Source organism: Equus asinus, chromosome 4, assembly GCF_041296235.1.
Source record: "Equus asinus isolate D_3611 breed Donkey chromosome 4, EquAss-T2T_v2, whole genome shotgun sequence".
Taxonomy (NCBI): domain Eukaryota; kingdom Metazoa; phylum Chordata; class Mammalia; order Perissodactyla; family Equidae; genus Equus; species Equus asinus.
In genome coordinates, this window is record NC_091793.1 from 120,520,075 (window position 1) to 120,650,304 (window position 130,230).

At 35.6% G+C, this 130,230-nt stretch overlaps 1 protein-coding gene across 4 annotated transcripts; it reads right to left on the reverse strand.

Moving 5' to 3' along the window:
* Positions 1-21,855: 21,855 nt before the first annotated feature.
* NCKAP1 (NCK associated protein 1) lies at positions 21,856-117,856 on the reverse strand. Of its 4 annotated transcripts, none has more exons than XM_070508218.1 (32): positions 117,485-117,732; positions 104,981-104,998; positions 103,802-103,912; positions 84,969-85,055; positions 84,711-84,767; positions 83,820-83,962; positions 83,646-83,736; positions 79,614-79,751; positions 78,783-78,831; positions 77,126-77,282; positions 74,319-74,375; positions 72,392-72,488; positions 71,919-72,025; positions 71,055-71,187; positions 68,377-68,458; positions 66,683-66,741; positions 61,809-61,954; positions 59,932-60,064; positions 51,502-51,621; positions 50,755-50,894; positions 49,758-49,889; positions 47,037-47,255; positions 46,709-46,839; positions 46,337-46,434; positions 36,881-36,974; positions 31,690-31,772; positions 31,166-31,246; positions 27,564-27,657; positions 25,670-25,786; positions 24,956-25,065; positions 23,762-23,851; positions 21,856-22,780 (listed from the first exon to the last, which is right to left on the reverse strand). In XM_070508218.1, exons 1-32 carry the CDS (start codon positions 117,590-117,592, stop codon positions 22,664-22,666), a joined length of 3,399 nt encoding a protein of 1,132 aa, XP_070364319.1. In that variant the 5' UTR covers positions 117,593-117,732; the 3' UTR covers positions 21,856-22,663. The 4 variants fall into 4 exon arrangements, with proteins under 4 accessions (XP_070364319.1, XP_070364318.1, XP_044624541.1 ...); XM_070508217.1 differs by having other exon boundaries at positions 84,969-85,061; XM_044768606.2 differs by lacking the exon at positions 104,981-104,998 and having other exon boundaries at positions 84,969-85,061; positions 117,485-117,856.
* Between the last annotated feature and the right edge of the window lie 12,374 nt (positions 117,857-130,230).

The following is a 130,230-nucleotide window of genomic DNA, read 5'->3' on the forward strand; positions in this document are numbered from 1 at the left end:
CTGAATTTCTCTTGAATGAGCTAAAAGAAAGATAAGGTGTGGGCATCACTCGTATCATTGATTATGCCCTTCTCTAATGCCCAGCCTCATAAATTAAAGACTCCTTGAAAAAATATCGAGCTAATAAACCATATTCCTAAAACATTTCCTAGTTTTTAAGTCACCTAACTTTTCTCTATTCGAACTAATAAAATACAATATACCATTATTGGTCTAACTTGCTCATAGGAAATCCCATTACACATAACCTTTCCCATGCTTAATGTCAAATGCGTCTTTTCTCTTCATTTCAGTATCACAGTTGATTATGTGCTACCTACAGTGCAGACACAAGCTACGATTACAAAGAGGTGGCAAATATACAAAACAGGTTATTATTCAGCAGGGACTACTTAGTAATACATAATTTACAATGTAACTTACTTGTTTCTCCTACAAAGTTATATGACTATTGCAAACACCATAAAATATGTTCACTTCCAGTCATAAAAGGAGGATTTATTGTATATTTCTTGTTTCAGCTGAGCTCTTGTTATAGCTCCCAGAGGTAGACAAAACACAGGAGAATTTTAGCTTCCTTTAATAATTGCTCAAATTTGAATGTAGCTAATATAGAAGGAATTAGAACAGGTTATAAGTATATTGCACCCCCTGGGTGTCTGGGAATCTCTGGTTTGTATTTCCAAGTTGATATTTAATCATTTTGTCTTTTAAAAAATTATTAATTGTGAGGTTTCTTTCTCTAAGAAAAAAATCAACTAACAATACATTGGATTGTATCATCAAAGCTGGATTTCCCAGGCCACGTTTCTGGTTCTTTCCTTAGCAATGTACACTTGCTTCTTAAAAATAAGAAATAATAATAAAATCATTTTCCCAAGCACCTCCGTCTAAAGTTACAGCTGTATTTGGTTACTCTTTGGATGGGAAAGCGGCTGGTTGCTTTTCTTCTCGGCATCCAAGCTTTGCTCCTGAATCCTTTCCACACACACAACTCTTATTTCAAAGAGAAACCCCACTGGGATGCTGGAAGACCTGACTGTGAGTGAAGGAAGTTATGCTAATTTCCCACCCCCAAAGACACCAGTGAGTGTTTCAAATGCTTGCAGCTTAGGGGGAAAAAAGGCTGCATTCTAGATTGATTTAAAGTGTGGTTATCACACTTGCAAGTTTTCAGGCTCTGCCATCTCCTCTCTCCTTCCCTCTCCCCAGCGACTGTGGTGATTGAAGACATGGACGGCTGTCGTTCCAGGCAGCAGGGCAGCTGACACTTTATGTTTGGGGGAACACACAGCCCCCGAAGTGTTCAGGCCACAACTCGCCTGTGTAGCTTCCCTGGCGTTCAGGAGTACTTTGCCTCTCAAACTTGAGAGATTCCAGAAAAAGGGAAGAGGGAGCTCTGGGAAAGGAAACAATCAGTTAATGTTTACACACTTGCTGACGGTAAAATAATAGATTCTTGCTTTTGTTCATTGAGGAGAGTTTCTAATGAAGAAATCTTTCAAGAAGAAATGGTACATATTGAAAGGAATCTCTCCAGAAGAAATACCAATGCAAGCATTCATTCCACAAATATTTTATATATGTTATACAGCGCAAGAATTCTTAACCTCCTACCCATGCTCTTTGAAAATCTGATGAACAAAATGAACTATTTCCCCAGGAAAAAGCGCACACACACATATAAAGACAGAACCGGGGTCACAACATCTTGCAGGGGGCCCTCGGCGCCCAGTCAGAGCCACCGCAGGTTGAGAGCCCTCGTTTGAATCCTGGGGTGAGGGTCCCACTCTGCACTCCTGCCAACAGCGCCCACAGCTCCTCACAGTGTGAAAGGAGCACTCCATAGGGCTCGCAGTCCCTGTAGGCACAATGACCGAGCAGCGTTGTGGAGAATGTTTTGCACATCCTTTTGTGTTGACCCAGGAAAGTGTGAGAATGTGTTCTTTTGGAAGAAAAACCCTACACTGGGCTGGGAGTCAGGAGTTCTAACAGGTTTTTAAAGTTGCTTCTCCTGCTCATGTAACGTCTCTAGAGCTCAGTTCTTCTGTGTAAATGTGTGAAATGAAGGAAGTGACAGAGCATGAAAGCAGAGGTCCCTTCTTGTCATAAATTCTGTGAACAAATTAGCTATTTGGATCATTGCTTCCCAGAAGGTGAGGGCAGAAGTCTTGTCACTTTACCAGTTGCCAGCTGTGTCACTGGGCAAGTGGCTGGAACTTGTTGAACCTGCTTCCCCGCCTGTTTGCCATACAGATTAAGTTATGACAAATGGAAGGCAATACCATAACGCTTCACAAAGTGTTTAATGAATAACTACTTTTTCATAAAAGAGCCAAGTTTTTTTTGCCATGATCCATATACCAAAATAATAAATCAATGATTTAAAAATAAAGAATGAAGCCATAAAAGTCCTAGAAGTGACATGGAGAATTTTTTTAATCTTGAAAAAGTGGATGCATTTGTGTCTATGTAACTATTTAGGAGTTCTTCATGGCTTCAAAAATGTATAAAGACAAATGATAAATTTAGAAAGCTTTTGCCAAATATATGATAGACAAAAAAACCCTAATTTTGTTAATATGTATAAAAAGCTCTTGCAAATCAATCAACATATAAAAGTTGCTCAACCTCACAGACACTATTTTTCATCCACTAAATTGACAAAGGTTAAAAAATTTGATAATATCCATTGCTGGAGAGTGGAGAAACAGAGGTTTTTACACTGCAGGTGGGAGTGTAAACTGGTGCAAACACTTTGGAGGGAAATTTGACAATATCTACCAATACTATTAAAACAGATACCCTTTCACCTAAAAGCCATCATATATATTTACCCAAGTGCCCAAAGACGTATGTTTAGATTTCACTGGTGTATTGTTTGTTTAAAAAATAATATATGCATATGTATATATCCCGAATGTCCAGCAACAGGACTCTAATCAAAAATTTAACTATTGGGGCCAGCCCGGTGGTGCAGCGATTAAGTTCACATGTTCCGATTCGGTGGCCCAGGGTTCGCCGGTTCAGATCCCGGGTGCAGACATGGCACCACTTGGCAAGCCACGCTGTGGTAGGCGTCCCACATATAAAGTAGAGGAAGATGGGCACAGATGTTAGCTCAGGGCCAGTTCTTCATCAGAAAAAAGAGGAGGATTGGCAGCAGTTAGCTCAGGGCTAATCTTCCTCCAAAAAAAAAAAAAATTAACTATTTCAGGATAAGAGTATATATATATTTTTTTAAAGACTTATTTTTTTTCCTTTTTCTCCCCAAAGCCCCTCAGTACATAGTTGTATATTCTTCATTGTGGGTCCTTCTAGTTGTGGTATGTGGGACGCTGCCTCAGCGTGGCTTGATGAGTAGTGCCATGTCCGCACCCAGGATTCGAACTGACGAAACACCGGGCCGCTTGCAGCGGAGCGCATGAGTTTAACCACTCGGCCACGGGGCCAGCCCCAGGATAAGAGTATATTTTGATACCATCTAAAGGAATGGAGTGGATCTATATGTTTTGATCTGAAGATAGGTCTAAGATAGAAGAAGCAAATAAAGCTGCTTACAGAATTCCTTACATTAAAATACACACACACACATATATATGCATATATACTTTTAGGTATACATACATACATACATGTACACATATGCATAGGGAGATTCCTGCAGGAACACACAAGAAAAATAACAGTGGTTACTTCTGGGGAGTATTTTTAACTGCTTTTTTTATTGTGGTAAAATATACAAAATAAAAATTTACCATTTTAACCATTTTTAAGTGTCCATTTCTGTGGCATTAAGTACAATCATATTGCTGTGCAACAATCACCATCATCCATTTCTAGAACTTTTTCATCTTCACCAAGTGAAACTTTGTCCCCATTAAACACTTACTCCCTGTTTCCCTCTACCCCAACTCCAGCCCCTAGCAACCACCATTTTACTTTCTGTTTCTATGAATTTGACTACTCTAGAAATCTCATAGAAGAGGAATTCTACAATATTTGTCCTTTCATAACTGGCTTATTTCATTTAGCATAACATCTTCAATGTTCATCCATGTTGTAGCATGGGTTAAAATTTCCTTCCTTTTTAAGGCTGAATAATATTCCCTGTATGTATATACCACATTTGTTTATCCCTTCATCTGTTGATGGACACTTGTGTTTACTGCCTTTTCTTGTGTATTGTTATTTTGTTTATTTGTTTAAGTGAAAAATGACTTTTTCAAGACAAGTTTTCCCCGAGAATATGTTTAGAGCACAAAGCATCAAAATACAAACAATTTGGGGCCAGCCCCATGGCCTAATGGTTAACTTCAGTGTGCTCTGCTTCAGCAGCCCAGGTTCAGTTCCCAGGCATGGACCTACACTACTTGTGGGTGGCCATGCTGTGGCAGTGACCCATATACAAAATAGAGGAAGACTGGCATAGAAGTTAGCTCAGAGCAAATCTTCCTCAAGCAAAAAAGAGGAAGACTGGCAAGGGATGTTAGCTCAGGGCAAATCTTCCTCAGCAAAATAATAATAATGATAATTTGACTAAAGGGAGAGAGCTTTCTATCCTCCATTTTGAATTTGATTGGCAGCGTTCAGAGTGGAGCTTGGAGCACAATCTGATCTGAGGTTCAAAATGACCTTCTTGCAAAGTTTTAAGAAACATACTTCCCTGGGGTCCATTGTCAGTAACAGAGTTATTTAAGGGCCAAATATCCTCCTGGTCAAATACCACAAATTCTGTCACATTTGGTGTTCAGACACATTTAACCATGTCTGCTGGAAGAAGAATGGAGCTGGTGAAGTTCTCATCACACAGGAGACTGGCCAGCTGTCCCAGCACTAGTCAGGGTGGTAGGTACAGGTCTGTAGCTCTGGAGGGGGGCAGTCAACTCAGAGCAGCCCACCCCAGCTGCAGTTTTTGTGTGAGAGAGCCAGAATGATTTGTGTCTGTACCCAGGTGAATATACTAACGTACTTTAGGAAGGTGGAAGGGACTATTTTTCAGAGGGTTGGACGTCTGGTTGAGTATATGGGGGAAAATGGTGACTATAATTTGGGCCTGGATGTTGATGTGTCCTCATATGTACCCTCAACATTTGGCGCCTTGGGAACATTTGGGTTATGTTTCCTTGGCAAAGAAGGTGCTTTTCTCCACTTGACCTGCACAGGAGAATCTCAGATCTAGGAGAGCTTCAGACCACTCAGGATTCAAAAACTAGGTAGGTGGTGTTACGAAGGCTGTGGCTGTGGTCTGAAGTAACCAAGGAACGCCAATGTCTTTAGTTTTGTCCATCATAGGAAAGCACCATAGAATTTCACAAATTTTAAACAGTGAGCAGAAAACATTTTGTGAGGAGTTTTAGCGGAAATGTATAAATCAACCAATGTCTCAAATAAAGACCTCAGATTTCTAAAGTGAAGAAACCCAGTGAGAAGAATCTTTTATCAGGTTCCCTCATGGTGGCCAGAGGACAGGTAGAACGATATATTTGAAGTGCTGAAACAAGCTACCAATGAAGAGTACTTTATCTAGCAAAGTTGTCCCTAAGAAATGATGGCGAGATTAAGACTTTCCCTAATAAACAAAAGCTGGGGGTGTTCACCACCACTAGACCTACCTTACAAGAAATGCCAAAAAGAATTCTTCAAGCTTAAATGAAAGGATGCTAATTATTAACAGGAAAACATACAAAAATATACAAAATAGTGGTTAAAGTCAGTCAGATTCAGAATACTCTAATCCCATACTATAAGGGTGTGTTAACTACTTACCTCTAGTGTAAAGGGTAAAGGACAAAAGTATTAAAAAAGCTACAATAATTTGTTAAGGGATACAAATATAAAGAGATATAAATTGTGACATCAAAAACACAAAAGGGGGAAGTAAAAGGGTAGAGTTTTGTAGTCAATTGAAGTTAAATTGTTATCAGTGTAAAATAGACTGCTAGATCTATAAGATGTTTTACATAAGCCACATGGTAACCACAAAGTAAAAACCTACAGTTGACTCACAAAAGATAAAGAGAAGGGAGTCAAAGTATACCACTACGGAAAATCACCAATTCACAAAGGAAGACAGCAGGAGATAAATAAAGAACAAGGGAACTACAAAACAGCCAAAAAACAGTTAAAAGGATGGTATTAGTAAGGCCTTACCTATCAGTAATTAATCAAAATGTAATTGAATTTCTCCAATCAAAAGACATACAGTGGCTGGATAGATAACAAAAACAAGACCTAACTATATGCTGCCTACTAGTGACTCAGTTTAGCTTTAAGGACACACACAGGCTTAAAGTGAAGAGATGGAAAAGGATATTCCTTGTAAGTAGAAGCCAAAAAAGAACAGAGGTAGCTATACTTATATCAGACAAAATAGACTTTAAGTCAAAAATGGTAGCAAGAGACAAAGAAGGTCATTATATAATGATAAAGGGGTCAAATCATCAAGAAGATATAATAATCATAAATATATATATGAACTCAACATTGGAGCACCTAAATATACTAAGCATATACTAACAGATCTTAAGGGAGAAACAGACAATACAATAATAGTAGGGACTTCAATACCCTACTTTCAACAATGGATAGATCATCCAGACAGAAAATAACAAGGAAATGTTGGACTTGAACCATACTTTAGATCAAATGAACCTAACAGACATAACAGAACATTTGATACAACAGCAACAGAAGATACACTCTTCTCAAGTGTACAGCACATTCTGCAGGATAGATCATATGATAGGTCACAAAACATGTCTTAGGAAATTTAAGAAGACTAAAATCATATTAACATGACAATAAAGTCACCTAATAATGCATTTCTCAGAACATACCCTAATTATTAAACCATGCATGACTGTACAGTTGCAGGATACAAAATAACATACAGAAATCACTTTTGCTTCTATAAACTAACAAAAAAAAATCTGAAAAAAGAAATAAAACAATCCTATTCACAATAGAATCAAAAACAATAAAATACTTAGAAATAAATTTAACCAAGGAGGTGAAAGATCTATATGCTGAAGACTTATAAGTCATTGATGAAAGGAATTGAAGAAAACACAAATAAATGGGAATATATCCTGTGTTCACGTTCTGGAAGAATTAGTATTTTTAAAATGTCCATACTACCTAAAGTAATCTATAGAGTCAATCCAATCTCTATCAAAAATTCCAATGGCATTTTTTCACAGAAATAGAAAAAAATCCTAAAATTTGTAAGGAACTACAAAAGACCTCGAATAGACAAAGTAATTATGATAAAGAAGAACACAACTGGAGACATCACACTTCCTGATTTCAAACTATACTACAAAGCTACAGTAATCAAAGTAGTATGGTACTGGCCTAAAAAAAAGACACATAGACCAATGGAACAGAATCAAGTGCCCAGAAATAAACCCTCATATATACAGTCAACTAATGTTTGACAAGGGAACCAAGAATATTCAATGGGGAAAGGACAGTCTCTTCAATAAGAGGTGCTGGGAAAACTGGATCAGCACATGCAGAACAATGGAATTGGACCCCCATCTTACACCACTCAAAAATTAACTCGAAATGAATTAAAGACAAACATAAGACCTGAGACCACAAACTCATAGAAGAAAACAGGAAAATCCCCTTGACATTGGTCTCGGCAAAGATTTCTTGAGTGTGATACCAAAAGCACAAGCAACAAAAGCAAAAATTAATAAGTGAGTGCATCAAACTAGAAAGTTTCTGTACGGCAAAAGAAATAATCACCAAAATAAAAAAGGCAACCTACGGCATAGGAGAAAATATTTGCAAATCTTATATCTGATAAGGAATTAATATCCAAAATATATAAAGAACTCATACAACTCAATAGTAAAACAAAACAAAACAACCCAAACAATCTGATTAAAAAATGGCAGAATAACTGAATAGACATTTTTCCAAAGAAGACATACAAATGGCCAACAGGTACATGAAGAGGTGCTTGACATTGCTAATCATCAGGGAACTGTAAACCAAAACCACAATGAGATAGCATCTCACATCTGTTAGAATGGCTGTCATCAAAAAGATGAAAGATAACAAGTGTTGGTGAGAAAGTAGAGAAAAGGGAACCCTTGCGCATTGTTAGCAGCAATGTAAATGAGTACAGCCACTATGGAAAACACTATGAGGGGTTCTCAAAAAATTAAAAATAGAACTACCATACTATCCAGCAATCCCACTTCTGGGTATATATAAAGGAAATGAAGGCGGGATCTCAAAGAGCTATCTGTACCCCATGTTCATTGCAGCATTTTTCACAATAGCCAAGATAGAGAAACAACCTAAGTGTCTTTCAACAGAAGAATGGATAGAGATGTGGTGTATACATATATAATGGAATATTATTCAGCTCTGAGAAAGAAGGAAATTCTGCCATTGGTGAGAACATGGATGAAACTTGAGGGCATTGGGCTAGGTGAAATACGTCAGAAAAGGAAAGACAAATACTGAATGATATCACCTATATGTGGAATCTAAAATAGTCAAACTCATCGAAATAGACAGAAGAATGGTGGTCACTAGGGATTGGGGGGTGGGGGCAGTGGGGAGATGTTGGTCAAAGAATACAAACTTTGTATTTTCAGTCATAAGATGAGTAAATTCTGGGAATCTAAAGTACAGCATAGTGATTATAGTTAATAATATTGTATTAGAAACTTAAAAGTTACTAAGAGAGTAGATCTTAGAAGTTCTCACCACAGAAAAGAAATGGTAATTATGTGTTGCAATAGAGGTGTCAGTTAGCTATGGTTGTTGAGTTATAATAAGTGTGTCAATATATAAGTGTACCAAACCAACACGTTGTACACCTTAAACTTATATAATGTTATGTGTCAACTATATCTCAATAAAGCTGAAAGGGAAAAAAGACTTTACTGGAAAAACAAAACAAAACCATATTTCAGGGGAAAGCTTCCCTCATGTACTCTTTTGTAAATGCCTCAACAATGTGAGATGGTTATATATTTTTCAACTTTAGTTTTTCATGATTGTATTAGAAAGCCATAACTGCATTGACACTCTTTCTGATAGTCCACTTAAGGATGAGTTTTGCATTATTCATGCATTTTTCACAATAGACTCTTCATGTCTTTGAATTCTTTGAGCTGGAGTAGGAAATGCAAACAAACCAGCAAATGGACCTAGCCCTGGAAAGCCTATGTCCAGCTGAGTAGTTACAACATCAATTACATCAGGAAAAATGCCTTTTACCTAGAAAACTGCTAAAGCTCAGAGGGTTGCAGTATTATTTCTCAGCATAGGACAGACTGGAAAAGAAAATGTAGACCCCTTTTAAATATCTTTAGATGTTGGCAAAAATTAGAGTTTTCTGATAGGAGAAAAATAGGCATTTGCCTTTAAGGCAACATGTTGCCCATTATGTATTAATAAACTGGCTTCAACAAAGACTTTCTTATCCATTGCTAAAAATTGACCAACTATAAACAGCTACCACAGTTCTGTTTTTGCCAGTGCCAAAAAGATTTCCAAATCCTTTCAGCTGAAAAGCCAGCAAAGATCAAAGAGGTTTCACAAGCTCTCCATGTGCCAATGAGATACAAGTGCCATCTTTTAGCACATTATAATAATCCTGTTGTGCAGTACTCTTTTTCCAATGACCTGTAAAACATATATTTGAGAAAGGCATTTTTTTTCAGTTAAAGAGAGGAAGTATGAATTAGGAAAGGTACAGTTAACAAGCTCAATGATCTATTGTTATAAGTGAATATACTTCTTCCCCATTCTGTAGAGTTCAGAATTGCAAATGCTTAGCTAATTAGCCATAATAGAGACAACTTGAATGTTACAGTGCAACTTTACAAAATGATTTATTGCACCTTGGTCATTGGAATAAACAATATATGTGATCTAACATTTATAGCTTTTCACTTATTTTGTTATGCATGCCCTGCACCAAATTAAAATATGTACAATACCACAATATGGTAGCTAGATTTCAAAAAGAAAAAAAGAGAAGAAGGAAGGTAGGAAAGGAGGGAGGAAAGGAAAAAAATCCAGCCAAAGTTGAATTTTAGTTAACTGCAATTTATTTATTCTTTTGCTAATGACATCATGCTAATTTTCTAATGCATTAACATATTCATTGGCCATGATCAATAAATTGAAACTTTCACCTGACCTCCTAGTTAATTCTGATACTACAACACTGAATAGTTATTTGTCTTACTGTCTGTCTCCTGTATCAGATGATAAGTGTTGACACTCGGGTTATGGTCAAAATCAAATGTGTAAAATCTGTCTCCTCCACTATATTGTTAACCCTGTGATGTCAGGGGGCATATCTGCTTCGTGTACACACTCAGCATTTAGGACACAATGCCCCACGCATTCATTCATTCAACAAGTATTTACTGAGGACCTTCTCTGCACAGGTCCTTTGGGTTGCAAGAGATATAAATTCAGTCAAATTAATTCAAGTAAAAGAAGAGAATCTGGTTATTTTCTCACCATCCTCTTCTCATGCTTCTTTGCTTTCCCCTGTGTATCCACTCTATTCTTTTCACCTGATGAGCTTTCTCTGATACTGTCGACCTTCACAACCTAAGAGCACAGGAAACCCCCAAAGGGCTGCCCCAGTCTCGATTCCATGAGATTTTCTATTTAAGTAGCCACTACAATCTTCAGCCTTGGGTCTAAGTCATGTGAGAAAGCCTGATAAAAACAGCCCACCATTTTCAAGTCACTGAACTAACCCTCCTTGGATTAAGTTTCCTCCCTCGTTTAATCTGCTGTAGCCAGAGAGAAGAAGTCACATATTAGGATCAGAATGTGTAATCGCGAGGAGAGAGCCCCTGTTAGGAACAGCTCCCCAAGAGAAAGCTGTGGATAGGACAGGAAACCATATACAAGTCTAGCTAAACTGTGTTTTTAGTTATTTTTGTTTTGTTTTGTATCATTCTGCCCCAGTATCTGGCAAATAGTAGCTATTAAAACATATTTGAACTGATGCCAGGATATGACAAAATATATTATTTCTTTTAAGTTTTATAATTGTATGGGATGGGGAAGGAAAGTGGAGGGAGAAGATGAAACAGTTGCTGAGGTTCTGGATTCCGGAAAGATACATAATGCTCCCGGGATAAGCAGAATTAAAGCTAGAAATTTGTATGTCTTTAACTTTCCTACTCAAGTTATTGTTTTTAAAATGAAAACTCTTATCAAATCAATCTTTTAAAAATCATAAAATGGACTCTAGTATATAATTTCTCAGAAACCCATTGCCCACTATAACTATCCTTGGGGATACTCCACATTTCAAAAACGCCACGATACTGTATTCTCGCCTTTTCTGATTCCCTTTAGAACTTAAGTTATTTAGAATGACATGAAGGGTTCTATTATTAATTTCAAGATTTAAAAGTAAGGAGACAAATCTTCCTCTAAAAAAATTCCTCCTTAGAAAATATGCTATCAGGTGGAAATGGCTGATGGCTAGACAGATATTAGACATCCGTCGGTAGAGATGCCCTTTACTGCATGTTGAAAGTAATTATTTTTCTCTTTGTTCTTGTGGAGGGGCCCTTCTAGTGCCCAGAGGAGCATTTATTAGCCTTTTCCTCCCTTCCTTTCAAATAAATCAAATTTTGTAAGGGGCAATAAAACCAAGACCAGATGGGATCATTTAAGCTGGGAATCCAGCCATGCCAGTCATCAGAGCGTGTTGTGAGCTCCTCTACCTGGGTGCTCCCCAAGAATACAGATCCTCTCAAGGTCTCCTCCCTCTCACACAGAGACAGTCCAACTCATTCTGAGGACTCACCCACTGTACACATTTGTAGGAACCTCAACTTCAAAAGGTACAATGAGGTTTGCTTATGAAGCAAAGGAGAAATCCTACAATAGGTTGTTCATAGAGTGGTTTGGGGGATTCAGAAACTGTTATCGAAGCACCACAGTTGTCTTCCAACTGTAACAATTTGTATAGTATTAATGTTCAGATTGCTTTTCTAGAAGGCCGTATGGCTTACGGCTGAAGAGAGCACAGTTGAGTTGTGCATCTATCCTTCAGAGCAGAATCATGGTATTATTTCACTTGCCAGCAACCCTTGGACTTGGGCTCAGATGAGACAGGAATAGCAGGACTCGCTGGAGAGGTCATCAGCTGCTTCCTCTAATCATTTTCTGGGGGCTGTGACCTCCAGCAGCAGAGGCATGCCTTCTCCAAGGGTGTTCTGCTGTCTGGAAAGCCTATGAGCCTCCTCGGCCCTCAGTGTGTGATCAGCTGCCAGTGCAATCTTGAGAATAGATGAGAAGTTACACTGATAGGATAACATTTCAAGGCCTACTAATCCTTGTGCCGGTGACATGAGAAGATCATCAGACTGGCTGGAGTATAGGAGGTATTTCTGCTAACGGCTAAGATTACAGTTAAGTGTCTCAAAGCTCCTGCCTTTCTTATGAAGTACTGACTCTAGTGAAAGGTGGGACACCAGATTAAAGGCTCATTTCTCTACCTCAGGCCAATGACCTGAGCAGTCACTTTGTAATTTCTCTGATGGCCCCTCTTCTTCGTTCTTAGCATTTCACTTACATTTCCAGATAAAGAAGTCATTTTCCTGTAATATGGAACACAGAACACCTTTTTGATCTCCTGGCAATGCTCCCACCCTTATGCTCACTTATATAAGAAACTCAGATTCTGCATTTTCTACCCCAAATACTCCAGACATGAAAAGCACTTAAATGGGAGAAATCACATAAACCACTTCTTTGTGTCACCATTGACACAATGGTGCTGGAAACTCCACTGACCTGTACCTCATAATGCCCTGCCCCTCCACAAGAACCAAGAGAAGAATAACCACTTGCTCCCAACATGAAGCGAAGGGCATGTTTACCAGTGCAATTCTGTAGCATCTGTCTAACCATCAGCCTTTTCCACCTCACAGTATACTTTCTGAGAGCTGTGCAGGGTTGGGGGTTGACTAAACAGAAAGATGAAACAAACATGGACCCTAACCTCAAGGCACTCCCAGAATTGAGGGAGACACAGATACATAACAATTAGACTATGATTCAATAAGTACTGTAATAAAGGCATCCACAAGCTTCAGAAGAAAGAGAATGATGTATGAGGAAAACGGAAGTGATGTTTGAGCTCACTGTTTACAGTATGAGCATGAACTTGCCAGCCAGAACATAGGAGAACACTTCATTTCAGGGGTAGGAAACAAGATGAGGAAAAGCAGAGGCTTCCAATAAGCAGCTGTTGAAAGTGTTCTGGATATTGCAATGACATTTGAAAATATAAGCTTTACGTCTGTTGTGTATAGTATACAACAATACAGTATAAAGCATATATAGTATAGAGCAGTCTTAAAAAAAACCTCTTTCCCATTTACAGTAACAAAAAGACTTTCAGACCAGAGCTGGAATATAGACTGACACAAAAATGTCTCATTTTCATGAATTTAAGTTGTGATGTTACACTATTCATAAAAACTATGATGAACTCTTTGAAAGTGATTATTTATAAGAAAAACCAAATAGCCTAATAATATCAGAAAAACAACCACCATTTACTGAATGCCTGCTATGTGGCAGGTCCCAGTCTCACTATTTATATACATGATCTCATTTACTCTAATCCTCACAACAGCCCTTTGAGGTAGACATTATCCCCATTCTATATGTACAGAAACAAACTCAGAACACCCAAGCAACTCATCCCTAAGTGACCGATCTGGGATCCAAATCCCAAATTTGTTTGATGCCATGGCATAGTATCTCACTTCCACCCCCAAAATCCTACCAGGAACCAGTAAATGTTCATTATGATGACGACTTTATGATCGTTTAACTATAAGCAAATATGTAGCAGCATGGCACAGTATAAAGAGCACTTAGTATCAAGAATCAAGAATCAAGAGTCAAGAAGGGAGTATTCTAGGCCCCACACATCTTTTCTATGTGACTTTAGTTAAATTACTTAACCCTTGAGTAGGTTGAACTAGATAATTTCTAAGGCTCTATCCTGCTATAAAAGACTAATATGCTCCATTATCACAGTCATTGCTGCATAATGAGTTTTTCACTCAAGTATTAGCTATTATCTTGAAAACAAGTTCCTATTTCATAAAGCCAGAATCATTCGATCAATCAGTTATATTTACAGAGCTCCTTATACTAAGTCTAATGCTAGGGCAGGTGTCATATATTCCAAAGTACGATCTCACTTCAACAGCTGGGTTAGCTTGACAAATTAACCAAACCATCTTTCTTAACATAGAAAGTAAATACTGTGTGAGTTTAAGCCTCAAAAGTAAAATGAGTATTTTCAAAACTGGTAAAGATGTGACGTACTATGTACTACACGTAGCGGAGGAGTGTGAAGATAGACTAGGAACGAAATTTGATCCCGTAGAGATTAACCTGTGGAGGAGAAGAGAGAAAAAGCGAAGTAAATTAGGACCAGGGAGGACAGAAAGTGGGCATGGCACCCCTGCGCCCACTGTCAATCACCCAGGAAATGGTTTTCAGCGTTTGGGGAAAGAGCATGATACAGTACAAGCAAGGGCCAGAAATTTAACAGCCATAGATTTTAATCTCAGCACTGTTACTCAATAATTTTGTGAAACTGGGGCAAAGGATTCAAAGCTCTGTGAGACAATTACCTCTTTCATTTATGAAAATCAAGAAGATAATCCCTACTGAGCAATTTGGTTGTGGAGATTAAATGAGGTAATGGGCATGAAAATGTCTAGCATCGAGTACTATAATGTAAGCACTCAGTTTTTTTTCTGTTCCTTGAGCTGCAGTTAAATTCGTGCAAAGCAGCTTGAAATGCTATTGGATTTTAAAAGCCCGCATTCATATCTGAGAGATTGGAGAGACAACGTTATCATAATATACAGCTCTGGGCCAGATTTAAATCTTGGCTCTGCTATTTCCATGCAGTGTAAGGAAGTTACACTGTACTTACAAGTTTGTAGGAGTTACTCACCTTCTCTGAGCTTCAGTTTCCACACCAGTAAACAAGGATAATTATCACGTAGGGTTATTCTGAGAACTAATGAGCAGTACTTAGAGGATTAAATTAGATAAAACTTAGCACAATGTCTGGTGCATAGTGAACTCTCAACAAACGTTTGTTGTATTATTACTATAGCCAGCATTTTTGGCTTGGACAAAACTTCTATTAACAGCCAAGTTGAAAATTTCCCCTCCCTCTCATCTCAAGTTCTGTCAGTTTGGGCTCTGCCTCAGGCTGCACACAAAGACCCTTGTTCATTTTGGCTGAAGTTAAGAATTAGGAATGAACTGAAGTTCAGCTTCAGCCTGGGAAGTTGTGCATTATCTGCTCCTCAGCCTCAGCTTTTTCAAGGTCTGACAGCTGGCTACTTTAACGTGCTTACTGGCACCCACAACTTGTGTGCAATCAATGACCATGTGATTACACAGGTTACAGTCATGCCTAATTAGCATGGCACCCTGATTATTAATAATTGAATATTCACTTTCAAATAAAGATAAGCATTTTAGATGTAACTTGGAGTGAAAATCTCCCTATTTGCTTTGTATGTTAAATACTATCCATTGGTTTAAGTGTGAACGTGCCCTTAGAATGCAAGTATTTCTTACATGTTACTGGTGGTAAAGATTCTCTTTCTACTCCAGAGAAGATGCTGAAATTGGTGTGCATGCAATTAAAAGTCATATGCAAATAGGAATTCAAAAGCGATATTTTCATCTTGAGAGTCAGTTACAACATTGCCACATTTCTAGAACCAAGTTTATGGACAATTTTTTTTTCTCTAGTAACTGTGTGATCCAGTAAGTGTACTGAAAAAACATTAGAAAACAATAAGGGCAACATATCTTAGGTTCATTTCTGAAAACATCATTCCAGAGCACATGAAGTTTCAGTTTGTGAGAATATTTTAATGAAATTTTATATCACTAACCACCAAATCTTCAATTCTGGGAGTTAAAGAAGAAATGCCTTTAACTTAGTTATTAATGGAGAAAAAGCAAATCTTAATAATAATTTCATAGCAACCTTACCATAAGTTGTTACCTGCTCTATACTTGAAAGTAACTACCTTAAATGAGTAGTTCAACATGAGTGCAGGAGCTTATTAGCAGGCAACAAAGCTAAGAAATTAATGATTCTGAACTACATTAAATTTCAAAAATATGACTTTTGTTATATAAAAATTTTAAAATAAAATTTCATATTTGTTCACGTATTCTAGAAGCTTGTATCCTACAATGGCAATCTTCAACTTAGGTGTTGGCCAAATATTAATTTCAAGACTCAGCCACTGAGCATTTGGTAAATATATATGAATGTGACTCAGCCATTCATCACAGTTAAGATATGGCAATCACCAAGGTTGCATACCCAATACAGTTCCATCTCCAGGTCACATATCTCCCAGGTTTGTGGACCTCATTTAAGAGGTTGACTAGAATTCTCCTGCAACAAGAACTTGTCCATCCATCTTACTCCTGAAGTTAAGAGAAGAAAGTAGTATAGTAAGTAAGGGTCAAGATGGGTGCTCTTAAATAAAAAAATGAGACATGGCCCTCTGTGGCTAGGTTCCTGACTTTAGATTGCTAATCTGTCCTATTTTGTTATTTTTAGCTTGAAAACTTTTCTTGGAAATGAAACATTTCAGAGTTAGGCATTGCTGTTAATGACAGCACTGTGTCTGAAAGTTCTTTTCACACAGGAAAGAATGAAATTTTAACATACTTAAAGCAATTTTCCACACTGAAAATAACAGCCAAGTAGAGTCAATAAATATTACTTAATTTTTCTTTCAATTCAACAAAACCAAATAACTCAAAAATCATTGTGCACTAAAGATTAAAACACAAAATTTCAAACAAATTCTTTTCCTCAAAGACAGAGGTCATGGCAAATCTTTAGAAAAAGAGGGCATGTGGTCTATTTGGAAATTCAGGCCAAGGCCATCAAATGAAATGATGGTTCATGTTCAAGTGGCTATAAAGAAGAAATAAAGGACAGATGGAAGGAGTTACTACTTTAAGGATTATTCATTCACAAAAGTCTTTACAAATAACACAGCTGAAGTCTCCCAAAGACAAGTCATTATAATAGAAGGGTGGGCATGATTACAAGTAAATTAACAAATAGATTATGGTTCACTGCCTGATAGAACTCGAGCTTGGTTCAGAAGGCCTGATAGTGTATAACAGACTTTACCAGTCTCAGATCAATAACACAACATACCTGTGAATTCAATTCATTTCCTTCTTTATAATCTACCTACCTTAGATTGGATTTGTGAACTCTGAATACATAAGCAAAGAACAAAGAAAGAAAGGCAGACCAGTAAAGGAAAAGAGCTGGCTAGCCCAATGAGGCTCCTAAAGGAGCCTCAAGCGCTCCTTGTGACAGAAATGCTAATTAGTATTACACTTCTTCCTACTTCTCATCCATGCGAAGTTTGTTCCTGCCTTCTGGGCCTTTACCTTCAGTGTTCTCTCTACCCATTTCTGGTTCCTTCTCATCTTTCTTGTACCAGCCCAAATGTTTCTCTTACAGAGGCTTTCCCTGATGACACTTTTTAAAGTAGTGCCCCAAGTGACTCTCTCCCCTACTCCCTGGCCTGTCACTCTAATATGTCCCTATCACTTTGAGAAGTTTGCTCCTTTACTGTCTTCCATCATTCAAATGCAAACCCAACTGTAAAAAGGGACCTCTATTTTGCTCATCATTATATCAAGGCATCTAGAAATATTTGCTCAAAGAATGAATAGAAAAGTATAAGAAAATGATTACAAGAGTGCCAATGACTAACAGGAGGATCCAGAATGGGAAGCTATGGGAAGCACATGTGCCAAGTTCCATGATTACCTCTGGCAAAGAGAAGGAAGGGAGAATTAAGAGAGAAGTTGGAGAAAAGAAGAAAACAAAAAAGGAATGAATAAGGGTCTAACAGAAAAGGAGGAAAGCCCTCATCTCAATTCTGAGGCACTGTTTACTAGGTGGGGAAATAGAAAGACCAGGTGGGGGTACTGCTAGCTTCAATTCACCTCATCTAGCCAAAACTTGTTCCACTGCATCAGGTCCTCACAGCTATCTCCACAGCACTATGCCAAGTACAGTCCATAAAGCCAGACTCTGACTTTTTTCTGGACTCAACCTTCTCTTGCCTGTAAGTTCCCAGCAGTCTCTTTTCCTGAATAAATACCAGAGCCCTAGTCTTATGGCACTGAACTCCAGAATTTTTTCCACCCTTCTTGGATTAAAAAATTGGCAGCGCTAGCACAACTAGAATAATCAGCTGACTAAAATATGATTTAAGGGGTACAAAGTTCACTTAAACAGTGCAAAGCTCCTGAAAGGCAGGGGCAAGATCTTACACATCTTTTACGTGCCCAACAGTACAGACATACGCTCTCAAATTGACAGAGCAGAGGACACTCTGTGACCAGAGATCCTGTATTAGCTCAATCTATGAAGGTAAGGATTACAGTAAATAAAGATAAGGTGAATTAATGACAGGTAGGCAGTAATTCCCTCTCAAGGAACTATTTACATTACATTTAAAATAAAGTATGATAGAGATTTCTATTTCCTTTGTATATTTAGTAACAAAAAGGCCACTTTATCTAGGTTCCAAAGCATTTTGTAAGATGGGAAAACTTTCCATAAAAAGAAGGCTGGGGTGGAATGAATGAGAGAAACTTAATTCTATCAAACACATTAAAATATAAAGAGCTTTAAAAATCAACTTGAGAGGATGTAATTTAATTGGAAGACAAAGGTTAGTATAACACTTTAGGAAGAGAGTGATTTTTTTGGTCTTTTCTCCTTTCTTTTTTGAAAATTATGTATACCAGGCTATTAGTAAGAAAGGCAAGGAAAGTCTTACACAGTTTTTTGCCTTCTAACTGGTGGATTTTTTTACTTGAGAACATAAAGTCTTCAAAATGACATCTCTGAGAAATGAGGTTAAAATTGGTATATATACCCTCTCCTACATATAGCATCTAAGCACACAAACAGCATCTTCCTGAAACAGCTTAACATATAATTTACAATACACCTATTTAACAGTATAAATTTAGAGTAAAGGAATCAGAATCTTGGTGTAATTCCAATCCACTCTGACGTTCATATATTTAAATTGGACATCTTTTCATTTTTTAACAGGTATATATCTCTCCTATATTAATGCTATTCTTAACTTGGACTTGGAAATAAATGTCCTATACCTCTAAAAGCTAATTAAAATTCAGTTACCAAAGTAGCTGTATCCTAACATTAATTACTACGCATTATCAGTATATTTTAGTAGTTATATCAACTACACTCAAGATGGTATAGGCATTGTTTTCAGTCCTAATTACATGTACTAAAAAATTTTATAAATCCAAGTAAGAGTTCCATTAGTATTTTAAAAGAAAATCATTTGAATACTCCACTTGAAAAAAAGAGAATAAAAATGAGCAATTCATTAAATAAAAGCAACCAATATACATAAAAAAGATATTTCACCTCGCTAATAAACAAAGATGTACAAATTAAAACAAGATTTATGTTGCACCTTTTGAAGAGGCAAAGATGTGTCGGCAATAGTGGAGGAAATTACACTCACACACACAATTGCAGGAGTAAAATGGATATATTCATATTGGAGGGAAATCTAATAATATGTATCAGCATTTATAATGTATACATCTTTCCATCAAGCAATCTTACTAGTAAGAAATTATCCTAAAGGAAATAATATGCCAAGTTCACCAAGATACAGATGCAAGATATTCATAATAATGCAAAACAAGAAATGGCCTAAATTTTCACCCAAATGAAATTGTTAAATTAGCTATGGTATATATGGAGTCATTAAAAAGAACATCAAAGAGCTTTTTCTACTATCAAGTGAAATAAGTAGATTATAGGCTAGCATACATGGTATGATCACATTATTGTAGCGAAAACAACAAAAACAGTATGTTGCAGTTTAAATTTAGAAGAAAAGTTAAAACAAACAAGATGCTAAAAACAGAAGCTGACAATTTACTTTAAATTTTAATTTTTTCCTCCAAGTTACCTTTGCCTTCCCCCCTCCCCCTCTTTTCATAGAAAAACTCTCTGTAAAGAATAATTAATTAGTACACCAGTCAGTCAGTCTGTTTGGGTATATGAGGAAAAAAATGTGGGCAAGAAAAGCTTCAGGTGACTATTTAAGTGGTCTTTTCTTGGCCTGAACAAGGGTAAAGAATTGCTTATGTACATTCTTACGCCCTTCCACATATTACCCTAATCAAAGTGCACATACTCAAACGCCTACGTTACCTCGTAGGATCTCATTACCAATAAGTTATTACCACTTTAGGGTCCTAATATTTCAAAACAAGCAGCATTTAATCTTAGTTTCAACTGTTCACTGTGTAATGAGGCTATTTCAAGTTTGAAACTATTCCATTTAAAAATTCTTTCCCTTTTAGAAGCCTCATACACTGCTGGTGGGAGTGCAAACTGGTGTAGCCACTATGGAAAACAGTACGGAGATTCCTCAAAAACTAAAAATAGAACTACCATACGACCCAGCTATCCCTACTGGCTATCTACCCAAACAACTTGAGACCAACAATCGAAAGTGACCTACGTACCCCTATGTTCATCGCAGCACTATTCACAACAGCCAAGACATGGAAGCAACCCAAGTGCCCATCAACTGATGATTGGATAAGAAAGATGTGGGGTGTATATATATATATATATATATACATACACACACACACACACACACTGGAACTCTACTCAGCCATAAAAAAAGACAAAATCATCCCATTTGCAACAACATGGATGGACCTGGAAAGTATTATGTTAAGCGAAATAAGCCAGACTGAGAAAGACAAACACCATATGATTTCACTCATATGTGGAAGATAAACAAAAGGACAAAGAGAACAGCTCAGTGGTTACCACGGGAAGGGGGCTGTAGGGTGAAGGGGAGCACTTACATGGTGACAGACAAGAAATATGGTGACATTACAAGAAATAATGTACATCTGAAATTTACAATGATGTAAACTATTATGAACTCAACAAAAAAAAATTCTTTCTCTTTGAAAAACTTCTCATAGAATCACTAAAAATTTTCAACAGTGACAATTATTCCCTGCTTTAAATACAGACTGGAGAAACCACACACAAAATAGCAAAACAATCATCTTGTGGCACCTCGATTTCATTCCACTCTCTGAACAAAGAAAAACATTATAACTGAGTTCATAGCAGCTTTCTTTTATCTTAACACAAGTTACCAGTGTACACATAAGAAGCCCTGAACAGCAAATGCTCTATGTGATATCCAGACACAAAGCTGTTGAGAAAGTCCTTACAATGCCAATAAGAACAAAACATCTGGTTAGTTTTCAAACTAAATGAGCTGCTCCACCCTCCGTGCCAACCACCAAGCAACAGGCCCTTTATATCTTTTCCATTAATTATTGACTGATGTAATAATTCTTAAGAACATTTTCACTAGTTCCACAATCAATTTTTTCCCATTCTTTCAAGTATTTATTTGATCACAGATACAATTAGCAAGCTGATGGCACAAAAGTTTCCTTTTAGTTCATAATTTTTATAAAAAAAGTTATATAATTTTATTTTCTAATTTTAATATTTTTTCCACTGCAGTGTTTTTCAAAACTTTTAAGCAACTCTTGTAATAGATGACCTGGTATCGAATGCTATACTGGGACATTCCTAAACTAAGCTAAAGTTTATTTTAAACTAAGTTTAAATGAAAGTTTTCATAGATTGAATAAATTTCTGAAGATCCCAAATTAAAGAAATCATTCAAAAAGTGATACAGTCTAGTGTTTATTTTATGTTATGGCAGGTACACTTGAATTTCAAAAATTTAAAACATATAAAAAGTGGTTAGGGACTAACATTTGTATCAACAGCTGATAAATGTCTAAGATTGTTTATTATACAGCAGGGTACAATGGTAGTGCTAATGCCAACAGGGCACCATGGAAGTTAGTCTAAAAATTACCACTAGGCTTTATACAAGCAACAACATATGCTGCTGTTTTAGAATTTCAGGACACAGTCTGCTTCTAACGCTAAGCAGTCCTTCAACATTTTTAATGTTATACAGTGTTTTAGTATTTAGTTTGGCAAATGTTTCAAAATAAAGTAGAAATGTATTCATAACATCACAGAAATGCACATCCAGTTTTGTTTTCAATAAGAACCATAGGTACAGATCAGAACTCTTCCCTATATGAAATAATTTACACACAGATGAATGCTATAATATCACTATCTAAAATAATCACTAAATACAATTCTTTTTCAGAAATAAACAAGCAAAGTTTTTTTTTCATTATCAAATATCAAAAACATAGAGATAATGTATGTTTTTCAAACAAATGATATCCCAAAATTATAGGAATAATTTCAGTGAACTCAGTGAATGTGCAACGTAAATCAACCAAGTATACTGTAGTACAACTGTATTAAGAAACCAATGATCAGAAAATACAACCATAGGAAAGAAATTTATAATCCACAAAACTGTTTTTCAGGCCTTAAGGTAAAATAGTTCCACAGTTTACAGGAAAAACTGAGGCAACAAAAATGCGTGCTTGTCTTCAATAAGCAGATATTTTAAGCAGAAGATGTAACACTTTGCTTGTAGACAGCATGGTATGCATTTCTCAGCAAGACATAAGGAAAACAAGATTCCAAAAGATCCATTGTCAGGAATGGGGATTCCTGCACAATCTGAAAAATTCCAAAAATGCATCAGAATTCAAATTACTTATTATAGGAAGATATACTGACAACTGGTAAACCATAATTTTATGTTACTCTTATTGGAAACAGACACAAATTATTTTCCTTTTACTTTAAAACCTGAAATGTAAATGTGCCAGAGTGTATGCTATCAAAATGTTTACAGTACTACTTTTCAATTAAATCAATTAATCAACAGGAACATACTGAGCACTTTCATTGCCCTCAACAACATACTAGACATAGAATACAAACATATTTAAAATGTGGTCCGTATCATCAAGTCTAACCGGGCACTCAAGACTAAGCTAGAAAGTCAAATCAAACATAAGACCAACTATAATTAAGTAGAAAGCTATAAATACTAGAGGAGTTCAAAAGGGAAGAAATGTTAATGTAGGCCAGAGTAATCAGGAAGGTCTATCTGGAAAAAAGACTTGAGGTATGGAGCATGCTGAATCATTAGGATAGACATGGATTTCCACAGGTAAAGGAAACTATTCTAAGTGAGGGAGAGTCACACGGTAGAAACAAGTATGGCTGGTCTATGGACAGTGAAGAGAAGGAACTGACTAGGTATAAAGACTTGTAGGAAATTATATTACATGGGCAGAACGGAGTCAGAAAACAGAAAACTCGTAAAACTGGAAGAGTTAAAATTGATACACTAGAAAAGTATAAGGCCCAAGTGTTTCCCAACAGGGTAAAAAACCATCCATAAAAGAATACCCTATAGGTAATTCTAATCTTTTATTTTGCTATTTTCTGATATGATTGTCATATGGTAAAATACAAGTAATGTCAGTCTTCTCAGTAATTTTTAGAAAGTGGGTGGCTTGGGTAGAGTGAACACAAGGGATCAAAAAAATACTTCAGCTCTTGTTATTTAATCACTAAAATGCCAAGAAAAGACTACTAGGAATGACTGGAACTTTTTTTCTTGTTAATAAAAATTAAGATGAAACTTACCATATCTAGCAGTAAATAAACAGATTCTCTATTTCTTGTTGTTGTTTTGTCTGTCTCCTGGCCAATTTTCAGTAGACTGGAGGATGCAAGCTTAAAAGTATACATACATTTTAAATAAGTTTTTTTAATGCAATGTTCACCAGTAGTTTATTTTCATTACGCTTCAACTTGCAACACATTGCAATCATTCAGCAGCTATATATAAGATAATGAGCAATTAAATAACAAATAAGACGAGCTTAGATTCTTTATATTCAGGCAATAATTTAGAGTTATTAAAGTATGAGTAGACACAAAGATAATAAATGTAATCAAATGTTCCTGTTGGTCTTCAAAACTCTTTTTTTTTTTCACAATAAGTCTTTTTTTAAAAAACAATTTAAATGATTTTTTCTCTTTCCAATATCTGTATTAACTATATTTCTTAGTACTCAAATAAGAAGAAAATTTCACATTGAGTTTGAATTAATGGAAACACTGTGAGATTAGGACATTAAGTCTTGAATGAAGGAAATAAAGGAAATGGAAAGAAAAATTTTAAATCTTAATACTGTTTTCTTTGAAATAGAGGTTATTTTCTCTTCAAGTCCGTACTATATTTGCTTTAAAAATTAAAACAAAAATTTTTTAAAAAGCTAACAGGATTTCTAACTTGAAAAGAAGCAAATATTCTAGTGTTCATCTTTCCTTTAAGTAAACTATGGAAAAGGCACCCTGATAAAGGAAAAGAAGAACACTGCTTACACAGAAACTAAGAGCCGTGCTTCGTGAAGCTAGTCAGCACGACCACCCTCTTCTGGTAGTGATTAGTATTCTTATTTTGAGCTTGTCATCATTAACAGTCTTTCTCCAAATAAATGGAAATAAGTAAAATACATCCTTTTGGAGGGAACATTCTCTCTCTGCTTCAATTTCCCTTTGTTATGTTTTTTCATTTTTCAAATCCTAGGCAAAACTCTAAGGCAGTCCAAACATTAGCTTAGCAAAAAGCCACATTGCAGAGCTCTAGAAACAAGAGATTTCTAAGTTGGAAAAAATGCTACGCTAACTGCTCCTTGATTTTAATGTCCTGCCTTCACCTGTTTCTCCTTCCAGAAAAAATAAATTAAGAGAATTTACTCTGTACATCTCACAGTTATGATTTTTAATTTTCTTTATAAAATGTCATGAGTTTTGCTCTTCGATTATACGTACCGCCAGAAATTCTTTAAGACGGTCTTCAATGCTTCCTTTGTGGATTGTAAACAAAGCGGCAGCAATCTGGTTGATGGCTTTGGCCAAGCAATGTATGTTGTTGCAGTGCCCTGAGAAAGTGCAAACAGAGTTTGCGGTTTCTGTGTGACCCCAAAATGTCAAATAATACACAGAAGGCAAGTCTTTAACCACTTTACAATCTGCATAGACAGTAGCATGATTAAAACAGAGTGAGGGCATGACCTGCTTGCCTTGCTTTCCTTTCACTTTCAGGAGGACTAGTGCTTTTAAAAAAAAAGGGTAGCCAAAAGAGCACCAAATGATTATGCCTGTGTTAGATAGGTAAATTTTCAAAAACCCTTAAAAGAAACCATACATCAGTTTTACATTGCCTTGGGAACGTAAAAAAAAGTACTTAGCTGCTTTCCAAACATTTTCTCATTCAGTCCTTAAAATAATCCTAAGAGTTGAATATTCCCTTACCATCCCCTGCCACACACAAGTTCAGGCACCCACAGGCTCACACATACACATTTCACATATCAGGAAACTAGCGCCCAGAAAAAGAAAAATCAACCTTTCAAGTTTATACAGCTAGTAAGTGGCAGAACTTAACCCATTTTATTATAAAAGAACATCAATTACTTGAAAAGTGTCTACTATCTCAAAACTCATGACTTTTCCATTGCCAAAACAATTTTAAACCACGATTACCTTCTATAGCAGGGCTATATTGAGACATCACATTACTGGCCAGTGTTGGCAAAGAAACTGCCACAAAGACCATGAGGAGGCAGGCAATTTTATACTCTTCTTCTGGACTTATGTTTTCTAAGGGAGAAAAATTAAAAATAAAACCAAGGTATTTCTTCAAGATTGGTTAAGAGTTCATAATCTAAACCAGAAAAAGCAAATTTTAATTTCTATATCAAGTATTTTACTGAGCCTCTACAGAACTGATGACAATTCTGTTATAAGAAATACAGAATAAACAGAAATAATATACATTATTATTGGCTATTATCAACTACTTAGGCATAGTTCAAGGACCTCTATGAAATAATAAGGAAAATTTTAAGATTATAGGACAAAAAATATGATTAGGATAACTAGAATCCTAAAATTTCCTAATTGAAAACTCATGATAAATTATTTTACAAGAAAATTCTATTTACTACTTTAGAAGATTTATCTCAAAATTACTCTGCAAAATCATAAAAAAATGCTTAAATTTTTTTTCTACAATAGATATGAATGTGATTAGAAATTTACTATTTAAAAGATATAAATGGGGGAAGTGGACTGGATTTCCACCCTCTTCATTTTAGAAGACAGAAAGAACCAGTCATAAGTGAAAATAATTAGCATTGCCCTAAGGCTTTTAAGAGAGAACCTCTTCTAAAAGATTCACTGTAATATGTACTAAAATTGTCGGTTTTCTAGGCACTTGACTGATTTGGTATCTGGGAACCTCCAGTTACCCTACTATTTACCACCACATGTAACTACGAATTAAACATAAGAGCCAGAGTATCTTTAAAAAATTTGGTTGATTATGAAAAATACAGCTGTAGCAAATTAAGTATTAGTACTAATTATCCATATGACTATAATTAACACACTGTATGAATGACCAAAACAAAGCACTGTTAAATAAAAAAAGAACTGATGAACCCAGTCAAACACCAGGCTACATGCAAGAGGGTAGGAGAGGATAATTTAGTACCAGAAACAGATGAAATGTTGTTTACTTTGTAAACAAATCTAGAAATGTCTAGAGCATTCTGGGTACATTTCAAAGGGCTGGCCTTAAAACCTTTTAAATGTTTACTGTTATATAATAACGCACAGACCCTCCATGACAAGCAGCTCTAGTCCAATTAAAACAGGACACTGCTCTAGATATCAATTTTGCCATCTCCTGGACCATCTCCATCAGCATACAAATGCTGTTACTTCCCCATCTGAAAAAAATCCTTCCCTAGATTTCACTCCTGCCTCCAGCTGCTATAACTTTATTTCTCTGCTCTCCTTTACAGTAAAACTCTTTGAGAGAGTTGTTTTATACTTATTGTCTCAAATTCCTCTTCTTGTATTCTCTCTTAGGCCCTCTCTAATCAGCCTTTTGCCCCTAAAACTCCACTGACACTGCTCTTGTTAGCACCACCCTTTAATTCTACATAGCTGATCATTCCCTTCCTACTCTCCTGGAAGGTACTCTTTCCTTGTTTTTCTTCTCCTTCACGGGTCCTTTCTTCTCACTTTCTTTTTTTGGCAGTTCCTCCTCTTCTCCCTGAGTCTTAACGTTGACAGTGTCCCAGGGCCCAGACCCCGAACATCCTCACTTCTGCATCTACACTAAATAGCCTTAATAATCTCATCCAGTCTCACGGCTTAAATATCTAATTTGTGTGATGACTATGCTACAACATTAGCTCCAGAAAACAGGGATCTTTGTCTTTTCTGCATTGATACATACCAGCTACCAAAAAAAAAAAGGTTTGCTATAAAGCAGGCATTTAAGTAAACAGATAAGTATCACACCTATAAACACTGCCCTGGTAATTTTAACTACTAACACTACTCCGTATTTACTAGCACGTGTCACCTGATTTTTGTGAAGAGAGAGCTACCACCAAGGCAGGATCAATCTCACAAGGTAACCCAGCAGCTGAGGACAACTCATACACGTTCATTGCAACCTGATAAAAAATAAGAATTACAGATTAAGAATTATTCTAACAAATTTCTGAGAAATCTCACTTTAGTAAGAAAAGATATACCATTTAAATTAGAATCTGCCTACAAGAACACTACAGAATTTCGGAAGCCGCTGAAGCAGGAACTACAGCACCACTGACCTACACTGAAGAGCTGATCTAGTACTCTGCGACGTGCTGCTGCTTGTAACTTCCTACCATTAGGCCAAATAAAACTTGTCTACTATTCTGTGGTAAATTCGAACAGAATCATTCTAGAGTGATTATTTTTTCTTGGAAGCATGGATATAAAATATCAAGCCAAAAGAGATGAATAAAACTCAATCAAAATTACTGAACTAATGTTTATGTCCATACTTGTTTAAAGAAAAATTATAGTGGTTCAATGCCTATCATGTATCTATAAATATGGTAAATAACTTACTATAATAGACTTTTTAAGGGGTACTGATTTAAAATCTGATAAAGGAATTCTTAAAGTAATTTTTTTTGGATACACATATGGATTTCAAGTATTTAAGATATTCTGACTGCTCAAACCTCATTTAAAAATCACCTACATAATTGGTTACTTCTCATATTACACAAACAAAAACTCAGGATAAAATATGAAGTAAAACTGTGTATCTTAAATGGAATGCCATGGATTAAGTTTTAGATAATTTGTGATGCATTACTCACTCCACACACAAAAATTTACTCAAAATGGATCAGAGACCTAAACATAAGAGCTAAAACTATAAAATTCTTAGAAGAAAATACAGGCATAAGTCTTTATGACTTTGGGTTAGGCAATGATTTTTTAGAAATGGCACCAAAAGCAGAGGCAGAAGAAAAAACAGATAAATTGGATTTTATCAAAATTAAAACTTTTGTGCTTCAGAGGACACTATGAAGAAAATGAAAATACAACCCACAGAATGAGAGAAAAGATTTGCAAATCATGTATCTGTTAATGCACTTGTATCTAGAATATATAAAGAACTCTTACATCTCAAAATTAAAAAGACAAACAAGTCAACTGAAAAATGAGCAAAGGATGTGAACATTTCTCCAAAGAAGATACACAAATAGCCAATTAAGAACACGTGAACAGATGTTCAACATAATTTGTCATCAAGAAAATGCAAAACAAAACAATGAGATGCCATTACACACACACTAGAGTGGCTATAATTAAGAAGAGAGATAACAACAACTATTGATGAGGATGTAGAGAAATGGAAACACACTGCTGGTGGGAATGCAAAATGACATAGCCACTTTGAAAACAATTTGGCAGTTTCTCAAAAGGCTAAACATCAAGTTTCCATGTGACACAGCAATTCCACTCCCGCGATATACCCAAGAGAAACGAAAGCATATGTCCACACAAAAACTTGTACATGGATACTCACAGTAGTAGTACTTGTAAGAGCCAAAAAGTGAAAACAACCTAAATGTCCATCAACTGATGAACGGATAAATAAAATGTGGTATATAGCATACAAGGGAACATTATTCAGCAATAAAAAAATGAAGTACTGATACTTGCTACAACACGAATAAACCTACAAACACTGGGCTCAGTGAAAGAAGCCAGTGTCAGAAGACTACACATTGTATAATTCATATGAAGTGTCAAGAATAGGCAAACCTATAAAGATAGAAAGTAGCTAGTGGTTTCCTAGGGCTGGGGACTGGGAAGAAATAATAATTGCTAATGGGTACAAGGTTGCTTTCTGGGTGATGAAAATGTTCTAAAATTGCGGTGACGGTTATATAACTGTGTGACTATACTAAGATCCACTGAATTGTATACTTAAAATAAGTAAATTTTATGGTAGGTGAATTATATTTCAATAAAACTATTAAAAATTATGTTTGGCTTTTAAAAAAATAATAAGTTCTGTTGAAAGTTTGCCGGAAACTAAATACAATTATCAGGTGCTAAGAGAATTGAATTTTTGCTAGAATATTAATTAGCATTCTCAGAATCTGCACACTAGTATCTTTTCAGGGACTGATTTGTCTTTAAAATTTTCTTAACTTCTTTTTCCTACAGTGTTTCCCTTAAGAAATAATTTTGTGCTATTCACACAGTTTTCAATCATAGGACAATCTTTGATCTCAAATGTTTATTCTATGCAAAGCACTGTGGGAGAAACAAAAATAAAGCAAAAAAGGTCTTGGTCTTCAACATATTTACAAACTAGTAGAAATTTAAGTGGAAAAATTAAACTATAATACAAGGCAGAATGTGCTTAACTCTACAATGGTTAAACAAAGAGTTCTCTGACAAGACAAAGAAAAAAGAAATTCTTTATCACTTGGGGATCAAGACATCTTTCTTAGAAGATAGCAACTGAATCAGGCCTTAAAAGACAAGTATGATTTCAAAAGAGAGAAACAGAGAAGGGTGGGATTTTCAGGCAGAATAAATTAGAGGACAAAACAGATAGATGTAGGAATGCACACAGAAAGATCTAGTTATCTCACAGGGTACATATGAAGACAGGAGTAGAGTAAGAAAAGGAAGAGAGCAGAAGGATGGAACAAGCGATGGAAGATAAGCCTCAAAAAGTTAGAGTGGCATCAATCTGAGGAGAGACTTGAGTGTCATACAAAAGAGTTTAGACATAACTTTTTCCAGTCAGTGCTTTCCAAAATATGCAAAACAGAAAATAATCTTTCCAAGAAACATGAAAGGTTAGAAAACATAGATATGAGCCCTGATATGTCACTTACTAGAGGTGTAGCCACTGGTAAATCATTGCTGGGATTAGATCAGTGGTGGGATTTCATGATCAATAAATTTTCAAAACAAACAAAAACTATGCACTCACATAAGACTACCAACCTTCTATCTTACATTTATTAATTAAAAACAGGATATTAAAAAATTTAAAAATTATAGCCCACAATTAACATCCTTCTATGACTTTTTTTTTCCTGAGGAAGATTCACCCTGAGCTAACATCTGTGCCAGTCTTTGTCTGTTTCATATGTGCGTTGCCACCACAGCACGGCCACCAACAAGCAGTGTAGGTCTGTGCCGGGGATCCAAACCCAGGCCACTAAAGAGCAGCACACTGAGCTTAACCACTAGGCCACGGGCCCAGCCCCCTGTAGTGACTTTTTAACATCAATTTTTAAAAACTGATTGAATTGAGCTTTATTTAAAATAAAACAACTCTCACTTCACTGACTTATCTTTCTCACTCTGCTTATGACCATTTATAAACAGCTATCAGTTTAAGGAAAAAAAAGATCAACATCAACTCATTTTACATTGCTACAGGTGATCAAGGAAGACTGACTTTCAAAACGTCTACATAATATTTTAGTGCTGAGCTCCCAAAGATGCATTTTCAATGGCAAGCATGCTAAGTGATCACTCTAAAGTAGAAACTTTACCCTAGTACAGGATTTATTAAATCTTACCTCATATGTAACTAACTTAAGTATTTCATTTTAGAAACCGTAAAATCCAAATAGAAGTTTTTTTTACCTTCATATCAGTTTCCCTTGGAATGTGATCCTTGAAATCTTCAATTGAACTTACAAGAAAAGGAATGTGATAGGACAAGACCTGACAGGACAACAAATAAGAATGCAGAATTATTTTTAAATGGCAACCTCTAAATTTATGAAATATTACCATTTGATTAGTTTTGGTTTTCATAAAAGTTACTTTACTTTATCTATTTTCATGTGATTTTCTAAAGGACTAAGATACATAGAAATGGAATGTATTCGATACCAAACCGAGTATAGTCAAAATGGAGAGTATTTTCATAAAGAGAAAAGTTGAAAAAGTAGGACAATATCCAGGCAAGTTATACCCTGTGCATTTCAATATAAAACAAAATGAGTTTAAATAACTATAACTTCTATATACTGTATTTTATAAAACTGTGAAAATTTGAATTTTAATTATGTTACTGCCAGGCAAAATTTAGAGTAACTTTTAATTTCTGGGAAATGGAAAGGGATTATTTAGATAAAATATATGTACTTATAATGGTTTCTTACGTCTCTAAGTGCTTCTTGTGCCAATGATCGGAAGGATAAAATTACACCAATTATTGTCATCCTCTTCAAGACACTGTCAACAGCTAAATTTAAAGCAAGGGGAGGAGAAGAGAAGAAAAGAGTGTGAACTAGAGTCTTTCTTAACCTTGGAGAAAACTCTTAGTCATAAAACTCCCATGATAAAAGGCACAATTAATAGCAATTTGATTACAACAAATGACTAAAGAGGCAAAAGTACTGAAAGCTGATATTAAAATTAAGGAAATTATAGTTTACTTCAAATGAAGTACACTTTAAAATAGTTTAGATGGTTTAGCAGAATCTTGAAACAATCGTTAAGTAGCCACCGGTATAATCCTGTCTCAGAAATGGTAGAGGTAGGAAGAAGGTGAGAGACAAGGGGAGAAAAAGGAAGAAAATGATCAGAGTGGATATGAGTTAAATCTTCAAATGGACCCAGAACGTCCATTCTAAATTGGAGATGCTACATTCTTAAGTTACTGAGCTGTGGAGATCCAGAAACAAAAAATGACCTTTGAGATCACAAGCAGTTTTGCAAGACTAGGCAGCTGAAGACTATGAATGGATTTGATCACTTCATTGTGGTTAGAGAGCATTTTTCTGAAAATTATTACTATATATTTAATATTAAAAAACTTGGCTAACAAAATCAAAGGCAATTAGGATTGGAAGAATCAATACTTTCATATTTTAAAAAGCCAACAAACATTTATTGAATTACGCTCCATATACAAGGCACTGTACTATGTAATAATACAAATATACAAATACATAAATACAAATATAAAAATACAAAAAATACAAATATATAATACAAATATAAACAGAACAATAATCTAGACCTTCAGTAACAGTCTAAATGGACTGTCAAGAAAACTAAGAAAATAAGATCCCATTTACATGAGAGAAAAAGATATATATATACACACATATGTGTATACATACATTTATATACACATACATATAATTGTATGTACATACATATAATTTGCATACAGATGACAAAGTGACAGAAAGATGCATAGAAAACTCTTAACTGTAGTTAGCTCTGAGGAGTAGAAATGGAGAGAATTATTTTGTTTTGACTTTCTACCTCCTGTATGGTTTGTTTAAACCTTTACCATAAGTGTTTTATTAAAACAAAAAAACAGGCATAGTATAAGCCAAAATGTGATGAGAATTAAAATAGCAGTGTTAACAAAATGATGTTAGCACAACTATGTTATAAATTCCACATGAGCAGGAACCAGTCTTATTAATCTTTTTATCTATCTCTAGCACTCAGCAGAGTACCTGAGACCCAGAAGATCAGATGTTCAATAAGATGATTATTTGAGAAATGAGGGGGAAGCCAGAAGTTTGGATTTTTATGTGAAATTTCCCATTTAAAAAATAACGACCAAATTTTTTCTTTTTTAATTTAATGTACCATAGGGAGAAACAAAGTATGTCTTTGGGCCAAATGTGACCCACCAACTAGCACTCTAATCTGCAAGATCCAGCTATTGGATGTGGATTGTGATAAGAGGAAGTATCAGGAAGGATATCCAGGTTTTCTTGTGTGAGTCACTGGGTGGATGGCAAGGGACGTAATGAAATGGTCAATTACCAAAGACTATCAGGCTTTTTCTCCCCAACCCACTTGCACCTCCCATGAGGGGAAGATCCTTCCCATTCCAGAGACGTTGTGAAGTATCTATGAGTCATATAGCTGAAGATGTCTAACCATGTTTCTTAAACTTTAGTGCAAATCAAGAGTCACCTGCTAGGCCCCAGCAATCTGATTTAGTAGGTCTGGGGACCCAACAATTTACATCCTTAACAAGCTCCTAAGTGGTGCTGTTGCTTGTTGCTTCTGGTCCCTGGACCACACTTTGAGCAGCTCTGGTCAAACTAGCACTTGGTATTAAACAACTGGAGCTCAATAGAGAGAGTCAAGGCTGGGGATGAAAATTTAAGACACAGTGATAAATAAGACTGGATAAATTTTCCCAATAGGATTGTAGAACAATGACTAAAAAAGGTAGAGATAAAAGTAATGGCAAATGAAGAGAATAAAGTTTCAATAAAAAGGAGAATAAAAGAGATAAACACTACAGAGCAAGTAGAATAAGAATGCGGAAAGAGGGGAAGATTTTGCAAAGGAGTAGTCACTAATGACCTGTTCAGAAAAGCGTCAAGAAAGTAGCCATACTACACTGTACTTAGGGAAGATGAAACAGCGAATACAATTGAGTCAAAAAGTTTAGCAATATGAAGAGTGGTAGGATGAGTAAGTGGCAGGTTTAAGAATAGACTTAAGAAGTGTTACTTCACAAGCAGACCAGGCTTCCAGGGAGCAGGAGACTTTTCTAGGATCAGGGAAATTGCTTAGGATGTTCAACGTAACAAAAAGTCAAGGGTATGACAGCACAAAGGAGAATGCAATTAAAATCAGTAATCACATTTTATAGTCCAGAATAAAATAAGTAAGTAAGTAAAGCCAGGAAGAGGCTGATTAGAAAACTGGAGAGACATCAAAGTTTCAATGAGCTAGAACAAAAAGTTTAATAGGAGTGAAGGAGTAGGAGGGCTGGAAGACACAACTGTGGTCTGAGAGTGAAGCTCCAGATTCAAGATTTTACTAGTACAACCGTTTCGGGATAATAACATCCAAAGCAGTGCTAAAGTAAAGGTCTCTGGAGGCAACAGTAGGTTTGTAGATGGTGGTGAGGTCAGGGCAAAAGTGAGTGGAGCAAGTTTTAAAAAGTAAGAATTTGTACATGAAAACCAGAAAATAAAGGTCTGGAATAAGAGAGCCAGTAAAGTGATGAACCTAGCCCCAAGAAACGTAGTGTCAAAGACTAGAAAGTAAGGAGTAGGGACATTATTAAATTTGCTCAAGTCACACAGTGAGAAAGTCCTAAAACTGATAATTCCAGATTGCTCCCCAATCCAGAGCTACTTCTGATAAATCATATCGCTTTTTCTTTTTAAGAGTATTTAAAAGAATGTGTTTGTTGACTATGAAAATCAACTGCTATAAAAGTACATCAACTTCTGGATAAGGGGTGAAGGAAGCATAAAGGTAGGGATCTGAGACTAAACAGAGTATTTTGAAAAACAAGTCAACTGGAAGAGTATCTTTCTCTATTCCCCTAAATGAGCCACTCTCAAGCAGATCTTTTCTTTTTCCAAATCACAAAAAAGATCTAATAAATTCTATTTTAAGACAAATTCGATATATATATGGCACATTAAGACTCAACAATTTAGCTTTTGATTTTGGTCAATTCTACAAGTCATGAATCACCACTACTACACACAAAATTCAAGTAAACGGTTGCGGCTGGCCCAATGGCATATCAGTTAAGTTCTTGCACTCTGCTTCAGTGGCCCAGGGTTCGATAGTTTGGATCCCGGGTGCCTACACGTCACTTATCAAGCCATGCTGTGGCATGCATCCCACATATAAAACAGAGGAAGATGGGCATGGATGTTAACTCAGGGCCAGTCTTCCTCAGCAAAAAGGGGAGGATTGGCAGCAGATGTTAGCTCAGGGCTAATCTTCCTCAAAAAAAAACAAAAACAATTCAAGCAAACAGAATCTAGATAAAGGATTATGGATTTTAGTTTGAAAACTTGAAAGTTCTGCTTGGAATTTTAACAAATTCCATTTTGTTTCAATTCCACAAACAGGTGAGTTAAAGTAACAGTAAAAAGGCATTGAAAATTGCAGTGGATTAGTAGCCTCTAACCAGATAATACAGTGAAAACATTGTTTATTAGTAGGACGTTAAATAGGGTTAAGGTTAGTTGGGTGGTGAAATAAGTATTAAAAAATAAGAGAAACATGAAAAAAACAAAAACAATAAGAATAAAGAGAAAAAGACTGGAAAATATAAGTATACAGTAAAACAATGAACAAAAGAAATCCGGTAGAGATTTAAAAAATAATGTCCTACGAAGTATTTATTTACACTCCTCCTCCCTATAAAGCTACTAAGTCAGTCTTGTCTTTCCCATTTTTTTAATTTCGTATTTTAAAGTACCATACAGTAAACTTCACCTTTTTTCTCCCTTTGGTGTATAGCTCTAGCAAAAGATTTTAACATGTGTAGATTTGTGTTACCACCATCACCACTACAAACAGTTTCACTACCCCTAAAGAACTCCCCCGTTGCTTTCCCTTTATAGTTCTGGGAATCACTGATTTGTTCAAGGCAACCTGTTGTGTAATTTAATTTATATTCATTTTTATTAAGTTTGTACTTTTTTTAAGTAGGACAAGACAGCCTAATAAATTGATCCTCTAAATCATTTTATAGTTTTATAAAACATGTTATAGCTGCAAAACATTTAAAAGAAAAATATCAAAGGGGAAGAATGTAAAATACATGCATGGCTTTAATCTTGTTCAGGACTATTTTTTATTTGGGAAGATAAACTCTTCCTCTGGTTGTCTCAAATACAAAGACTATTTTATTTGGGATTTCACTAATTTTTTTTTTTTTAAGATTTTATTTTTCCTTTTTCTCCCCAAAGCCCCCCAGTACATAGTTGTGTATTTTTAGTTGTGGGTCCTTCCAGTTGTGCCATGTGGGATGCCGCCTCAGCGTGGCCTGATGAGCAGTGCCATGTCCGTGCCCAGGATTCGAACCGGAGAAACCCTGGGCTGCCGAAGCAGAGCAAGAGAACTTAACCACTCGGCCACAGGGCAGGCCCCGGGATTTCACTAATTTTTAATGTTGGGAAGGCTTTTAAATAAACAAGAAGTAATGGTTATGTGGATATATACATTTGTCAAAATCCATCACACTGTTCACTTAAATTTAAGTGAGCTTTTGTTGTATGTAAATTGTACTTCAATAAAGTTGATTTTTAGAAAGTTACACACATAAAAGTTAATTTTCCTTTAGTCTAAATTAATATAGATTTACTGTATTAAACTTAATAGGTTCATGAACTAACTGATAACATTCAACACATCATACTAAGAGTAGGGCAAAAAAAAATTGTGAAGCACATAAAAATGGCTTGACTGCAAAAATTTTCTAGTTTTCTTCATAAGCCAAAGAGTACTTTTCATAATTTACTACTTACATTTATGTTTACAGATTTTGAGCACAAGCTAAACACTGAGTGTCAAGGTCTTTTTAATGCTTATAAAAAAGTATCATGAGTTACCCACATGATAATCTTTTAAAGAGCGCGGCCATCTGGTCTGGTTTGTCAAAGCTGGTCCTCATTTGTGTCAGTACATCAACATTCTCCACCACAAGTTTCTAAAAAAGAAAAAAGAAAAATCCTAGGTCAGGCATAGACCTCCTTGTGTTAACTATATAAGAGCATGCTTGGAAATTACAATCTGACAAGTAGGAAACACAATTTATGAAACCCAGATACTCTACGCTATGTATTTTTGTTGCTGTTTTAATAAAAGAATCTTAAAATTATTTACGTAGGATTGTTTTCCTTCAGTTTTCAAATTCAAGAAGGGAGAAGTTCAGGAAAAAGCAATAAAGATAAGCAGTAGGATAAAGGATTATCTTATGCTTAGATACAGAACAGCCTCAATAATAAAAAGCAGACACTGAAGTAGACATAGAGAGCAATAAATTCCAACCAAAACAAAAAGAACTTGCTAAAGTTAAAGTTGGTCAAAGACAGCCTAGAGTTCATCACGGGACATATGCAATCAGAGGGAGGATAACATGTCGGGGTATGGGACCACGTCATGGAGATTATAATAGGGCAATGTCTCCCAGCACAAATTATAAAATGGAAGTGTCCACTATCTACTTTCTCTTTCAGGGACCATTGAGAAAAGGGAAGAGAAAGAAAGAATATACATAAGGGAAGGGAGTGAAGGACAGGTACTCAAAGAAAAGTATAACTCATTAAAGAAGTTTTTCTTAAAAGGAGCACTGGAAAAGTAATTTTGCTTAAAAATTATAACTAAAATGAACAGAATTAACTTGATTCTGGCAGAGATAATGGATATATGTATTTGGAAAGCCTGGATTTTTCAATTCAGTGGGTCTGGGTGCAAAGATATAGCAAGCATATTGTTCAAGTGCCACAGCAGTTTTGTTACAAGCCAAAAAGGCTGATGACAAATGATTAAGGGGAGCACGCAAAACACTACACAGAAAATCTATAAAAATAATTTTTCCTGTACCAGGATGAACTTTGTTTAGATTACTTGATATCATTTCAGATCATTTCTCTTTATGCTCCCCATCAGCTGTTCAACTCCCATTTTTATGTTTTACTCAACTTCTACAGTCACTGATTAGACTGCCTGCTCTCTTTGGGGCCAATTCGATACTCATCCCATCCTAGAACTTGATTCAATCAATACACACTCAAACTATATGTCCAACTTTGACAGTACCCATGCACCTTAAACATAATATCACATCAGTGCATCAAAGACATCACTGAATTTTAAATGCACCATTATCTTAGGTACCATTAAGAAAAAAACCTCTACCAATTAAAGTGACACAATGTTTTTCTGATATGTGACGATAAGACACATGCAATTTCAGAAATATTAATATAGGATCAGTGTGTTTTAGAACAAATAAATTATTGTTAGCGCAGTTGAATTGATTCCAACTCCTAGCAACCCTGTGCACAGCAGAGCAGAACCCTGCCTGGTCTTTCTGTGTCATCCTCTCACCTTCAGGCACTATATCAGACAATGCTGCGCTGCTACTCATAGGGTTTTCATGGCCAGTTTTTCTCAAGTGGGTGGTCAGGTCCTTCTTCCTAGTCTGTCTTATGTGGAAGCTCCGCTAAAACTTGTCCACTATGTGTGACCATGTTGGTATTTAAAATACCAGTGGCATAGCTTTCAGCATCACAGAAACATGCAGCCACTACAGTATGACGACCGACAAATGGGTTGTGTGATTCTCTAACTGAGAAACGAACCCAGGCCACAGCACTGAGAGTGCCAAATCTTAATCACTAGACCACCACTGATAAATTATAGTATATATTTAATAGTAAGGATACTACAATCATTTTTAAGATTCTACATTAGGCAATTTACAAGTAATCCCATTAATCTGATTCAAATGAGGGAGGTGATATTCTAATTTTACAACTGAGAAAACCAAGGCTCGAAGAAGTTGGATAACTTGGCCAAAGTTGCAGAGATATTAAACACTGGAATTTGGAATTTGAATTCAGATATGCCTGATTTAAAAATCCATGTTCTTAATCACTAAAGAGGTGGTTCCCAATCTTTAGTGTGCATCAGAATGATCTGGAGGACTTCTTAATTAAAACACACATTCCTAGGTCCAGTCTCACAGGTTCTGATTTAGCAGGTCTGAGGTAAAACCAAAAACTGTACATTTTTAACAAGTTCCAAGGTAATGCTGCTGGTGATGTGGGGATCACACTTTAAGAACAATTACCCTAAAGTATCTGTTTGCCCATTATCCTTTAAAAGAAAAAAAGAAAAGTTAATGTCATCTCCTCTTGAAGGTAATGGTTTATATAATTTTTTTCCTTTTTTCCCCTCAATTGCATGCTGAAATAGAGCTCTCTATATATTTAAAGCCATTGATTAATATCACTGACGAAGTGAAAGCTGGAAGTAATACTAGGAAGTACCAACTACATGGTTTAGAACAAACTGATACAAATTGAGTGAAACAAATCAAGGGTACTAAAAGAAGAACTGGTTAAAAAAAGTGTTAAAATTTTGCCACAATTCATATTTAAATTTGCTATTTCATTTGAAAAAAAATCTTCTAGGACTCTATGAAGTACCAGAAGAAGTGATCCATAAAATGCCAAAACAATCCTTTTGGCAGGATTGGAAGGAGAAATTGACTCAATGGGCACAACTTCAAATGAAACACACCAAGAATTTTAGTAGGCAATAAAACTGGTTGTTTTCTTCTCCAGAAAATAATAAACACATTTTACCATGAGTGTACACGCATAGTGCTGACTGTCTGACACAGAATTTATTCATAATCGTTAAATATAAAGATCATCTCCTATTTTATTGGAACACGAATTTATTCTTTGAAACAAAAAGATTCTCATCTAAAACAGGAACCAAAAACAATTAAGGTCATCTCTAAAATAAAAAGATGCAGCCATATAATATCTAGTTTTATGTCGGTTTAGATTAAACATTAAAAAAAACAGAGAAAAAGAAAAGATAAGATGTTAACAGGACAATCTTAAAAATATTATAATTCCCCCCAAAACATTTTATGATCTAATTTCAAAAAAGACTAAAATGCTATTACATCATCATGTTCTAATGTGGAGAACGTAAGTTACAATCTTTTCAGAGAGGTATACGGCAGTATCAGAAAAAATGTAAATGTTCATATCCTTCGATCCACTTTCAGAAATTTTTCCTATAGAAATGTTCAAACAAGCATGTAAACTATGTGGAAGTGATAGTTAAATGTAGAGAATTCTTCACATGTCTAAAACTCAGCTTCTTCCAGAAATCCACTGAAGTGAGAAGAAAAAGAATAAAAAGGCATAAACCTACAATAACAGAGGAAACAAGACCAAAGGAGAGAGAACAAATTCCTAGAAGATGGAAACTAGAACAAAGAAGTAGAGGTGAGAATTTTGATCATCAAGTTCTTGTTGTGGAGATACAAGCTAATGCACACCTCAGGACCCAAGCAGGGCTCAGAAATTGTAGGCAGTGGCACAGAAAGGAAGGCTTGAGGTTGAAAACAAGCGGGTTACCACATGTCTGTATGGGGGTTATTATGTACTCAATTTGTTCTCACTATCTTAAGAAGTAATGCAGCTAAAGAAGACACTAAATTCTAGGAACACCAGAAACAGGGTGCTCCTTGTTTGGTGGCAGGAGAGAGGCAGAATGACATAAGAATCATGGCAGCCAGCCAGATGTATTAAACCTCCTACCTCCATCCTCCACTCATCTCCCACAGACTTCCACTCCCCAGCTAGAACTCATTGTGTTTGAAAAACTATTTGTAGCAATCATTTAAGACTAGGATGAAGATAAACTTTCTCCAGAGTGGATTTTTGTTAGCTTCGGGCAAGCACCTTGGGGCACTACTAACATAGGACCGCCTTAACCCAGGTTCAAGACTCGAGATTCCTTGCACAAAAAGAATAACACGGACAGGGCTGCAAGTCCTGGAGAGGGGAGAATCACTTGCAGTTCACTGTTACCCTGCAAAGGTAACCTTTTGGGCAGTCCATGTAAAAAGGGTGACGGTGACGAAGAATTTAAGCAGACTTCCCACTCCCACTTTGGGTACGCCTGGGGTTTTGAGTATAGACTCCCTCACCCGACAAGGCCACCAAAACTACAGTTTAATCTTACAAATGCTACTTCTGGATCAGCAAATGTCCTCAGGTCAAAAGTGCTTTCCAATGTCAGGCTTGTCTCCTAGTTCCCACATTCTCCTTATTTTAGCCTAGAAATACCGATCTTTTTTCTCTCCTCTTTAAAAGAAGACTCTTTCTCTCTCTCTCTCTCTCTCTCTCTAGTTTTTTAAGTTGCCTATAGGGGACAACTAGATAACCTAGCCTACCAATACTGGAAGCAAAAATCTACATTATTTTGTTTTTCCAATTTAATAAATTAGATTATCCTAAGGAAAGTAATTTTGTAGGACACTTAAAGATGCAAAACAATTAGAATCATCACTGAATGAGTACTTTTGGAGATTTATTTCAATGAAATAGAAAAGTATACAACACACTGAACTTGTCTGTATGAAACATCATTATATTATGATCATAAGATTTCTTATAGAATTAAATACAAGAATACACATGGAATTATGTTTCAGTACACAGAGGCTGAGAATATAAAATCATGAGTAACACCTTCTCTAGTTCTTAAATAATACACAAGTAGTTGAATCCAGAGAAATCTGGATTACATCTTGGGATTGTTAAGAGGCATTTCCAAGAAAATCACTGTAAAGCACTGTGCAATTCCAGAAAACTGAATCCTTAGGACTAACTTTGTTTTGAAGAAACTTAAATGATAAAGACACAATGTTAGACAAGTAAAGCTTTCATATTTATGGTTGACCATATGAAGAAGCCTTTTGAAAGACATTTAATAAAATCAGGATTTACTACTTCAGAAGAAAGAAGTAAAAATAGTAAGCCCCTAAATACCAAAACATAATTGCATGATTTTCTAAAAGTCTTCCTACAACTAGCATTAAATCATTAATAAAATACGCAAGTTTTTAAAAAGGTAAAATGAAAAGTCAAGTGAGGAAAATCACATAGAAAATTACCAAAATGCTAAAATCAAAAGTTTTAGAGAAAAAAATGTTTTAGTATCCTAAACCATCTCAGTTTTGGAGCATATTACCTTTAATGAGAAACTCAAGCTAATTCACACCCATAGAGCTCAGAGATAATGACAAGTCTCTTTTGCCTAGGTTTTGGACTTAGGTTTACTATTATCAAATATTTGAAAAAGAATCCAGCCAAGAAACAACAATCTTGAGTCAGAAAATTCAATAGCATTAAAAAAGAAGTTAACATTATTTATACTATTAACACATCAACTTTAAATTTTAATAATAGCTGAGAAAGAAAATATAGTCACCCCAAGATATGAGAGAAATGTTAAAACACAAGCTCCTTCCATTTCTTTTCAAGAATCAGAGTATTTGATAACATTAATACTTAAGGAAACAGCTAAGACAGTTATGTTTATAAAAGGATTACTAAAAGACTGACAAAATCTGAACTCAAAGATCTGGAAATAATGGACACTAGCTAACAAGATCAATTTTTAAAAGAGCAATAAAGTGACACTTTAGGTCATAAAAAATTGTACAAAATACATGATGTGGAGAGCCACGGTTCAAGGTCAATATATATAAAAAAAAAAATCGAAGAAAACGTATCTGATTGCAAGTTGATATGAAAATAATATGGTACAGCTACCAAAAGTGTTAATGCTACCTTAAACTGTATTAGTAAGTACAGTATCCAGAGTAGGTAAGTGGCCCTCACTAATCAGATCTCTAGCGAAAGTTTACTGTCAGTTCAAAGCACTATTCTCTAAGAATGACACTAAAAGACAGAATTTGTACTGAAGAGAGGGAGACCAAATATAAATGTATTTCACATGGGGATGACAATAATACACAACAAAAATTTTTAAATATGTGAAGAGTGATCTTGTCAAAGGCAGTCTCTGCCTCCTGATGTAAGAATGAGGCCCAATCAAAAATTCCTATTTAGATATTGACTCAACATAAGTAGAGATACACAGTAATTGATAAGACTGCTTCATTTTCAAAAAGACCAGATCATCAGCTATCACCTAGCATATGTGCCTGCATCAGATAAGGGTGCGTTAGATGACTGCTAAGATTCTTTTCTTTTCTGGAGACAGTATAGCATGGCATTAGTATCAGCTCTAGAGCTAGGCAGACTATACAGGTTCAAATTTTAGTTTTACCACTTACTAAGCATGTGAGTCTTGACAAATTACTTAATCTTTCTTGGTCTTATTCTCCTAACTTGTAAAATAGGGACACTATCAGTTTTAAGGATTTAAAGTTAATAATATATGTGTAAAGAGCTTAGAAAAGTCCTGGAACAAAGTAAAGAGTCAAGAAAGCTAACTATTTTTATTTTTGCATCCAACAAATATTTACCAAGCACCTGCTACGTGTTGGATATTAACTTAGCACCGAGGCTTTAAGAGAGTTTATACAGTCATCCCTTGGTACCCACGGAGGATTGGTTCCAGGACCCCCCCAATCCATTCCAAAATCCCTGGATGCTCAAGTCCCTTATATAAAATGGCACAGTATTTGTACATAACCTATGCACATCCTCCCGTATACTTTAAATCATCTCTAGATTACTTATAACATCTAATACAATGTAAATGCTATGCAACTAGCTGTTACACTGTATTGTTCAGGGAATGAAGATAAGGGAAAAAAAGTCTGTACATATTCAGTACAGATACAACCATTGTAGACCTTTCTATCTGCAGTTGGTTGAATCCACAGATGTGGATCCAGAGATACAGAGGGCCGACTGTAACTCAGTTTTTATTCTAGTGAGAGTGACATAATCAGATACGTGACATGAGAGGTCACAAGTAAGATACACACAAAGCTGGATAAAGAGAATAAAAAGAAATAATGTAGAAAGTGTGGTCAAGGAAGGATATTCTGATATGGTGACGTGAAAAATACACAAATTTTATGAAAAGACAAGCTAAGACAATATCTCATTGAAGAGTGTTTTGAGATGACGCAACAGCAAGAGGCCAACGAGGCTGGAAGAGTAAAGGAGGTGAGGAAAAGTGGAAGGCCAGATCCTACAGGGGTCTTGCAGTGCTGTTAAGGACATCAGATGCCTCTGAACTCTCATAGATACGATACAGAGAGATTCAAACAGGCTAATTTTATTACTACATCACAATACTCAATCCAACACGTTAAATGGCAAAGAAGCACTAAAAACACTAACAATTCCAGAAGTATCTACTAATTTAGTCTGAGATTAAAAATAGTTGCCAAACTAAAATTACTGGGCCATAATTCTTCTATTACCTCATACTGAAAGGAACACAAGAAAGTAAATTGGAGATGAGAAATTTGTTACCTGAGAACAGTAGGACAGAAAAGAGATCATGTATTTACAGGGAAATGTGTCTAATAAACAAAAATGATATTTCTTGTAAAGAACCAAAACTAGTATTTTAATGTTTATTTAAACTCACATAAAGTATAAAGTTTGTGTATTTAAAATCCACATTAGAAAGTCTAACAGTTGGTTTTTAAAAGAGAATGGTAGAGGAGGCTGGCCCCGTGGCCGAGTGGTTAAGTTCACGCACTCCACTGCAGGCGGCCCAGTGTTTCGTCAGTTCGAATCCTGGGCACGGACATGGCACTGCTCATCAAGGCATGCTGAGGTGGCGTCCCACATGCCACAACTAGAAGGACCCACAACTAAAATATACAACTACGTACCAGGGGGCTTTGGGGAGAAAAAGGAAAAAAATAAAATCTTATTAAAAAAAAAAACAAAAGAAAGAATGGTAGAACATTCTTTTAAAAAAGAATGAGAGGAGGGGTTGGCCCCATGTCCTGGTGGTTAAGTTTGGCGTGCTCTGCTTCAGTGGCGTGGGTTTGAATCTGGGACATGGACCTATATCACTCATCAGTCATGCTGTGGCGGGGACCCACATACAAAATAGAGGAAGATTGGTACAGATGTTAGCTCAGGGGAAATCTTCCTCAAGCAAAAAGAGGAAGATTGGGAGCCAGCTCCAGTGGCCTAGTGATTAAGTTCAGCACACTGTGCTTTGGTGGCCTGGGTTTGGTTCCCAGGCATGGACCTACATCACTCTGTTAGCAGCCATGCTATGCTGGCGGCCCACACACTAAAAAAATAGAGCAAGATTGGCATGGATGTTAGCTCAGGGCGAATCTTCCTCAGCAAGAAAAAAGAAAAGATCAAGAGGATAACGATATGATAAACACCAAAATAATATTTACTCAGTACTTACTGTGTCAGGCACTATACTGAGTACCCAGGTGTTTGATATGTAGTACTTCATATAACTCTCTCAAAGTAAAAGGCTGGTGAGTTTAAATTTCGTCCAAAGTCAAAGTTCATAAGTGAGAGTTGGGACTGAAATTCAGATAGCCTGACTTGAAAGCTTGAGTTCTTAACCACTGGATAATGTTGCTTCTCCTTTTAGTCACACTGACTCTTGCCATCTATTTTATTCACTCAGCAAAATATTATTAATCTTATAGGAATTAACTTATCCAATAAATTTGGTCAATTTTCAGAAAATCAGATTACCACATATAGATGTCTATATGCTACATTTGAAATGGAGGCTACTTATCAGTGCTATAGACCATTTTCTTAAGAAATTAAAAATGCAAGGCACAAAAAACCACCAAAAAACTTTCACAAACAAAAAGGCATATTTTCTATTCTGCTCATAAGTTCAAGTTTTAGTGGCCCAAATTCCAATTCTTTCAAAAACTAGATACCTATTATATCCACAGGCTTATTCAATATAAATCACCTTGGCACGGGGATATTTCTAAAAGGCCTTCAAAAAAAGTTATTTAAAATGTTGTTGCTTCAGTTCTTTTATGTCTTTATTAAAACTCTAAGCATTCTAAAAACATTTTTCATTCAGCTTAAAAAGGGCATAAGACAATTTAAAAGATTGCATAATAGTAAGAAAAAACAGTAAGCGTAACAATGTTTGTATTTTAATCTGTGGAGAGTAATACATTCAAACTACAAATTTAAACAAATGACTCTGACTGGAATTTTTAAACACGGTCATTCAAAGAAAAGCATCATGGTACAAGAGAATGAAGACTTGACCAAATGTCAAGAAATCTGAGTTTCAGTCTCCTTTAGTATGTCAATTCACCTCTCTAGGCTTTCAGTTTTTTCATCTGTAAAACAGAGAGAACTAAACTAAGATACTATTGAAAGGCCCTGCTGGCTCTATAATTTCATTTACATACAAGAACTTCCATGTCAGGTTAAAGTAATTAACATTCTGGCCTTGCTGTTCATAGTCTTGAAATGTTTTTCAGGAATTAATGTTTTTACTAAAAGCCCAAATCAATAAAGTCTGTATTACCTTAAGTTCAGCAACTTGTGATGAAATATGCCACATAAGGCTTTCGCTTAGGAACTTCATACCGTACGGGCCTAGTAGTTCTGATAATGACCTCATTTCTGAAAGAAAACATAATTAATTTTATACTTTGACAGAGCAAATACTTTAAGAAAATAAATGTTAACATACTGGAACATTCCATTATAGAAGCAAATTATTAATAGAGAATCTTGAGAAAAGTCTCCAGAATAAGAAAAGTAACAAATGCAAAGGTAAGTCTAAGATATAATGTATGATCACACATATAATTGAATGAAGATAGTCATAATAGAATCAAAACCCAAAAGAATCCAAGTTTCTTCATTCTTTAAAATACGTCATAGTATTATTCACCTGATATGTCAGAATATTCCTCTGCATTGAATGTTAATTCATTTTCTGTGGGTAGGTTCACAAATGCTTTCATTGCAGGGAAATAGGCTATATGACCATTGCTGACTTGTCTTAACAAGGTTTCCAAATACCTAAGGAGAAAAGTAAATATATGACCAGGAGAAATTGTTTAATTCAGAATTTATTATGGTATACATTCCTGCATATAATTTTAAGTTGACCAATAAATTAACAGGAATGAGCACTTATTCAAAAGAAAATAACTTTCCTAAGTAGTTCATTACAAAGACACTTTATATCACTCCAAATTTCTAAATGTGTTCCTTACCAATTTGTGTATAGACTTGTAATGGTTGGCTCTCCATGACTGTCTAAATGTTGTGTTTGTTGAAGAAGAACATTATTAAATACTCTTGTAATATCAATTTGCACATAGTTTTCTATTGACTGGAGTACAGTCATGTATGCTCTTACACTTGTTAGAAGCTCTGATGGTTTTGCAATTTCCTGTGTGGCTTGATTATACATAGTCATTCCAACAATTGACCTGGGGGAAAAAGAATAAGAAAAGAGCCCTTAATTTTTGCATTTATGTCAACAGGCCATTCACCCTCTGATCTCTATTATTAAATAAGCGATAAAAATTAATTTTAAATAAAAATTCGTTAGAAAGCCATGCAATTACTATCATTATTTTCCAAAGAAACAACAGAAAAAAAAGAATGAATACCAAAAAGCTACAATGAAATGGGGATGCAAGTGATCAAAAAAATTCTAAGGACATCAGTAATAAAAATGACTTAACGATAAAGGGGGTTTAAAAAGTTCCTTTAACATGATATGTGGTCTGTAGCAAGTACAATGGACTATTTAGTCCATAGCTTGAATTCATCTGGGACTGTGATGTGCCAGTAGTTTTTTAGGCTTTATATATATTACTTACAATCCAAATAACTTTACTATGTAGTTACTATCACCACCATTCCACAGATGGAAAAAACTAAGGCTCAGAACTCAAGTAAACTAATCTGATCAAGGTCACTTTCCTTGGAAGTGGTGGGTCTAGGGTTTGACCCACGATGGCCTAACTTAGTGCTGCCTCTCAGCAAAATGCATGACATTCAAAACAAGGCAATAAATAAAAAATTTCATCATTCTTTAATCACTCACAGCACACAAAACACAGTTCTGTTTGGTTTATATCCTAAGAAACTGTATAAGCCTAAAAGGAAACAGAAATTTTGAAAATATTTTCCTAAACTGGCCACCCCATTTCACTGTCTTTAAAGCTCCCTGAGCATTAGATTTGCAAAGATCTTAGAGCTGTATTTCTAAGGATGAATCCTTAAAGACGACAAACCTCATCACTAGAAACAGTCCCAAAACACCAACTCAAGACAAAAACTGCTATCCTTGTATACAGCCTCTAAGTCCTAAGATTGTACTCAAGTGACGAGCAAAATTCAACCGACTAATACTCATAACCTATTTTTCTCCTGGTACAAAAATCTTTCCCAGGTAATCAAGTTTACAGCCTTGCCTTGATCCTGATCACTAAGCAGTTTGGTAAAAAGAACATCTGCTTCTCCATGGATTAATGGACCTGACTATTTACAGAAGGAAAACAAGGGAGCTATAAACTAAACCCCACCTTCCACCCACCACTCCACCACCCCCACCTGGTTGAAAATAATAAATACCACAGGGCATAATGTCCCTTTGGTCTAAATACTAGAGCATTCTGGGTTTCACTGTCAGGGTGCCTGCTTACTAAAAGAGAGCAAAAGACAGTCTTTGTTCAACACCAGACTCTTCTCTAGGCAACTGATGGCTTAACACTCAATTTACCACCCATTTATATAGTCTCCTATTTTGTTCTCTAATTGTTGTAGCTCTAAGCTTTATACTGTTTCATTACTATTCATGGTACTTAAAACATTGTTAACCATATGGTACAAATACTATTTGTTAATGACTACAAAACTTTGAAAAACTTTTGGCAAAATTTTGCTTTATAAATTGCTTTAAGCCTTTCAGAAAAAAGTTGTCAAATCAATCACTATTTTCTTTGATAAATAAATGTGTAATTTTAGGAAAAGGTTGAAGCAACATTTATAAAACTGAAAGGTTTCTGTCTTACATGCAATAACATTTCAAGAAACATATATACAACTTACAAAACTCTAATTAGAATTGAGCACCTCAAAAGTCTAGAATTCTACTGGCACAACAGCATAGATCTGAATTCAGAAAAGACTTAAGAGTTCATCCAGTCCTGAGGTTTTCAAACATTTGACTATGACACACTGTAAGATATGTATGTAGCATGATAACTCAGTACACACACACACATAACTGAAAAGTTTCATGAAGGAATATTTCCACTTATTACATACAATGCACAGATTCCGTTTTATTTCTTTTTGGAGGAAGATTAGCCCTGAGCTAACTGCTGCCAATCCTCCTCTTTTTGCTGAGGAAGACTGGCCCTGAGCTAACACCCATGCCCATCATCCACTACCTTTACATGTAGGACTCCTACCACAGCATGGCGTGCCAAGCAGTGCCATGTCCACACCCGGGAGCTGAACTGGTGAACCCCAGGCCACCAAAGCAGAACGTGCACACTTAACTGCTGCACCATCGAGCTGGACCCGCACAGATTCTTTTTATTCTTCCTTCTTTCCTTTCATTCCCTCCCTCTTCTTTCTTAAAATGTTGACTACAACCTTCTAAACTGATTTCATCACCTTATTGGGTTACCACCTGCCTGCTGAAATACACTGATTTGCTCCAGTCTTCTCATTCTGCTTACAAGGAAGCCAAGGATCATGGAGATTAATGGCTTGTCCAGTGTTACAACTAGTTAATAACCAGTACGGGACAAGAATCTGGGTAATTTAAGAAATTCCCAGTTCATTATTCTTTATACTATATCAGTTCTACTAATGCTTCTCCTCATAAAAGGAAACACTGTATAGATATGAAGAATAAATATAACAAACATTAACTGAACCAACAACCCAAAACAGTTTATATTCTTTCTTACTTAGTAAAGCGGATTTCCAGATGAGAAGTCAAATATTCTCGGGGGGTAAAGGTATGCTCCCAAACCACCATGTTTGGTACGTAATTTATAGAGAAACACAACTCAGAAAGTGCAGTGTGCAATTTATCAAGGCTGAAAAAATATTAATAAACAGTAAATAAAATTTTCAACATTTCATCATAGCAATACAAAATTAATTTTATAAACATATCAGATCTTACTTGGAGAAAATAATTACAGAATCCAATTTTTTTCCTCTCCTAAACTGACGAGGTTCAAAATCTTTAAGGGTATCGCTAACATATGAGAGCAACCTTATAAAGACAGTGTCATTCGTTTCTACATTCAGATGATAATGACTATGTTAACTTAATACCCAAGGAAGAGCTGATTCTGCACTCATAAATACAATCACTTCCAACTCCTGCTGTACCTTCTGTTGTGGAGGAAGAAAATTATCTACAAAAATGGTAAATAGCTTGCTTAATGCAGGAAACAAGGAAGTATGAAATTTACTTTAAACAAAAAAATATTCATCCATTATTGCCCACCTATGCCTCCCCTTCAAACAAACAAACAGCCTTGAATGCCATCTAGTCTGACACATCCATTTTAAAATGATACTAGGTATGTTCTAATATATGACAACATACCAAAATAAAGTCTCAGATATCTGATTTTAAATAAATTGAAAATTACCGATTGCTTATACTGTGCCCCCCCACCAAATTTTTAGACAGATTCTTGGCCTTCACTATTCAGTATATAAAGACAAATATCATCTATTACATGTATTTTCTTCAAAAATTCAAATCTGTATTTTAGGATGAAATAAGCACTAACTGGCTAATCAAGTTCACAAAAATAAAAAAACTAATGACTAGGAAATGAACAATTTACAATTACTAGCATTTCCTCAGTACTAAATGCCACACAAAAACATGAAAAAAACTCTTCTACGTGTAACAAAAAGACACAATAAAAGTGGAGGGCTTACTTGGTCACCACCAGCCTGTTTTTCCTCATGCTCTCCACTCCTGGTTTTTCCCTTTCAGGTTCCCCTTTCTTACCAGTCTGTTTTTTTGACTTCTTATTCACTGCTTGACTAATGGTTTTGGCACAATGCTTGGGCAGCAACTACATTTAAAAAGAAATGAAATCTTTACATTACTTTGAAAGCACAGTAACTACTGAAGCAAACCTCAGCTGAATCCAGACTGCGTAGCAATTACCACGCGAGCAGTACTGTGAGGAGGACAGTTTACCTAGCCAGCTTGGGGGAAAACAGAAATAGGTAAATCTTTTGTGAAGAAACAGTTCATAGAGGAAGTTATACCAAGGCCACAGTTTAAAGGATAAGTGAAAACATATCAGGCAAACAAGGAAATGAGAAAGAACATTTTACTGGAAGGAAAATGGCCTATGAAGAACAAAACTATGTTAGGACATGATGTGTTCACAATCTTGTGAGTACTATTAGGTGGTGGAACAGAAAGCGCAGGGGAGAGTAGGTAGGTTGGAGCTATCAGGAAGGGACTTGAATGCCAAGCTAGAGGTCGGATTTTAAACAGTAAGCAATCCTAAAGACAGCGGTAATTTTTTAAAAACCTACTAACAGAGCTTCACAATAAGAGGTAATGAGATTTCCTGAAAGTCTGAGAATAAAAAAATAATTGGCTAATAGCTAATTTTCTTGCCTTCATACACAAATTTTCTATCTGTAAGAAAACACTTAAATTATTACCTGGTCACTAAGAGTACACTGCTCTGTGCAAATATCAGTGATGAGATTTCGAGCTTGTTTGGCCATTTCATCCAGAAACATATTACATAAGGAAAGACTGCGATCTCCAATGTGATGTCGCTGTTACAGCAGAATAACAATAACAATAATAAAAGTTAGAAGAAAGTAGTTTGAATTAAAACACAACATGGAAAATAAGCTTAAAGTCTATTCTACAATAAGTAGTGGAGGTGGGAAATGTTATAGATTTCTTTTATCTCTTGTAAGAACTTATCTACCATATTGCATTTGCATACAAATGACATAAAATACATATTTTGTCATTATACAAGTAAACTATGATTAGAAGGAATCTTAAAGAACCAGTATTTTCCTTCACTAGAAAAACTATTAATTTAGTATTCAAATTCCACAATGTCCTATATCCAGTTCTTAAATACTAAAATATCAAGCATAAGATGTGAAATAACAGATTTAATGTTTTCTAATCTTACCTGATTTTATATGCATATAAATCTTGACACAACAAACAACTTTGTAGTGTATAAACAGAAAAGAAAAGCTCAAATATTTAAAACTGTTAGAAATCGAGTCAGTAAAGCAAACAAATTCACAAGGCATTTGATTCCCCAAAATCAAACTCCCTATCCCAGAGGACAGAGAAAAAGCTGACTATGCATTTTCTGAACACCACAGGGGAAAAAAAGAACATTGTATTTAATTTTTAGGAGACTTTATAAATATATATATGTAGACACACACTCAAATCCATCCATCTCTATCTACAGGATTCTGTATCTTTTTAGTTTTGGGAGATGTTGCAATAGTTTAATAGGTTTTTCTTGTCAATGGTAACTGGAATGTTGATTATATAATGCTGTACAATTCTGTACTATACATTTGTAATACTTTACAAAGAGACAAATTTTAAAAAGTTTTCCTTCCTTGATGGTCCATAATTATATAACATACAGCGATTATATACATTATTTCTCTGCTGCTGTAATAAATGTAAAAGAATATAAAAATACTTAAACATGCAAAATAATTATATTCCTAGATCTATCATGATACCTTATTAACATATTTTATTTAAAATACCCTTTAAAACTTTAATAGGAAGCCAAATCAAAAGGGATCCCCAGGCCAGGTAATATTAAATATTAGTTCACTTTACTTAAGGAATGATTTCAAATTATAAACATCTAAGAGTTTTGTTTAACTGAATTCTGACTCTTGAAAGATAAAACATGTCCTTTGCTGTCACTTCTTTCTGGAAAAAGAATACTGAATTAGCACTGCTTCAAACTTACTAGACTAACATTTAAAATACAGATCTGATTTCACTACTCCTCTTCAAGAGGCTCAGAAATTCTGAGACTGGAAAACAAAACAACTATGGTTTCTTAACATGTCACAAGTCTCTCCATGATCTAGCTGCTCTCTGCCTCTGGCTGCAGGGCTGAGAACAGACTTTAGAAGGACAATGGCAGAAGCAGAAAGAGCATTTAGGAGACGTAACAAAAATCCAGGCAATATACGATGTGGATTGGACAAGAGTGAGAAGAGGCAGGAGTTCAGATATATATAAAGGTAGAGCCAAAAACATAAAAGGCTCCAAGGTTAGGGGTGGGTTAAGATGCAGAGAATTAACAGTTCTATTCTGGACATGTTACATTTCAGATGACTAAACATACCTAAGTTGCAGCTGGATATAGAGGAAACCTAGAGATGAAGGGAAGAGTTAAGGGTGGAGACATAAATTTGAGAAACAACAGCATATGGAAGATTTTTAAACGGTGAGACTGGAAAAGATGAATGAACTACTTCTATACTCAAAAGTACTGACAGAGGAACACAATTACTAGTTTCCCATTAGTTCTGGCTGTCTCTATCTGGGGACCCTGCTGACCTAGCAGGGTGTGAATTTCAAATCTGGTTCAAAACATACTGCCTTTCTGCAAATTCATTTTAAGTATTCCAGCTCAAACTGAGGCCTCAGCATTAAGAAGTTGTTTTGGAGACTTTTCCTATAATGTTTTTGATCTAAATGTGCCAAATGGCTAAAATCAAAATTATAACGCTAGACTGCACTGAGAACTATGCCCACCAACTTACTCTACCCTCACCCTTATGTGAATTCCTTCAATGCTTCCAGAGTGCCCCATGCATATTTCGACCACAGCACAGATCATCAGATCAGAGATTTGTTAAGGGTTGAGATTGTATCTTCACATCTTTTTATCACAGGATTTAACAAGGCACAGCTGGAAAATAACAGGCTTTAATAAATTAGCTACATTGCCACTTACTAGCTTCATGACTACAGGGAGAAAAAAACACATCAGTCCACTAGAGACTTTCTTCATCTGTAAACTAAAGGTAATTAGCTGTACTGCCTATGTTGTCACTGTAAGAATTAAATGCAACAGAAGAATGCCATATAAGTTTTATGGTTCTATAAATATATAAACACATTATTAATTACCTGTTGTAATTACTTGATAAGAATTCAGTCTTGCCCTATTAAGGAACCATAACTTTACCAACTAAATGAGGCAAAAACATTAAAATAAATGATACAAAGTAGACAATGACATATAATCATGATATAAAGTGCAATGAAAATATGGTAAAGGAGGGACAAATTCTAACTGGATAAATGCTGAAAATCTTTATGGAGGAAGCGGAATTTAAGCTGAGCACTGAAGAAGAAATAAGAGTACAACAGGTAGAGGTGCAGTGAAATGAATTTTATGTATAGGGAAAAGCCTTTAAGAGGCCTAAAAGTAGACAAGTAAATTAGTATGATTTGTATAAATGGACTAATTATAATTACTAAGGAGTGGAAAGCAGAAGATAAGAATGAGGGTAGAGTCCATCAACAGAGGAGTGGATAAACAAAACGCAGTATATACACACAATGGATTATTACTCAGCCATACAAAAGAAGGAAGTTCTGATACATGCTACAACATGGATGAATCTTGAAACAGTATGCTAAGTGAAATAAGCCAAGTACAAAAGGACAAATAGTGTATGATTCCATTTATATGAACTATCTAGAATAGGCAAATTCATAGAGACAGAAAGTAGACTAAAGGATAACAAGGACAGAAGGGATGGGGAGTTACTGCTTAATGATTACAGAGTTTCTGCTTGGGGTGATGAAAGTTTTGGAAATAGATAGTGGTGGTGGTCACACAACACTGTGAAGGTAATTAATGCCACTGAACTGTACATTTAAAAATAGCTAAAATGGTACATTTTTATATTCTACCTATATTTTTCAATCACAATTTTTTTTAAAGGCCAAAAAGAGACACTGGGAGTAGAGATCAAATTGTTGAGGATTTTAAATGCCTGACTGAGAAATTTTTACTTTCTCCAAATGCAATGGACAATCCCTGACAGTTCTTTAAGAAGGAAAGAGACACTCTAGTGGCAGTATCTTAGTCTTAAAGATAGAAATATTGAAAGAAGGAGAACTATTTAAGAGTACATATGAAGAATATTAAAAATATGAACTACAATAGTGACAACGGCAATGGAAAGTAGAGGATAGATTCAAGAAATGATACTACACAAGTAAAATTAAGAGGACTTGACGGGTAATTTAGTGGGAAGGATGATGAGGAGGAAAAAATTAAGTATATCTTATGTATCAACCTTGTGGGAAAAAATCTATTAAATCCAAAAAATCTGTAACTATATTAAAATTTGTGGTGTTAATATCCTCACAAATATTAATCCTAAAAGTACTCCCTAATAAACTTCCTGCAGGCTAATCTCTGTCTCAGAGTCTGCTTCTAATGGAATGCTAGAATATAATCTGCAACAAATGTTACCTAATGCTTAAAGATATTAACAATGCTACTGCTATCTGTAAGTTTCTTTTCTACAAGTTCTACAGTTCTAAGTAAAGGGACTTAGCACTAAGTTCAATTATAAAGAAATATACCATTTAGTTTTAATATATATTCTTACCACACTCATAAAGTGATATTTCTTCTTTAAAGATTAAAAGGAATACTGAGTACATTTTTTACATACTTGGTATCAATAAAACTACTGTGTAGTTCAATCATTCAATAACTGTGTATGCCTGCGTGTGTGTGTCTTACAAATACCAGCAAATCTGGGACATCAGCAACGTGGCAGAGTGAGCTGTTCCCTTTGTCTCTCCTCCTCCAAAGTAAAACTGAATGGACATTTGTTGATCAACAGAGGATATCCACACAACACATCAGGACGCCTGAGAGACCAGTGCTGCTGTACATCTGAAGATGGATAGACTACCCTCAGGAGGTAGCGGAGCTAGGTGAGCAGTCTCCAGCCCCCAGGCAGTGCAGTACACGCACGCTACTGATTTCCCGGCTGAAGCGCTCATAACACCACTGCAGCACCAAGGGCCTTGGCAAGTGCCTTGACCCAAATGTGGAAACAGGTGATGGCATCCCTGAGCCCCTACGTGATTGCTTCCCCATCCATGGGAGAGTCCAATGGGAGCAGCTTAGGCTCAGACCCAGTGAGGTGGCCCCGCCCACCAAGCACAAAGGCTGGTGTGACCTAGGAGCAGACAGCGGCAGAGCTGTGAGCATGGGCGAACAAGCTGCTGGCTGCCTCAAACACCCATAGTACTGCTGCAGTCCCAAAGGGGGAGTGCAACTCAGTGAGACTGCAGGGCAGGTGGCAGCAGCCCTGAGCCCACATGTGATCACTCTCTCAACCAGTGGGAGAGTCCACAGTCCCACCACAGTCCCAGGGAACAGCTATGGCTCAGATCCAGTGAGGAGGTCCCGCCCATCAAACACAACAGCTGGTACAACCTAGGACCAGACAGCGGCAGAGCTGGAGTCTAGGCGAATAAGCTCCCGGCTGCCATGAACACCCATAGTACCACTGCAGTTCCCAAGTGGGGAGGGCGTCTGGGCAGGACTGTGGGAGCAGGTGGCAGCAGCTTGGAGCCCCTGTGTGATTGCTTTCCCATTTGGTGGGAGGCCCTACAGGGCCACTGTGATCCCAAGGAGCGGACCAGGCTTGGACAGACACAGCTGACAGGGATCCTGGTGGGCTCAGATTACACAGGTCCTGCCCCCTCCCCCTAGTGGCGGCAAGTAGAAACTGCAACCAAAGTCTGTCTATGTGGAGGCACAAATCCATGCCATCAAGCACTATGAAAAAATATATTAAATCCCCAGACCAGAAGGAAAATGACAAGTACCCAGAAATCAATACTGAAGGCCTAGAAATTTATAATTTAAATGACAGAGAATTAAAAATAGCTATCATAAAAAAAACTTAAGTTAAAAGAAAATACAGAAAGACAGTTCAAAGAAATCAGGAACAAATTTAATGAACAGAGGGAATTCTTCACAAAAGAGACTGCAACTATAAAGAACCACCAATCAGAAATGTTGGAGATGAAAAACACAATGGATGAGATAAAGAAAAATCTAGACTCCCTGAACAAGAGCTGATATTGTGGAGGAAAGAATTAACAGTCTTGAGAACAGAAATATAGAAATGTTTCAGATGGAGGAGGAGAGGAACTAAGACTAAAAAGAAATGAAGGAACTCTCCGAGAAATATCCGACTCAATTAGGAAATGCAACATAAGGATTACAGGTATTCCACAAGGAGAAGAGAAGGAGAATGGAGCAGAAAGCTTGTTCAAAGAAATAATAGCTGAGAACTTCCCAAATCTGTGAAAGCAGCAGGCAATCCATGTGACAGAAGCCAACAGATCTCCAAACTGCATCAATGTAAAAAGACCTTTTCTAAGGCATATAGTAGTAAAGCTGGTAAAAGTCAATGACAAAAAAAATATTAAGGGCAGCAAGGTGAAAGAAAATAACTTCCAAAGGAACCCCTATCAGGCCTTCAGCGGATTTCTCAGCAGAAACCTTACAGGCTAGGAGAGAGTGCAATGATATATTCAAAATTCTGAAAGACAAAAACTTTCAGCCAAGAATACCCTGTCCAGCGAAAATATCCTTCAGATACAATGGAGAAATAAAACCTTTTCCAGATAAACAAAAGCTAACGGAGTTCATTGCCACAAGATACCCCCTACAAGAAATCCCCAAGAAGGCTCTCATACCTGAAAAAAAAAAAAGAAAGGGGTTACAAAACCCTGAGCAAACAGACAGATAGACGAAATCAGAAAATTGCAGCTCTCTATCAGAACAGGTTACCCAACATTTAATGTAACATTAAAGATAAGGAGAAGGAAAACACCAAAAATAAATATAATCTTGTCTTTTTAACCACAAACTTCCAACACAAGAGGGAATAATATGTGACAATAACAACTTAGAAGCGGAAGAGGCAAGGGATGGAATTGGCTTGGTCCAAGGAATTAAGAGGCTATCAGACAATGGACTATCTCATCTACAAGATTTTTTTATACAAACCTCATGGTAACCACTAAACAAATAATTAGGACAGAGACACAAATGATAAATACAGAGAAAACTAGAAAAAAAGTATCAAAAACTACCTAACTGAAATGGTAGTCTGAAATACACAGGACAAGAAACAAAAGTAATGCAGAAGAACCAGAAAACAAGTGCTAAAATGGCAGCATTAAGACCTCATATATCGATAATCAGTCTAAATGTAAATGGACTGAACTCTCCAATCAAAAGACACAGAGTGGTGGGATGGATTAAAAAACAAGACCCAACAATATGCTGCCTCCAGGAAACACTTCTCAGCTCCAACAATACTCCAAGCTAATGGCAAACAAAACAAAACAGGTGTTGCCGTATTTAGACAAAGTAGACTTCAAGATAAAACAGGTAGGGCCCAGCCCGGCGGCACAGCGGTTAAGTTCACATGTTCCACTTCAGCAGCCCAGGGTTTTCCAGTTCAGATCATGGGTGTGGACATACCCACTGCCACACCCCTCATCAAGCCATGCTGTAGGAGGTGTCCCACATATAAAGTGGAGGAAGATAGGCACGGATGTTAGCTCAGGGCCAGTCTTCCTCAGCAAAAAGAGGAGGATTGGTGGCAGATGTTAGCTCAGGACTAATCTTCCTCGAAAAAAAAAGATAAAATGGGTAAAATGGGACAGATAAAATGGGACAAAGATGGGCAGTATATAATGATAAAAGGGACAATCCACCAAGAAGACATAACACTTACAAATATTTATGCACCCAACACAGGAGCACCAAATACATAAAACAACTATTAACAAACCTAAAAGGAGATATTAACAACACCACAATAATAGTTGGGGACCTCAACACCCCACTTACAACAATGGACAGATCATCCAGACAGAAAGTTAACAAGGAAATTGTGGAATTAAATGAAAAACTAGACCAGATGGATTTAACAGATACACATAGAACACTTCATCCCAAAACAGGAGATTACACATTTTTCTCAAGTGCACATGGAACATTCTTAAGGATAGACCATATGTTGGGAAACCAGGTAAGTCTCAATAAATTTAAGAAGACTGAAATAATATCAAGCATCTTTTCCAACCATAATGCCATGAAACTAGAAATCAACTACCAAAAAAAAAAGCTGGGAAAGGTACAAAGATGTGGAGACTAAACAACATGCTACTGAACAACCAATGGATCACTGAAGAAATTAAAGGAAAAATCAAAAAATATCTGGAGACAAATGAAAATTAAAACGCACCATAACAACTCATATGGGATGTAGCAAAAGTGGTCCTAAGAGGGAAATTCATTGCAGTACAGGCTCATCTTAACAAACAGGAAAAATCTCAAATAAGCAATCTCAAACTACACCTAACAGAACTAGAAAAAGAAGAACAAAGCCCAAAGCCAGTAGGAGAGAAATAATAAAAATTAGAGCAGAAATAAATGAAATTGAAACAAAAAAGACTGTAGAAAGAATCAATGAAACAAAGAGCTGGTTCTCTAAGGAGATAAACAAAACTGACAAATCCTTAGTCAGACTCACTACAAAAAAAGAGAGAAGACTCCAATAAATACCGACAAATTTTAATTCTGTTTACTATATCTACCATATTAACAAGTCATGAAATTCTCCTTTGACATGGTTATGTTTGGTCAGTAATCTGTACATTCAATTTTCACGTCTTCAATAATAGTTTCAGACTTACAGTAAGCATACAAAATCAATTACTGTATATAACTTTACCATAAACATTAGTACCTGGCCCATGATTTATTTTAATAAAGTTAATTCCAAGTACCTTTATGCTATGTTCTTATAAAAATGTATGTATGTTTATCTATCCAAATATATTATATCTATATCACATATCTATTCAAGCATTCTTCTGATTCTGCATAAGGATGCATTAGGTGGGAAGTTAGATTAGATAATTATGACTTTGTAAACATTTAGTCAGCTACATGTTTGGTCTAGTTTATTCTGCATACCATATGAATCACAGTAATACTCTGAAATTACCTCTTCTGGACACAGTTCATGAGTGCAACTCATAAAATGAGTGCAAAGTAGTGGAAATGCAATTGAGTATCTTGACTGAGATGGTAACTCCAAACACTGTTGAAACATCTTCTCAAAAGCACGACTATAAAAACTACACAAGGAAACAAATTAAAAATTAGAATTACAATTTTTATAGTTAAAATTAAAATTTTATGATACAGGACCTTACAGTTAATTTAACTGAATGAAAGTTACCAACTGGTAGCACTTATTCCCTTAAGAAGAGAATAGTTATTTTTCCAAAGAGTACCTCTTACACATCAATAATCATTCTGGAGTAATAAAAATATTTTTATAATATTAACAAATTTTAAAATAAAAACAAAATAAACCATATCTATGGCATATGAGTATGTGACATTCAAATCTTACATCATCAAATTTCATCAAAGCTAAGTCACAATCAATTCTAAGAAACATCATTATTTTATGTCCTACTAAGAAAGAAACACACTGCCAATTCAAAGACACACCATTAATTTTAAATTACTTCTGGACTTAAGAGAGATTAAATCTAAAATAATGTGAGGCAATAAAATATAGTACATCTTGGAATAATAAGACAAACAGAATTTTGCAGACAAAATAAGAAGGTGGCTATGAGAAAATATGGATAAAAATTAATTAAATATGACCGAAAATTGCAAATTTTAAACATTACTCAAACTGCTTTTATTTCCAAGAAAAGGAAGAGGACTTTCTAATTGCTGTATCCTTCTATCACAATAGGAACCTTTCTGTAGCTCAAAAATATCTAACCATATAATGTTCCTTTGTCTTTCCAAGGTAGCCTCTGGGTCAGAGAACAGTATAGGGTTTCAAATAATCTTTAAAATTCCTGCAAATTTGACATGTCATGTGTTGTGTTTCATAAATTCCTTTAAGAGATCCCTTATGCTTGCCCTGCCTGGTGATTCGGATTTGTTCTGCAATACTGCTAACTAAAGCCATCCTAAAACAAACTGCCAAAATCAGTGTGGATTGGGTTATTTTCCAAAATAAAAGCAATGAGAAGCTTTTCATAATGATCTCTATTCAGTAGACGGAAACTAACACTATCCACTGAGATTATCTCAGAGTTTTAGAAATAAGGGGACATACTAGGTTATTCTGATCAGCTTCCCTAAAGGAGAAAAGGCCAAGGAGCAGAAATAGAGTTGATATTGTACAGCTTTGGAGCCAGAATACTTGAATTTGAATCCTGGCTCCACTGTTTATTAATCTGATCAAAATCAAGTTCACTTATTCATTCAAACATTAAGTACTTACTATGTTAGACACTAAGGAAACAGAAACAGGATCTTCCTTCAAGGACCACATTATGTGGGGAGAAGGTGAGGGGGAAAAGTTATAAACTACTAAGTATAAAGAAAAGAGGGCAGGATAAAAGCAAAAGTGAGTGGGGCACAATGGAGAGAGCAGTCACCACATCATCATATTAACGTCTAATTTAATATTGCAGAGTGACATTACTTGGTATTTAATTTCCAACATTTGTTCTATTTGGTCTTGATCCACACTTCTTTCCCCTCAGCCTAATCATGCAAAAAAGCGTCCTAAGGCAGTCTGAAGTGAGTGTATTTCACCTCTTCAAAAAAGGTGTAAAAAATAAATTCACATAAGTAAGAGTTGTTCTGACAGAGAATTAAAAAATAAAACATAAAATCTCAATTTGTTAAACTTCTTTTTGTTGGCAAGTTGTCCACTATTCCCTTTATTCTTAAGAGTCAATTCTTGAACTGGGTTAAGGACTACAGTAACATAAAAGCAATCAAGAAACATATCTTTGAATACTAAAAATTTAGAATTCTGATTTAAAGAAAATTACAACATACCAAAATATAGAGAGATCTGATGTTTCCACCAACATTTCCACCAAAGAATCTACCATTTTTGTATGAAAAATTATTGTATTCATCATCTTTCCAAGTTCTCTGTGGTCACCAAGGCTAAGTGAAGCCTTGGAGACACTGGTATAGGCCTGTAGAAGCGCGACAGAAAGAAAAGCAGTTCAGGCAGAGACCAGTGACTTCAGCCTCGTCATTCTACAGGAAAAAATACCTGCTACTGAAAACATATAAAGTTTACTGTGACACTGTATCAGTAACATCACCTTTTAAAAATTGTCTATAGTGACCCAAACTTGAAATTCCCATCAAGAATTTCTTTAAAAAAATAAATTGAAATACTACTGTCCATAAAATAGAATATATGAGTTATCCATCACGAATCCCAAAGGAAGTGAAGTTACAATATCAAAATTATAAAACCATCAACTGTTATGTTGACCCTCCCAAAAGAAGTTTTCAAACTAGTTTGAGAGAACAGGTACCTAGGAAACAATTAGATGAAAGTAAGTATTGCACATGTTGATTCAGGGAGTGTTAGATTATACTGAATCATTAAAAAGTGGATAGTCGGGCTGGCCCAGTAGCGTAGGGACAAAGTTTGTGCACTTCGCTTCGGTGAGCTGGGGTTCATGGGTTTGGATCCCAGGCAAGGACGTACACATTGCTCATGAGGCCATGCTAAGGTGGCATCCCAGATACAAAACAGAGGAAGACTGGCACAGATGTTAGGTCGGGGGGGGGGGGGGAGGGAGGGAGAGGGAGAGAGAGAGGGAGAGAGATATGGATATGATCAAAGTCAGATCATTTGTATCTCTTGTGAAGATTTGCTCCTTCTTGTAGTAATACTTTATACTAAAAACTCACTTTACTTGCCCTTGCCTCACTGTTTGCCCTTTTCCTGTGTAGGCTATTTTCCTATTCAAATTCTACCCGTCGTTCAATGTCCAGGTAAAATGTTGCTTTCTCTATAAAGCCACTACCAGCAATTCCAACTTGGGAAAAGGCTTTCTCCCTTCTGAGAATACTGTAAGTAACTGATAATCATACTGTCAGTGGCATCTTTTAACTTGATCTTTTAGATTTTCAACTGATATTTAATTTTTCATATCTTTTATGCCTTGTCTCCATAGCCAAATTTATAAAATCCTCAAAACAGGATCCGTACTCTTCTACAGATTATATAATATTGCTCTCAATATTTTGTCTCTTGTAACCTATGGTCTGGAAGTCTGTAGGCTTGGAAACTTCCCTGTTGACCTGCTCTTCATCATCTATGCAAACCTCCTAGATTCTGGACATTGCTTCCCACCTTGCACTTTTGCCCTCTTTTCCTAGCCCAGACTTCTCTGGATTACCTGTATGTCCCATTCTTTCCTTCCTTGGTATGCTTTGTCCTACTGTCACCAGAAAATAAAAGTCTATTATGCAGTAGAAAGGGGCCAAGTGACTGTATGTCCCAATCATGGTTAAGAACAACAGTATGGGTTGAAAGTGTCCCCCAAAAAGATATGTTGAAGTCACAGTCCTCAATACCTCAGACTATGACCTTATTTGTAAACAGGGTCTTTACACAGGTAATCAAAGTAAAATGAGGTCCAGTATGACTGGTGTCCTTATAAAAAGGAGAAATTTGGACAGAGACACACACAAGGAAGACTACGTGAAGAGAGACAGGGAGAATGCAATTAGAGTGATTTGTCTATAAGCTAAGAACACCAAAGACTGCCAGCAAATCGCTAGAAGCTGGGGAAAAGGCATGGAACAGATTCTACCTCACAGCCCTCAGAAGGAACCAACTCAGGTGACACCTTGATTTTGGACTTCTAGCCTCCAGAACTGTGAGACAATAAGTTTCTGTTGTTTAAGCCACACAGCTTGTGGTACTTTGTTATGGCAGCCCTAGGAATCTCATTCAAGCAAGTACAGACTTCGTGAAAGTATCTGACAGACAGCAGGTGATATTCTCAAAAATATCTTATAAAAATAAAAAATCTCACCCAGGGATATATTAGTTCTACATTCTCAATGCTCATGCAAATGCTTTATATTCTGCCATATGACTGAACAAAGCTAAAATTCTCAAATGAATCCTTTGAATGAGTAAGTTTAATAATCCTGGAAGTATTTAGTAAGGGTAAATTTGAAATCCATCTAAATCTCTAAAATTCTCTGAACTCAAATATTGGTTTAGGCACTCCCACAAACTGAAGGCAGGAGACCAAAACAGTCCAAGCAAAAAAAGAGCAGGATTGGCAACAGATGTTAGCTCAGAGAGAATCTTCCTCACCAAAGGAAAAAAAAATTGTGGATGGTGGTATTTCAAGAATTCTTCCCTGATCTCAATCAGCTCTGCAACCTCAGTCAAGTTACTTAAAACTGTGACCTAATTTATAAAATCTTCATCTCTAAAACTATGTTGCTGTAGAACACAGAACAAGAGAGAGAAAAGTGTCTATGTATTTTGAGGTCAGAAGGAAAGAACCTAAGAAAAGCAAAAGCAACTCAGGGAACTAAGAAGACTACCTGAAAAGTATTTGCTGCTTAGGAGTACTTCCTGAGAGTGTATTCTTCTAAAGGTCTCTTACACAAACTACATACTGCTTATAGTTCCACTTTTTTTTTGCTAAGGAAGATTTGCCCTGAGCTAACATCTGTTGCCAATCTTCCTCTTTTTTTTATGTGAGCTGCTGCTACAGCATGGCCACTGACCAATGAGTGGTGTGGTTCTGCACCTGGAAACTGAACCCAGACTGCCAAAGCGGAGCATGCCAAACTTTAACTACTAAGCCATCATGGCTGGCTCAGTTTCACTTTTTAATTAAAAAAAATTTTTATTTTTTTAAGTTGCAAAACAGTATATAGTATAATCCCATTTACATGTTTGAACCCCTAAAAGAATATAGCCCAGTTATAAAAAGTGAATACTTCTAGGGAATGAGATTGGGAAAAGTGTAAACTTTGACTTTATACTCTGGATACTTTGACTTTTTATAATGAGAACATACTACTATAATTTTAGAATATACCTATTTTTAAAATATGCAGTTATTTAAACACTGGGTGACAGCTTTATCATAATTACTAGAACTATTTAACGGGCAAATTAAATTCTATCATTAAATTTACAGTATATACAAAGATTTTAGGCTTGAATTTTAAAAGCCCTTAAAAACTATTTGTGTGAGAGTTATATATTAAATGAAAACTTTAAAAGTCTAATATCATTTATTTCTGCATTTCAGGAAAATGAAGCTTTTGGCACTAGATCAGGGGATGTTAAACTATGGCCTACGAGCTGGCTGCTTGTTTTCATAAATAAAGTTTTACCGGAACACAGTTATGCCCATTTGTTTATGTATTGTCTACAGCTGCTCTCATGCTACAATGGCAGAGATGGGTAGTCATAAAAGACTATATGGCCCACAAGCCTAAAATTTCTATCAATTGGTTCTAGATTATAAATGTCTTGTCAAAAAACATTTTGTGCTTTCACTTTAGAATTAAATATTTGAATTAGGATAATCAAGATATTGGGATTTAAATATCTGGATATTTTAAAATTATAATAATGTACTTTATTCAAAAATCCTTTTATATTGGCATAAGTTAGAAATATATTTATCCAAGTTTAACAACTAATACAAAATGTTTCTTCTATATACAACTTAATAGCAAAAAAGCAAAAACTTCGATTAAAAAATGAGCAAAGGATGTGAATAGATATTTTTCCCAAAAAAAATACAGATAGCCAAAAGGTACATGAAAAGGTGCTCAACATTACTCATTATCAGGAAAATGCAATCGAAATCACAATGAGATAATCAACTTACACCTGTTAGAATGGCTATTATCAGAAACATAAGAATAACAAGTGTTGGAGAGGATGTGGAGAAAAGGGAACCCAGTGCACTGCTGGTGGGAATGCAAATGAGTGCAGCCACTATGGAAAACAGTATGGACGTTCCTCAAAAAATTAAAAATAGAAATACCATATGATCCAGTAATTCCAATTCTGGGTATTTATCCAAAGAAAACAAAAACACTAACTCAAAACGATATCTGCACCCCCACGTTCACTGCGGCATTATTTACAACAGCCAAGACATGGAAACAACCTAAGTGTCCATCAAGGGATGAATTGATAAGAAGTTGTGGTAGATGTATACAATAGAATATTATTCAGCCTTGAAAAATCAAAAGGAAACCCTGTCATTTTCAACAATAAGGATGGATCTTGAGAGCAAATTTATGCTAAGTGAAATAATTCAGACAAAGACAAATAACATATGATTTCATTTATACATGAATCTGAAAAAAAAACAGACACACAAAACCAAACAAACAAAAAACTAAACTTATAAATACAGACAACAAATTGGTGATTGCCAGAGGCAGGAAGCAGTAGTGGGAGGTGGGTAAAATGGGTGAAGGTGGTCAAAAGGTACAAACTTCCAATTGAAGTCCCAGGGATGTAATGTACAGCATGTTGATTATAGTTAATAATACTGTATTTATATTTGAAAGTTGCTAAGAGAATAAATCAAAAGTTGTCATAAGAAAAAATAAAATTTGTAACTGTGTGGTGATGATATTAGCTAGACTTATTCTGGTGATCACTTCACAATACATATGTATATTGAATCATTTTGTCGTATAACTGAAATTAATAATGTTATGTCAATTATAATCTCAAAAAAAATTTACTCTACAAGATAAAGAATACAGTAGTTACACAAAAGAAGTTTTTTCAATAGGTATACAACAATGAATATTTCTTCACATTAAGTAATGTTTTCATGCTTACTAAGGTAGTCAATAACAAACCAGAATGACAATGAAAACTATTAAGTTATTCTTACCTGTAATCTAAACCAATCTAATCTCATTCCTCTGAAATCAAATACTTCCCCATCTTCAACTAGGACGACAGAAAAAAAGATTACAAAGCAAATTAATGTCTTCACAAACCTATAATCACATTTTAAAATTTAAGTGCTAAGACAATCCCACTTCTGGGCATACATACAATAGAAGTGAAAGCAGGGTCTTGAAGAGATATTTGTACACCTATGTTCACAGCACTGTTACTGACAACAGCCAAAAGGGGGAAGCAACTCAAACATCCATCAACAGATGAATGCATAAACAAAATGTAGTGTGTGTACACAATGGTACATTCTTCAGCCTTAAAAAGGAAGGAAATTCTGACACATGCTAGAACATGGATGAACCCTGAAGACACTATGCTAAGTGAGATAAGTCAGTGACAAAAAGGCAAAAACTTATGATTCCACTTATAAGACATATCTAGAGTAGTCGAACACATAGAAACAGAAAGCAGAATGGTGAATGCCAGGGGCTGGGAGGAAAGGAAAATGGGGAGTTGTTATTTAATAGCTATAGAATTTCAGCTTTGTGAGATGAAAAAGTTCTGGAGATTGGCAGCACAACTGTGTGAAAATACTTTTGAGTGTACTGAACTATACACTCAAAAATGGTAAGAGAATAAACTTCATGTTATGTGTATTATACTACAACTTAAAAAAAAATTTAATAGCTAAGACTATTAAAGTAATTAAAGTAAATGGGTAAAATAATTCTCAAATCCTAGAAAGATGGTGATAAAGGAGGCAGTTATGCTAAGAGAAGTGTAAAACATAGACTTCTCTCCTAATTCTCAGTTTGCTTACATGTCAATTTGAAGGAGCTTGAGGAACCCTGTGAATAGAAACTTTGGATAGCACACTGAAGTTTCACAAAATAACTCTATATAAACAAAACATCACCAGGGAAGTTTATAGTAGTTTCACTACTTCAGCATGATAACCATAAAGATTGATTAAACTAAAATGAATATATTCATTACTCAGAAATTTTCAAGGTTTCTGATAGCTTTTACTTAAAGATTATAAAACTAAAACATCACTATCAATCTATTGAAATGGAGTCTTCAAGTAATGGAGAGGCATTCAAGTATAGGACATCAACTTTTGAGACTGACAGACCTGAACTTAAATTCCTATTCTAGTATTAATACCTCTTAGAGCTTGGACAAATCATTTTAAATAACTGAGAGGTTAAGTCTCAAGCCTTAAGTTTCCAAATCTGACAAATAAAAGTAATAATAGCTTTTTAAAAATGATGCAGATAAAAGAGAGTAATTACATAAAGTGCCTGGCACAAATTAAATATTTTACCAATGGTATCCATTATTGTCATATGTAATGCTTGGACCAACTATACCCTTTGTTATGATATGAGATACTGTTTTTTTTTTCCCTTCTTTTTTAAATAAAAATGTCCCTTTTCCTCCTGCTGGATACTAAGAAATTTCATGCTATAATTCTTATGATTTTTATAAACATCATCACACATTCACTTTGGAAACTTTTGCTTCAGAGAGTCAAAAGTTAAGACAAAAGAGAAGAGATTAAACATGCCCAAAATTAAGATAAATGATTCTATAAAAATGAATTGTTAAATCCTCTTCTTAACAGTCAAATTTGAAAACCTAATTACAAAACATTATGCTTTTATTTAAAAGACTCATTACCTTGTTTTACACTCAGGGAAGTCATAGTGTTGACAAAAGAGGACATGATGATCGACTCATCTTCAGGGCAAACCGAAAGATTCTGGAAAAAAAAAATAGTAAGGTTAAAAACGCCTAGTTGGGAAACAACTCATAGGTGGTCCATCAACTGCTGAATGGATAAACAAACTGGTATATCCATACTATGGAATATTTTTCAGCAATAAACAGGAGTGAGATGCTGATACACACAATAACATGGATGAATCTCAAAAATATTATGCTAATTGAAGTAAATCGAAAACAAAAGATTACACAGTGTATGCTTCCCTTTATACGAATTTTTTTGCTGAGGAAGGGTCACCCTAAGATAACATCTATGCCAATCTTCCTCTATTTTGCATATGGGTTGCCACCACAACATGGCTGACAAGTGGTGTAGGCCCATGCCGAGGATCCAAATCCATGAAGCCTGGGCCACTGAAGCACAGCGTGCCAAATTTAACCACTACGGCATGGGGCCAGCCCCTGAAAATTTTTTTAAAAGACAAAAAGTGACAAAAACTAGATGGATGGTTTTGAGGGGTCTAAAAGAGGGAATCAACTACAAAGATGCACAGAAAATTTTTAAGTGCTGGAAACGTTCTGTCTTGACTGTGATGGTGGTTACATGAATGTACAGAGCTGCAAAACTTCAAACTGCATACCAAAAATGGGTGATTTTTATTGTATGTAAATTACACCTCAACAAAATTAGGACCAAAAAAATCCCTCTCAAACTGGCCAAAAAAATGAATATTTGAATACATCTGAAGTGGATGTTAAATAATAAATTTTTTAAAACATAGATGCTTAGCTTACAAACTGCATAATTTTCAAAACATTAAGACCTACACAATAATGTAAATGTACATAATGTCACTATACTGTACACTTAAGAATGATTAAAATGGCAACTTTTATGTTATGTGTATTTTATAAATAAATAAATAAATGTAACCCCTATTACAATGAACTATATTAATAGGTTAATCTTACTTCTAATTTTAAGTCCTAGCAAATGGTTAAAAACACCATGAGTATACTTTACAACAGAAGAGGGAGGTGAAAAGCTCAGGTGTTGGAGTTAAGATGTGAGTCCAAATACTGGCTCTACTACTTATGAACTATGTGATGCTGATCAAATTACATAAGGTCTTTTTTCTTCAACAAATAATGATAACTATACCTAACCTCAGAGTTGTCGTATATTATAAATTATAGTATAGTTTATAGTATAATTATAAATTATAGTATAAATTATACTATCAATAAGTTTGCCAATCATTAATATTAGTATTATTATTGCTGCTACAACTATTACTATAATTTCAGAAAAAATAAGAAATTCTCTCAACGTTGTTAAAATCCAGCTTGTATTTAAAAAAATACCAAAAGATATAGAGTGACATAAAATTTTAACATCATAACTTAAATCTGTAAAATTTATTACTAAATATCCAACTAGCCACAGCAAATGACATGAAACCAGCAGTCTGGTTTACTTTTTAAACTGTGATAGCCCGACAGCCTCTGATTTATCTGGTTATGCAGTAACTGTTCAAATAAAATTACAGCAAAGCAATAACACTCTAGGGATAAAATCAGCTTTTCTATCCCCTTTTTTAATGGACATTCTAGAAAAGAAGCATCTGAGCTCCATCTAGTGGATAAAAGGAGAAATAAACTAGTTTAGGATAGTCACCTATAAGCTGTATATAACTCAAGGTAAACAATTACATGAACAATTTTTCTATCCATGTTTGTATTTTTAGGTAGGTTTGAAAGAAATTACAATTTCAAAGTATGTTGTTTCTCTGGAAAACCAGCAGTTTTATAGTAGTCTTAACATAAAGAAAATTTGTGCTGTTCTTCCTTTACACTAGTTTTTAGACATCTGTGATTTTATAAAATGAAGCAAATAACATACTATTGTCCTTACACTCAGTTTATTTGGCGTAAAAATAAAATAAATTTACATTAAGATGAAAAAGACTGAACAAAGACATTATGGAAAGTAAAAAAAAAATGCTAAGACTAAAACTCCAAAGATGAATATCCAAATTGAAAATAAAATTAAGACATTAAATGAGGACATGTAGATAAATTTTTCTTTTACTGGCCAATCTCTGACACACTTGCAAAAAGATTTATCTTCTATTTTCCTCTAATACTTAATTGTCAATTATAATGTCTCCATCATCTCTTTCTTATCTCCACAGCCTCTGTCCAAGTTCAGGCTCTCCCAGGCTCTCAGCAGCCCACCGCAGTAATTCTGATCTCTGCCTCCGCCCTTGGCCTGCAGCAATCCACTGTCCACACTGAGCCCGGGTGATCTTTCTAACTAGTAAAAGTGATTTATGACTAAGGCCCTCTATAATTTGTTTACTGTACCCCCACCCCCAAGACAAAGAATTATTCCCTGCATTGTGTTCACTCTGAGCTTCGTCCACACGTAAGCCTAACACCTACCACACGGGACTACAACAAAATGTTTTTTCCCCTCTAGAAGATGATCCCCTTGACAAGACATGGCCATAATTTATCTCTGTTTGTATCTCTGCCACTTGGGGCAAGATTATATTTTATAAATGCTTACTGAGCAAACAAATCAGTTACTAGAAAGGAGGGAAGGGAGAAGAACATGAGAGAGTTTTTACCTGCACAAGTTCATTGAGGACAACGGCATCAAAGCCAGACAGGTACTGCACGTAATACCTCTGCATCACAGGCCCATATTTCCTGACATGTGCTCTAAGCTCTTCCATGTAAAATATCAATTCAGCAATGTGCCTTTTTTAAAAATTCAAGAAACATATTTCAAAAAATAAGTCCATTGCTATCAAGGAAAATACGAAATGACTTTGATATTACTACAAGAAGTTTTTCTCTTAGAAAAAGCACTGTCAAATATTTAATGTTGATTACTTTCTTTTAAAATTATTTCATATGAATAAAGAAATCACGGAAAGAAAAAAGAAAGCTAAGACTAAAAAGCTGATAGAGGAAAATCCAAATGAAAATAAAATTAGAACATCTCAAATTCATCATTTAAAAAAATCACAAATGAAATAGGATTAGAAAGAAACAAGATTTCCCTGTATGCTCTTATTTCTCTGCTTCATTTATTTAACTCCTATTGAGGGACTGTGGACTAAAATGAAAGAAAGACATTTCAAATGACACACTCGGTTGCAACTCTACTGTTAGGATTCTTATTTAAATTGTGTGGTATATCATTTTGAAAAGTGAATTCCAATGGAAATATTACTGGGTATACAAGGAAAGAAATAAGAACTTTATGACAACCTAGGGTACTGGAGAGAAAATATTAAAAGCCCTCATTTTAAGCTAAAGTTGACTTTGCATTCTAATTCATATCATCTAATGATAGATTACAAATATTCCTCTATTATGACAAACATGAAAAGCCCAAAAAAAAGCTTTTCAAAATAATTTTACTTCAAAGTCCCCAAATTCCATAGCCCATAAGTCAAAATACATTTTAAATATTGCTAACTTACTTATCTATAAAGTCATCTGCACTCTTCTTTGGCATGTTATCTGCATGACGAAGTAGCCAGATAATTTCATCACGGGCAAAGGATAATGCCATAAAAACAAAAAGTGCCTAATTAAAAAAAAATAACATTGCTTACTCTCATGCAAAGATTAAGAAAAAGAAAACCTATTCATAATCTTTCTCCAAGTGAAAAGTCATTGGCAAGAAGTGATAACATCAAGTTCAAAAGACAGAAATGAGAGGACAGAAGAGAACTTGGAAATATGTATGAAGGAAAACATGCACATAAGAAGCAAGGAAAATGCAGGAAGTGTGATGGACGAGTGTCAAGTCAGCAAAATCACTCTCAGCTAAATATAAAACCCTTTTATATAGTCCCTCACTCCAACTTTAGTAAAACCTCACTCAGAGGTAAGAAATTGTTTTTCAAGTTTAATATGGCACACTTGTAGTTGAAATAATTAAATCAATTACCTTGGGACCTAGCAAGCCAGGTTGATCAGACAGGACAGTAGCCAATTCTTTCAGTGCAGACCTTAAAAACTTGCGTCTTTCTCTGTGCATTGAACCACTATAGGAAAAGACACCATTACAGTTTATCCGTTTCTACCGAAATTACTATTGGCAATTAAAGAACATCATTTCAGGCTCAACTTGCAAAGTTTTCTTAGAAAGCAGAAGCCCTGAGAAGTGTCATCTCTGTGTTTGTCATTAAACAACTTGCCAATCTTACATTTACCCTTGCCTTTGTTGTGCTGCTTTTGTGACTGTGTTTATTCTGTTATTCTCCACCTATCAAAATCCTACCCAAATTTTAAGACCAATCCATCAAGAAGCATTTCTCAACATCCAGATGTCTATTTCTGAATAACTTCTACAATTTTAGTATCATATAGCCTAGCACTTTATAAACCAAACTGCGAAATCCTTGAAAGCAAGCACTGTCCTACTATATAAATTTTTGTCCCCTCCACATAGAAATCACTAAATATAATTTAATAAATATCTGATTATCCATACCCTTGTTTATTAAATATATTCCTATTAAATACACAAAACTGACTAAACAAGAGCTATATTCAATAAACATACTGGGATGAGATCTATTTGGCAGTCTTGTCAAAAACAGAACGATGAGGCAAGGAAAGAATAACCTTAATATTTAAAAATCCCACGTATTTTTAAAATAAAATGGAAATTAAAAAGAACTTAGTCTCACATATTACCATGGGGAAAAAAATTACAGAATGTTCTAAGTATTCCAACTCCTCATACTATGCAAAATATACACTGCTCCAAGAAAGTTTTAAAATTTAATAGGTGCAAAAAATAAATGGCCATACACACATACACAATGCATATGACAAAAAACCAAGTATAAGAAATTTACAAGCAATTACAAGTTCTTACTATTTATAATTATTTTATATAATAAAGGGAATAAAAATGTGTTACTTTTAAAACTTCATAAAAGATAGCTATATACCCACAATAGGGTCTATCTTATGAAGAAGTGATTGATAATCATATGCATTTGTGTAGGTCAGGAAAGGAATTCTAACACATTCCAAAGTATGTTCTCTGTATCAGAGAACGATTTTTTAGAAATATAAGCACTTCATTCAAGAGAAAAAAAAATACATGAGAAAATGATACAGCACAGACAGCAATGAAAAAAGACAGTTTTAATTCCCAATATCCATGCTACAGCCTAAACCTAAATTCTAAAACTTCTTGTAGTTTATATTTTCATCTACGATAACAGCGCTTGTGTTCTCTCTGCTTTATAGAAATACTGATGGATCAGATAAGGTTGTCACTGCATTACCTAGGCTCATTGGAGAAAATATTCTACACAAGTATACCATATACATACCAATTAAAATGAAATATCAAATTATAATTATTTCATAAGAAAATTCAAAAGTTCAAAGATCTTAAATACACTAATTTCTAATTTATCTATTTATTAATCAAATATATTTGCTAAAATTTGGGAGAGGTGTGGGATTAACATAATTTATAAAGTAAATCCCATTTGGAAGAGTGTGAAGATATGTCAATTTTCATGAAGTAGTACAAAAATAATCAGAATCTGCAAAGTACTAGCAGGGGACCACAGTAGCAGTAAGAAACATGAACGCTATCTAAAATAGAACTCCTTTGTATGATACTTCCTTAAGCGTTTTTATCAACACTTCGAAAATATTTAACACTTGTCTGTACTAACTCCAAGATTACTAGATACTGAGATTATATACTTATTTTCATTGATTGAAAGTCCCCTACTTCAATTACCACACCTTGCACATCATTAATTTGCATTTACTTCAACAAATAACACTTTAAGAAAGGAATTCTTCTTGATTAAAAGTACTATAGATAAGACAAAACTACTTACGCATGTGACACAGCTGCCTCTTTGCATTCTCTTATGTCATTAATACGCTTATTATAGCTATGTGCAAAAAAAAAAGAAATGGAACCATGTTAATCTTAATTTGATCAATAACAGCAAAAATAAGTCAATCAAATACCAAAAGTCAATTAAAAATGACTTATTATCAACAATAAAAACTGGTTCTCAAACTGGAAATGGATGGAAGAAACTTACCTACATCCTTTCCTACCACTTTAAGTACCCAAATCTTCCTGGAAAAGTATCTCTTACTATATCAAATCCAACAATAAAATTGAACTTCACAAAGCAGATTATTTTATTAAATATATTTCTTTAATCCACAATAGAGACATTAAACTATACTTCCAATGTAACTAACAGTGATTTCCAAAAATCTAAAGTGCTGACAAGGCTATTACTTCTGACTTTTTATGCCATCTCATAAGCATTAATAAGATCTGAAAGGACATTTACTAGTGATTAACACTAGTGACTATTTGGGGATAGGGGTTTTGTGGTGGAGAAAACTGGAGCAAGAAAGCATTTGACTATTTTAAATTATTTTAAGGAACAGAATTATGGGTGATTTTTACCTACCATTTTTTTAAAAAACACTTATTTTTCAAATTAAAAAAACATTTAATGAAAAGAAAGAGAACACCAATATCAAACAATTTAAAGGTGGCATCTAAAAAATAAGTACTAATAACTATGTTAGTTTCATGAATACTAGAGACAAAACCTCAAAATTCCTAAAATGCTAAAGAAATACTATCGACTCCTAAATTAAGGACTCTAAGATTTACGTGTTCTCTGAGCAAACATCCAAAATAGTATACTAATTCTGTAATCACTGACCTTTATAATTAAGGAGCTTTTATACTGATGTTTTGATTTTTAACTACTATGATAATTCATATTTTAAATTCAATTGATCACTCACAATTTAATAAAAAATTAAAACTTCTCAACTTTAAATACAGAGATTTTTGAATGATAAGTTTAGCATTAAAAAAGCATAACAGGGGGTCAGCCCCATGGACTAGTGGTTGAGTTCAGTAATGCTCTGCTTGAGTGGCCAGGGTTAGGTTCCTGGGCACAGACCTATACCACTTGCCAGTGGCCACACTATGGCAGCGACCCACATACAAAACAGAGGAAGACTGGCACAGATGTTAGCTCAGGTCGAATCTTCTTTAAGCAAAAAGAGAAAGATCAGCAACAGATGTCAGCTCAGGGGGAATCTTCCTCAGCAAAAAAAAAAAAAAAGGCATAACAAAAAAAAGTTGGTTTCATGGTGCCATTAAACTTACTTGTACCATACATAAGCTCATGTAATATGCACAGACTACCTGATTCTAAATGTTTACATATATTTAAATACGATTATTCCACAGAGAGGTTGTCAATATGCTAAGACATCATACAAGTTTCATGATTTTCAATCTGAATCAATTAGAAAATGAGAGAGCCCACATGACATAGAATATTTCCAGGTACTCCACCGTCTAAAATGAAAGCCAAATAAGAGATGAAAAGTACCTAGAGCACTGTTTCTCATGTTATGACTAAGAGACTATCCTCATGAGAATCTCAGAATCACCTTTGGTGAGAGAAATCAGAACAGTGGTCACCTGAGAAAGTGGCTTGGGGGAGGGGGACCAGGGGTGACAGTACTGACCAGAAAGAGGCATAGGAGAAATTTCTGGGGATAATGAAAGTGTTCTATACCTTGATCTAAGCGGTCACCTTGAGTATTCATATGCAAAGTCACTGAGCTGTACACCCAAAATTTATGGATTTTTCTGTCTGTAAATTTGCCTCAATAAATTAGTGGGGGGAAGGGTAAACTCCTTTAACCTTTCCAAGATACAGATATAGAAGGTGAGGGGTAATGCCCAGGAACCTAGATTTTAATTCGCAACCCAGGGTAATTCTTATGCACACTAAAATTTGAGGCAGTATACTGGCTTAAATTATTAGTGCAGACACATCTTTATTTTTTTTAATAACTAAGAGATGCTTTATTTTATCTCAATTTCAGTAGGACATTACTGAATTAGATATGAAATAAATGTAGGTACATTCCATTTCTATCTGAAGCTAACAAGCCCAACATAATTATTCAACACTTTCAGGTACAGGGGATCCCAGGATATTTTGGATGCTCCCAATTTCAAAAGATTTCCTAATTGTTACTAAGTCTGAACCCAACTTGGCTTCTACATACTGGCTACAGAACCTCAGGTGGAAAGAAATGCAGGCATTAAAAATTTCAAAGGAAACAAATTTCTGAGAATTATCTGCTTTACAGAGAATGAAGATAAATTAGTCACCTGCAATATCTTCTTATTATAAGGAAAAATGATTTTCTATATACCATTGGTCTGACTTCTCTAATTATTATAATTCATTTAATGAAGTATTTTTGATTGAGTCACATACTTTCACGAACACAGTGTATTCTAAAATAGCACTTCTAAAAATTTCAAAACTCTAAAATGTATGGTGTTTTTAGTAACATTTATGTCTAAAACCATATTACGATTTGCAAAAGAGTACATATCTTCTTTCTCCTGGAATACAAGTTTCAAAAGGGCAGGAACACTAGATTTTTTAATCTGTGAAGTTACCTGTAAAAAAGATAATTACTACCACACTAGGATGTAAAACCAACTTGCTGGACCCGTAAGATGGTACTAGCTATGTCTTCTTGCATGATATGACCCTTCTCTAGCCCAAAACTTCAATAGATAATCCACTCACTACTCTCTCCAAAAAGGACAGAATAAGTGAAAATGCCATACCCTCGTATGTTTACAAATAAGTCTTCTGCAGCTTTGTGAATGTGGAAAACTTCATCCCGAAAGAGAGAGAGGCAAGAGCTACTTTGAAGAGCTAGCTTCCAAAGGTTCAGTGCTGTTGCATCAGTATTTAGGATCCCATGGCACAAAATAAAGCCAACTTTAAATAAAAAGAAAAGTAAATACAAATATGAAAGTATTCCAAAGCTATTTCCGTTATAGGGTAGCTTTTCAAAAATACAGAAATATAAACACAATCACTAAATTGAGGCTTTTAAGTGACGTATACATGTAAGATGGCAACAATATTTCTCTTTTTTCAATAATAATTTTCTGTACTCTGCAAAATCAGTTCTTTGAATCCACACTGACAAAAAAGGAAAAAAATACTGCTTCTGGGTTGTGAAGGAAGTCATTTTAATAAGTGAGTAAAAGACATTTTCAGAAATATTTATAAAATATTTTAAGCCAGAGACCAGAAGTTACTAATTAACAGATAACATGATAATCATTACAGCTGTTAAAATAACTGAAAAGTAAAGCTAATCTACTTTTCTAAATTACTAGAAGAAATGAAATACCATCTTGCATTTTCATAGCAACTTATAGGTTACTAAATAAGTCTTTTCACATATATTCTCACATGATCATCCTGTGCAGTAGATGGAATAAGTGGTATCCTTCTTTTACAGTTCAAGAAATGAAGGTTCAACGACTCGCCTAAAGATATACTAATAAAGTATTAGAGCTAGACTTAGCCTCAAATAATTACTGTTAAAGTCCAAATCCGTTCAATGTATTATGTTGCTATTATATGAATTCAAAAATCTCTTTGACCTTTTGTTATCTAATTTGGAAATTCCACACAAATGTGTAATCCTGAATATGTTTGTTGATGTCCTCCCTGGCCCTCTTTATTTGTGGTAATTCTACTATTTCATTTCCACTGTATTTTATAAAAGTATCAATCCAAACAACACTCAAAAAGAAAAACTGGTCCTTCACCATAGTTTAAGAAACACTATAATAAAAAATCAACAAATAGTATCTAAAGGTTAATAAATCCAGAAAAAAGAACTACAAGAACTAAAAAACACAAACTGCTCAAAAGTATTCCCCCTGCCAGTGGATCTGGGGGTGGTAGAAGGAATTATATTGTAGCAATTCTCATTCTGTGTCACATCTGTGTGTCCCTGGTGTCTATTTCCTCCATAGTTTGTGAACTTCTTAGGAAGAGAAACTAGTAATTTTATACCCCATGTACCTAACAAACTGCCAAACATACGAGTCATTTATTATACATGCTCAAGTAAATTAAAACCAAAACCTTTAACTGAATAAATGCAATAGTTAAAAAAATCATTAAAAACAAAACAAAAACTTAGTTTTGATGGCTATGTTGAGAGGCAATATAATGCAGACCATAAGCTCTGCAGTTAGCCTGAGTTCTTACCTTGTCTTTGTCACTTACTAGCTGCGTGGACTAAGCTCCAGATCCTCATTTATAAAAAAGACTACCTACCCAGACAGGGTCAAGGAGAGGCCTGAATGAGATACTGCACACAGAAGGCTTGGCACAGAAGTAATACGTGTTACCTGTTACTTTTCTCTAACACTTACAACCTGAGGAGTAATCACAAAACTAACCGATTTTACTTACAAATAATCCATTTTTCCATTGCATCCAAAGAGAGATATTCACAAGGCATCTTAAAAAGAGAAAATATAAATTTGTGGTTTGGAGAAAATCTAAAAAAAAATTCCATATTAAGTCACTCTCCTCTTCCTCCTGAGAATTCTTACTCCTCAATTCTTGGCTCAAATACCACAACAAATTTGAAAAGATGGACAAAAGCTTTATAACCTGTATTTAAACTTGCAGTCCATCAGTTGAGAGCTGTGCCCCTTTCATGTTTACACACCCTGAAACCTCTCTTTAAAAATACTGTTGCCAAATTGTCCTCAATTTGGTAAACGACAACTTCCAAATTCCCCAAGTCTATTTCAGAGTTTGCAGCATTCCCAAGGATAAACTTTCAGTCAAGTTAAAAAAGATTTAGGTACATTGATGCTCACTGTCTCACCCAAATCAGTAATTATGTGTGTGTTCTCCATATGCATAACACCTATGTTCATATACAAAGACTGAAAGGAATATAACAGAATATAATAATTTTCTCTAGTTTGTAAGATTTGAGGTGATTCTTGTTTTCTTCTTTATAATTTTCTGCATCTTCCAAATTTTCTACCATAAGAGAACAAAACAAACTTTAAGAGAAAATACTCATACTACTAACTGTATTAACTTAGCATCAGAATCTAGAAATAAAAAACTAAACAGTATAACTTAACTACTCAACATTTTACAATAAACTTCACTGACAGGTTAATACTAACTGGAAGAAAAACTGCAACAGCACTGCTTAACTGATATTTTTCAAAAAATCAACTTCACTATTTTCATTCAAAAAAGGGAAAAATGGAACCATACAGTGTCAGACTGTGCAGGATTAAGCATTGTGCTGGGTGCACTGATGAGACTCAGTAACTGGGCATTTCTCCATTGGTCAGCTGAAAGATTTCTTCGAGGATACACCATCTGAAGAGAGATTAGTGCATCTGAAAGAGACTAATTAAAATAGGAAAAAAGAAAGTTGAGGAATAAAAATGTTTTTTTCTTTTTTCATTTAAATTCCAGCTAAAACTGTTGTGCACTTCTAACTGAACCATCGTAAAACAACAGAGCCTAACTACAACTGTGCTCCATATAATACATGATGAGGTGGGTCCCAGCTACTCTCCTCTAGATTTTTTATTTTTTTTAATTTCATGAAAGCTACATAGATTCTATACTCCTGGGCAAGAGTTTAGCTCAGGAAATCATGTTACTTTCTTAAAGGTTAAAATGTTTAGCAATGTTGGGATCTTTATTTCAAGAGGGGTAGAGCGCCTGGCATCATCCTTTCGTGCACATCATTTTTTACTTTAATAGGTCTCACTGAAAGAAACACATTACGGTTATATGACTAAGTGTTAACAGAGCTCAACACGTTTCAGATCTCTCCAAAGAGTGTCTTATAAAAATAATCCACTGTACTTTATCTTAACAAACTACTTAACATCTATTTGCCATTTGGTCTGTTAATTACATCTTTTTTTTTTTTTTATTAATGTTATGATAGATTACAACCTTGTGAGATTTCAGTTGTACATTTTTGTTAGTCATGTTGTGGGTACACCACTTCCCCCTTTGTGCCCTCCCCCAACCCCCCCTTTTCCCTGGTAACCACCGATCTGATCTCCTTATCAATATACTAACTTCCACCTATGACTGGAGTCATATAGAGTTTGTCTTTCTCTGACTGGCTTATTTCGCTTAACATAATACCCTCGAGGTCCATCCACGTTGTTGTGAATGGGCCAATTTTGTCTTTTTTTATGGCTGAGTAGTATTCCATTGTGTATATATACCACATCTTCTTTATCCAATCATCAGTTTCTGGGCATGTAGGCTGGTTCCACGTCTTGGCTATTGTAAATAATGCTGCGATGAACATAGGGGTGCAACGGATTCTTGAGATTTCTGATATCAGGTTCTCAGGATAGATACCCAGTAATGGGATGGCTGGGTCATAGGGTATTTCTATTTTTAACTTTTTGAGAAATCTCCATACTGTTTTCCATAGTGGCTGTACCAGTATGCATTCCCACCAACAGTGTATGAGGGTTCCTTTTTCTCCACAACCTCTCCAACATTTGTCGCTCTTGGTTTTGGATGTTTTTGCCAATCTAACGGGTGTAAGGTGATATCTTAGTGTAGTTTTGATTTGCATTTCCCTGATGATTAGCGATGATGAACATCTTTTCATGTGTCTATTGGCCATATTCATATCTTCTTTTGAGAAATGTCTGTTCATGTCCTCTGCCCATTTTTTGATCGGGTTGTTTGTTTTTTTGTTGTTAAGCAGTGTGAGTTCTTTGTATATTATGGAGATTAACCCTTTGTCGGATAAGTGGCTTGTAAATATTTTTTCCCAATTAGTGAGCTGTTTTTTTGTTTCAATCCTGTTTTCCCTTGCCTTGAAGAAGCTCTTTAGTCGGATGAAGTCCCATTTGTTTATTCTTTCTATTGTTTCCCTCAACTGAGGAGTTATAGCGTCCGAAAAGATTCTTTTGAAACTGATGTCAAAGACTGTTAATTATATCTTTATCATCAAGGCATTTAATGTTTTATTTCATCTGCTTCTTGCTTGCTTTGAACCATCTTTTGCTATTCATCCTTGCTTCCTAAAAATTCTGTACAGAGTGATTCTTTAATCTGGCTGCACATAAACTGCCAGGGTAGTTTGTTCAGAACACAGAATCCAGGGCTCCACCTGAACCTTAGTGACCCAGAACCTCTGGGAGTAGAACCCAAGAATCTACATTTTTATTACACTCTACCAAATGATTCTGAATGTTTCAGAAATCCTAGAAAGTACAGTACAGCTTTTCTATCAGAACTCTGAGATATCATGGAACATTGAAAAAACTAAGACTAGGAAATAACTGGACAAATGGACAGTTCTCCTCAAGTAATTATTAATAGTCTTGGATATGCTAATGGCTGTGGAAAACTTAAAAAGATCCAACAGCCTTTAAGGAAATAATCATCACCTAAGTGGGGAAAGGACCAAATTTGAAGTGGCTAAATACAAACAAAGCCATACGTGATCGGCGAAGTCAGAAATGGACCCAGAGAGAGAGAAAGAGAGGAGGAGGGCAGAGAGCTGCAGACGAGGAAGCAGCACGGCCGCAACCCGCAACCCGCAACCCGGGAGGCAGGGCCCAGCCAGGGCATGGCCAGTGCGCTGAGAAACCTTGATACTTCCACCCACAATGCTGATGTTCACTTCAAAAATGTCGTCATCCACCAGCCTCTTTCAAAGTAACGACTCAACTAATTCCAAGACATTAAATCCATATATCTGTGGGTATAATACAGTTATGCAAAGAACTAAAATGGAAATGCATCTTCAAAATTGTCATGGGAATAAGAAAACTGAAGGAAAATTCTTGGTGTTAACTGTATATGAAAAGAAGTACAGATTCATACAAAACAGTGTATTATTGAAAAGTCTAATTCTCATTATTCAAAGAGAACAATGGACCAAGATTCTAATATCCTGGGCTTTAGCTCTGGTTTTGCCACTATGCTGCCAAATGGCTTACTTTGTCATGTCACTTCTCCAACACTCTATTTCCTTATCTATAAATAATGAGGATGTACGAGAAACCTATAAATTTCCTTGATGTGCTTAGGAACTATGGTTCTTTAAATTAGCCCTACCACAGAGAAGCCGTAATGGCAAGACTCCTTAGAACCAAAATTATTTCATTAAGAAGTATTTTTTAATATATTATAAAAGACAGACATTCCAAATTATTTCCATAAAACTATGATTTTTTTTCTCATTAAGAGGCTATATAATATAAGTGCCAGCCCTGGTGGACTAGTGGTTAAGTTCAGCACGTGCCCCTTCAGCAGCCTGGGTTTGGTTCCCAGGCACGTACTTACATCACTCAACTGTCAGTGGCCATGCTGTGGTGGTGGTTCACATAAAAAAAGAGGAAGATTGGCAGTGGATGTTAGCTCAGGTTGAATCTTCCTCAGCAACAAAAGAAAAAAATGCTGAGGCTCTATTATAATAATACAGCTAAAATTTATCACGTTATGTAACTAGTTTTATGAAGTAACTCATTTAGTCCTCATAACAGTCATTTGAGGTAGGTACGATTACTACTCCACTTTTTACAGATAAGAAAACTGAGGTCCAGTGAAGTTGGCTAAGTAACTTTCCAGATATTATACAGTTAGTAACTGGCAGAGTTGGGATTGGAACCCAGGCAGTCTGGTATGGTATGAGAGTAAACATTCTAAAATACTAAACTTCACTACCTCTATACTCTATACTGAATCTAGAAACTATAATGAATCAAAATATTCCTGAGTCTCTACACACAATTCAGAATCTAATCAACTAGTTCTCTGGTTCACAATTAGATAAAACCATGCATAGCTATTACTCATATACCATTATAATTTTTTTTCTAAAAGAAGTTTATCACTCTAGTATCCATCCTTAAGCTATCTCATAAACATATTAAAGCCCATCTAAAAACCAGCTCTTTGGGGCCAGCCCAGTGGTGCAGCAGTTGAGTGTACACGTTCTGCTTTGGTAGCCGGGGGTTCGCCGGTTAGGATCCCGGGTGCGGACATGGCACTGCTTGGCAAGCCATGCTGTGGCGGGCGTCCCACATGAGGTGGAGGAAGATGGGCGCAGATATTAGCTCAGGGCCAGTCTTCCTCAGCAAAAAGAGGATTGGCAGATCTTAGCTCAGGGCTAATCTTCCTCAAAAAAAAAAAAAGAAGAAGAAGAAGAAGGATCCACAACTAAAAAATGTGCAACTATGTACCAGGGGGCTTTGGGGAGAAAAAGGAAAAAATAAAAATAAAACAAATAAAATAAAAACCAGCTCTTACCTTGCTATGGGGTACAAATTCTTCCATCATCTTCTTTAAAGGGTTTTCATAATCCACAATCATCTGACCAAGGCGTGGATATTCTCGATCACTTAAAATAGACATATCAAATTTCACTGAGCTGTAAACCATCAAATTGAGAATTTCACAGAGATTGTTATAATGCAGGTCTACCTTGCTCCATGGGTCATTTCATGAGCATAGTTGTATAATCCAATGATTGCCTTCCTTTCTTCAATTCGAGACAGTAGTATCATCAGTGTTGTATAGGTTATGATCAAATCTAAGTAGTTCTTTGTTAAATCAAAGTTTACAGTCTAGAAAAAAAATGTCACATTTAATGCCTTCCTATTTCATAAACTTTTAAACACACACACACATCTTCATGGCAGCTATAAAAGCAAATAATTTTATATAGTTACGTGTTTCATCCCCATTTCTGAAATTCTAACTCTTTTCACCAAAAATATGCCTAAAATTTGGGAGTTACAGATAACAATTGTGTTTGTGACACAATTTTATGGATGAAAAAGAATTTGTGATTGCCCTATTCAAACCGGTAACAGTTTAAAAGGACAACCAAGAATAACAAATACTAGAGGCCAATCTCACTAAGCAAGAAAAAGGAGTATTAAATAAATAAGTAAATAAAAATAAGTAAATAAAAAGTAAATAAGTAAATTAAAAAGTTCACCATTAAGTCAATAGAGAAGTTTTCAGTTTGCCTTCCTATATCAAGAAACTGTCTTCTTAAGAAAGTTTCTATCAAGTATGCCTTTTATAGAGAATAATATTATCCAGAACTCTTTTTAATTGGGCCTACTAAAATAAAATACTAAAATTAACAACTATTTCCCAATACGTATAAGACATATTCAGTGACGAATAAACAAGTAAAAATAGAGAATGCATTATAACTCCTTACCTTAGAAAACAAGCAAATTAACAATGCTAAAACTTTATATACTAGCCATGTAAATTTTCTCTAAAGAAAAGCATTTGGTCCCCTTAGTTCTACTAGAAACAGGTAAGAGAACTGAAAATTTTTCTGAAGATAATACTTACAATATCAAAGAAGACTTGGCAAACATCAATAGTATTCAGCAATTCACAAACATGGTCCTGAAAATAAAAGCTTATTTTAATCTGTAACCTTTACAAATAATATTAAATTCAGAAAACACACACAAATAAAATGTATTTTAAACTTCAGTTCTAGAAGAATTTCAATTTTATTACTTACAAGTGACAAAGTAATTTATAGAGTTAATGAATATCAAATCTACCTCTGAAATACTAAATTTCATATATTAAAATACATACCTTAAATTCCATAACATCTACAAATGTGAAGTAATATAATGCCAGATTTTTCAGAATCTCTGATTTTTCTTTCTGCAGTTGTGCAAGCTGTTGCTGTAAAAACAAAATAAGAATGCACTGCTCATTGAGAAGAAAAATATTTAATTTTACTACAAACTATCTTTTATGATTGCTATATGGAAGCACAAGCTTTTAGAACAATATTTCTAATGATTAAGGCTTTTTAAAAAACTAAAATATTTGAGACAGCAACTGCTAATAGTGATCAGCAACTGACAGTGTGAGGCTCTAAAATGAATCGAAGCAGATTAGTATCAAACTGCACTACTACTAAGGAAAACTGGAAAATGTTAGGAAAACAATAATTATCAAACGAACTCTTTAAAATAATTAAAAACAACTCATGAGCATGATCACATTACTACAAGTGGGAGAAAAGAAAGCGAAAAATGTTGTAACTTACACTACAAAAACAATATGCTTTATAAATTTGGAACTTACCAAAAAGAACATCCAGGCAAAGCCACGTTACGCATGCAAAATAAAATGTAGATACAAACATAAAATACAGTAACGGTTCCCTGACCAGATCCACAAAACACAATACAGTAAACAAAAGCAAAAACCACAACAAAAAAGAAATGAGAAAGAAGCAAAACTGGAGTTAAGACAGTGGTAAATGCATGAAAGAGGGAAATGTGAATACAAAAGACAAATGTTATTTCAATCAACTGTATTAAATTTATAAAAGCCCTACATTTTTTAAAACTATTAATATGATTTCTGAAAGAATCCAGCCATATTTAATGTCCTATATGATAAGACTGCCAGAATTACAATAAACCACCTAGAACTTTGATACTTTGAGTGTAGTCTGTAGAACAGTAACTTCCACATCATTTAGGAGCTTGTTAGAAAAGCAGAGTGCAGGCCCACCTCAGACCTAGCGAACTAGAAGCTGCCTGTTTTTGATTTTGTTGTTGTTATTGTTGAGGAAGATTAGCCCTGAGCTAACATCTGTGCCAATCTTCCTCTATTTTATACGTGGTCTGCTGCCACAGAGTGGCTGATGAGCGATGTAGGTCCACGCCAGGGATCTGAACCTGGGAACCTGGGCTGCCAAAGCAGAGGGCACTGAACTTAACCACTACGCCATGGGGCTGGCCCCCAGAATCTGCCTTTCAACGAGATATCCAGGTGACCTGAATGCACATTAAATGCCTGAGAATCACTTATCTAGAACCTAAGTAAACCAGAAAATATGGGTAAGTGATTTGAAATATCAAACCTGCTACCAAAGCCCACACAATTTGAGGCCCTCATATGGTTCTTACCTACACAGAAGGGTTGGGTAAGAGGTGCTATACTTAATTGTGTTGAACCATTTACGATAAGCCAGAAAATTTACAGCAGTAAGCGTAACATCAAGAGAAGATTAAAAAAAACTACAAAAAGACTATCTAAAACAGCAAACACAGCAGTCTGGTAGACCCAACTATTATAGGGTAAAATACCCTAAATATTGCAGTCCCTGAAGACATTTAAAGAAGTAACTATGTCTGGAAAACATGTGTAAATGAAGTACCTCATCACTTCCCCTAAATGCCATAGAAATTAAGGTATATACTTTCAGTGATGAGTAACTGCTCTTAGCTTTAATTATGAGAGTAGTTGACTTTATTTTCACAATATATCTGTTTCAAAACAATTCTATGCTCATATGCACATTTTAAAATCATTACCGTAACTCAACATCAAGCAGATACTTATCTAAAAATGATTCTACTTCCTCAGATTACACAACCTTTACCTTGTTCAACATGAAACATTTATGCTTGATGTCTTAGTCCTTTTCCCTGCTTTTCAGTACTTTAAATTTGAGTTTTGAAATATAACAGGTAAAAGCAGACTCATAATAATGAGTTAAGAGGCATAATTTGGTTGCTACTGGGCTTAACTATTTTTCCCTTCAATTTCAGTGTCCTAGTTTGGACAAAAAAATGACACAGTCACCATCATGCTGTGGGCCTGAATGATCTTTTATACAAAAAATCTAATTAAGAACCTAATACCCAAAGAACTTAAAAGAATCTTCCCACAGTTATATAATGACATAATGACAGGCCAGGATTGGAAATTTCATTTCCTTACCCCTAATAAAGTTTTTTTTCTACCATCTACGTGCCCACCATCTTTTTTTTTTTTCTTTAAAGATTTTTTATTTTTTCCTTTTTCTCCCCAAAGCCCCCCAGTACATAGTTGTATATTTCTCATTGTGGGTTCTTCTAGTTGTGGTATGTGGGACGCTGCCTCAGCATGGTTTGATGAGCAGTGCCATGTCCGCACCCAGGATTCGAACCAACGAAACACTGGGCCGCCTGCAGCGGAGCGCGGGAACTTAACCACTCGGCCACGGGGCCAGCCCCCCACCATCTCTCTTTTTAATAATAAAATCTCACTATGGTCTACATTTCTCATTCAACTTTATTTCCCCCCAAATCATATGTAACTAGCCTCTACAGTGCCTAAAAAAGTTTATTGAACTAATGGATGCCTGAATTCAAAAGAATTAGTCAAGTTTTCAAAGCCCTAAACAATTTGGCCCTAATTGACCTTCCCAATCTAAATTTCCCCTACACCCATTCACACACTATACGCAATATCCAAAACAAACTATTTCCTTTTTCCATACACATCGCATGTTTTCTCTATTGAGACGTCCAAATTCCAGCACTCATTATATGTCCAAATCCGCTACCCCTAAACTACTCAGTATAAATGTTAACCTCATTTTCAAGAAACCATCCCTGATTGAACTTCTTCCCTGAATGCAAATAACATCTCCTTCCTTTAAATGTGTACAATTTCTAATAGCATCACTTTCTACTTTCTATCATAGTTATCTCCAACACCATAAGACAATGTACCAAACTCAATTTTTTAATCTCCACAGCCCATATCGTACAGCTGTGCACAAAAAGACGTTTCCAATATAAACATCTATCAGATGAGTGATTATGACAAATTTAAAAGATCTGTACATGTTAGCGTGAGACAACAAGTTTTGGTAGGTGATGCTAGAAAGCCTACCTACCTTTTACTGTGCAATCACGGCTAAACAGGCAACTTCTCAGAGCCTAATACCCTCATCATCAAAATGGGAGCTATTGTGGACGGTTAGCCAAAATAAACACATGAAAAAATCTAACAGTGCCTAGAATCTAGAAGCTACTCACTAAACAGATAAATAACAGGAGGCTCACAGACCACTCATTCAAAATAAGCAAAAATAAAGCTATTTTAAATAATCTCAATACTACTCATAGTACTTCTAATGAGAGCTGATACTAACTAAGCATGCATCTTTGCCAGGCATTGTTCCAAACATTCTACAAGTATTTCACACAATCCTCCCAACATCTCTTTGGGATAGTTACAATTATGTTCCCTATTTAATGAAAATAAATTCTATAAGGCTCTGCATTAAAGAGTTCAACTATAACAACAAAGAACAAACGGTCTACAATTCTCTGGCTTCAACTGCAAAAAAAAAAATGCTATATTTTAGTTCTTAAAGTGAAGGAGAGTAAATACTCCCCAAAAGTATTTAACTTTAGGTTCAACACCAAGAACAAGGTTTTCTTAATTAATTCATCATCTCATTGTTTTATAGCCAACAAAAAGCAAGAAATGGTTTAAGAACATAGACGAATAATAAATTGTTTGATGTTACAGAAAAGAACATTAAAGAAGTACAATTCTGAGAAGAATTGATTCTATTTACTAACACTGTAAAAGTATACCATGGATACATAGGTTAACTATATTAGCAAAATACTTGTACAATGCTTTCATTAAAATTTCTAACTATGGATTATTATTCTTAACATTCAAGTAAAATGTGTAAAAACTGAAAATAAACAAAATAAACAGCCACGCAGACAGCAAAATATCTTCACACTGAAAAATCCTGATAATTAATCTTTGTACAATTAAGCATTTCCATACAAAAATAAGTAATCAAAAATTGATTGAAATTTAGTATTTATTAGTTTTCATTCTTTATTAAAAAAGTAGTGGCAAATTACAATAAAGAACCAATGACTAAGGGAGCTAACTCACTGATTTTCAACACAAAGGAAGGTGGCTTCGGTTCTTTATTCACCCATTTCAATTACTTTCTTTTATCATCGAAACTGCTTATGCATAATAAATTTTTTCTTGATCTAAGTTATGCTAGTATTTTGTTCCTCTTAAAAAACAACCAAGTATTCAAGTTTGGTTTCAGGGAAAAGTTTGTTCAATTTCTTAGTATGATACTCAAAACCAGGCCTTTTAAAGTAAGAGTCCTGAGAGGCTATTTGCGTAAACCTCTTTTACAGAACTATCCAGCTACCACCCTAGTCATCAACTGTCATCTGGACTACTACAGTGGCTTCTAACTGGTCTCTGTACTTCTGCTCTTGCCTCTTCAGTCTTTTCCACGTAGTAGCAGGAGAGAGGGCATTTTAAGGCAACACACTACCCCGGAAAGATGATTCCAATGATGGTTATGCAACATCTTAACACTGGGTGAAGAGGATACAGGAATTCTCTGTACTACTCTTTCAAATTTTCTTTTCACTCTAATATTATTTCAAAATACAAGGTTTTTAAAAGATTTCAACAGTTTCCTATCACACTTAGAATAAAAAACAAAGTCCTTACCAGCACTTCAGAGTAAAATCTAAACAGGATCCCTACCTATGTCTAAAACCTCATCTCCTTTTGCACTCCTCCAGCCTCACTCTGTAGTTGTCATGCTGTTCTTCCTGCGTGCTCATCAAATGCATCAAGCTCAGCCCCACCTCAGAGCCTTTGCACTTGCTCCTTCTCGTGACAGGGATGCTCTCCTCCACTTCACAGAGCTCACTCCCTCACTTCACTTCTCTTCAGAAGTCACTGTTAAGCACTCTTATCTAAATTAGTCTCCTCACCTTCTTACTCTCTAACTCCTTAGCCTGGTTTCTATTTCTTCCTACTACTTATCTCCAAATGAAAGTATGTATTTATTCACTTTAGTTGTTTGTTGTCTAACATCCCAATTTGAATTTAAATTCCATGGGGGCAAGGACGTTTGTATTATTTCCTGCTGTACCACCAGCATCTAGAATACTGGCACACAGGAGATGCACTACAAACGAATAAATAAATAAATGATCCTCAAGTTTCTCAACATAAAAAGTCACAGTCAATTTTTAAATTGCACTGCTGATTATAAATGAATGCAATACCAGTTATCAATTCATGTCTCAAATGAGTTTACATATCCTAATACAAACAGAGTGGTGATTTAATCCCTCGAATAAATGTCCAAAGTTGGGCAAAATATGTTTTGCCCTTCCTGGATAGGAAAGCATAAAAGAAAGAAGTGAAATACATCTAAAGAGAATGACATACTCCTATTGAATATAAGCGAATCTCCAAAGATTACCTAAAAGTCCAAATCAACATAGAGATTAGTCATTTTTAAAAAGGTTCATAGGACTTGGTAGGACTTTTCTTTTATCATATACAAAATATTGACTTCCACTGGCAGTCAATATTTCAGAAATGCTTTTTTATCTGAGCAAAGAATCATAAAAAAAACTTCAGGGAAAGTTAACCTAACACTTGCCTAGTAAATAAGCGTTACCAAGTGTTTGAGATTTGTTACTAAATTTAATCCTCATAACTATTTTTCAAGGCACACTTTTTTATTGTGGTAAAATACATAACATAAAATCCACCATTTTAGCCATTTTTAACTGTGCAGTTCACACCTAAAAATACATTTGCATTCTTGTGCAACCATCACCTCCACCTATCTCCAGAACTTTTTTCATCTTCCCAATCAAGGTATCTTTTTATAATCATTTTCCAAATAGAGAAACAGACTAGAAGAGGGTAATCTGCCAATCCAGCTCAATCAGATTTCAAAGCTCCAAACACCTCTTCACACACTTTAACATGCTAGGTACCATACAATGACACAAAAGAAGTATGGGGATAACCAACGCTAAAACTGTTTTCTTTTCAGAAAATACTTGTATTTAATTGTAGCCTCATCAATCTCACAGACTGAAGCTTTTAAGAACCTCTAATTCATTCTCTTCATTTTATAGGTTAAAGGGATCTTTTCAAGTTTACGTTGCTAGTCATCTGTTTAATCCTAAAAAGCAAAGAATAGAAAAGTTTTCTATTTTAAAGAACAGAAAGGCAGAAAAACTAAAGGCTGCCTCCCTGCCTCTTTGCAATAGGATTTTATTGTTCTTCCCAATAGGGGTTGTAGTCTATTTTCCCACCCTGACAATCTCAGCTGAGCTTGTGACTTGCTTTGACCAACAGAGGGCAGCAGAAATGATACTCTTAAGAGGCTTTATTAGCTTCAGACTTTGCTTTTTTTGGAACACTGGCCTAAAGCTCCAGGTGTGAAGAAGCCTGATATATCATATAACGTGGAAAGTGAGGCTCAGCATCCTATCCCAGTTGAGCCCATCGCCCAGACGACCCACCAGCTGAATGCCACAGTGACCTAAGGCTGGTGAGTCCAGCAGAGGAACTGCCCAGTCAACCCACAGAATGATAAGAAATAAGTTGCTGTTGTTTTAAACACACTAAGTTTTGCGGCAGTCTGTTATGCAGCACTAGGTAACTGAAACCAAGATTAATATAAAGTTCAGTAATACAAATGAAAACAATCTCTATTTTGCCACCAGAGCACATTAACTTTCATCAGAACAATCTTGAAAGTTTTAAGATTTCTAGTCACAAGATGGTCAAATTAACACAAACTAATGAAACCAGTATTATCATTGGTACTAGAAAATGACAAATTATATGTCCTAGTTTAGTGAGGTTGGTAGGTGTAACATCTTTGTATAAAAGATATTATACTGTGTTAATAATAATTTATTTCATATAATGGCAGCATTTTCCATCATAAATGGAAATATAAATGAAGCTAGACCCTCTATACTCAATTTTAATAATTAAAAAAGATCTAATATGTGATCACCTTGCTTTCATAACATGGGTGCACAGAAACAAATCAGATTTTTCTTGCTGATTAGATGTCATCGTTGTAATTCATAATTATACCGAGCTATTTATGTCTAAACGGCCTCAGGTGCTATTGACATGTGCAAGGTAATCTGCCAACATTAAACAGTCCTTGCTGGTTATACTTTTTACTTTTTAAAGTGTTTACTTCTCTTCCTGTCAATTATCATTTGCTCCTGATGAGAGAATCTCTTAATGCACAATATGTTAGAAAATAAACTTGTTACAATTTTGCCTAAGGAAACAACAAACTTGGGCATAATGAGACCAAAAAGCTTATTTCTGAATAAACTTAATTTTTTTCTAAAATACCATTTCTGGTTGCTCAAAAGCATTTGTTTTTTACAGCTTTACTGAGATAGTTTACATACTATAAAATTCATTCATCGTAGGGAACAATTAAATAACTTTCATAAATTTACAGCATTGTATAACCATCAACCCTATCCAGTTTTAGAACATTTCCATTATCCCAAAAAGTTCCCTTGTGCATATTTACACTTAATCCTGCTCTTACCCTTAACCCTAAGCACTATTGATCTGCTTTCTGTTTCAATAAATTTGCCTTTTCTGGACCATTCCTATAAAATGGAATCATTTAATATGCAGCTTTTTGTATCTAATTTCTTTCACTTATTAGCCTAATGTTTTTGGAGTTTGTCCATGTTGTAACATGTATCAGTGGTTTGTTCCTTTTAATTGCTGAACGGTATTCCATTAAATGGATATACTACATTTTGTTATGCATCAGTTGACGGGCATTTGAATTTTTTTCCAGTTTTAGGCTATTACAAATAATGAATGTTGCTATAAACATATCTTTATGTGGACAAGTACTTTCATTTTTCTTGGAAAGACTCCTAGGAGTAGAACTGCTTCCTTCCTAGTTCTCAGATGTGATTCAGGGGCAAGTGATATAAGAAGTGACCTCTAGATAAGTGAAGAGTTACCGTAACAAATATTATTCATTTAGTCAACAAACGTCCCAATCTATTATATTGTCAGGCACTGTGGGAAGAGCTGAGGATAAAACTATGACTAAAATGCTGACCCTGCCCTTACATGAGCATACAGTCTAGCGACGAAAGTCTATGCAGATATAAGGTAACTCCTACTTTTTTTTAGGTAAATGTGCAGTTTTAGAAGCTGGTTACACTACAACTAACTTCCAGGTGCAAAGTTCAAAGATGGTGAAAAACTACCATGATTAATTCCCACATCCATTCATGACAAAGACCCTCACCAACTGGTAATAACATAAGATGTAAACACACACACAAGCACAATAGTACAAGAAAGACCACAAAAACAAAGGGCAGAGCTTCTAAGGGTGGTGAGCAAGACAGGGGAAGTTAAAGGTGGGCCTAGAATTGAGAAGGCACCCAGGGATTACTTTTGTTAGATGAATACATCTTGATAAAGAGTGATGGCTCATGTTAAGCTTCCTCAAGTGTCAGGCCTATAAACAGGAATAAAGTTTATGCTTAAACTGTCTTGGCTTCTTTCTGGCCTTTCTGGACATCTGTTGTTTTTGGGAGATGAGGAGACAAGGTGAAGTGGCATCAAAAGTAGACTAATTCCCATGTAATACCTCTCATACCCTCTTAATACCCTCCCCTCATCAATTCTTTGAGCTCAGAGGGACCTCCTATCCATTCACTCTACCATCTTTTTACTGTCACTCACCCTCTCATGTCCTATTTCTTGTTTTATCCATTTTAAAATTAAATGGCCCACCATCATATTACTCCCTTGTCCTTCTCTCAAGCTATCATAATTGTCTGATAAACCCACAATAGGAGAAAGCAGACACCTGTGTTGACTCGATCTCAACCTGAATTTACGATCATCAACCATAAGTAAGTAGCAACATTACTTCATTTTCACTGTCGATTCACTCTCCCACTCTCAATGATTATTCCGCTCCTTCTCCTCTCTCTTAAAACACTCAATAATTCCTCTTCAACTTGATTCCAAGCTTAATGCTAGCCTGAGCTCTAGACTTATATACACAATTGGCTACTCAACATCTCCACTCACATTTCTAATAGGCCTCTCAATCTTAACATATCTAATAACGAACTGTTGAGTGCTATCCCTTCTATACCCCCATCCCAAACCTGTTCCTCTTGCTTCCTCAGTCCAGTAAATCTTGGTATTTGTTCAAGCGAAAAACCTTGGGGTCTCATACACCCCATACCCACCGCTTCAGCAAATACTGTAAGCTCTGTCTTCAAAATACATCCAGAATCTGAACATTTCTCACCTCTACCACCCTATTCCAAGCCACTATCAGCTCTCATCTCAATGACTGAAAATTTCCTAACTAGTTTCCCTGTTTTAAAGATGCATCCCCCCACCCCCTACACCCCCATATCCTTTTTGGTGAGGAAGATTAGCCCTGAGCTAATATCTGTTGCCAATCTTCCATTTATTTTTTTCTCCCCAAAGCCCCAGTACATAGTTGTATATCCTAGTTGTAAGTCATTCTTCTTGTTCTGTTTAGGATGCCACCACAGTATGGTTTGATAAGCAGTGTGTAGGTCTGTGCCCAGAATCCAAACCAGCAAACCCCGGGCTGCCAAAGCAGAGTGTGCAAACTTAACCACGCAGCCACGGGGCCAGCCCCTCGTTTCCCTGTTCTTACCTCTGTTCCCCTACAGACTATTCTCAACCCAGCAGCCATAATGATCACAGGTATAGATCACTTCATTCCTCTGCTGCTCCCCTCCAATGACATCTCAACTCACTCAAAATAATTAGCCAAAGTCCTTACTATGGCCCAGAAAGTCCTATACGATTTGCTCAACCCTTACAGTTACTCTGTCCTCATCTCCTACCACTATCTCCCTTCCCACCCCATTTGCTCTGTTCCACTCATAATGGCCTACCTCCTGTTCCCTGAACATGTCAGGCATGCTCCCACCGGAGCCCTTGCAGCTGCTGCTCCCCCAGCACAGAATGCTCCTCCCCTAGTTTATCTTACTCCCTCATATCTTCAAATCTCTGCCCTAAGCCTCCTCAGTAAGGCTTTTCCTGGTCATCTTAATTATATTAGCATGTCCTCACTATCATTCTTATTCACTTACCCTGCTTTGTTCTTCTTCTTAGAACTCATCTCTACCTAGTATTATGTTCCTGATTCCGTTTTTTGTCTATCTCTACCAAGCAGAATATAAGCTCTACAAGAGCAGTGACTTGATTTGTTTATTCACTGCTAGATCTCCTCTCCCAAAGCAGGACTTGGCTCATAAAAGGCACTCAATAAATGTTTTAAAGAAAGAAATGAATGATAAGCAGAGGGGACAACGGGAACACATACATGCAGCACCTAACCTAAACTGAAAGGGTTAAAGAAAGCATCTCTGAAATGGTGACACCTAAGGATAGACCTGAAAGACAAGTAGAAGTTAGCCTAGTGAAAGAAGATGGGAGGGAAAGATTGTTCCAGATAATAAAGACAGCATAAACAAAGACCCAGAGGCAAGACAAAGTATGGTCATATGTTCCATGAAAGTGTACACATACTCTCCCAAAATAAAACACTCCCTAAAAAAATAAAGCAATAAAATGTATTTCTCCATGTTCTACACTCTATCCTACACTGGACAATGAGGACTAACACAATATACTATCCTATACATTCTTGGTCAAAGACCATTGACATACATATTTAAGACATTTTTAGCCAAGATGAGTGCCTAGGAAGAAGAATACAAGAAAATAAGTGTTATTTACTTCATTATGGTACATCTGTTATTTACTTCATTCTAACTTCTTTTGCTCTTCTACTTTGGATCTTGGCAAATAACTTTTGATCTGACAAAAGATGGAAACTGCCATGACAAATAATAATAAGATGCCATACTAAAGGTACTTGCAGGGTACCAGGTTAAAAGTGGCTAAAGGCCCCTTCAAAGAAATGACCAAGAAGGGCCAGCCCGGTGGCGCAATGGTTAAGTTCACACGTTACGCTTTGGCGGCCCAGAGTTCGCTGGTTCGGATCCTGGGTGCGGACATGGCACAGTCTGGCAAGCCATGCTGTGGCAGGTGTCCTACATATAAAAAGTAGAGGAAGATGGGCACAGGTGTTAACTCAGGGCCACTCTTCCTCAGCAAAAAGAGGAGGATTGGCAGCAGATGTTAGTTCAGGGCTAATCTTCCTCAAAAGAAATGACCAAGAAAACAAAAATTAAAGATCAGCAGGTAATTAGGTATTGGTAGCATCCTTTGCCATTATGAATGAGATGTCACCATAATCACCACTGCAGCCAAACGGACTGGCTAACAACAGTTTGAAAAATAGCTGAAAAACTATTACTAGAGGCAAGACGTAACTTCAGGAAATCTGAAGAAAATCAAAAAATGACTACAAATGACAGGAATGCATCTCCTTGAGGGCTATGCTATGAAACCCTAGCATAATGCTCACTGGCAGTCTCATTTGCAAGAAAACAGAAAACATGAACTGAAGAGGTTATTATGATCGTACTTTAGTATGATCAGAAAACATAGTATACAAAATTCACAAAACAACGTGATTTTAAAACAGATGTGCTTTAGGATAAGAACCACCCTTGAGAATATGGCCAAAGCTGAAAAATATATTCACACACAAATTCTGTACAGAATTTCAGGGGATTCCCAACCTCTATGAAAACTCAATGTGCCAGCTCAGGTGAAAATCATTACACTTGGGACAACAGAGAGAAATGTGTCCCAAAATGAAAGCTATGCAGTAGGCTTAAGCAAACTGTCTAGAGGGAAGTTAGAAGACAAAGGGTTATAGGAAAGTAGGCTCCAGAAAAAAAGGACAGCGTATACAAAGGTGGTATGATTATCAGGCTGGACAGATTTAAGAATTCTATAAAGGCACATAACTGTAATTCCAAAAAGCCATGCTATACCTATGAAACAAATTTAACTGAGAAACAATTGTGGAAGAAAGAATCCATTTCAGTTTAATGCAAATTCTATTACATTATAGATACATAAATATAAGCAAATATATATATAAATACATATAATATAAATATATTATATTATTTGGACTTATAAGAAAGTCCAAAGTGTGAAAATGGACTGAAGCAATGCAAACTGAGTACTCACGTCTTTACTAGTTTTCAATTTTTAGGATCAGCATATAATTCAATCTCAGAACTTTATAATTACAGAACAAAAAAAATCATTAACCATTTGGTAAGATAAAATAAAAGTATACACGACCAAGGGTGAGGGTATAAAAATAGAGAACTATATTATTTAAAGTTTAAAAAGGAAGTAACCAATGATCTAAAAATATTAACAAAAAAATTATCAAACATTAGGAAGAATGGAGAGGGTAAGCAAGGGACAGGAAATTTAATGAGCTAAAATCTTCATCTTTTGTAGCAAAGAATTAACAGACATTGTTTAAAGCTCGTAAATAAATATCTCAAAGAATAAGCATATTTCTTACAGTTTTGGAGGTAACCTCTAGAAGTACTAAAAACAGAAGTTTCTAAAAACAGAAGTTCCCTCTGAGGAACATGATTGGGGTAGGAAAGAGTGAAGTAGGAGATAACGCTCGCTTTTCATCCTAAATTCTTCTGGACTGTTTGATTCATTACCATGTACTCATGTTATTTTGGTAAAAATAAACGAAAATTTAAACCAGTTTGGGTAAGTCTATTAGTAATGATGCAATACTCTGCCAGCCACGTAACCTATTTCAAATACTTTTCAAATATATCAAAGGCTTACTTGTATCTTCTAATAAGGGATTCATTCTTTTTTTATTGTTTATTCAAGTTAGAATTGAAGACTACCTGTGGAAGAGACATTAACTGAATGTTGATGATACCTTTTTAAAAGAATACTGACATGCAAGTTAGTTCTTACTGTATTAAAGTTCTTTGAATTCTGACAAAGTTTAACTGGTCAAGACCAAATATTTCTTTAAGTTTCCATTAGGGTCTATATATAGAGAGAGACATATTTACTCACAACAAAGCACATTATCAAAAAACTCTGTTACATTAATCTACTGTAAGATGATTCCTTTCAAAAGCAAAGTATTTTTTGCTGGTCTACTATATTCTAGACAACAGGGATTCAAAGATGAGTGCACGGTCCACGAAAGCGGAGAGTGAGGTACTACAGAGAAAGACTACAGTAGTTTTGTTTTATTCTGCTTCCCCTAGCGGACGCTGGGGGGAGGGACGGGGCCGGCAACAGGAGGAGAGATTGGGAGGCATGAAAAGTAGTGTTTAGTCATAGTGTTTGTCCCAACAGGAAATGTAGACCTGAAGGGGATAAATTCAAGAGAAACTATAATACTAAAAGTGACGAGCCCTAAATGATCAGCTTAACGTTTTATAAAAGTCGAAGGGGTTTCTGAAGGATCTAGTTTAAGTAACCAAGTGGATGGTGATTGCTCAAGGCAGAGAACACAGAAAATAAACAAAATGGAGTATAATCGTGTTCAATATTGGATAAAAAGTTTGCTATTTAGCTTGTGAAGCTGTCCAAAAGGTAGCTGGAAGTCAGATCTAGAACACAGAAGATAGAAGACAGTGTATTACCTAGCTGAAGCCATGTTTTCATACATATACACTGCGGGGGGAAAAAGGTCATTTAGACATACCGACATTTAAAGGGCAGCTACAAGAAAAGCCAATGAAGTAGACCAAAAAGTCATAGAGGTAATATAAATAACACCTTCCATTTTTCAAAAGCAATTTGTCACACAAATCTGCTAAGCACTTTAGGAAATATTAAACTGCTTCTTGAGATTGGTATTATCACCATTTTAGAAAAAAGAACAAAGAAGCCACAAAATGTTAAATGATTTGTCCAAAATCATTCAGCTAATAAGTGGAAAGACCAGAACTTAAATTCTGGTTTATTGACTCCCAAGCCCAACCTCTCAATCCGTCTACTACCAAGACAATGGAAGCTGTGACAAGACAAAGAACGTCCTCTTACAGACTAACTAGGAACGAGCAGGGTTCCTTACCCTTTCCTTCTCACCCCTAACTAACCACAGTGCCCGCGTCAAGGGCCTCCCTGTACCCATCCCAACACCACCACCCCGCCCCCAAAACACATTTATGTTTTTAAGAAGTTGGGACTCATTCTTTTTCCAGGTTGCTTTCAGTAATATCATTAATGAGATGTATTTGTGTAGCTCCACTAAAAAAGTTAGTTTTCAGCTAATAACATAATAAAGTTCAAAAAAGTATTGACAAGTTTGGGTTCTGACAAAGATCTAAGACAATGCTTAAATAAGTGAAAGCTAAGTTAAAGCAGATCAATTACGTTCATGCACTCATCAAACATTTATTGAGTGCTTCTTATGTGCCCAGCACTAGTGATGAAATGGTGTTTAAAAACAGATTCTATATATGTTATAGATGCTAAATGCTCTATCTCTGAACTAACTTAACTGCTAATTATGACACTTGAAAGTTGCTTTATTTTGTCTTTCCTCGAGTGACCTTGAAAGCTAATTAAATAAAAAATATAATTTATTACACAGTATCTTGTAATACAGTGTTCTTTGAGAGGGGAGATAAATAATATCTATAAGACAAAATATTTCTCTAAGTTTGAAAACTTCATTTTCAAATTATTTCAATAATGGCCTATTTCTTGGTCCAGAATCCCTATATCATTCTTATGGCTCTCTACTCACTAACAAAGTCTTCATTCTTAGGGAGTTAAGATCTATTTCAACAAATATAGACAGTAATTTATATCACTTTCCCATTAATTTGGGAATCAAACCAAAATTTGATACTAAAATGTACAATAAATAGGCAAATTCCATAAGGATACTTTTGGGCCAGATATTTTACTGTTTTAAAAAACATAGAGTAGGTTTTACATATAAATACAACATAGGAAGAAAGGGAGCAAAATTAAGTGTAAAAAATATTGCAAAAATTTTAAGAAATGTTTTCACATACACCTGACCATGTGCTTAAAATGCCTTCTAGAATTTCTTAGACAGGGGCCAGCCCCTTGGCTGAGTGGTTAAGTTCGCACCCTCTGCTTCAGTGGCCCAGTGTTTCATTGGTTCGAATCCTGGGGGCGGACGTGGCACCACTCATCAAGCCACGCTGAGGCAGTATCCCACATGCCACAACTAGAAGGACTCACAACTAAGAATATACAACTATGTGCCGGGGGGGCTTTGGGGAGAAAAAGGAAAAAAATAAAATCTTTAATAAGAAAAAAAAAGAATTTCTTAGACAAAATTTTTATCTGTTAATAAAATAAGCAGTTTCTACTATTTTCTTCAACCAGGGAAATATCAGACTTCCCCTCTATATGCCTATAAGAAACCTAAGGGAAACAAATTATAAATCCATTTGACAGCTACACTTTCAAAATAATGGAAGATACCATCTTATAGATAAATTAGACAATCTTTCAGCTCAGAAATGCTTTCCTTAATCTGAAATTAAATAAGAAAATCTATTAACTCTATTAAAATACATAGCCTGGCACATATTAGACACTCAACAAGAGGCTGCTATAATTCTAAAACTGGACGGCTTTTATTCATTTGAATTTTACTTAATCAGCCCGCCTTGAGGCGTACAGGGCATTCAGTTCAACATCATGACTGAGAAAAAAAAATCCATTCCTTGGTCTAGACTTTCTTTAACTCCAGAATTGGGGGAGACAAAAGTTTATAACTAGTCATAAAGGGGCCTGAGCAAGACAGTAAAAGTGACTCCAGAGAGTGCAACATCATCACTGTCGAAGCCATGTTAGGCACCAATCCTGCTGTCAGCAGTCCCCTCCTTTGTTGTACACCGAGCATCTACGTGCTCATAGCTTCTAACAAGATCTAAGAGTATGGGAACGGGAGCAGTTACCAAAGAAACAATCAAGAATCAACAATTTTTTGGCTGCAAAATAGGATTAGCCTTTTTTGTAAGGATTTATTTTAGAAACTTCAAAAAAAAAAAAAATGCTGCTGAATTTTTCACCAAAACAATCTCTTTTTATGACTGCCTTTTCTGAAACAAGAGGACAATTGGTGTTTGTACGACATGAATCAAAACAGAAATAGCGGTAACCAGTTAATTCTGCCTGATCCCTGAGATAAAGTAAGCATGCTCTGTGGCACATATTTATACAGTGACCCAAAGACCAGGAATAAGACGGGAAAAACCCCAACTGTGATATCAATACTATTTCTTCAGTGCACTTACAGCCAGAAATCTGCAAGCTCCTATCAATTCCAGATGCTGCTGTCATTTCCAGTCCTGAAACCTCCATTAACTACTTCGATGGAATTAAAAAATAATAATAAAACTGAACTCCTCATTTCTCATTTCCTAACCCAAGCTGGCCAGGAACTTCTCAAGAGGATTTTATCAGGTTTAGACCAAAACTGAGACCACAATCTTTATACATACTCAGTATATAGTACTTCAGTAGATAAAAAACAGCAGAATAATACTACACCAAATAGTTGTAAAGGCCATATGACAAAACTCAGACCTTGCAAACAAAACAATCAGAGTAAATTCTACAAGTAGTCATAACATTCAATAACACTGTACAACTGATTTTATAGATTAAACACAGAATTACCACATGACCATATCTAGGAACAATTCCACTCCTAGATACATATATCCAAGAGAAGATATGTTCACATAACTTTTACACAAAAATGTTCATAGCAGCATTATTCGTGACAGTCAAAAAAGTAGCAACAATTCAAATATCCATCAATTGATGAATGGATAAATAAAATGTGGTATATCTACACAACGGAATATTTTTTGGCAATAAAAAGAAATGAAGTACAACTTGGATAAACCCTGAAAACATTATGCTAAGTGAAAGAAACCAGTCACAAAAGACCATATGTTACATGATTCTATTTATATGAAATCTCCAGAATAGGAATACAGACAAAAAGTAGGTTAGTGTTTGCCTAGGGCTGGTGGGTTACCAGGAGTGAATGCTAATGGGTCCAGGTTTTCCTTCTGGGGTGAAGAAAATGATCTACAATTGATTGTGGTATTGGATGCACAACTCTGTGGATGTACTAAAAACCACTGAATTGTACACTTTAAATGGGTGAACTGTATGGTATGTGAATTGTATATTAATAAAGCTGTTATTAAAAAAATCAATTTTATGTTATAAAAGTTGGGAAGGGAAGTAAAACTACTAAAAAACACAGAACAACAGGATTATTCTAAACAGTGTGCCCAGCACATCAAGAACAGCAAAGATTCTTAATTTACTCTTTAACAAAAAATTTTACTGTTATCAAACAGTGAATATATATTAAACCACATCTTGGTAATTTTCTAAGAGAAGAGCTCATATTCAGGAACTATGCTTATTCTCACATGGAAATTTAGAAACACATACATATATATATATATAAATTAAGCTTAAAAGATTCTCTGAAGAGCTCACATCTCAGAGATTTTATGAGACAAGAGAAAGAGAAGTGTCTATGAAATTAAAAGTAAGACAGATTTTCACTATAAAATCTCTCATTTAGAGTGAACATATGATCTCTCAGATGAGTTAGCTAATTAATGTCAATAAAGAAAAACAGAGTTCTCCACACAAATCATGTTCTTAAGAAGTATGTGCTTTGAATCACTCGTTTGTATTCAAGAACTAATTGTGATACCTTAATATACTAATTATAAAGCACAATCTTCTATGAAACAAAGACCGCTATTAACCTGTAGTCACGAAAAACATAGATTTTTTTTAAAAACTTCTTTAAAAAGCACTTTAACAGATTTATTTTATTAATTCTGAGTGGTATTTTCCATCTACATTAAAATATTTTTAAGTAAAAGTGGTACCAACAGGTTAAATACTAATCTTCAATGAACATACGTGATTTGAGGAAACCAAAAAATGACAAAATATTTCTTAAACACAGCTTCTTAAAAGTAGAGAGATCATATGTAAAAGGAAATTTCTAGAGTAACTGCACATAAAGAAAAAAAAGCAAGAACTGTAACATGAGACTACCAAAACAAAAAAAATTAAAAGTGAAAAACGAAGACATACAGAAAGATTCCAAGTCAAGAAAATTTATATGAAAAGGCAATGTAAGGTGAAAAATAACTCTAATTTTCCAAAATTAGTCAGTCATAGAAATTATTATAAAGAATTACCAAAAGATATGAAAACATATCAGGAAGACTCTAAATATGACTATATTTCAATACACCATGAGAAACTATCCCATCTGAGAAAAGTAATATGGGATAATAAAGATCCACACCGCCACCTTGTTATATTATTTAATTTTCAGAAATGGTTTTCTCAATTATAAAAATACTAGAGAAACAAATGTATTTTAAATCTAGACATAGCTAATTACTAAAAAAAAACAAGCTCTACGAAGACATTTACTAGCTTCAAAATAAAGTTATGTTTATGACTATAGGAAAAAACTCCCCAATTAGTCATGCAAATATTTGGAATACATACATATCTATTACCTTACTCTCTGTTGCAACTTGAAAAGGAAGAAGTGTATAAGAAATTAATTCTTATGTTTTCTATAATAAAATGACAATGTAGCTGAGTCATTTTTTCTAGTTTCAGAGATAAGAATATTGTCTCTAAAAGCCCTTAATCAATGTATGTAATTCGTATATCAAAACATAAAGAATTAGATAAATAAGAGCTACTTTAAACATTATACTAACCATAACTTCCCCTACAGGTGGTTAAAATCAAGACATACAAAAATTTAGAAGACTTACATTGTTGTTGCGGGTTTCTACAGCAGGGAATTTTCTGACTATGAATTTCACAGCAGATTCCAGGTTTTTGTCAATAAGATAGGATGGTTTTGCCTTGGGGTCTCCACATGCCTATAAAACAACAGTAACAAAAAAAGTGAAATACATCCTTCTTCTAAAACCAAGGAATAAAAGCACATCTGTAATCAGAAATTAGAGAGATATTTATTGTTTTTGGTGAGCAGGTGATAAAATGAATAGGCAAAGTGCAGGGATTGTCACAGCTGAAATATGCAATGGGAGACAGTACAGAGATGTTCTTCTACTGAAAAAAATGCATGGAAAGTTTCAAAGCAGTTAGCGCAGAACAGCAGTGAAGGAAAAAGCTCAAACCTAAAAAAAAAGAAAAAGAAAAAAAATTCTTGGTTTGAGGTAGGATTGTATTCATCTGAAGCTAATAAAATATTACAAAATTAAATATTTAGTAGAGTACTGGAAATGTTTCTTTCTAAGTGTTATAAAATATAAGCTTATGTTTAAATGTCTCCTCAAAAATGTTTTCCTCATTCGCTTTAAACATTTTAATACAAGAGCCCTAGTTCAAAAGAACTGGAAGCTGCTAAAATTGTCTTTATAGTACTAAAGTGTGTTGCCTGTTGCTCTGAACATCTGAGTTACAGCACTGTTTTCCATCATACCAGCAGTACTTCAAACAATGAATTGAATCTACATCTGTTCTCTCTCTCTTAAGCACAGAACAAATGGAAATGTTTACATTTTAACCACATCAGCAGTATAGCATTCTCTGCAGTAAACTGTCAAGCATTATACATATGTCAGGTATAATTATTAGAAAGAACTTTTTATCTGAACTATCAGCAATACAGAATATTATCTTCGATATTGTTCATTGCTCCATTATGTGACATTTAATTAACTGCGTGCTAGTGAGATGTTATTTCTTAGGGAATTATGAAAATTGTAACATTCCTATTTAACTTTTTATTGCATTTTTAAAAGGATGTGTCCTTTGAAAAGTTCTATCTCTCTATTCTGTGTGAGGAAATACAGTATTGAAATTTAATGTTTTTTCATTGTTTACTATGGCTATGTTGCGGATTGTAGAAAGAGAAGTTATGAAACATGAAACTGATCTGAAGCGGGCAAGCGGGCAGAGGGAAGGTGAAAAGCTTTGCAAACCTTCCAAACTTGTCCTTGCTGGGGAAGCATTGTAATAAAAAGAGAGAAAATTACGTGTAAACAATGATTGTCAAACTATGACATACGTTTCAGTAGAGAACTTATGCACTGAAAACTATTAATAACAAAACAAGATTAGAACTATATGGTGCTACAATTTTAAAGGTATTCTAAGTAGCAAGTTTTAGTATACAATAGATTTATAGAGTTTATACTATTCATATATATTTAAATACTACTGTGTAAGTGTACAGCCATGTCAGCTTCTTGGTGCTCTTTCTAAATCAACTTAGAATAATACTAGAAGGAAAAAATAAAGACTACATGCAACTATAAAAATAGGAGCAAAACCATCAGTGAAATTTTACATACCTTAAAAAGAAACGGTAGCCAAGAATGAAAATAAATTGTTATTGGATGACTTTTGCACTTTAGCTCAAATTGAAACCATTTTTCAAATATCACCTAACTTCCTCGCAAGCCAAAGTACAAATATCAATGCAAACATTCCTATATTTTCCAAATGGAAATAGGAACGCAGTCAGAACTCTCTTAATTCTCAAACATAATTAGATAAAATAAAATTAAGAAATTTAGAACTTCATAAATCTTTAACCAGATTGACACAAGGACAAAATTCCCTTTCAACATATTTAATATTAAAATATACCTGACTTTTCCTCAGAGTAGGTTATCATTTGTTCAAAATATTATTTTTCACAAATTAATCTTCCAATGAATCCACTTCCAAAAAAATTATACTCTAAAATAGGAATAACTAAGAACCACATAACTAAGAATTTGTCCTAACGGAAATAGCCACTAGCATTTCCTTACATCAATGATATAAAGAAAATCAAGTTTCGTAAACATGCCTGAAGTAGTGCAGAAAATCCAAAAGTGATTCCAAATTATGTTCAGTTTTTTAATGATATGTATTCTCTTATATTCTAATTATTTAAAAATTCAGCTATCCATTCTAACAATAGTAGTGACTACCAAATAATGCAAGTGATAGACTACCATACCTATTTCCAATGACCACAAATTTGACTGTGTAAGAATTTAATCAAGTAACTAAAATCAAGTAACTAAAAGGAGTAAATCTCCTTTCCTTAGAACTGATTACCTTTTCCACACTGCTCACCAAGCCATATCTAAACATACTACACTGGGATGTCATAAAGGTTAAGAACACAGACTCTGGAATAAGACTGACTGGATTTCAATCTTTACCACTTACTAGCCATGGGACCTTGGATATATTACATAACATCTCCTAGTCTCAGTTTCTTTATGGGTAAACAGGGAAATTAGTACTTACCTCACAGGGTCATTATGAGGATTAGAAGAGAGATAAATAAACCATGTACAGTATTTACCAAAAGGATTGGCACACAAGTACCCTAAAAATGTTAGCTATTGTTAATAATAGCTATAATTAATTACCCAAGTAAACGTTTCATATGCATAGTAATCACAGAATAGTTTTTATCATAGTATATACAACTAGCAATACTGACAATTCCCTCTCCCTATCACATATTTCTTTTATTTACCCTAAGTCTAAACATATCAGATTTGTTCAATCTATAAAGAGTTTAGCCTAGTTGTTAAGAACATGAGTTTCACGATAGGCTGTCCATGTTCTAATCCTGGCTCCATCACTTCCTAGCTGTAATCATAAGCAAGTAACTTTACTTCTCTGTGCCTCAGTTTTTTCATCTGTTAAATAGGTGATGATAATTACAACCTGCTCAAAAAGTTTTTGGTCCCATTACATGAGTGTGTGCAGGCGTGCACCTGTGGAGGCAGAGAATTTACAAGGGTATGTGGCATACCGTGAGCACTCAAAAAATGCTAATAAAAAATGCAAGGTTCACAGACACTAAACAGAAGTACTAGGGCCCATTTAATTTTTTCTGAAATCAACCTACTTGATTTATTTACTTAATATCAATAGAGACACTTGTGTGGGGAATACTCAGGCAAAAAAAGAAAAAGTAAAGAAAAAAGTAAACTATGACCTAACTAAAAGTTAACATTTAGGTAAATAAATCCTTGCAAAGAGCCATACTTAATAATTTAGTCCAGGAGGATTTCCTACTACATGTTTTAGTGTATACTAAAGAGGTATAGCAAAATTTCAACTAACTAGATGTCTCAGTTTATAAAGATTAATCATCTTCCCCAGCCTAACTCAAAAAGTTTCATTTTGAGGACTCTTAGGACAAAGAAATTATAAGATAACAACCTATATTTTAAGAACATAGCCTGCAGCTGGTAAACCTGAAACCCTATCTCGTCTTAATACAGCTACAACACTACAAAAAATTAATCTTTCACTCTTAAAATTATCACCCTTTGAAGTACCACATTTAAAAAAAACAATATATACTACTATACTTAGTTACCAATACATTTTAGACTAATACACTTCAGAAACGCTAACCATAAAGACTGAATCAAAAAGTTTAACAAGGGGCCAGCCCAGTAGTCTAGCAGTTAAGTCCGCATGCTCTGCTTCAGCAGCCCAGGGTTCACTGGTTTGGATCCCCAGCACAGACCTAGCACAGCTTATCAAGCCATGCTGAGGCAGGCATCCCATATATAAAATAGAGGAAGATGGGCACAGATGTTAGCTCAGGGCCAATCTTCCTCAGCAAAAAGAGGAGGACTGGCAGCAGATGTTAGCTCAAGGCCAGTCTTCCTCAAAAAAAAAAAAAAAAGAAAAAAAAATTAACAAATTACCAATTCAATTAAATAAAATTTTTGAGTACTTCTATCCCCACCCCATCCCTGCCCCAAAAGAGAAAGGTGAGTACAGGGCAAAATTTAGTCTAAATCCCTGAATCTTACAGCTCTACCAAAAAAGTTTTTTCACATAGGCTATTTCACCAGACAAAAGGGAAATTATATGTGAAAGACAGAATTCACCAACCCAAAACCTTATGTTTTACTTTATCTAGACTCAGCATACTTTTTATAATGCACAAAATACTATAATTTAAAATTCCAGATCTAAAGCAAATTTAAATACTTATATACTTAAATTTCCAGTTCTCAGAATTAGAACTTTATTTTCCATGAACATTCTAATTATCTTTAAATTCATCAAAGATAAGATTATTTAATGTGAAATATAATAATTAAGAACTCTGTCTCTGAATCAAGTTGATCACAGCCCGTATGATGTTAGGCAAACTGCTTAACCTCTGAGCCTCAGTCCCCTAACCCATAAAGAGAGGAGACTATTACTACGTACTTCATAGGGTAGACTGTTCAGATTTTTAAAATACAAAATGCACATTAAGTGTTTATTCCAGTGTCCAGCACATTAGTACTTAATAAATAAGTTCTAAATAATTATCTTCTATTTTTTAAAATAAAACTTTTGAAAACATATGAATATCTATAGTGAGTCCTCAATTATCAGAATAAGATTTTCCATCTAACCAATTCTAGGTATTAGCTGTCAATTCAATATCTCCAAGTTCATTTTTTCACAAAACACAAATGCAATGTTATTACCAAAAATAAAGAACAAAGATGTTTCAGAAAACCACATACTATTTTATTCAGGCCACAAAGGAACGTCTTTGACTAGAAACCTCAAGGCTAGACTTTATACGTTTTTAAAGGATGACTTTAAAACAAATCTTTCTGCCAATCTACTACAAAAATGCCTTCCGAAGTCCTTTCCTCAGGCTGCCCCACCACAGATTACACCCCACAGCTTAATATTACATGGTTAATGGTAGATATTTTTCAAGAACTTATCATGATGTTAAAAAAATCAAATATAGATAGAAATCATCCTCTATCGATTCATAAGAGATTAAGCAACAATCAGGAAAAAAGGAAATAAAGATACAAGACTGGGGAGTAAAAAGAATATTTACTGGGCACCTGTTATGTGCAAAACACCTATGCTTTAGAAATTATCTAAAACATTACGCGACAGAAAGAAAAAGAGCTTCAGAGAAATTATGTGATTTGCTCAAGGTTTTAAAACTACTAACTATGAGTACCCAAAGATTCCAAAGCACTAAAAATGCTTATCTGAAAATATATGCTCCAAAAACATGTATAAGAACATGCTCCATTCTTTCAACACCTCAGCTGTTCAAAACTTTCACTGGAGTAATTACTATCAGGGGAAAAACCTGATTAGGTCAATCAGTTTTATTTTTTAAGTCCTAGTCTAACTCAGTAATAAAACACATTCCTTTGCCAAAATACTATAGAATGAAATAATTTTAGTATAATAACTTAATTGAAAAAAACATGAACTCAGGATCAGAGTGAGAACGGTTTTTGTGAGAGCAAAGAAACAGCCCTATCTGAATCAGGTTAGGGAAGACGAGAAAAACACAAAATGTGACCAATTTATGCTAGAAGGAGCAATTTAATTTTTACTCAACAAACAAGAAAGACCATAGTTTTTAAAGGAGGTTTTGCAAAACTGGAAGCATAAAGGGACCAAGATTCTCCCTTCAGCCTTCAACAAATTGACACTAATGCCTAGAGGAAGAATAGACGTCGCCTAACATCATGGACCATAAAAGCAACTTAGCTCTCATTCTTTTACTTTCTAATTTTAAACATAATGAAAGTAATACAGTGTGAAAATTTTCAATAAATATTGGAAAAACTACCAAGTGCAGAACAAGTCTCAAATTCTAGTACTCGTGGTTAATTTTCCAATTTTTTTTTCTCACGTGTATCACACATTTTGGCCAATCAATTTGCTTTGAACTTTTCCTTGAGCTTGGGTGGGTGAAAAAAAAATTTTTTTAAGTAATCCACTGCTACAGTTTAGATTAAGAAAAAATATCATCTGGAGCATAACAGAAGCGGAGAACAAGTAAGTGCCCTGTAGGCGGGTTTGCCGGCAGAGAGCCTATGTGCAGCCTAGTATTCCAGAAATTTAGTTATACCCAAGAAACCAAAATTAAATCATTACAACGAAAAATCTTCAGAGAAAGAAATTAGAGGTACCAAGAACTTACACTTTACTTACTTCAGTGGTTCTTAACATCAGAAAGCCCACTTCAGGGGTTTTCTCTTATTCAGTTGCTGAGTCAAGATCCAGATGTGTATATTTTAAAAAACCTTCTAAAATGATTATATTGCATATCCCTAGCTAAGAACTATTGGTCTCCTCAATTTATAAATAAAGAAACTATAATCCAGAAAGGTTAAATAACTTGTCCAAAATTAAAAAAAAAACTATAAGACGTTTATCTAGACTCTAGCTCTCTCAACCCACAGAATATGCTACAAGTATGGAAAATGGTAGAGAAGTTTAGAGGCTGTATGCTAGCAAAAAGGACTTTAGACACTACTAGGGTATTTTATAACTTTATATATTTTGTACCTTTATATATTCTACTGAATAAAAGTTCTGGAATCTTAAGTAATGACTGGCTACTGCTTGACACTGCCTGGCTGAAGCTTCTATTCATATTTCAAAACCAAGCACAAATGTCACTATTTCTTCTACCTACCTCCCCCAGACCTCTCAAGACTCCTACAACCACACTTACACAATACATTTTAATTGAATATCTATATATCTCTCTCACCCACTAAGATCTGAATTTCTTGGCGTTGGAAACTGCATCTTAATTAATCCATTTCCCCAGTGTCCAGGAAGACAGTCAATAAATGAAGAGTAAATGAATGAATGAAAAGGAAACCCTTAATAGTGAAGACTAAATCAAAGAATAGCTCATATGACTTTATTAGTTTTAAAGATGCAGTTTTATTTCTGTCAAGTATCTAAAATAATCAGCTATGCAATAGGAACTATTTTCCAGTACAGTGTCTTTTACTTAAAACAAGAGATTCCTTCGAAATCGACACATGTACAACCTTACTTACAAACTAAATTCAAGAGCTTATGAAGTCTGTTAACTTACTCAAGTAAAACATTTCAGTACAATGTTATTTGAAGAAATGATTAACTAGGAGTTTTTCTCATCACTGTCAGATTAAGTAAACAATTTACCAAAGTCTAATTACAGTATTTCAAATTCCTAATAGGATCAAAATTAAGATTTTAGTACATTTACTAAATGTACTAAAGCCAACTAAAAAACATCTTGGGAATAAAAGAGTACTGCTAATTTTGTAAAGTCCAACACAGAAAGAAAGAAACTTACTGGTTGTACTTTCATAATTTCTTACATTTCATGTTACAGGGTTTTCAATGTAAAAATGATGCCATTTGACTTCAGAAATCAAAATGTAAAATGAAAAAAGTATACTGAAATTTCAAAATTAAAAACAAAATATCAACTGAGGAAAAAGTTGCATACGTCATTAAAATTAAGGAAGATAAATGCTGTTTCATTGTTTCTCTTAGTTTACACCTTCCTTTCTGCTTTATATATACTTTTCCCCCAGTTTAAGCAAAATTTCCTATTTATTTTCGTTAGAATTGCTTGTATGGTTAGTCCTTTCACAGTGTATATTTTAATATGTCAGAGACTAAACTTGAGAAATAATCACAAAGGAAAAATAAATATAACCTGAAAAGTAAATACAAATTTATTTCCCCCAAAATTTTTAAATAAATTGATTTTTAAAATTCCTAATTCTAGGGGCTGGCCCGGTGGCACAGCAAAGTGCGCACATTCCACTTCGGCAGCCTGGGGTTGGCCGGTTCGGATCCCAGGTGCAGACATGGCACCACTTGACAAACCATGCTGTGGCAGGCGTCCCACATATAAAGTAGAGGAAGATGGGCACGGATGTTAGCTCAGGGCCAGTCTTCCTCAGCGAAAAGAGGAGACTGGTAGCAGTTAGCTCAGGGTTAATATTCCTCAAAAAAAAAAAAAAATCCCAATTCTAAACTATTTCTCATTTTAACACATTGCAACATTAAGCAGAAGTTTCCATTAATAATCACCCTGGTACACTCATAATATGATCTCAATGGTCTTTTCATACAAATGCAAACAAAGTTCATACAAAAGTAGTCTACACTGAGAAAAACTATTTCTGTAATACAATTCCTTATTTCTTTAAGGTTATTGTGTTTCAAATCTAATTATATCTACCACAAAAATTTCACTAATGACTATAAGTCTAATGGCAAAAATAATTAAATCAAGAGTCCAGACTTAGGGGTCAATAAAGAAAGGTACCAATCCAAATTTTTATTTTTCTAGAGTAATAAGAACTTAATCTCTCCAAATTCAATTGCTTTATCTACAAAATAGGTACCTACACCACAGATCTAAGGACAAATAAAAGAAAAAATATAAAACACTTAGCATATAGTGAAGTCTCAACACATGGCAGCTAGCATTACTTTTATTACACATTACTTTTATTGGACAATAAAGAGATGAAACTGTTTAGTTCTAGTAACATATAAGACATACATCTACTAAACCTGATCCAAAATTATTGTTGGAATTTTCTTTAACACTAACACAACTAGTAAATCATCAAAAAGAAAATAAATCAGATTTTCAATCATCCTAACCAGTCAGGACAAGAACTTTCAACACTGACACACTTTTTCATCTGGGCCTCCTCATTTTTAACATATCGGATGTAGCTAGCTGAATATGTCTATTCCTTTAATTTTCTTGTAAGCACACAAGCAATAAATTAAGGACCCTAATTTCATTTATATGTAAACTGCACCATGCTGCTGCTTCAATTTTATTCTTGTAAAGAATCTAATTTAATTATAATATAATAAAATATGCGTGCACATATGTTAGCAGTTGTACAGAAAAGGGTGTAAGTATATAAGGTTTATTTTTAAAAGTGGAAGATGGGCAGGCAGAAAATTTTTAAAGTCACACATTTCTGTTATGTTTGAGTTTTTGACAATAAACACATATACTTTTTGTAATCATTAACAATTTTTAATATTTAAGTTTTTTAACAATTCCACACAGGAACTACAAGATGGATAATCTGTCACTGCCACTTAAAAATATAAAAATAATTATTTTTCCCAAGTATTTTTCAGTGATCTTTATCTCCTCAACCTACCATCCAACATAGCAAGAAAAAGAATTATCAAATCCTCATTTTTACAAGCAGCTTCCTTGAAAAATAATGTTACAGACAGACATAACAGGCTTTGTCTAAATACATGATATAAGTCAGATTTATGGAGAGATTAATGTTTTCTTCTTAACATGTTTAAGGCTCTCCATAACAAAACCCCACTGGGAGAAAACAAATCTTATACTAATAAGACGACTTAGTCTAGAACTCGCCACAATTCAATCTTTGGAACATGCTTCTGCTCCTGAATGACCAACAGAGAAAATAATGCCCTAAACGGAGAGAAACACAACTCTGAAAGGGAAGACTAGAGCTGGTTCCTCTCCCTTCATCTTACACTGCACCCTTCACACACATCTTTTTTTTTTTCTCTCTATTGTATAAGCAAATACCAGCTGTGGACTTTCAATTTTATGCTGCCATTCTATTAATTTTTTCCTCATGAAATACATTTGTCCAAAATCATGGGAAAAGAATTGTGGGGGAAACAAAGAAAAATATTCCTCTAACCAACAAAAAACGTAAAAGTCGGATGAAATCTGCAAAAATACTCCATTAAAAAAAAAGTTTGCAGTGGTTAAGTTCATACGTTCTGCTTCGGCGGCCGGGGGTTTGCCGGTTGGATCTGGGTGTGGACCTACACACCACTCAGCAAGACACGCTGTGGCAGGCGTCCCACATATAAAGTAGAGGAAGATGGGCAGGGATTTTAGCTCAGGGCCAGTCTTTCTCAGCAAAAAGAGGAAGACTGGCAGATGTTAGCTCAGGGCTAATCTTCCTCAAAAAAAAAAGTCTGCAATAGTTGGGTAGGTCTTTCTCCTTTTCTGTCTTTTAGAGTTGAGGCAATAATTAAACAAGACGTAAAACATGCAAGTACTAACTGAGACTTTTTGGTACAGTTACCAAGTTCACGCTGGTGATGGTGAAGAAAAAGAAAGCAGACAGAAAAAACAAGAGTAAACAACAAAAGAATACTTTTAAATTCAGCAAAAATGTTTTCTTTTGGGATTAGGGAAAGTATTTGCTGAACAGCAATAAAATTTCAGAAAAACCAATGTTGCCAAAAAAGTTCCTGAGACTCCTAAATAAATACTATGTTCCATTCTTAGAAGTTTTAAACTATTTGCACACTGTTACTGCCTTTTATCTTCATAAACAATCCTGTGAAGCACGCACAGCAGGAATTACCATCCCTATATTACAAAAAAGTAAACTGCGCTCAGTTACTATTTAAGATGGGCCATAACTTCTACTTGTAAAGATACCATAATCAGAGCTGGAAGAGACTTTGGCCTTCCTTTTATAGTTAATTTTCCCCCATTTTACAGATGAGAAAAGATGAAGCTCACAGAAGTCAAGATAACTACCCAATGTCACAGAACTCTCAGTGACAGACTGAAAAATGGAATGTAGGTTTCCTAACTTGTGGCAGGCACAGTGCTATTTACTTCCACCACACTGCCTGCCCCCCCCCACAGTAACAGATATAAAAGGAGCCTGAGAAGTGCTAAAAATCACTTTATAAGTGAGTAGCATCATTAGGTCTGGAAAAGGGAAGACCTCTTTTTAATAAAAAATAAAAACTTTAAGGGATTAAGAAATAAATTTAAATGTAATATTATCTACTACCTTCATGTCTTTTCCCTAAAATCCTCCTTTATGTGTCCTTACATCCCTGACTAAGCTACAAGTTCCTTAAAATTTTCATAACCTGTACATATTAAGATCTCAAAATGTTTTGACTGATGAAATTTTCTTTATAAAAGGAAAATATTTTTCAGTAACCATGTTACAGCCCCCTAACAAGCATTAGAGCACATTATTCTTGATTATAGCAACTTATGAAGTTATTTTACTTAGGTCACTGAAGTATTTTTCATTGTGTATGCTCACTAAAATATTTCCATTGCAACTTCCAATTGAAACAGCAGAGTAATGAGATCTGATAGACAATCTAATGCATTAATAAAAATGTGATAATTGACTGGCAGACATGTATTATGTGGTGGAAGGTTTTTTTTTAGGACTAGGAGATTGAGATTGAAAAGATTATGTGGTTTATACTGTCAAAAAATGCAGACAGCATGAACCTTATAAACACATGGTGAACAGATCTTACTAATTTTTTGGCAAGATTTTTGAACAAATGTTTCAATTCCTAGCCAGCCGGGAAGATATGCCAGTCTTACAGACAACAAGCTGAAAGATTCAAAATCTATCTGATGCATTTGTACGCAAAATTACACAAGGAGAGCAAACCAAAAATTATTATTAAAACTAGAGCAAGATTATACACACAAACTCATAAATATGTTAAATACATATACTATATACATAGTATTCATTCACTTGAACAAGGCCTAACTGAAGGCCTCAAGGACCAGGTAAGGCCCTAAGTACTAGCAATTCACAAATGGGTAACACTGTCCCTGTCCAGAAGGAACTCACAATCAGGCAAGGTAGATAAAATATTTCTCAATAAACCATAAGTATGTGTTAAGTGCTGAAATACAACATTTCAATAACTCAAAATATTTGACACTTGGATATAATGATCACATTCAACTCATTTCAAATTTTACTAGTGCAGTAATACAAGAGCCTGAAATTTCTCAAAACAGGAAGTGAAAGAAATAACCTTTTGAGAATAGGCGGTGAACTGGAATTACAAGAGTTCAAACGCTTAGAATCTAGTATAATCTTATTTAATTTATGAAGACAGAATAAGTAAAGCTTGATCATATTTACAACATAAAAATGTTCAATGAAAGCTTAAAAAAACCTATTTTGCCCAAATACTCAAATCACTTTTGATGTTAACTCTCACTTCCTCTTCTGGAAACCATCATAACCATTTCCTTTAACCACAATACCACAGGTCTAGTAACTTTCAGTAACGTTTGACTTGCTCATTTTTAGGACAAAGTTCAGATAGGAACCAATTTCCAACTTTTTAAGGAGTATAATGCTCACAAAAAAGTTCAGGTCAACGCAACCTATAAGCAACACTCCCTAAAATTAAATTATTCCCAGTCTACATAAATGTATAACCAGGGCTCTTTGGTAAATGCAGAAGGCTTCTTTTTAACGACAGCGACCTCCTGACACAGAAAATACAACCAACTGAACAGGCATGTTGCAGTTACTCTCCAAATTGCACAGCATCCAGGTGAGCAACCGTGAGCACAGCTATCCTTATGCAAAATTTATCACTATTAAGCCAGGAGAGTTTTCTCCTTTATAATTAGTGTCTAGATCAAATTGTTTAGTTTATACTTGAACCCCGTGATATGATTTTCAAAAAGATATTCTTTCTTCGGCAGCCCTAATGTACAAGCACCATAATTCTATTATGATGATTAAACTAAAAGGAAATAGTCACGATATATTAAAAAGCCAACAAGAATAATTATGAAGACATGACATCAAATACACATTGGAAACTCTAAGGATCTAGACTGTACCCCAAAATTCTCTCTTTAATTTTCTCTTATCAAATTCTTTAAAACTTACTAACCTCGTCTTAAAGGAAAAAGGATTTTGGTTGTTTTCTCCTACGATAAATTAATATAATATTTGTTCTATCTATCTTCACCGCAACTCAGCCTTCCATTCCTTAATCTGCTCAAGCCATGTGAAGACTTTCAATGGGCCTATTAGCTACAGCTACTCAAATTATCAGCATATGCTATAAATCGGCAGTAATAGCAACATATTTACAGTTTTCATTTTGTGCCAACACCGAACTTTAAGAAACGGTGTCTTGGTACTATCAGACAGGGTTGGAAAAACCAAGATGAGGAGGAGTAAAGAGGGAAGGGAGAGAAGGTTGTTATTCCTGTTCTAGTGACTCACAACCCTGAAGTATTTCAGAAGAAAATTGGTTCCACCCTCACTTCCCCCTCCTCTTCACCTTCAATACGAAATAATCCCAAATCGTCCACACGCCCTCAAACGGCTTTTATTTAGCAATCAATCTAAAATAAAGGGGCAAAGCGCAGGGGCGCGGGGCGCATCCTGATGAGGCATTCCCTGCCCACATTCCCACACTTACACACCAAAACATCGAGAAAAAACTGCTCCCATCTCCGCCACACTGCTACCATTCAAACCCCAGTTACGGAACCCCCAAGTTTTCCTCCAGCCCCCCAGCCCCGGGTCCCGTTGACCCCGCTCCGGGCCGGGGCGGCAGCGCCCCTCACCCGGAGCCGGGCCGGGCCGCGTTCGGGCGCTGGGAGCCGGGAAATGGCTTCTCTCCGCCCCCGGCCGGCCCGCGAGCCCCCGGGGAGGCGCCCGGGACTCCGCATTAGGCCGCGGCGCATCGCGGCGCCCCCGGGCCGGGCCTGCGGCGGCGAGGCCGGGATTCCAGCCCCGGCGCCGCCCGCCGCCCCGCCGCGGCCTCCCCTGCCCTCCGGCCCTCCTCGGCCCGCCCGCCGCCCCGCCGCGGCCTCGCCGGCCCGCGCGCACCTTCTTGATGTTGTAGAGGCGGGTGAGCATGCCGACGCCCCGGTCGTTGAGGATGGTGAGCTTCTCCGCCAGCTTCTGCTGACTGGGCTGCAGCACGGAGCGCGACATGGTGGAGGTGGTGGTGGTGGTGGTGGTGGAGGTGGTGGTGCCGCCGCCGCCGGCCGCCTCGCGCGCAGTCCCCGGCCCGCGGCCTCCGCAGCAGCCCCTCTCGGGCCTCCTCCCCTCCGCCCGCGACCTCCGCCTCAGGGGCGCGCGCCCATGGCCCTGGCGCCCCAATCCCGCGCCAGTGACAGAGCGAGCCGCGGCCGACGCCTCGGGGGTCCCTGCCCCCGCAGCAGCCTGCGCCCCGGCAGCCTCCTGCCTTCCGCCCGCCGCCCTTCCGTCCCTGCCGCCGGCGCTCCCCGCCCCAGCCCCCACCGAGCCGCCTTCCCGGGCTCCTCCACTAGGTGTGGCGGCGGCGGCGGCGGCTCCGGCGGCTGAGAACGAGGCCGCTTCCCGCAGCCCCGAACGAGCGCTCGGTCACCTGATCGGCCGCGCCGGCGCCCCCGCGAGGCCGGACGGGGAACTGCGCCGGGGGGGCCTCGCCCTGCCCCTCCCCGACGGCCTGGCCGCCGCCGCTCGGGACCCAGCTTGGGCCCCACACCCGGCCCGGCCCACCGCTGCGCCGGACCCCAGCATGGGAGGCCTAAACCGGGATCGAGAGGGCTCACGGTTCCACGTTGTCCCACTTCGCCCCACACCCCTCTCCTTCAAGTTCCCAAAAGTTGCCTTTGCGCCCCACCTCCCTAAGGAAACCGGCAGAAGTCCGGAGTCGGGGGGGGGGGGGGGGGAGGGTTCAGGCGAGTTTCGCCGAAGAGTGGGCTGGTGGCTCCAAGCTCTTTTCCCTCCCACTGCTTGACAGACGCTTCCCGCAGAACACAGCAGATGTTGTGCTCTGCGAGGCGGGCCTCGCCTCTGCCGTCCTCCCCATCCCATCCGTATCCCCCCGCCTCGAGGCAGTGCCTGAGAGAGGAGGTCGGAAGTGAGGGTAGTTCGAGTTCCTGAGATAATCAGAATCCGGAATTTGTCGACGAGGAGCACCCATCCGGAGAAGACGCTAACAGAGAGGCCCTGGCATGTGGAAGGCAAAAAATAAAATGTTTGTTCAATGAATAAAGGAACGCCCCCATTTTTTTCTGGCCTCCACCCTAAATCCCACCCCTTCTTGGAAACATTGTACTTTTATATCTCATTGTTTCTTTCCTGATCAATTTCTTCCCAGCCACACGCCAAGGCTACTCCCTCTGGTCAAATATATTAGACATGGTTCCAAAAGTTAACAAATCAAGGACTTATGTAATTGACTGGGGTGAGGAATTCTAGCCAAGAGGATTCAAGCCGCTTTAATATTTTTGGCCTTAGTTTCCTTCGATGTGTTAATCTTATATTACGTTCATTAATTTTAAGTGAATGACAAAATGTTCTGCCGCTTTTAATAAAAGACATTGTAAGAGTAAACTATCATTGGATTGATCAAAACACTTTATGAAAAGGAAATTGTGATGAATAGCTTTTAAAACATTTTTCTTAAAGCTAGTAAATGTACTATTCCTATACGGAAATCTTCATTTTAATATCCCAACAAGAGAAAGGGAGTTAACTGAATAGGTTTGATTAAGGGGCATTACAAAGCGCCCTACATCCACCAGGAAGTCTATCATACCTGACGTTGTGCTTCAAATTCTATACATAGAAAGAACTTCATTACGTTGAATGAAGGCTTTGTACCTAGAGTCCTTTGTTTGTTTGTTTTAATATAAACACCTCAGAGAGATCACCTATTGAGCTATTATTGGTTAATAATACCTTGGGGGATTTAATTTATCTGGTTACTTTCCAACCGATAGTTAAAATTTTAATTTAGGGGAAGCAAGTGTCTGGAGCCTGACAAAGTGAGAGCAGACCTGGGAAAAGGAAGGCTACCTGGGGGGTTCGGGGCAGTGAGACAGGAAAACTGAAAGGTGTTGATTGTTGGGGGGAAATGTGTTCTTTTAGGGAACCACAAATAAATTTAACTGGAGACAGAATTGCAGAGTCCTACCAATGAAAGTTTATATCATTTTCTAGTTTTTCAAAAATGCTCTATAGAGAGAACAAGAAAATGGCGCCGTATCATAATTTGAACACAACTATTACTCCTCAAAAAAAGTCACTACCATGTTTCCATACGAACTTTAACACTTGTAGCTGCTTATAACGCAGAGAGTACTCAATAGAGGGAGAACTCTGTAGATATTAGCCTCATTCAATTTTTATTATAACTAATTTTTAGACATTATTGGCCCTAGACTGAATGGAATATGGCTATTTGAGTAAAAGAGATTAGGTCTAGATGAAGTATTTACAATTCTTGCATTTCTCTACATTTTGCATCAAAAAGCATTTTGTTGTTAAGATCCAACCCTTTCAAAGTTTGCCTATATGTGTAGTATAAAGTATTCTGTCAGTGCTAAAGTAATAATCATATATTTTGCCATGCATGTATGATTTTATGGCAGTTGTAATTAGTATATGTCATTTTATATTTCCTTTCAGTTTTTCAGCCTTTGAAAATATGCCATACCGTATGAATCAGCCTATAAAGTTACTATGAAAAATTGCTCCTGTTGTGGATTTTTTTTCCCTGCTGTAGTTTTCTGAAAATGCATAAAGTTTTTTAAATGATTAGGAAACTAAGTTTTAAAAAGCATGATTGAAGATTTTATTTCCCTCATCATACAAAGCATAGTCTTCACACTTCCTTTGGAACTAAAGATTTTCAAATAGTTTCACTTCAGTTAAGAGATTTCTGCTGTTTGTCCCAGAACATATTCAGAGATCATTAAAATTATTATAAGCCTTTAAAGAGATGTAGAAAGTAAATAATAGCTTCATGTTTGTAGTAAGTTTAAAAATTAACCAATAAAGTTAACTAGTATAGACCAGTATGCCAAAAAAAGTGTGAATTTTACTGTATATAAATTATATCTCAATAAATTGACTTTAAAAAGTTATATATCTATGTTTGAAAAATTATTTTTATTAAGTATAATGGTACCCACTCTAAGGAAAGTAAGCATTTGAAAATCCAAATGGAAAATATTTAAAGTGAAGTGAGGTTAGCTTTATAGAAGAATTTATAATAGAATTACACTTTGTGGCACCCAAATATTTTTTACAATGATTCGGTTATAAACTTCTACTCATAAAATTTCAGAAACAAATCTATGGTACACAGCTTTTATATATGTATTATAAAACATTCAATCATTTATAGTAACAATCCTGGATAGATTTAAACAATACTTTTCAATTCTATGTAATACGTTAAACAATCAAATACTTAAAATGTGCAAACTACTGTTGTTCTAGGAGGAGATATGAACCTGTATAAGATATAGATTTGGATTTCCTTGAAGTCACATCCTTGGGAGAATAGAAATATATGTAAGGAAGTCTAACATAGGGCAGACGGAGATACAGGGCTACAGGGGAAGACCTAGAAAGAACACTTTCAACCTGAAGTTTCTAAGAGACCTTTTGGAATACCTTACCTTTGAGCTTTGAATGAGGAGGTCTTGGACTTATAAACTTGTAGAAAATGACATTCTAAGCAGAAGGTTCAACTTTGGTAAATGCAAAATAGTAGGAAAGTGCAGGAAATAATAGGAATATTCATTACATGCATGAAAGAAACAATGGGAAATAAAGCCAGAAAGAAAAGTGGAACAGAAAATATGTAGGCTTATGAATGCCAAGGCAGGAAAAAAATTCAACGCAGAAGAAGAAATATAGAAAAAAATGGGAGAACAAAGGATGATTTTTAGAACTCGAGGATAATAAAGATAATTTGAAACACTTGCTGACTGTGACAAACATTATTGATTATCCTTCAATATCTATTGTTTCTTTCCCACTTAAAGACTACATCTCCCAGCCTCCCTTGCGGCCTAGTGTAGCCATATGACTAATGTTCTAGCCAATCGGATGTATAATTTCAAGAATCTTCCTTAAGAGATTGCTGCTGCTCTCCTTTTGCCAATTCTTCCCCACTTATTTCATTCTGACACATGAACCAAGGATGCAGTGACCAGTATCTTGGACAATGAAGACAATGGCCATTCACTAAGGATGGCAGAACATAGAAATGGAAGGTTTATGTGGGCTTCTTACCATATCAACCCTGGCCTGTCTAGATCTGGATTTTGTGTGCAAGAGAAACTTTTATTTAAGCTTCTTTTATTTAATTTATTTATTTATTTATTTATTTAATTTATTATTGCTCAGAGCTAAACCTGATCCTAAATAATAACAGTTTTTGTGGCCAACATTGTAATAGCTCTACTAGAAATCAAATAAGGAATAATAGTTAAATTTAACATTTGTGTTTTTGCACTATGTGTCAGGTGCTACTATTTGAGTTACATTCTCATCTACCTGTCTCAACAACCATTTGAGATATTATTATCTTCATTTTAGAGGTGAGGAAACTGAAATGCAGACAGGTTTTTTAAATTGCTGAAGATCACACCCATAGAAAGTGGTAAAGCTGGCATGTATGGGATCCTTTATCAGTCTGACTCCAAAGTTCATGCATACTCTTAATTACTGTGATGTCTGAAGACCAGCTAGATGGCATAAATTTGTTAGGCACCCAGTGGACATGATTCTGTAGTTTCTTCTAGTGTCCCTTAACTCTGCCTAAACCTTCATAAATAGTCCTTCATCAAACTTTCTTCAATTAGCAGCTGGACTATGCCATATTTTCCCCTGACTGAGATACCAGCTCCTTTAGATGGCTTTCTTTAGCTTTTCTTTCCCTAGAAACTAGGATGAGAATTATTTCTGTAATACATTTTGCCAATCATAAAGAATATTTCAGTGTACTTTTTAAATCACTTAGCTGACTCAGCCTTCTGTTGCTTTCCTACTTAAGACAAGAAGAGAGAAAAATTGATAAAAGGCATCTTCTTGGGTTCTTAGGATAAAGCCCTTAGATTATGATGTCTCCTGTCAAAGGTAATGTTCCACTTATTCTTGAAAACAAGTGCAACATTTTTCCTCCCATCAGATTTCAAACCAGGTACTCTCGGCTATTTATGACTAGAAATGTGTGACCAAATTTCTCTTAAAAACAGCCTGGGAATAGTGTAGTAGACATATATTCTTTTTGTCAGTCCTCCATCCCTTCCTTTGGGAAACTGCTACATTCTGACAAAATTGAGTGCAGAAAGGGAAAAGTGGGTCAAGCTGTGGGAAGGGTCAGGCATATGTAAATAAGAAATTAATGGAGTTTTGCAAGGAATTGTGATTTTTTTAAAATTGTTTTAAAGACTGCATGTAGTTAGACCATATGTAAACAGAGGAACCAACTTTGGGTGAAGAAACAGGGCGACAGAAGATTTCACTTTTGTTTAACTGTGGTCATAGAAAGAATAGACAATAACCTAAACTCTAAATCAGTACTTTAAGTTCTGTTCTCCTACAAACAAAGGCCCCTAGGAATGAAAATTAACTGCACTAAAAATGATTAAGACAGAGAATAAGGAAAAGACAGAGCAACAATATCCCAGTATCTGTAGTAAATGACATAAGGAGTTAAGATTTAGCCAGAGATTGCAACTTGGTATTGCAAGGGAGTAAGGAAGACAGGCCTAAATGAAACATAAGATGTCTCCAGTAGTCAGCAGAAGAGATGCCAGAAATAGAACTGATCCGAAAAGTTCAAAAAGAAAACAATGAAAAATTAATTACAGTCTTGATCTTAACTGTTCACATTCAATTAGATTCATCTTTTAGCCTGCCAGATCTTTGGTAATGCACTTCAGACATGTTTATTTGCTTCTGCTCTGCAAAACTAAAGATAGATTTATCTTTCCTTTTAAAGTCACTCAAAGAACTTCAGTTTTCTCTGTGGAAAAATTCTAATGTAATGAAAAATTTCAGTTTATGACTAGTTTTAATTCTTCTTGGTTCTTTTCACAGTACAAAGGACTTGTGAGTTCTTTGATTTTATTTTAGACATTTATTGTGCTTATAGGGGCCGACCCCGTGGCCGAGTGATTAAGTTCATGCACTCCGCTACGGCAGCCCAGGGTTTTGCCAGTTCGCATCCTGGGCACAGACAAGACACTGCTCATCAAGCCATGCTGAGGCGGCATCCCATGTGCCACAACTAGAAGGACCCACAACTAAAAATACTCAACTATGTACTGGGGGGCTTTGGGGAGAAAAAGGAAGAATAAAATCTTTTAAAAAAAAAGGAAATTTGTCGTGCTTAGACTTATATGGTAGATGATGAAATACATACTACTGTATACAAATATTGGTTGATATTTTTGGTTTGATCTTAAGTCTTTTTTAAATACTAGGATGCTACATGGAAAGTTGGCAAAATCAATGGCAGAACAAAACTTGAGTTAGAATACAGGATAAGCTTGAGATGATACTCAAGTTGCAGTTGAACACATAAGACCCATTTACATTTTTATGTTGAGTCTACCCCAAAATGAACAGTCTTTCAAAAATTCGGAAGGATATTGAGTATACTGAACCAGACCTCCAAGGAGAGGCCTATACTGGAGATACAAATTTGGGATCATCAGAATATGGATGTTATTTGAAGCCATGGGAATAGATGAGATCATTTTTGGGGAGAGTATTTAAAAAGGAAAATAGGGCGTAGTCTGAAGCCCTGAGGAATTACAACTTTTAGAATCAAACAAAATAAACGGAGCCAGCAAATGAGACTAAAGAGGATGGAGAAGAGGACCAGAGCCTGGGGCAGTAGCTGGAAGCACTAAGGGAAGGGTTTTGTTTATTTTCAGCGGTAGTTGCCCGATTATCCTGTAGAGAGGAAGAGATTTGTAACTCAGCACAGAGAGAAGAGATAATCAAAGGAGCAGAAGTCTTTGACAGAACAGGAAGAAAAGAAATGGAGGGGAAGTGAACAATGTACGTATAGCCAGATTGATTTTTGATTGGGGCTTGCAGGGAGAGACAAGATAAGGATATTGGCTAGCATTTACTGAGTACTTCCAATGTGTCGTGTCCCAGTGCCTTACATGCATTAACGTGCTTTATCTCCACAACAAATTCTGGAAGTATGGACATGCATCGTTCCTATTAAACAGACGAGGAAGTTGTGCCTAAGGTCACAACTGGTAAGGGGCAGAGCTCAGGCTATTAACCACTAGATCTGTACACTGATGTAGGTCAGTAGAATTGGTTAGGGGAAGATGAGGAAGTTTTCTCATATCTTCTATTTTCCCAATGAAACAGAAATACTTCATTAGCCTAAAAGGGAGGTCATGTGTCAGAAAATGTTAAATGTTCATTTGAGTTTGGTGTCATTATTTAAATGGTTAGCAAAATACAGCCTAAGGTCTGGGGTCAGACTGACAGAGTTGGAAGTGGCTTTGCCACTTACAGCAGTGTGAACTTGGACCTGTGACTAAAGCTCTCTAAACCTCAATTTTTCACCTTAAGTGGGGATAATTGTACTATCTCACTAGGTTGTTGTGAGGAATGCATGCGATAGCTTTTAGAAGTGTACCTTATGCAATTCAGTGAGTATCAATGTTGCTGCTTGTTACTACTATTATGGCTATTACTATTATTTTTATTATTATTATTGCCCAGTCTGCCCAGTTGTGTGATTTTCTACATTTGCACATGGCACAATAAAAGATGGAAGGTCAGGATTTTTCTTGTTTTAGGTGAGTGCAGTGGAGGGAGAGAGTGGCAAAGGAGCTGAGAGAAGTGGTTAGGGAATAATATAGCTAGCTTATCATGCTTTAGCGTTCAATCCAAAAAATTAAAAACCTACCTAATTGTATTAACATTGCTTTGCTTGAGGAACTCCTATTTCAAAGTAATAATTCTGAAAATGACATTTTCACTATTTCATGTTAGATACACACCATAATCATTAAGCTTCTAAGTGTTGATTATGTGTAAATGTTAAGGACATTAAATTTTTTCTTATTATAAAATATACCTTATGCTAAAATACTATAAACTCATTATAAGATGGTTTTCCCCCATTAAAACATCATTGAAGTCTAAATATTTATAATAAGTCAAGTGCTCACTGATGCTTAAATTCAACTTTGTATTCTCACTTAAATTCATATCCAGTGTTCCTTAACCGGTACCATACAAACAGCTGCTACTGTCCAATCCTTTTTTCTGCTTTAAAACTATGAATATACAACTGCCTCACTTAGATTGTTTGCACGTTAAAGTATTACCATTTCTTCTATTATTTCTAATTACTTCAACTGATTACTCTTTCCCAGCAAAACTTTAGAATCAGAATTTATTCAATTTTTCAAAATTACAGTTTACATTTCTCCCATTCCTGATGGTCTTTATTTGTGTAATATGTGAAATAATAGAATGAACAATTAACTTTCAGTTTGTAAAGAGAGGAAAGCCGCATTTCCTAACTAGTTTCAAATTATTCACTTATTTCGTATAGTAAATTCTACATTCTAAATATTAGGAGCATATTAAAGCAAACTTTAGCATATACATATGTATGTGTAAATATTTTCTTATGTCAGATTTTAATTATAGAATAGCTTGACTTGAACAGTAAACATTTGCAAGTCAATTTAAATAGAAAATAGTTACGTTATTTAATTGATTAAAAAATGCTAGTAGGTCTATTATCCAATATGTTAGCTAAAAATGCAACTGCCAGATTACAAACTATAGAACTTCCAAATATCAGAAAAGAACCTTGGCTGTGCAATCAATTCCGGAAATAACAGAGTTAGTCTAGCTCACTCTCTTGTTTTAAGAGAGGATGACATAGACCTAAAGCCCATGAATTGAATCCGAAGAAAGGAATGAAAGGAACAACTCATCTTTACTCATTTCCCCCAAGGACTCAAAGAAGAAACAAAAACAAAGCTGCCATCATTTTTTCTTTACATGTTGGTCTTTACAGGCCAAATTAATTCCTGGTTCTAACTAAGATTCCTAATTAGCTTTGCATCATGGACCCCAATATAAATTTAATGAAGCTATGCATCCTGTCCATAAAAATATACACATGTTTAGCACAATCTTAAAGAGTTTATGGTCTCACTAAAGACTGTATAAAGCTCCAAAGACCCAAGATTCAGAACCATTCTGGATTGTAATGAGTCCACCCAAAAAGGCACAAGAGGAGCAATAGTACCTAAGTAATCACGTGATTAAGTGTCCACAATGTTAAGAAACAAACTTTTTAGACCATCATTCAGAGATGTAAAAAGCATCTCTTTCCTGATCAGTTTGATGCATTACAACCAACTCTATAGTAATCTTCCCACAGAAGCCATAGGGTAGCCTCTGTAATCAACAACTAAATATCCCACTGTAGATGGATTACTCAAGTTCACTCTTTTATCTGCCTCCTCTGGCTGCCAGACCTTTGGCGCCTCCAAGGGAAGGTGAGAAAGAGATCTGAAAGCAGGAAACTCAAGTGGTTTTGTTTTACTTTCAATTGAATACTTTGACTAAACAGTTGAGGACAGAGATAAAAATGGAAACTGCTGTTTAGCACTAAGTCTTTGAATTGCACGCAAGTTATCATTTGCCTACATACCCCTTTCTCTTATTGCTATACATAATACGGGGTTGTCTGCCTTCTTAATGAAATGTACAGTGCTTTAAAGAGATCCTGTGGCTTCTGCACGTTACATAAGCCACAGTCTGCCTCAGAATGATGCAGGAAAATTGTAAATTTAATCTCGGAAACCTGCTGCTAAAGCAGACTCAGCCAGCTTTTCAGCTTTCAAAGCTGCTCTGTATAAAGCAGCACATTTGGAAATCTGTTGCTAGTTCACCCTATTCATAACAAGTAAAACTTAACACAAGAAAGAAAGGGACACAGGACATATGAAAGGATCACAAAAATGGAAGAAGCAATGAATTCTAAGAATATCCAGTATTGGTTAGGTTTTCAAATACCTAGACATTAATATGTCTCTGAATGTTGACAATATACTCTTGTTAATGAAATAACTCCCCTCTTGATTTCTCTGCCAGTGGCAAATTCCCACTCTAGCAGCCCACAATTAGCTCTATGTTTCATACTGTTATTGCTTTGCCAGGTAGGCAAAAAGTAAATATAAAATAAATACCACCACCACCATCATTTAGCATTAAATAACAGTTTGACACAAAGCAATGGACTTGACCTCAATTATCTGAGTTAGGTTAGCTGCCTCAAATTCCTTGTAGAACGAAGTCATGTAAAAATACAATCAAACATTAGGATTAAGGGATTTTTCTTTCTTCCCTCCATGGGAGCCAGATTAATTTTATGTGAAAGATTTCTTTTTCTTTTATGTCTCTTTTATTTCAAGAATTATTCCTATCTTTAGGAAAGTTTTTTAAATTTTAACGTTTTGTTACAAATTGTTTCAAACATGAAAAGAGTAGAGAGAAGAGTATAATAACCTCCTGTATACCCATTAGCCAGCTTTGACACAATATTTTTTCAAACTTGAATGTAAAGGATTTTAATTTGTCTATAATCTAAATCAGAATTTTTTAGTTTATACTATAAATAATAGAATATAAATAATATAAATAACAAACAACAACAAGACATTCTTGAAAGAGATCACTGAATTATTTTTAAAAAGACAACTATTTATTGTTCCCTCAGAAAGGACCTGGAGTTATAAACAGTATTCTTAATGTGAAGTTAATTGTATTTTCATATTTCTTAATGGTAATTTTTAGAAAGATTTTTTTTAAAAGGAGACTATAAGAATAAATATCAAAATGGCATGCCTAGCAATAGCCAAACCAGGGGTAAAACTTATGAAGATAATTTAAATACATATCTCTCTATTAAATGGAAGCGAAGCTAACAGCATGTGATATCATGAGTGTGTGAATAGTGCTTCCTAAATCAAGAAGCAAGTGAAGAATGTAGCCAGTGCACTCATTATGCTGAGTCGCTGGGTTGGAAGAGAGAAAGCTAATCCCCCACTGAACAATGACGTTTTTTTCTTCTACGTGAGTCACAATTCTTTGAGGACTGGCAGGCATGAAGCCACCAGGCCTTGTGCTACCTGTCCTGTCTACAATAATACCTGGAGTTTGTTCCATGTATTTTGATTCCAGGCAACTCTGATTATTTGATTATGTAAAAAGCTCTCTGGCTAGTATGTAGGTGTAAGCAAAAACATTTTTAACTCAGATAATATTCAGAATCACAGTGAAGTATTTTATTGACTAAAACCTGTCTCAGTTAGTATTAAACACTTGCGAGATATTTAAGCTAATTGACAAGAAAAACTACAAAATCATTTTGATTGACTTAGTCTAAGAACCGTTTCTCCTTTTCTTATTTCCAAAGAATCATGGAAAAGCATTTTTGCTGGCAATATAAGCTGTCTTTTTGGGAAATTCAAGTTATTACAATGACAATCTTGATTAATATACTCTTCATTTAATTTTTTGTTAGTAAATTTTAAGTTAAGCCTATGATTTCTTGTAAGAAAAAGAGCTATAATAAAATTGAGAAATATTAATCTTTATAATTTTATATTGTTTGTGATATCAAATGCCTTTTCTTCTCTATAACACACAAAAAAATCCAAACCGTATTTTCTTCATGAATTTACAACATAGGACAAAAAGAGGTCTCCAAAATTTAGAGCAGCAAGATTCCATGCTTTGGAAAACAGGAAAAATTAAGTTTAAAAATAAATTGCTTTTGTAGTAAAAACGGCACTTTCCTACAGTGCTGTAATCCTTTGGGAGATCAATTTGGACATATCGGTAAAGAACATTCAAAATATCCATGCCTTCTAAATATGAATATACATTCATACATTTGAATATTCAACTCCTGGAAATATTCCCTAAGAAAAAAATCCTAAATAAAAAAAATTTGTGCACGAGTACTATTTAAAATAACATGGATTAGACACAACCTAAATTCTCAACAGTAGGGAATAATAGTTATAGGAGTTATAGTATACCTGCACCTGGAAATCTAAGCAATTCCATGTCAATGAAAGAAAACATGGATATCCAAGTCTTACTAAAACCTGTTTTATATCTGCTGCTAGCCTGGGCTTTTTTTTTTAAGGAAGATTAGCCCTGAGCTAACGTCTGCCACCAATCCTCCTCTTTTTGCTGAGGAAGACTGGCCCTGAGCTAACATCCATGCTAACATCTTCCTCTACTTTATATGTGAGACACCTGCCACAGCACGGCTTGACAAGTGGTGTGTAGGTCCACACTCAGGATTCAAACCAGCAACCCCGGTCCACCATAGAAGAATGTGCAAACTTAATCCCTGCGCCAAGAGGCTGGCCCCCCTAGCTGGGGCTTTTGACTGAAGTTCTTTGTCCTCTGTTAGCTTTTGAGAACTAAAACGTGGGTTTTTATTGGTGGAGTAGGTCCCATAACAAAACCAAGAAGATCACCAACTTGATGTGATATGAGTAAGACTGTAAGCTCTTGATATTCAAAGTATTATGGTATTACTTATCCTTAGCTCAGATTCTATAGCAGAAGGGAGAAGGAGGGTGAAATACTAAACTCTCTCTCAAGCCCCTTTAAAGGCACTAGGGTCATAACTCAAGATTAAGTAATTTAGACAAAAGGGCCCTCAGAGAGGGGTACCTAGAACCTTGGTGGTCTGACAAGAGGTCAGGACAAGGCAGGCACAGCAGTTTTGAGCTCCACTTGGCCTATGGACAATGACTGAT

What these genes read in the sequence shown, in the direction of transcription:
- NCKAP1 (XM_070508217.1), bottom strand. Translation starts at nt 117,592, where the DNA reads ATGTCGCGCTCCGTGCTGCAGCCCAGTCAGCAGAAGCTGGCGGAGAAG. An exon ending in TTATTTGTAAACATACGAGG is followed by an intron (nt 74,376 to 77,125) that starts GTATGGCATTTT and finishes TTTTGCACATAG; the next exon opens with CTATAATAAGCGTATTAATG. An exon ending in TCCTCAATGAACTTGTGCAG is followed by an intron (nt 68,459 to 71,054) that starts GTAAAAACTCTC and finishes TTTTTTTTCCAG; the next exon opens with AATCTTTCGGTTTGCCCTGA.